This window comes from Oryctolagus cuniculus, chromosome 2 (genome assembly GCF_964237555.1).
Source record: "Oryctolagus cuniculus chromosome 2, mOryCun1.1, whole genome shotgun sequence".
Classification (NCBI taxonomy): domain Eukaryota; kingdom Metazoa; phylum Chordata; class Mammalia; order Lagomorpha; family Leporidae; genus Oryctolagus; species Oryctolagus cuniculus.
In genome coordinates, this window is record NC_091433.1 from 105,972,212 (window position 1) to 106,116,390 (window position 144,179).

The 144,179-nt window shown below is 42.8% G+C and overlaps 1 protein-coding gene and 1 pseudogene across 1 annotated transcript; one reads left to right on the top strand and one right to left on the bottom strand.

Annotated features, from left to right (window-relative positions):
• Positions 1–263: 263 nt before the first annotated feature.
• On the bottom strand, positions 264–107,068 carry SLC9A2 (solute carrier family 9 member A2). The gene is made up of 12 exons (XM_008253183.4): positions 106,269–107,068; positions 73,043–73,506; positions 62,583–62,833; positions 43,648–43,865; positions 42,858–43,060; positions 26,442–26,531; positions 25,843–25,913; positions 16,785–16,946; positions 10,485–10,581; positions 7,965–8,096; positions 4,337–4,427; positions 264–2,830 (listed from the first exon to the last, which is right to left on the bottom strand). The coding sequence occupies exons 1-12, from the start codon at positions 106,555–106,557 to the stop codon at positions 2,469–2,471; spliced, it is 2,430 nt and encodes an 809-aa protein (XP_008251405.3). The 5' UTR covers positions 106,558–107,068; the 3' UTR covers positions 264–2,468.
• Positions 107,069–111,907: 4,839 nt separating this feature from the next.
• LOC127490491 (U2 spliceosomal RNA) lies at positions 111,908–112,039 on the top strand (annotated as a pseudogene).
• Positions 112,040–144,179: the final 32,140 nt, after the last annotated feature.

Here is a 144,179-nt window from a genome sequence, read left to right on the forward strand (position 1 = left end):
GCTTTTCACACATAGTGCAGTTAAAATCAAGTTTTGTTAAAACAAACAGCAAAGACTTGTCAACATTTTACAACCACTTTGAGACTTGGGTTGGATCAAGCGTTATTTTAAATAGAGTCATTTTCAAAGGACTGGGGCTTTTCATATGCTGTTGATATTTAGACTGTGACCATATTTAATTACAGGGTTTCACCTCCATACCCTCTCCTCTAGAGTAACAAGAATTTAATGCTTAGAGAAAAAAATATAGAAAAGAAGTTCAATGAGGTCAAATTTATTTTTATTGCCTTTGTTATTCCACAAATAAAAAATTTAAACAGTAATTAAGATAAACTGACTTAATTATTTCCATTTTGGAAATTTATACAATGTCATCCAAATTCTTGATGTAACTTAATTAGTGACAGCTTAATCTGATCTACCTAATGAAAATGCTATAAAAATTTCTATCTTGTCTCCTTTTATTGCAGAAAATTTAAATCTTTATAGTATTTATTCACATAGGAAGTCCGGAAAAATTAGGAAATTTATTTTTAAGGTGATTTTCAATTTCAGCCTTTGTTTTCAGATTCCATAAACCCTATTCTGAAAAATGTGTTCTTAGCATTCTTAAAATGACACATTACATCTTGTCATGAATTCCTATAATAAAATTTCACATCAGTTTTAATTTCTTTTCAGTATAAGAAACATATATGTTAATATAAATATTTTTATTTTAAATAGATTTTTTTGGCACAGTCTTAGTTTGTAGCTTTCAAATTGCATTCTACACTATTTTGTACCAATCAATTTTGGAGAGTTTTGGAAAGAAATGGTTCCCCTACAAATGTATACCTTGTTCATCTATCCTTCTCCCTGTCTCACGCCAACAGCCTAGCAACACTTTCAGATTTTAGAACACGAGAATAAAGGGTGGAAGATGTACTTCTTCACATCCTGGGGTTGGAGCAAAGGTTGCAGAACCACTGGTGAGGACTGTGGATTGCTGTCTCTTCGTGTTCTTTCTGCAATATTACCATACGCACTTGTATCCTTTTCTGTATCTCTGATGTGAAACCTAGGGATTACATAAGTGACTTCATTTAATATCTAAATCCAGAAATGTAGAGTCTTGTTCTGGTCAAGTTTAAAGAGGGATTATTCAGAAGAAAAAAAAATGACAGACCAATGAAATTTACAGTTTAAGCAAGATTCAAAGGCCAATCTTTAATGATCATGTTCTACTTCTTTTCTTTTTGGTATACTTTAAAAAAGTGCTCCCACGAGTAAAACCTAATTTTATTTCAAGAATGTGAGTCACTACATTATTGAACAAGAAGTAGCAAATAACAGTCTAGTGCAAAAAAAAAAAAAAAAAAAAAGACTTGCACATTCTCCAAAGTGCTTCCTGAATTAAAGCCAAAAACTTGAAATCTCACCCATCTGTTAAGAATAGGAATATTGTTTATATAAACTTCCAACTTTGCTTTGAGCCTCTTATGGGGACTCAAAGGTCTAGAATGTTCTATGGAAAATTTCGGTTGAAGCTGGTGTTCATGGATGGACATGTTAGGAATCGCCTGTCTCCTCCCAGTGTTGCACCACATAAAACCCATCAAGAAGTGGTAAGCAGATGCACCGCCTCTCTCTCCCCTCTCCTCTCACAAGGAGGCCCTCAAGGCGGGGGGGGGGGGGGAACCTCACCAAAAGCTGCCACCAAGTCTGAGTGGAACACCCCCAAGTTGGTTTTGCCTGGGCAGCTTTTCTCTTTGCACCATTTAAATAAGAAGGGGAGATAGGACTTAGAGCCACCCCCAAACACATGGTAGACAGTGGAACAAACTAAAAACCAGCTTACTGTCATGATTTCATAGGCACACAGGCACTTGTCATCTGTGCTCTGGAAGCCAGGCCACTCCATCTGCCTGGGCATCTGACCCCTGAGGCACCTGTGTGTGGGGCTGTGCTCTTCCGTAATTACCAACTTCTACATCAGCTCAGGACCAGGGAAGGCCCCAGCCCCTGCACTGGGGACCACCCCTCCCACCCGGGAAAGTCCTTTACCCCTTGGAAAGAAATTCAGTACATTTAGTGCCATTCACATAAAAACTGACTACTACAGATAGACGTATTTTTTTCATAAATAAAATTTGAGACATACATATGTAATATATTAAAATTTTCACCAACAAAGATCTCTTAAAAATTTCAAGTTCTGTCGTTCGAGTTCAAAAAAGGCACACATTTGTTTTGTCTTCTGCAGACCTGCAGAGAATGCGATTGCAACACATCACAAGACAATTTGTGGGACTTTTTTTTCTTCGATTTTCCTCCTCTGGGGATAAGCATTCGTTCCATTAATCAGCACAAGCAAGCATTTAGATGCACAGCGAGTTGTGAATGGATTTCATGGTTGCTTCAGGTTTGGGATTGACACACAGAGCCGTGCTGCGCAGGCCACCCCAGGTCTGTTTTGGCCGCTTCCATTAAGGCTTGTCACTCCCCAACCTCGACTTCCGGTTGCCAGGTTCGGACGCTCTCCGGACCAGCCGCGGAGGCGGCTTGGGTCTGCCACCTTCAGTCAAACTGTCCTCCCTCCCCTGGTCTTTGGAGAGAAGGGGCTGCCGTAGGACAGCCGGTGTCTGCGTGCCCCCCTCCTTGCTGCGGGGTGCAGCGGGCGGGCTGGGCTGCCCTTGGCCAGAGCCCGCGTCCACCTCGTTCTTCCATTCCATTTTATAGGCCTGGGAAGCTTTCTTGGAGAATGGTTCTGGCAGGAAGCGCCTGGCTCGGGGCTGCAAATTGAGCACGGTGGTTCCAGCATCAGCATCAGAGTCGCTGCTGTCACCATCTACCGCAGGGCGAAGGAAGCACAATGTGGGTGAAGGTGGCAGAGAACAAGGCTCTTTAGAAGCGACTTCAGTACCTTAGCGGGTCAGGCTGTCCCTGTGCCCTGGGTCTCTAGGGAGAAAGCAGGTCTGAGGCCGCTAACTCCAGGGGAGTGACCTCGGACAATCTGTACCAGCTCTGCGAGCCTTCCTGTCCGTAAGTGTGTATGCATGCTAACTGTGCAGGGCGTACCGTGTCACTGCCCCAAGCACTATGGGTGCATTAAAATCACCCATTTTACAGAGGGGGTAAGTACTGGAAGCGGTGGAGCTGGCATGCAAACCGAGGCCCTGTGGCAGCAGTGGCTGTGTCCTCACCTGCCCCATAAGAATGACCCGGGGAGGGCTCATCTGCAGGACTGGCACACAGAAAGCAGCCTGCTCCCTGTCTGCTGCTGGGAAAATTCTTGCCTGGATCTTACAGGGGTGGGGGCTGTGCAAAGCCTGTGAAATCACTGGGTCTGGTCCCACCAAGGCAATTTTAGGAGGGACTCGAAATTCCATAAATCTGTATAACAAGGCCAATTTTTAAGTGGATAATTTTGTATGGCCTGCAAGCGATATTTTAATACCCAAGTAAATGACCCTTGGCAGAAGAAAAGTTTGCCCACCTCATACACAATTTTATTCATTTTCTTTATATCCTTACCCAAGGGCCAAACCACCGACACACACTTTCCCAACCAACAACCGGAGGAGGCACCATTAGCAGGAGAATCAGGCCCTGGATGTGGGTGGGGAGGAGAGTGGACAGTGGACAGGCTACTTGCCCAGGACTTGAGACCCTTAGGAATTGAGAGCAGGTTTTGCTGGACACGTGGGGTAACACAGTCCACTGTTCTAGTACACAGCGCTGCCTGGGCTCCCCAGTCTCACCCTGCCACCACCATCACCTGCCATCCTTAGATTTGCCTCTTTTGGGCTAATTAAATAAATTATCAAACACACACACACAAAAAAGGGAAAGAATGATCCTTGTTACATTTCACATTTTCATGGAATCCTAACAGTTCATTTGGGGCTCACAGAAAGTGGCTTGAGCAGCTACATAGAGATTACCATCAAATAAAGAGAAATTAGGTGTTAGGACAAAGTTTAATAATTACACGCAGAAGTAAAATGTTTGGTTGCCTATATGAAAATATATTCGAATTATAATAAAAATGTAAACACACATTTGCAGACTTAGAACTTTCTGTTTACTTGCTCTGTAGCTCCATGGTGACAATATTTGCTTTTGCTATATCAAAAAAATCATTCTGGAAAATGTCTGATTAGATTATTTATGGAGCTGTACAGAATGTCATTCAGCAAGGCTGCAATGCTAATAAAAGGCCACCCTGCTTTTATTTTAGATTTTCAAGCCACTGAACTTGTCCTTCATGAAGAAAGATAATAGGCAAACTTCTCTATTTTATAAGCCTTAGTAAATAAATCTAAAGCTCTCCTGCTCCAAGTATATCCATTACCTGCATTAGAAATATTCTTTCTCTTCTGTAGCTTTTCTGGAAGCTTTGTATTTTTAGGTAATGATAAATATCGGGAGGTTGAAGTAGAAGCCTGTAAAGAAAATATAAAATCTTATTTAGACTATAGAAAGGGCATTTACTGTACAGTAAAAGTTGAACATTTTATCACAAAACTTGTTAAAATTCAAACTTCAATTCTTACAATTTTTAAAAATTTATTTCATTTATTTGAAAGATAGGGGAGAGAAAGAGAGACAGAAAATTACAGAGAGCTCTCATCTGCAGATTTAGGGCTGAGACGGGCCAAAGCCAGGAGCCCAGAAATCAATCCGGGTTTTTCACATGGGTGTCAGGGATCTACATACTTGAGCCATCATCTGCCGCCCACCAGAATACACATGAGCAGGAAGCTGGAATAGGGAGCAGAGCCAGGACTTGAACTCAAGACTGTGATATGGTATAAGGGTGTCCCAAGTGAAATCTTAAATGCAGTACCAAATGCTTGACCCGGAACTTTAGCTCTCAATTCCAAGAAGGGACTGATATTTGGCCTGGTGTTTAAGCCACCATTTGGTATATCTTTATCCCATATCACACAACCTGAGTTTCTGGCTCCACCCCCCAGTTCAAGCTTCCTGCTAATAAAAACCCTAAGAGGCAGTGATAGCTCACAGAATTGGCACATGGCACACCTAGATTGAGTTTCTGCCTCCTGGCTCCAGCCTGGCCCAGTCCAGGCAGTTGAGGGCACTTGGGGATTGAACCAGTAGATGGGAGCTCTGTTTGTCTCTCTAGCTCTAGTTCTATGCCTGTCAAGTCAATGAAAATATATTTTAAAAAATTTTTTTTAAAAAACTACTCTGTGAAGGGTTTGTAGCTATTGTATTTGAAATAACTAAATATTTTCTAAAATCTATCAGAGATGTATACTAAAGAAAATAGCACTATTTTGGACTGATAGAAGTTGGCAGGTTGGGGCCGGTGCTGTGGAGTAGCAGGTAAAGTCATCGCCTGCAGTGCCGGCATCCCATATGGGCACCAGTTCATGCCCGGCTGCTCCACTGCCCATCCAGCTCCTTGCTAATGTGCCTGGGAAAGCAGCAGAAGATGGCCCAAGTCCTTGGGCCCCTGTACCCACATGGGAGACCCAGAAGAAGGTCTTGGCTCCTGGCTTTGAATCAGCCCAGCTCCAGCCATTGCAGCCATATGGGGAGTGAACTAGCAGAAGGAAGACCTCTCTGTCTTTCTGCCTCTGCCTCTCTCTTTCAAATAAATAAATAAATCTTAAAAGAAAAAAATAAAGAAGTAGACAAGTAGTTAGTGAATAACAAGGAGCTGAGAGATCGCCAGCAGCCTCTATGCCACAGCCTGGCAATGCCTAAAACCTCACCCCTTTCTGTGGTGCCGATCCAACATGGCCACAGGCTCCACACACCCACTTCCACCCACTGTCAGCCTCACTTTCCATCATGCATGAGTTGCCATGATGACCATGTGTATGCTGCAGCCCACACAGAGACACCATGAAGCTTTGGAAATTCCAAAAAAAAGGGGATATGGAAGTCAGAGGTACTGAAGCCCCACCCAAACTCTGCCTCATTTGAATATTCAATGAGGGCACCACCCCCTGCTCTATAAGGGCCAACCCCCTCCTTTAGTAGGAGTGGCAGCTCTTCCTTTCTCAAGTAGAGAGGTTGCTTGCATTCACATCTGAATATGTACTATCCCTTGAAAAAAATTTCCCCTTCTTCCTCTACAGCTCTGCTTTGAATTCTTCTCTCACTTGGAGACAAGAACTTAGAATAAACTCAGTCAGGAACCCCATTCCCCACCAACAGGACCATTAGAAGCAAGATGTGATAACCACTGGGTCTTCCTAAAGCAAAACACTAAAAGTCTTGCTCTAAAGAAAGACTTCGAACCTACAGGAATGAGGAAAATGATGCAGCATATTTATGCTTTGTTACTTTAATCTTAAAAACAACAGAACAATGAAGTGTTACTCTAGCTAATGTACCAACATTCAAATGCCACAATCTCCAGTCTCTTTATTTTTTAAAAAAGATTTATTTATTTATTTAAAGGCAGAGTTACAGAGAGACAGAAGCAGAGGCAGAGAGAGAGAGGGAGAGAGAGAGAGAGAGATCTTCCATCATCTGGTTCACTCCCCAGATGGCTGCAACAGCCAGAGCTGGCCCATTCCAAAGCCAGGAGCCAGGAGTTTCTTCCAGGTCTCCCACGCGGGTGCAGGAACCCAAGGACTTGGGCCATCTTCTACTGCTTTCCCAGGCCATAGCAGAGAGCTGGATCAGAAGTGGAACAGCAGGGACTTGAACAGGCACCCATATGGAATGCTGGCACTGCAGGCAGTGGCTTAATTCGCTACACCACAGCGCCAGCCCCAGTCTCTTACTTTCTTTCATTTGTCTCCGACTCTGCTACATTTTGCATGTGAAAAACATAGTCTTGGTCACGCATAATCATTTTGGTCTCTGATGACTCAAAATAGAATATTAGTAGAAATAAGATGCCATGCCTGCTATGGAAAATCAAGAAATCCTGATATCCTTTTAAATGGCGTTCCTTCTCTGCTGGCAACACTTACCGCCCCAGCATTTCCCCACTTAGGCCTTCCTGCACTCCCCCAGAGCACATGCCAGCTTAACCACCTTCTGGTCTTTGCCCCGGCTACAGACTCTCCTTGGAGAGCCCAGATATGGCCATGTGTCATTTCAGTCAACAACAGACTGTGTATCCAGTGGGGATCCCAATAAGATAATACAACTGCTCTGTTTGGCTAAGTACACTCTATCATGTTCGCCCAATCACCAATTTGCCCAATAATGCATTTCTGAGAATGCATCCTCATCATTACAGGACACAAGGTTGTTTTACTTTTTTTTTTTAAGGATTTATTTATTTTACTTGAAAGTCAGAGTTACACAGAGAGAGAAGAGGCAGAGAGAGAGAGAGAGAGAGAGAGAGATCTTCCATCCAATGGTTCACTCTCCGATTGGTCACAACAGCCGGAGCTGCACCAATCCAAAGCCAGGAGCCAGGGCTTGGGCCATCTTCTGCTGCTTCCCCAGGCCATAGCAGAGAGCAGGATTGGAAGTAGAGCAGCTGGGACTCGAACCGGCACCCATATGGGATGCCAGCACTGCAGGTGGCAGCTTTACCCACTATGCCACAGAGCAAGCCCTGGTTGTTCTACTTTCTAAATGAAGCCTGCCCATCCCATTCTGCTGGGAACACGACAGTCTCTTCCCTGTGGTCTCAGCCCTCTTCAGCTTTGTGTTGAGCTCTCATTGTCTTCAAACTTAACTTACAGTTTACTGACTCTGTGTATGGCTGAGAGCCTTCGCCACCACTAGAACAGGAGCCCTACAAATAGGTACAAAGATGTTCACTAATGTATTCCAGCTCCTAGAACTAGTGGGCATTCAAGAAACATTGGAAAAGACTTTACAAATGACTGCACCCGAGAATGCCTGTTCATGGAGCCTCAGCAGCCACTGGATTAGCAAAGCAGGTAATTCCATCAGCTGAGCCGATCCACACCAAAGCTCTCGGCCCGGCCGTCAGCAGCCTTCTGAGACCCAAACCCAGACACCCAAACCCCAGTTACCCTGCGCTCTCGATTCAAGCTGTTGTCCTTTCTGATGCTTTCGCGCAAACTGTGCCGACGGCGGATCAGAATCTCCTTGGCTTGCCTCTCACTCGTGTCGGCTGTCAGGTTGTGTCTGTTGTATGACAAAGTCTGGAACGAAAGCATGTGAAGTGGCATTTTAGACAAAATCTCAATCCACTCCACAATCACAGGCTGAACTCACCACTAGCCATAATGTTCAACAAGTAAAAAGTAGGAAGACCACAGTTCCACAGGGGTATAAACAAAGGCTAAAAACAAACTTTGTGCCTGCAAAAATTAAAGGGAGAAAAGAAAGGAAAGAAGGGAGAAGAGAGAGGGAAGTATGATTATTTTCTTAAAACTGTACTTATAAAATACATGAAATCTATTCTCCTTATATTAATAAAAATGTTTAAAAATTAAATAAGTGGCATTTTACCAAAAAAAAAACCCTATTTCCAGAGAAATTGGAAACCTTTGTCACATTTCTTTGGATTTGTCCCTCAACCAAGCAGTGACAATTTCTGTGCAAAGAAAAAGTAAAACTTTAAAAATATTAAAGTTAATGCATGGAAATTTTGAAATATTTCATCTTTTAATAAAAATCGATGAATAGGGTTTTTTTTCACTGAGATGTGTGATCCTTATGTAAATGAGAAAAACAATTGAATTCATCAGGTGCCTTTGTCTACCTTGAAATACCTTGTGTATATTTAGCATTATTAATAGCTGGGGGTGGGGGGGAAGACAAGACATACTCATACATTTTCTATTGAATCCAAATTACTGCTATGAAAACAAACCACTTTGAGCCACTTGGTGGTGCCCTGTCCTTTTGTTTAACTTCTTCAGAGGTTCTCCTTTTTCAGCTGAACTGTCACATTGGAAAGCTTCTACTCCCACCAGCAAGGACCATACCCTGCTATTTGAACTGTAAGCTAAGTCTGTCCATTTTTAGTTTTATAAGCTACTCAGATATTTCCTAAAATAAATCATAATTAGTTGTTAAGTTCATTTTCTGATAGAACTGGCCCGACACTTCTTGAAAGTATCCCTGTATCTGAAATGGTATGCATGAGGCTTGTAGAGAGATGCACAGGTCACACACAACAAGATTCTTGCCTTGAAAAGTTCATTAACTAGTTGGTCATCTAAGGCTAGCCAAACAATACAGTCATGAAATTAAGTGCTGAAATCATGGGATACCATATAAGCCCCAAATGCTATCCCATTTAAGAGTAGGGCTGGGAATAATCTGGTGACTGTTAGGGAAAGCACAGAAGCTGAATAGATGGACTAGCAGGCATGCTTCCAGTGGAGAGAGAAGCACGGGGTGGTGAATAAAGACTGGGCCCATCACTCCATAGGTGCCTGGGGTAGGGATGGGAGACAGATGTAGAAAAAAGGTTGGGTGCAGTACAACTTAGAGATCCCAGATTTGGGAAGAGTGGCTTATTCTGGAAGGCATAAATACTGTTTTGCTTCATTCTAAATAGGATAATACTGCCATTAAAAAGGTGCTTTGGGGTGGGAGTTATGGTGCATTGAGCTTAGCTATATACGGAAGTCCCAGTTTAAATCTTGGCTGTTTTGCTTCTCATCCAATTTCCTGCCAGGCACCAGATCATGGCTCAAGTGCTTGGATCTCTGACACCCATGTAGGAGACCCAGATGGAGTTCTGGGCTCCTGGTTCTGGCCTGGCTCAGTCTTGGTTGTTGTGAGCATCTGGGGACTGAATAAATGAATAGGAGCTCTCTGTATGTGTCTGTTTTTCTCTCTCTGTCTCTCAAATAAATTTAACAGCAACATATAAAAAATTTTTAAAAAGATACTTGAGAGAAAATGGTAGAGTAAGAGTTATATGAATGGAATGGGGATGGCCTGTGGAGAGACTAGCAAAGAAGCTACAGAAATGGCCCCATACGAGTGAACAAGGTCCCTGTGGGGCTAGTGTGCCACTTAACTTCCCTTTGCCTCAGTCCCTACACCTGTAAAATGGGACAACACTTTGAACAGTAAACAAGTTAATTTATGCAATGCACCAAAATGGACCTGTCATCCTGTACACATCTTCTAAAGGTACAGTGTATTATGAGCAAACTGAATGAATGTTAACAGTGGAAACACAATGGAGGAAGTGACTAAGAAGAGAGATTAAAGGAAGACACTGTAGCACTTTGTGAATAACATGGAGAATTAGAGATGTTTAAAAGGTCTAAGCTATAAAGTTATTCCTATTTAAAAAACTGTACTCAATTCACTTCTTCACCGTTAGTCAACATGTATTTTATCTCCCCACCCCAAGAGTGGAACTTCTAGGGGACTCCATGACTTTGGCCATAGCACCCAAGAGGAGAGTGAGACCCTGACAAGTAGGAAACAAGGAGATAGGGTCTGAGAGAAGAAGGTAGGTCCCCACTGAGGCTGGCATGAGGGTGGACATCCAATTACATCACAAAGCCAGAAAGCATAGCTTTAGCCAAAGGCAGATATTTTGCTAAATAAATGATTCTCACTCGTTGACGTATTTGGTAGAGATTTCTTGATAATATTTCTCGAATTTCATCCATTTCACCAGGAGTAAGCTTCCTTATTTTTTCTTCACGACAATCACTGTGAAAGTTTGCAAGAAGAATATTTTACTTTTTAACAAATACTAGAAACATCAATGTTCTTTGTTAGAAGTACAATATAGTTATTTAAGAAAAGAGAGCTTTAGTTTTGAAACAGCATTTCACAATGATTCAATATTTCAGTAGTTTAACATAAAAGTTCTAAAACTTGGTGTTAAAATCATTATTGACAAGTTTAATCATGAAAACAATTTCACAGAATCTATACAATTATCTTTTTAAGGAAGAAAAACTATAATGGCTTACAATGCTATCACACTCTTACTTTTAATGCTCCATAAGTAAAATGACAAAGTTTTTTTCCAACAGAAGCTTAATTGGCAGGAATCTAGGAGCTGCATATGATGATAAAAATATGCATGGGATTTCAAAAATTGTCGAACCAAAGTAAGCATGTCTTTTAATTCGTTTTTCCATGGATTTTTTTGAAGGCCCCTGGTGTTTTTCAGTTAACATTTTGTCTTTCCAATACCCATGAAGAGTAGTTGCAAACAATTTTTAGCAGGTATGTATGTACAGTCCATCCTCTTTATTTGCAGATGCTGAATCTGTGAATTCACCTACTCGCTACAGTTTGTCAGCCCAGTGCCAACACTTGTTTCACTTTTGCAGTCATTCACAGGCATGCACAGAGTGGAAACAGCCATTTCCAGATGGTGTTGAACCAGGTGACACTCTGCTGTCTTGTTCCAGCTCTGGCACTATAATATCCTTTTCACAGTCCAGTTGATGCACTTTTTACGCTGTTGTAGGTGATCTCACTGATTAAAATCATCTTTAGCATAGTGCTTAAGTGCTGTGCACTGTCCTACCCACGAGAAGGCTGTGCTGTACCCTCCAGAACAATTTATATATTGGATAAGCTTTATTCACACCCAAGCTACCATGCAGCTGACCGTGGGTTCAATGCCAAAGTACAAACATTACGTATTAAGTAACTTGTCTTCAACAAGGCTAGGTATTGATCAGCTGGTGACAATTTTGTGATCTGAGGCTCAGAGAAACCTAACGTTGTATGTATGTCCCCTTGGAGTGATGGTTTATAATGCGAAAATCAGCATTAGAAGCTACTCTATAGAGAACTTGACTATCGCAAGTAACAAGAATTGGCTGTGTTTAATATATAACTACACGTATAGTTTCACTCTCCTCCTTCCTTTGTGATGAGTCTCTCTCCAGATTTCAGCGGCCCATTTTGGCTCCAATCCACCTTGGAGAAGCAGCACCTTCTACATGGAGGTTGGTGTTTAGACATGCGCCCAGCTCTCTAGCCAGGTATCTTTGCAAAGGTAATTCACAGAATTTTAGAATTGGAAGGGACATAAAAGTTCATCAAGTAACAACTTTTTTTGATATCTGATTTTCTTGTAGAATGCTCCCACCACCTTCTTGCCATCATCCATTTGAATACCTTTAGTGACGAGTGCACAATGCCCATCCCTCTCTTATTTTTACTTAAATCATTTTTATGGAATATAATATAAAGGAGAAAGGTTCTTGAATCTTTGGTGAACCACTCAATGAATTACCACAAAGTGGGCACACTTATATAACCACCACTCTGGTCAAGAAATGGGGCCAGTGTTCTGGTGTAATGGGGAAAGTTAAAGCCTGCGATGCCAGCATCCTACACGGGCACTGGTTCGAGTCCCAGCTGCTCCACTTCTGACCCAGCTCTCTGCTAATGGCCTAAGAAAGCACCAGAAGAGGCCCAAGTGTTTGGGCCCCTGACATCCACGTTGGAGACCTGGAAGAAGCTCCTGGCTCCTGGCTCCTGGCTTTGGTCTGGTCCAGCTCTGGCCATTGCAGCCACCTGGGGAGTGAACCAGGGGATGAAGATCTCTTTCTCTCTCTCTCTCTCTCTCTCTCTCTGTGACTCTGACTTTCAAATAAATAAATAAACCTTAAAAAAAATAAGAAATGGAACATTAACAATAAACCAGAAAATATTTCATGCCCCCAACATCAATCACTAACTCCTCTCTTTATAAAAAAGGCAGTAATTGTCCTGACTTATAGTAATATAGATGAATTGTGCCTGAATTTGAATGCTATTTAAAAGGAATAATACAGAATGTAGTATTTTACATTTTCTTTTGCTTAGTGTTATAGTTGAGATCCATCTCAATAAAATTGCATATGTAACTGCTGTTTGTTCATTTTCAGCCCTGTATATTTCATTATTAGAATGTACTGCAATTTATACAATTTATTGTTGATGAATATTTGGCTTATTTCTAATTGCTGGATATTATAAATAATGGTTTGAGCACATATAATTATGGGTCATTTGAAAATATATTTTATAAAGTATTTTACTCAGTCTTTTTTCCATCTTTTTTTTTTTTTTTTTTTTTTTTTGGACAAGCAGAGTTAAACAGTGAGAGAGAGACACAGAGAGAAAGGTCTTCCTTTTCCGTTGGTTCACCCCCTAAATGGCCACTACGGCCGGCGTGCTGTGGCCAGCGCACTGTGCTGGTCTGAAGCCAGGAGCCAGGTACTTCTCCTGGTCTCCCATGAGGTGCAGGGCCCAAGCCCCTGGGCCATCCTCCACTGCCTTCGCAGGCCACATCAGAGAGCTGGACTGGAAGAGGAGCAACCGGGACAGAATCCTGCGCCCCAACCAGGACTAGAACCCAGGGTGCTGGCGCCGCAGGCAGAGGATTAGCCTAGTGAGCCACGGCACTGGCCAAAGTTTTCCTTTTTTAAAAACTATCTTGGTTGATTTTGATCCTTTTCATTTCCACACCCACAAACAGGGATTTGATCTACAGATCAAATTTGATCTACAGATCATATTATGGAAAATTAAGAATTTTACATTATTGGATCTTTCTTTCTTATTAATACCATCTTTAGTTTATTGTTTTTTTCACTCAATGTATAACTTTTTTAAATGGATATTTTGCACATCTTTCTAAATTAATATTTGATGTTGATGCATAATTTTTTCATGATCCTATTATAAATGAAATATTTTGTAAAAAAAACCTTTTCATCTCCCATGTGTTAAAACTTATGTACACACCACTGAGTTTTTAGGTTTTATATTCAGAAACTTGGATAAATTTAGTTATTGTGCCTATTTATCTGGAGGTTCAATTGTATTTTCTATATAAATAATCAGATTCTAAGTAATGACAGTTTTATCTCTTCCTTGTCTATTCTTCCTTTTTAATTTCTTTTTCTTGCTTAGCACTGGTAAAATATTAAATAAAGGTGGTAATAATATGTATCTTTTTTTCTAGAATCTTAGGCTAAATCTTTGAGCATTTCAACATTAAAAATATTTTCCATAGGCTTTTTGTGAATCTATTTTTTGAGCTTAAAAAGGAACTCAATAATTTCTAGTTTGTTTAGATGTTTTACAATAAGAAATAGATATTGTGTTTCATCAAACAAATTTTCTGATCCTGTTGCATATAGATGACAATCCATTAGTTTTTTCTTTCCTTTCATTGTTAAAATGATGAATAACTTTGATTCATTTTTGACTGTGAAACCAATCTTGTACACCTATTTCTGGAATAAGCCCCAAATGATTTTGATGAATATCTTTTAATATATGTCCCTAGATTTTGTTTGTTAATATTTCATTTGACATTTTTATGGAAGTACTATTACTGCAATTCATCTGTAAATTTTCTCTCTTGTAAATATCATTGTCAGATTTAGTATTGACTATTAAGGAAGTTTTCTTAGTATCTGTAAGAGTTCACATAAAATTGACCATATTTCTTTCTTAAATACTTGGTGGAACTTGCAAATGAAGTTCCATGATCTTGAGATGGGTTTCAATTAAATTTTTTTACTTAATACTTATGGGATTATTCAAAATGGTCCCAAATACCTTATCCATCTTATCTAGTCCCTTGGCCAAGTAATTCCTCCTTGCAGGGGTACTCTCCAGCTTTCATGAAGATTTTTAAAAACCATTTTGTCCTTTTTTTCTAATTGTCAGAAGACGGTTTGCTCTATATACTCAATCTGTTAATGCCATAAGTCCAATTTCTTATTACCTTCCTATTGCTTTTATTTTCCTCTAGAGAAAACATTTAAGGAGAGGTAGAATGGTCAATATGGCACCCAATTATCCAGCTACACAGGTGGCCATCAATTTTGCTACCTACTTCTTCTATGCTAAACCTTCAGGTTTGCTCTGATTAATGTCAGCTTCAGGCAGAATATAGAGAGTAAAATTGATAATTCGCTTATCTGGGATCACAAAGACAATGGCTCTCCTTTGAGAAGCTGGACACTTGAGTTATCCACTGCTCCAGCTACAAACAAAATAGTTCATAACAAAGATCAGAAAATTTTAAAGCTAGGGGAAAGCATAACTACCAAGTCTAGTCCTATTTCCTAGTTTAAGAAACTCAAGCTCAGGGCAACAGATGAATCAGCTGAAGGTTACAGAGCAAAGCAGTTACAAAGCTGGGGCCATAAATCAGTCACTGTTCAACCCACTGCTGTTCCCAGTGAAATATAATGCCCTTACTTCTGAGCCACCCTGACCACTCCTTTTTATTCTGGACTGTGAAAACTCATGTGAGTTTTATAGGGGACTTAGAGTCCTAGTAAAAATCAAAGTTTATATGATTGGGTATAATGTGGAGTTCCCTTCTCTCACTTCAACCTTCTCAAATGGCTAACATTTTAATTAGGTGACAATTAATTTAAATAAGCTTCAGTTTCATCAGTGGAAGGAGAAATCAATGGGAACCTGTTAATGTCTGTTGCATTTGTAACAGAGAAGGAAGAATGCTTATAAATGAAATGCGTTCACTCACTGAGTGTTACTGTATTCATGTTTCTGCTAGGGACTTGTTGAAAGACTTTGGGTAACTCACTTCAACATTCTGGGTCTTCATTTCCTTATTTTATATTTTCAAAAATTTATTTTTAAGTTTTGCTTATTTACTTGAGGAGAGAGAGAAGCACCCGCATCCATTGATTCACTCCCCAAATGCCCACAATAGGTGGAGTGTGAAAGCCAGCAGTCAGGATCTGGGAACTCAATCCAGGTCTCCCATGTTGGTGGCATGGGCCCAATTACTTGAGCCATCACTGCTGCCTCCCAGGATTTGAATTTTCAGGAAGCTGGAGTCAGGGGCCATAGCTGAATATCAAACTCATGTGAAATTCAGCATCTTTATTCTAGAATAACACACACCCTCCTCATTTTAAAATTGGGAGATAGACTAGGACAGTTTATTTCAATCCTGGCAGCATGTTGGAAATATTTGAAGAATTTTTAAATATACCTTAGCCTAGGCCTGAAAACACAGACATTCTTATTTAATTGGTCTAGGGTGGGGCCCAGGCCTCTGTATTATTGAAATTTTCCCATGGTGTTTCCAAAATGCAACAGGCTGGACTAAGAAACATTGCTGTAGATAATCACAACTGTTCCTTCCAAGCCTTCAGCGATGACTCTGTAGGTAATCTATGGGCAAAGAGCTGTCCAGTTACATGCACATTTACAGCAGCAAATTTAACACACCTTAGAATTGTCCATGTCACAATGTTTGCTGAAGTCTTTAATTTACTTTCAATAAGCATCAAATTTCCCAGAGTAACTATAGTAAAGGCATAATCAACTGATATATTATAGTATTTTCTGACTTGCCAGTTCTAAAAAGAAAATAATATAATGTGATATGTACATTTCTGGACTTGCACCTTTCACTAGAATCTTATTCCACTGTGAGATCTTCATTCATCACTCTAGGACATGAGCCCAGTGTCATACTATTCCTGATTTCAAAAACTATCAATTGGGCCGGCGCCTCGGCTCACTAGGCTAATCCTCCACCTTGAGGCGCCGGCACACCGGGTTCTAGTCCCGGTCGGGGCACCAGATTCTGTCCCGGTTGCCCCTCTTCCAGGCCAGCTCTCTGCTGTGGCCAGGGAGTGCAGTGGAGGATGGCCCAAGTGCTTGGGCCCTGCACCCCATGGGAGACCAGGATAAGTACCTGGTTCCTGCCATTGGATCAGCGCGGTACGCCGGCCGCAGCGTGCCAGCCACGGCGGCCATTGGAGGGTGAACCAACGGCAAAGGAAGACCTTTCTCTGTGTCTCTTTCTCTCACTGTCAACTCTGCCTGTCAAAAACAAAAAACAAAAAACAAAAAACTATCAATGCTTTATCCCATAATACTTTCATTTGTCATCATGTACTTACTTTAGAGATGCAAATGAAGGAACAGTACTTATCATCCCAGTCTCTGCCATCTCAATGGCATGTTTTATTTCAAGTTTTTTATACAAGGACACAATGCTTGACTTGGGTTGATTTTCCCGAATTAAAAGCTTCCGCAGGTATTTGTCATCAAACTTCTTGAACCTGTAAATAAAATTAAATTTTCAACCAATACTGCACTAAGAAAAAAAGGTAATTTTTAAACATATAAAAATTTTTCTATTGCTCCGAGTAATTTACTTAATAGCAGCATTTAGCTAGCTTGATAATTATGTGCATTTTTCAATGTGCACATTTGTTTATATGTATGTATAATAGCTACACACCATATATATGTGTATATATAGTTATACATTTATATATGAGTACAAATATCCTTACAAATATTCATGTAAATATATATACAGTTTTATATATAACCATAACATATATTCATTAATTATAGTCTAAAATACATGTATTCCTCCCTTTATCTTTTCTCTACTCTTCCTTTCTTCACAGTTACTCAACGTGTTGTGAATACTTGCTGTCTCCAATTCCTCCCTGATTCTCTCTTGAATGTTCATTTGCCTCCAAATCTCCACTAAAGCTACTCTCACGGTCATCAGTAAACCCATGTTATAAATCCTACTGCCGATCATTAATCCTCATTTACTCTGACTTTGTCTTAATTCATTGTCTTCATTTGGCATCCAAGACACAGCACTCCTGTGGGGTCCCTCCTCCTACCTCTTTCTGAGCCACTTTTCTTTTTTTTTTTTTTTTTAATTTTTTTGTTGGTACTTTTCTACTTTGTGATCTTTTAATGTAGGAGTTTCCTTGGTTCATACCTTGGTCTTTTCTACCTCCACTCACATCCAGGGCCATCTTGCCCACTCTCACAGCCTATAAAAGTAACTTGAATGCCATTAACCTCAGATTTACATTTTCAGCTCCAACCTCTCTCCCAAATCCCAGTCACAAACATTAAGCTGCCTTCTCAGCATCTCTAGCTGTGTAGTGAGTAATCACATCAAACTGGACACATTCAAACTGAACTGATTTGTTCCTTCAGTCAACATCACAGCTAACAGTAGCTTTACCAGGAATCAACTCTATGGACTCTTTTTTTTTTAATTTTTTAAAGAGATTTATTTTATATTTGAAACACACAGGTACAGAGAGAGAGAGGGAGAGGGAGAGGGAGAGGGAGAGAGAAAGGGATCTTCCATCTACTGGGGCACTCCCCAAATGTCCTCAGTGGCTAGGGCTGGGTCAGACTGAAGCCAGGAGCTAGGAGCTTCTTCCAGATCTCCCATGTGGGTACAGGGGCCCAAGCACTTGGGTCATCTTCCACTGCTTTCCCAGGTGCATTAGAAGGGAGCTGGATCAGAAGCAGAGCAGCCAGGACTCTAACTGGCATCCATATGGGATGCCAGTGTCCCAGGTGGTGGCTTTACCCACTATACCACAATGCTAGCCCCTCTGCTGACACTTTGATCTCTGACTTCTAGCACCCAGAACTGTGAGAAAATGTATTTCTGTTGAATAAGTTACCTAATCTGTAATACTTTAATAGAGTGGCCCTAATAAACTAATATTCCATATCTACTCCCACAGCAATTTCTGTAGGTTCCACCATCAATTACACATATAAAATCCAACCATCTCTCACCACCTCTAATTCCATCATTCCAGACCAAGACATCATCATCTCTCATTGGATTCCTGAAATCAGTACTTAATTGGTGTCCCTGCTCCACCATTGTGTTTCTACATCTTACTCTCAAAACAGAAGCCAGAATGTTCCTGTTAAAATATCAGTCAAATGACAGACTGTTCTACATTTCACTTGAATGAAAGTACAATAACCCATGGGGCCCTACACAGCCTAAGTCTGTCCCACCTAGCAGTGTGCTCCTCTTTCTCAGGTGTAGCCTCACTGGGGTCCACTTGCCAACCGTGCTCTGGGCTTTATTCTTACTTTCGCTTCTACTAGGAATGCTTTTGCACCTGGTACCTACAGGGCTCATTCATACACTTCCTTTAAATCTTTCCATGACAGCCACTTTCCCATAAGATCCTACCCCTCCCATAATACTTCCTATCTTACTTCCCAGATGCTTATCTGTTACACTATTTTTGTGGCTATCACTTTCTAATGTGATACATTATTAGCTCATTTACCTTCTTCCCTGTCTCCTAGAACTGGGAGTAAAAGACCTGTATGGGCAGGGATTTTTTTTTTTACAGTGTTTGCCACACCGTAAGCATACACAATAGAATGGAGTTTTGGACCCAGTTCCCCCTCATACCTACACTCTCTTCTATCATATTGGCAATGTCTTTCCACCACAGTCTGGGTGGAGGGGTACAGCCACTGGCTTTGATACATGGCCATTAGCAGACATGATAATAGAAGCAGAGGCTTAAAATGTATTGGCATCGCTTCTCGGCCTTTTGGCTAAGATTGAGTGTAAAATGCATTGGCTTCCATCTGTGCTTCCACAATCATTGTGAGAAGTGTAGGCCTGAGTGACTCCTTAGTCCTAGGCACAAAGGTGAATGTCAACTCACCCCAATTACATCAGGATAGGCCACCCAGGATTAACCAATCCATTGCATGGCACAAGCAGCCCAGCCCAGCCCAGCCCAGCTGACTCACAGACTCTTGACTCATGTGCCTTAAAAATAAGTGACTGCTGTACCGAGCGGCTGAGTTCTGGGATTTTTTTTTTTTTTTTTTTTTTTGACAGGCAGAGTGGACAGTGAGAGAGAGAGACAGAGAGAAAGGTCTTCCTTTGCCGTTGGTTCACCCTCCAATGGCCGCCGCGGCCAGCGTGCTGCAGCCGGCGCACCGCGCTGATCCGATGGCAGGAGCCAGTTACTTATCCTGATCTCCCATGGGGTGCAGGGCCCAAGCACTTGGGCCATCCTCCACTGCACTCCCTGGCCACAGCAGAGAGCTGGCCTAGAAGAGGGGCAACCGGGATAGAACCCGGTGTGCCGGCGCCGCAAGGCTGAGGATTAGCCTAGTGAGCCACGGCGCCGGCCTGGGATGTTTTAATGTAACATTAGTATGCCAATATATATAAGTGAAATGCCATGCAAAAATATTTATTCAAAAGCAAATAACTGTATTACAATGATCGCCATAAACCCAAGGCGTTTATAGGCACACCTGTGCCATGGAAGCAATCAGTGCCAACCCACATATCTGGTGCTAGTTCTTTGTTCTAAATACCATGAGCTCTGAAGAATTAAAGAGCCATCATGAATGCTCTCTCTTATTGACTGGTCGCTACCCTAAAGACTGGGCCCACTGTTTTCTACTTCTGTTTTGAATTTCATGTTACACCCATTGAGCCCACACTCTTGACAGCCACACTACATCTTTCTGAAAGTCTTTTATCATGATTATTATTTTAGCTTTTCACTAGAGATAAACAAGAGGAAGAACAAACATTAAGGATAATGTCAGGTAATCTATTTCATGTAGGGATTATGTGTTTTCTTTCTTTGCTTTGTTTCTACACCTTTCATTTCTCTGCCAAACTACACACAGGCGCTCTCTTTCACCATCAGTACACTTCTTTTGCCAAGTCTGAGAGATGTCTCAACAGTAGTAGCCTTTCATTCCATTCTCAAATGACCCAAGGCCTCTTGAGATGGCTCTGGCAGGACTGCTGGAAACCCACAGATAAGGCCTCTGGAAGAAAGGGGTGCCTGACATGCCTAAAACCATCGCTTCTTTTGTATGCCATTTGTAGTTATGTCAACAGTCATGTACACACAGTACATCTTATCTGAGCAGAAGTAGTTTTTGAAATGGCCAATTTCAGCACAACATCCCTCCATACTGAATTTCCTGCTCTACCTGTGATGCAAAGTGCATGTGACAATCCAGGAAATTATTTGGAATTTTCTTAGAAGACATACGTATGGATCTGTAACTGCTTATGAAATGAATTGAAAAATAAAAGAAAAAAATGAATCGATGAAACATATGGCATTGCAGAGAAAACTGTTAGCTGTGGAACAATGCCGTCTTCAGGCACAACCTAAAGTGGGCTGTGCCACGTTTGGCACTAACAGTCCACTGGCCCTGCTGCCTTGAGTCTGCCTGGAATAGACTGATTGGCACCAGAGGCCCTGTCTCTGCCTGGAAGACAGGATGAGCCAGACTTTCTGGGACATTCCTTCACCTCGGTCCCAGCCCAAGCCCACATGATCACAGTGTCCACCTCTGCCCCTCCCAGTACTGCCCCAGGCCCTGCTGACCTGATTCCTGCACCTATGCATGTCTGCTTTTGCCCTTGCTGGGCAGACAGAGGAGCAGTAGAAGCATGGCACCCACCTTTCACTTCTGAAAGGGAACAATCAAGTTTGGGTAAGGCCTTTCATGTTAGGAAAGCATGGATAGGATGCTACAGAGAAGGTGAAATGTGCTTGGGTTGAAAGGGAGAAGGGAGGTAGAAAATACATCTGGTTGGCCGGCGCCGCGGCTCAATAGGCTAATCCTTCGCCTTATGGCGCCGGCACACCGGGTTCTAGTCCCAGTCGGGGCACCGGATTCTGTCCCGGTTGCCCCTGTTCCAGGCCAGCTCTCTGCTGTGGCCAGGGAGTGCAGTGGAGGATGGCCCAAGTGCTTGGGCCCTGCACCCCATGGGAGACCAGGATAAGTACCTGGCTCCTGCCATCGGATCAGCGCAGTGCGCCGGCCTCAGCACGCTGACTGTGGCGGCCACTGGAAAGTAAACCAACGGTAAAGGGAGACCTTTCTCTCTGTCTCTCTCTCACTGTCCACTCTGCCTGTCAAAAAAAAAAAAAAATAATAAAATAAATAATTAAATAAATACATCTGGCTACAAAACTGTGGAGAAAGACAGGGGAATAAACTGAATTTCACTGGTTTGGCACAGACCAGGCCCCATCTATGCAGAAAGGCCTCAGAATGTGAACCAGCATAGAGCAACAAGTCTTAAGGCAGGTGCATAGGGTTTTCTGGTCTACCTCCTGCCTCCAAGAGAAATGGACATTTTTCAAAAATACATTTTTATATGGGAAATTTTGGTTTGCTTAATGTTACTACCAATGCTCCCCTGAGGCCAACTGTGCTCCCTCTGCCTACATCTAACATATTCCTCTTTCAATCATTAAGCAAGACTAAGTCTAAGAGGGTTTTGTAGGTATAAAACAGTATTATAGAACACGTAAAGGTTGTTTCCTCACTTCAATCCTTGGCAGTTCATTGTGCTACTTAATGATCTCTCTGAGAAAACACACATATAATGCATACACACACCTGTCTGCTCTGTGACTGTTGCTTCTGTTATGCTGCAAAATTTGAGGCCAGAGCCTATGATTTATATTTCTTTTTTTTTTTTTTTTTTTTGACAGGTAGAGTGGACAGTGAGAGAGAGAGACAGGGAGAAAGGTCTTCCTTTATCGTTGGTTCACCCTCCAATGGCCGCTGCGGCCGGCGCACCACGCTGATCCGAAGCCAGGAGCCAGGTGCTTCTCCTGGTCTCCCATATGGGTGCAGGGCCCAAGCTCTTGGGCCATCCTCCACTGCACTTCCGGGCCACAGCAGAGAGCTGGCCTGGAAGGGGGGCAACCGGGACAGAATCTGGCGCCCCACCTGGGACTAGAACCCGGGGTGCCGGCGCTACAGGCGGAGGATTAGCCTATTGAGCCGCAGTGCCGGCCTAAATTTCTTTTTTTAAAGATTTATTTATTTGAAAGGCAGAGTTACAGAAAACAAAAGGGGGAGAGAGGGAGAAAGAGAAAGAGAGAGAGATCTTCCGTCTGCTAGTTCACTCCCCCAAATGGCTACAATGGCTTGGGCTGGGCCAGACCGAAACCAGCAGCCAGAGGTTTCATCCAGATCTCCTACATGGGTGCATGGGCCCAAGTACTTGAGCCATCTTCCACTGTTTCCCAGGTGCACTAGCAAGGAGCTGGATTGGAAGTGAAGTATCCAGGATTCGAACTGGTGCCCATAGGGATGCCAGCATGGCAAGCGGCAGCTTTACCTGCTATGCCACAGCGCTGGCCCCTGTATTTCTTATTTGTATACTTCTTATTTCACATGTCAGTGTACGTGAGCAAAATATATTATGTTAACCCACATAACTTTTAGGTAAATTATCAGTGGAAGAAGAAATCTGTTAGCAAGTTAGGAAAGAAAAAGCCAAAGGGATTCTCCAACTATAATTTAGAATGTGTTCTGTCTTTAGGGAACAGTTCAAATGCCACCTTCTTCAAAAGTCTTGCCTTGCAAATGATATGCTGGTAAATGTTTAACAAATTGTTGCATTAGGAAAGGGCTACTTGTCAGTTCCATGCTATAAACCCTCCCAAACATGGCCAATTCCAGCAGCCATCACAGCCGGCGTTGACTGCAGTGGGAAGCAAAACACAGGATGAATCCCCCAAACTGGTGCAGCTGGCTCCTGACCCCACTGTTCTGAACCCTGCTGTCAGAATTAATCCACACTTCTTCAAAACAGAACTCTGTTTTTTGGTTTTTATTTAATCAGCCTGCGAATTCTGCCTGCTTCACCTCCCTTTTTCAAACATAAGATCCTTGGGGATACACACTGAACCCTACTTATCCACCACAGAGCCTTTCACAAACAGGTAAACTGTGTGTGGTGTGTCTCTGTGTGTGTGCGTGTGTGTCTATATAAATGTATGTCATTTTTCTGATAGCTGCAGCCTTTACGATACACACTCGTTCTTTTTTTTTTTTTTTTGTATTTATTTATTTATTTATTGACAGGCAGAGTGGACAGTGAGAGAGAGAGACAGAGAGGAAGGTCTTCCTTTTTCTGTTGGTTCACCCCTGAATGGCCGCTGCTGCCGGCGCACCGCGCTGATCTGAAGCCAGGAGCCAGGTGCTTCTCCTGGTCTCCCATGCGGGTCCAGGGCCCAAGGACCTGGGACATCCTCCACTGCCTTCCCAGGCCAGAGCAGAGAGCTGGACTGAAAGTAGAGCAACCAGGACAGAATCTGGCGCCCCGACCAGGACTAGAACCCGGGGTGCCAGTGCCGCAGGCGGAGGATTAGCCTATAGATCTGCAGCGCTGGCCACTCATTATTTCTGTGAGTATATACTCTCATGACTTTGATAAAGCCCCTCACCAAGGGTGACAGAATGTATAGCAATAGAGCTGCCAGTGCTATGGTTTGGGTATGATTTGAGTGAGTGCCCCAAGGGGTCATGAGCTGAAATTTAATCCCCACTCTCAGGTATGAAGAGGGTAGGTATGGCCAGGTGTCATGGCACAGCAGGTTAAGCTGCCACTTGGAACACACACGTTCCATACTGGAATGCCTGAGTACAAGTTCTGCCTCCATCTCCAATCCAGCTTCCTACTGATGCCCACCCTGGGAAGCAACAGACGCTGGCTCTGACACTTGGATCCCTGCTAATGTGTAGGAAAGCTGGATGGAGTCTCTGGCTGTGGGACTGGCCTAGCCCAGCCTCAAGAGTTGTGGGCATTTGGGGAGTGAACCAATAGATGAAAGATCTCTTTCTCTCTCTCTTTGCATTTCAAATAAATAAGAATAATTTTTTTTATTTGACAGGTAGAGTTAGTAAGAGAGAGAGACAAAGGTCTTCCTTCCGTTGGTTCACGCCCCAAATGGCTGCTACAGCCTGCACTGCGCCTATCTGAAGCCAGGAGCCAGGTGCTTCTTCCTGGTCTCCCATGTGGGTGCAGGGGCCCAAGCACCTGGGCCATCCTCCACCACTCTCCTGGGCCACAGCAGAGAGCTGGACTGGAAGAGGAGCAACTGGGACTAGAACCTGGCGCCCATATGGGATGCCAGCACCGCAGGCAGAGGATTAGCCAAGTGAGCCACGGTGCCGGCCCCAGAATAAATATTTTTTTAAAAAAGCAGGGAAACATAATCCAACCATGGTGTTCAGAGGTAGAGCTTTGCAGGGGGGTGATCAGGATTAGAAAAAATCATGGGGATGGGGCCAGCTTTGTGGCATAATGGGTTAAGATGTCACCTACAATGTCATCATCCCATAGGGGCATTGGTTCAAGTCCTGGCTGCTCCACTTCTCATCCAGCTCCCTGCAATGTGCCTGGGAAAGCAGCAAAGAATGGGCCAAATCCTTGGGCCCCTGCAACCAGGTGGGAGACTCGGATGAAGCTCCTGGCTCCTGGCTACAGCCTGGCCCAGCCCTGGCAGTTGTGATCATTTTGGGAAGTGAAACAACAGATGGAAAATCTCACTTGCTTTTTCTCCCTCTCTGTCTCTTTAACTCTGCCTTTCGAATAAATTTTTAAAAAATCTTTAAAAAAGAAAAAGTAATGATGGTGATAAGCCTGTAACTGAATTTTGGTGGCTTTATGAGAATAGAGATCGATCAGCGGACACACATGAGCACTTCCTGTTTCTTGCCATGTGATCCTATATGTCATGAAGCCCTCACCAGAGACCAAACCAATGGTCCTGCCAGCTCCTGAAACTGCAAATTAAATAAAACTCTTTGTTCTAAAAGTAGCCTGCTTAGGCATTGCATTACAGTATCACCCAGTTCTTAACCAGATAGACTGCATTCTGCAGCCGCCTTTGCAGGGGGAAATGGCCATAGGATGGAGTCCTAGCTCCTGTGAGATAAGAGGAGAAACTGTGGCAGCTTCTGATAGCACCGGTAAGGAGGAAGCCTCCATAGCCTTCCTCTCTATTATCTTTCTTCCTTCGCGCAGCCCAAAATGGCTGCTACTGGAGGAACCATTTTGTTCTAAGAGGGCAGCGTGGTGATGGAGGCCACTCTTAGGGGACAGAAGGGTCCTGGGCCCATGAGGGGTCTGGGGTAGAACTCATCAATCAAATCTAACTTGCATATCTCTGGCTAACGCGAGAGCAATACATTTCTACCTTGTCTAGACTACTATTCCATGTCTCTGACATAGCTGAACTTCATTTTAAAGGACATGGTATGACAACATAGGCAAGATTTGCAGCTCTGACAGATAACACAAGGCATTGTTTCCTGCTTCCCGGAGGTCCAGAACACAACAGCCCATGGCATTCTTACTTGTCTCGCCAGAAATTGTGACCCCAATGTCCACAGACATCTTCAATCCCAGTCTTCACGTGATCAAAAAACTAAAACAGAAAAAAGCATGCCAAGTGATTCATTTTTACCTGTAATCAGTCATTTCCACTTCTACATGCATCATTCTAAACTCCAAAGACCCTGATAATTTTCCCTTTGTGCATTTTATTGAAAGTAAAAAAAACATTTTTTCTTCCGCCAGATTGAGATTTTTGTTGTAACACTAGTAGTCAACCGTTAGACTATTTTTCTCATCCTAAGAGTTAACTCATAGTTTTGGAAAGTATGAAAAATGGCACTTGTTTTCCAGAAGAAATCTTTTCAAGTTGTAAGAAAGTAAAAAAGAGGATTTCTGTCGCTCTTGCCATGAAGTTTAGCAAGCTGACATAGAGGAGCTGCCACGGGACTTCATTGATTCTGTGGTCCCAGGACACAGGTCTCTCCCAGGTCTCCCTCCCTCCCACCCTCTGCCATTTCTCTCTTCTTTAGGAAATGAATCCCTGATGTCAAGCTGTGTCACTCATTAAGATGTTTTCATGATTTATTGGTTAAATTGTTTACACTCTGTCAGCACCTACCCGACAATGGATTTCTTCACTGACAGCTTGCTGTTTCTTATTGGACCTCTTAACATCAAGAAATTCCACTAATGGTCGGATAGTTATGCCCTGGACAGACAAAGAAGTTAGGTGATAAAGTTACATATAATTAAAAATAAAATGAAAATTCGATAATAAGATTATTAAGAGGTTAAAATAAAATTGCTAGAATAATGTCTTTTCTCCTAAGCTCTGATAACCAACAAAAAAGGTAGTCTTACCCCCATGATATAACCCAGTAAATGTGACATTTGTCTATATTTTTTCTTCCTTTCAATAGCTGGTTTATTTTTGGAGGCCTATATCCCAACACAAAGCAATGGAAAGCACTAAGAAAAAATTTAAGAATCATCAACTTGTATTGAACCACTGAAAACTTCTCAATGATCCTCCCATTCATTCAGTTATTAAAATAACTTCAACTGAGCTTGTACTGCATACAGGTCAAGGGCTCGGGCATTTGGGACACAGACATGAATAGTTAAGGACCTCAGTCCTAGAACTTTGCAGTTTAACACAAAATCAGATGTATCCAAAACAGTCACAAAGTGTGGACAGGGGAAGTGTGTGTTAAGGATAACTTCCTGAAAAAAAAAAAAAAAAGCAAACAAACAAACAAAAACACACCAAACAGGATTCTTAAATGTTGGAAGGGGCGTTTGCCAGCAGAGACCACATGGATCAGCCATGGGAAAGGCATGGAGTGAGTTTGCCTTTTTTTTTTTTTTTTTTTTTTGAGAGGCAGAGTGGACAGTGAGAGAGACAGACAGAGAGAAAGGTCTCCCTTTTGCCGTTGGTTCACCCTCCAATGGCCGCTGCGGCCGGCGCACCGCACTGACCCGAAGGCAGGAGCCAGGTGCTTATACTGGTCTCCCATGAGGTGCAGGGCCCAAGCACTTGGGCCATCCTCCACTGCACTCCCAGGCCACAGCAGAGAGCTGGCCTGGAAGAGGGGCAACTGGGACAGAATCCGGTGCCCCAACTGGGACTAGAACCCGGTGTACCGGTGCCACAGGCAGAGGATTAGCCTAGTGAGCTGTGGCGCTGGCCAGAGTTTGCCTATTTTCATGGGTGAAATTGGGACCTGGAGAGAATTATAGCTGTGCAAAAACACGGAAGAAGAAGAAATTCCTCTGTGTGCTGGAACATGTCCACCAGAAATCTATCATGAACATCTAACTTTATAAGGAAACACGGAAAGCACTTCCGTTAGAGCCAGGAAAACACAAGGATGCTCCCCCTCTGCCACTGGCACCACTCTGCATGTCCTCCTTAGCTAAGTAAGGGCACAGATGAGGTACATCTGCAGGAAGCAACATGATTCCATTGCTCATGGGTGATCTACACTTTTTACTAAAAAAATCTAAAATAATCCTTTCTCTTTTAAAAATCACAAAAAATGTTTAGTAAAGTGACTGACATAAAAACAACATGCACAAGCCATCCCACATTCTAAAATGTAACAGAATGAATACCTACATGATAGCAATGAAAAAAATATAAAGAGTGGGTATATGATATGTATTGTAGCTAGTAGTATATTATATATGTGGTTAGTGTGCTATACAGATACTAAATATGTAATAGTATATGTATTTTCTCTTTTGGTATATAAAACCATATGACAGATACTTTGAACTTTCATGAAGAGAACTATAAAACTAAACCACAGGCTGTTAAAAAGATTTGATTTTTATGGGGCAGATGTTTGGCCTAGTTGTTAAAACATTGGTTAAGACACTCATATTCTACATTGAAGTGCCTGAGTTCACTGTCTGTCTCCAGCTCCTGAATCCAGCCCCTGCTAATGCAGACCCCGGGAGGTAGCAGTAATGACTCAAGTACTTGAGTTCCTACCACTCATGTGAGAGACCCAGATTTAGTTTCTGGGCTTCCTGGCTTTAACCCTTTCCAGTTCTGGCCACTTCAGGCATTTGGGGAGTGAATCAGTGGATATGAGAACACTCTCTCTCTCTCTTTTTCTCTCTCCCTCTTTCCCTCTCTCCCTCTCTCTCTCAAATAAAATTTAAAACAAACAAAACACTGAAAATTTAAGTTTTAAAGGAACTCATACAATTCCTAGTTGGATTAATGTCAATATTATAGTGATAATTTTTCTCAGCTAACATGTATATGCAATGTAGCTCCAATAACATATTCCTAAGGACTTTCATGAGACCTTAAGAGGTAGATTTACAATTAACCCAGAGGAGTAATGTTACTAGAAAATTTTAGAAAAAGGAGAATGAGAGGGCATTTATCAAAACAATCACCTAATATACTGAGAAGTATGTGATAGTGGCACCAAAATAGGACAGATGAAAATGGGTGACAGCATAGAGTGAGGAAAGATTCTTAGGTTTCTTACTTGGTGGGTACATGACCAGCACTAGCCAGAATGAAGCATATATGAGTAGGAAGGGCTGCCGTTTCTTTGGGGCAGTGGGAGGTGATGGATATATATTCAGATGGTTCTCTGCCATGCACTTGACTTGCACCTCTCCTCTCCCCTTATTATTATGTCTTTAAGAATTCTTTTAATAATGAAAACTATAACACACACACACACACACACAGTCTTTCAAAATAAAGTCATAGGTTTTGTTCCATCAGTCCATCCTTGGCCATTTTCCAGTTTAACTTTCACTTAACTCTCTTTTTCTAAAAAAGATTTACTTATTTATTTGAAAGGCAGAGTTGCAGAGAGGGAGAAACAAAGGCAGAGAATGAGAGAGAGAGAGAGAGAATATCATCCATCCACTGGTACACTCCTCAATTGTCTGCAAAGGCCAGGGCTGGGCCAGGTTGAAGCCAGGAACTTCATCCAGGTGTCCCATATGGGTGCAGTGGCCCGAGTACTTGGGCCATCTTCTGCTGCTCTCCCAGATGCATTAGCAGGGAGCTGGATCAGAAGTGGAGCAGCCATATGGAATGCCCGCACTGCAGGTGATGGTTTTACCTGCTATGCCACAGAGCTGGCCCCTCATTTAATTTTTTATTTATTTATTTATTTATTTATTTATTTATTTTTTGACGGGCAGAATGGACAGTGAGAGAGAGAGACAGAGAGAAAGGTCTCCCTTTACCGTTGGTTCACCCTCCAATGGCCACTGCGGCTGGCGCACCGCACTGACCCAAAGGCAGGAGCCAGGCGCTTATACTGGTCTCCCATGCGGGTGCAGGGCCCAAGCACTTGGGCCATCCTCCACTGCACTCCTGGGCCATAGCAGAGAGCTGGACTGGAAAAAGGGCAACCGGGACAGAATCCGGTGCCCCGACCGGGACTAGAACCCGGGGTGCCGGCGCAGCTAGGCGGAGGATTAGCCTGTTGAGCCGTGGTGCCAGCCCCCTCATTTGATTTTCTAAAGTGAACTAATTTTGACCAAATTCCATGACACATCCTGACACAATCCTATTTGTATTTCATTTTATCACTTTGAAATTGCATACGAGGTAATAACAGTTTTTCAATCAACACATGTTCTGTGATTTTTAACTTTTGTAAATGAAAATGGGTATTAACACATGTGTTTTAGAAAAGGGTGATTTCACTGAATTCCAAATTCCAAGAAGCCCATGGCTTAATAATAGCTCAAGGAAAAGTCAGCAAAATCAATGCCATCTGAAAAACTATAATAGTTCTTAAGACACTAACTGCTGTTTCACTTGCATTTTTCCTACCAGTGTTCATGTAATAGATGATAAGAGTTTCCAATTTGTTAATATAGGACATAAAAATAAAGACTGAACAAAGAACCTGCCACAACCACAACATGGATTCCTTCTGCTAGAAGAGAAAGCACTATCTTAAATAAATCTCACCTGATCAACCCCAGGAAGCAAGGGTGCCTACTGCCCAGTTCAACTCACATTTCTAAGGAGGAGCTTCAACAATTTTATGGAAATTGTGTATTATGAAGTAAATACTATGCATGGATAAAATATGTTTGGCACTAAAATAAATCTACCTTTTTTTTTAAAAAAAATTATTTATGTATTTGTGAGGTAGAGTTACAGACAGTGAGAGGGAGAGACAGTAAGGTCCTCCGTCTGCTGGTTCTCTCCCCAAATGGCCGCAATGGCCGAAGCTGTGCCGATCCGAAGCCAGGAGCCAGGAGCTTTTTCCAGGTCTCCCACATAGGTGCAGGGGCCCAAGGACTTGGGCCATCTTCCAGTGCTTTCCCAGGCCATAGCAGAGAGCTGGATGGGAAGAGGAGCAGCTGGGACTAGAACCAGTGCCCACATGGGATGCTGGTGCCGTAGGCCAAGGTTTAACCTACTGTGCCACAGAGCTAGCCCCATAAATCTACCTTTTAAGTCTAGTTTCTCATGAGCTTTTTGAAGTACCTTTCTGTTTCCATTTATAACGAATAAAACTGATACAAAATATGTGCTTGCTGAAATAATTCCTTTTAATATTTGCCTCTTTTTTCCGGGGGGGGGGGGGGGGGGAGGCGGGCACTGTGGCCTAGCAGGTAAAGTCACTGCTTGCAGTGCCAGCATCCCATATGGGTGCTAGTTCAAGTTCTGGCTGCTCCATTTCCGATACAGCTCTCTGCTGTGGCCAGGGAGTACAGTGGAGGATGGCCCAGGTCCTTGGGCCCTTGTACCCACATGGGAGACCTGGAAGAAGCACCTGGCTCCTGGCTTCGGATCGGTGCAGCTCTGGCCATGGCGGCCATCTGAGGAGTAAACCCTTTTTCTCTCTACCTCTGCCTCTCAGTAACTTTGCATTTCAAAAAATACATCTTTAAAAAATTTTTTCCCCCGTTTTTCTTTGAATCCCTGCGTTTGCCATGTCCTGCCACGCTCAGTAGGAATCACTTAGTCAACACTGTGTTACCTCCTCTCCCTCCCTTCTTCTCCTTCCTGCTTCAGACCTTCTATTTTGGAGGCAGAGTTCATGGCTTTTGCATAAGCCATATTAAGATCCCAAGCCAGATATTATATTCTAGGAGCCTGGATCTCAGGTTGGCAGGGAGAGAGAGGGAAAAAAACCCTGTGAGAAGTCACCTTAATTTGACACATTGGAAAATTTTGAATTTAGGTCAGCTGGGAGCAAACTGATAAGTCTAAGAAAAATAGAATAGCTTGTTACCATCTATAAAGGCCATTTTGGCACAATAAACAGAAAACCTTAGGTCTACAAGAACCTTTTGCTTGCAGGTGCAGAGAGAAAAACCGGGAGGTGAGGTTCTTGTCCTTCGTCTTCTGTCCCTGCTTTCCTCCATCCTGCCTCTGGCTGCTCCCATTATTGTGAGGAGAAATAAAAGAGAAAAAATCCAACTGCTTTCTCACGCTTGGGGTGGGCATTCAAGCCCCATGGTTGAGATGTCCTTGCAGCACTCCGGAGCACCCTCCTTCACCTCTTGGCTCTAGCTCCCATTTCCAACCTGCTGCCACTGCAGACCCTGGGAGGCAGCAGGTTATGGCTCAAGCAGTTGGATCCGTGTCACCCACACGGGAGACCTGGGTCAAATTTCCCATTCCTTGCTCCTGGCTTCAGCCTGGTTCCACTGGTATTTGGGGAGTAGAGATTAGCAGAGCAGAGATCTCTGTCTAGCCCTCTCTATATATAATCTCTCAAATAAATAAACATTTAAAAGTAAGGAAATAAAATGATCATTTTCTGGTGAAAATGAGTTCTTGTTTTGCAATTTTTTAAAAATTAATATTTGGAAGATCCAAAAAAAAAAAAAAAAGAGGAGAAATGGCCTGACATTTCACTGATGATTCAGCAGACATTTTCCAGAAAAATTTGAAGAAACTCTTTTCTTATTGTTTTTAAGATTTATATTTTTATTTGAAAAAGTGAGAGAGAAAGAGACAGGGAGAGAGAGAGAGTGGAGGGGAGAGAAAGACAAAGAGAGACACAGGGAGACAGAGAAATCTTCCATCCACTGGTTGGTTCACTCTCCAAATGGCCAAAACAGCTGGGACTAGGCCAGACCCAACCCAGGTGCCTGGAACCCCATCTGGGTCACTCACGTGGGTTGCAGGAACCCAGCCCTTGAGCCATCTTCAGCTGCTTTCCCAGCTGTTATCAGGGCGTTGGATTAGAAGCACAGCAGCCAGGATGGTGCTTGGATATGGCATGCTGGTATTGCAAGCCAAGCCAAGGCTTAACCCACTGCACCACTATGCTGGACCCCCCACTGTTTGCATTTGTTAGAAAATATCACTCTCATTGTGATGCTATCTTTCATAAGGCCTTCTGATATTACAAAATCCACAGACCTGGTTTTACAAACCCTATTTTTCTCTAAGAATGGGATAAATGGAATGAACACCATAAAGGTGTTCCAGTAGGTGTTCCTGGTCCTCATCTGTTTGGCTTGCTCTTGGCACTGACTGCTGTGCACAGTCATTCATTGTTACAGGTCTGTCTCCTCCCCTAAGTGTGTCTAGTCTTCACTGTGTCATCAATGTCTCCCTCTTCACTGTGTCATCACTATGCAAACATGCTGCTATGGCTCCCAGGTGTTTTACATTTTTTATTTGTTTATTTGTGAAGCAGAGAGACAGAGAGAGACAGCTCCATCCATTGGTTCACCCTCGGATGTCTGCAATGTGCAAGGCTTCTCCAGGGCTGAAGCCTGAAGCTGGGAATTCAATTAAAGTCTCCCATGTGGGTGGCAAGAACCCAACTACTTGAGCCATCATCTTGGAAAGGGGAAACAGAAGCTGTCCTTTGAGAGATATTCTCCTCTGGCCACAGTGCAATTTCTCACCAAGACTGCCCCAGAGTTGCCTCTGTCTTCTGTCTCTCATTTTTTTCTTACTCTCTCTCGAATCCAATCACTCAGGGTCTCCTTGCCCCATCCCGGCCCACAGAGCTCCTGTAAAGATGGCCAGTCATCAGCATATCACTACATCCTGGGAACAGGTCCATGGACACCCTGCCTGACCTTGCAGCTGTATGTGACAAGGTTGCCAGTTCCTCCCCACTTGAACACTTTCCTCACTTGACTTCTGAGTAGCCTCCTTGTGAGGCTAATCCTCCCTTCCTGTGCCCCCTTCTCCACTTGGAGGTCAAATAAGCAAATGTGCATGTGCAAAATGTACCCATTGAAGACCAAACATTTGACCTCTCACCCTTCAAACCCATATTCCTATGGTTTGCCCCACTAAATTAACTGTCACCTTCTTTTACTTGGTTGCTCAAAAATAACTTGGAATTATCTTTTATTGTTTTCCTACATTTTTCCACCTTAGAAAGCCACATCATCTCAAAACAAATTATTCTGAATTCTATGGAATTCTATCAAGTAATGATAAATATTAATCAAATACAGGTAGAGTGTTATAATTAAACTATATATATAGCCATTTATTTAACAATTAGATACATATTTGAGGGCCCTCTATGGTCCTCATCATCTCAGGTTATGAGGCCAAATGAGTGAAGGTTTATTCAGATGTGGAGAAGGTCATCATAGGACTCTGAGTGCCCTGCATGTTCTTGCCGTGGATGCCAAGAGTTTAAGGCTCTCACTATTTTTTACTTGGGCCATTTCTCAGAGTTGCAAGCAACGAGCCACCTTGAGATGACTCATGTGCATGTCCATCAAGGGTCCTGTGTCTTCCCTCATAGGACTAAAGGGCATTAAAGGTGGACACAGACCAGCATGGAGCTCTAATCACTGCTTTTTTTTACTGTGAGTAACAAAGCCCTTGTCCCTGACTCAGGGGTCTTCTGTGGGTGTCCATTAGCAGGCCACCTTATTAGCTTGCAAGTGGAGTAAAGTCCCAGATGATTCACCACGCTGCACAATGGTTTGCAATAAACGCATCCCTAATCCTTGATGGAGGCAGAAAGGGAGTGCCATCTCCTGAATTCCTTCAGTCCTGCCACTTGATGGACTTGTACTGACACTGAATGGATTTAAAGATGTCTAGGGATCTGCTACACAATCACAGGGATTTGCTAAATAATAGTTATTGTGCTCTAATCATCTTTTTGTCTTTCAAAGAAGAGGATATTGAAAGAAGCTAAAGTTTTCTTTCTTCTGTCACCATTTTACTGAATGTATTAAAACATAACAAAGCATCAGGTTAAAATGCTGTACTTTACATCCCTAGCCCTCTGCACTGCCTGCAACAGAGGTATCCTCACCTAAAGCCAATTAAATGGAGGCCTACAGCAGCTATAAGGAACAGGGCCAGCATATCCCATCAGAACAGCCCTACTCAAAGCTTTATGCTTTGGGCCGGCCCATGGCTCACTAGGCTAATCCTCCACCTGCGGTGCCGGTACTCTGGGTTCTAGTCCCGGTTGGGGCGCTGATCTGTCCCCATTGCTCCTCTTCCACTCTAGCTCTCTGCTGTGGCCTGGGAAGGCAGTGGAGGATGGCCCAAGTGCTTGGGCCCTGCACCTGCATGGGAGACCAGGAGGAAGCACCTGGCTCCTGGCTTCGGATCGGCGCACCGGCCGTAGCGGCCATTTGGGGGGTGAACCAATGGAAAGACCTTTCTGTCTCTCTCACTGTCTAACTCTGCCTGTCCAAAAAAAAAAAAAAAAAAAAAAGCTTTATGCTTTGTATTACTACACTTATCTCCCTTGAATATAATTTTAAAATCTAAAAAGCAAACTATATTTTATATGAATCATATAATTCATCTTTTTGAAAAGAAAAGGTATGTAAAGCCCAAGAAATGAGTTGTTTGTTTGTACAATACCCCACAAGAAAGACTGTGCTTTGATAACACAATGTGCTTCATAAAGAGGTTAATTTCTTTAATTACCAATATAATGCAAGCAAGGTTAAAATTCTCATTATGGTATCAAAAAATAAATAGTATGTCACAAGAAATTCTATTTTTAGAGATAGTACTCACTCAATAAAATCAGGTTCAGAGGCTGGCGCCGCAGCTCAATAGGCTAATCCTCCGCCTGTGGCGCCAGCACACCGGGTTCTAGTCCCGGTCAGGGCGCTGGATTCTGTCCCAGTTGCCCCTCTTCCAGGCCAGCTCTCTGCTGTGGCCCATGAGTGCAGTGGAGGATGGTCCAAGTCCTTGGACCCTGCACCCCATGGGAGACCAGGAGAAGCACCTGGCTCCTGGCTTCGGATCAGCGCATTGCGCTGGCCGCAGTGCTCTGGCCACGGTGGCCATTGTGGGATGAACCAACAGAAAAGGGAGACCTTTCTCTCTGTCTCTCTCTCTCACTGTCCAGTCTTTCTGTCAAAAAAAAAAAAAAAAAAAAAAGAAAGAAAAAAAAATCAGGTTCAGAGAGTTCATCCTATAGGTAATATGGAAATGAGGGGAGGCAACATATTTTAAAGTATAATAATAAATACATGGGCATAAAAATTGTCACTTCAAAAATAATGCATCATTTTTAGCTGAAGGACAAACTTGTATGCATGTATTTATAATTAGTCATTCCTACTATATTTGCAGATCATTAAGTATTTCCCTCTAGGCTTTTTGACTGAGTTCCTTGACTTTTTATTTATCCTGGGAAAAAGATCCTTTCTGAAGGGAATACATATATTTGTGTGTGTGTGTATGTATGCATGTGTGCTCGCACCCATGTGTGTGTGTGTATTCATAGCTCTCTAAGGGCCGCGGTGGGGAGAAGAATGAGAGGGTGAAACAGAGAGTATAGGCAAAGAACCAAGCATTATGCACATGCCATAGTACACAAAATAGGGTGAGACAGACAGTAGAAAAGGGACGAGACGAGCAGCTGTGGAACCCAGCAATTTCTGGACCCCAGGTGTGTGACAGGGAGCTTGGTTGGGCTACCCTCAAACTTACCAGAGGAAAGACTGACATTGGTACACTTGCCGCCTCCAGATATTATCTCCACTCCTGGAGGATTAGCTAGGCAGGTTCACCGTATCACATATGTCCAATACATTTCAACTGCTGTCTTTGTTTCCATACTCTTTCTCCTTTTCCATCAGCGTTTCTACCCACCTTCCTCTCTCTCCTCCCCTCTCATCTCTTCTCTCATTCTCACCCAGACAAAGTCATGCACCTACCTCCCTGGGAACAGGTGGCTCATTGCACATGAATTTCCCAGCTTCTGGCCTTGACACTGCCCTATCTCCCATAAGCTCCCTGACTTTGCAAACCACATGGAATTCTAAGTTACCCTTAGTTATTTGTTGTCTCACTTCTCACACTGAGTCTTGCTGCCCAGTCCTAAAAAAAAAAAAAAAAAAAAAAAAAAGGCAAGGGAGGCTTGTATCCACTACTTTCATCTTTGTGGCTATTACCCAAAGCCACATCACCATCATTACTGGTCTGACCTGCAGTGGGAGCACCCAAATTGGCCATGTTACTTCTATTTTTGTCTCCTATAATCAATTCTCTCGCCTTGCAGTTAGAGAGATCTTTTTAAAACACACCACTCTCCTGATTAAAACCCTCTCATCACCCTTCAATTAAAACCACACTCTTTACCTCAGCCTCCCAAGCTCTACAATGTGTGGCTTCCTCTATATTTTTATTTCCACTCTCTCCTTACCCACTTGGCTTCTTATTTCTGTTCCATATGCTTCTCATCTTAGGATTTTACATCAGTTTTTCTTTCTAGCTAGAATGCTCTTGGCTGGCTGACTTCAAGTCTTTCATATCTCAGATTAAATATCACCTCTGCAGCGTGACCTTTGCTAACATAATCTACAGTGGTTGATACTTTTTCCCTTGGGTGTAGGACTTAAGCATTTTCTCTTGGATTGTTATGTGTTCATGGGTCATAAAGTCTTGACCAGTGCTACTCAAAGTATGATCTGTTCATTGAAGTTGCTTTAGTGAGCAGTACTGTTCTGAAAACTGCTAATTACTAGTTGGCAATGAGATAAATATGGAAGCACCACTAACAAGGGAAAAAGCCAGTTAATATGTTACATTAAAATGTTAAATTCTGATATACATGGCATTCACTCAAAGTGGGCTTGTAGACATTAATATGGACAATATTTCACTGATGTCTTTTGGTTGCATCTCAATTACAAAGAACCAAAAAGTTTTAAGTATAAAAATAATACTGGCCGGCGCCATGGCTCAACAGGCTAATCCTCCGCCTTGCGGCGCCAGCACACCGGGTTCTAGTCCCGGTCGGGGCGCCGGATTCTGTCCCGGTTGCCCCCCTTCCAGGCCAGCTCTCTGCTATGGCCCGGGAGTGCAGTGGAGGATGGCCCAAGTGCTTGGGCCCTGCACCCCATGGGAGACCAGGAGAAGCACCTGGCTCCTGGCTTCGGATCAGCACGGTGTGCCGGCCGCAGTGCACCAGCCGCGGCGGCCATTGGAGGGTGAACCAGTGGCAAAAGGAGGACCTTTCTCTCTGTCTCTCTCTCTCACTGTCCACTCTGTCAAAAAATAAATAAATAAATAATACTAAGAGGGGCCAGCACTGTGAAGTGTCGGGTAAAGCTGCTGCCTGCAGTGCCGGCATTCCATATAGGCGCTGGTTCAAGACCTGGCTGCTCCACTTCCAATCTAGCTCTCTGCTATGGCCTGGGAAAGCAGTAGAAGATGGCCCAAGTCCTTGGGCCCCTGCACCCACAGGGGAGACCCGGAAGAAGCTCCTGGTTCCTGGCTTTAGATCGGTACAGCTCTGGCTGTTGTGTCCAACTGGGGAGTGAACCAGCCCATGGAGGACCTCTCTCTCTCTCTCTCTCCATCTCCCTCTGTGTAACTCTGACTTTCAAATAAATAAATAAATCTTTAAAAAAAAATACTACGCATGAATCACCTACATACATATTCTATGAAATATCATGTATTTCTGCAATTTTTTATTATGAAAATGGAATTTTAAGTCTGAGGAACCTAATAAAAATGTTGAGCTTGCATTTTGCATGTCTTTTCTTGAGTTACATTGCTCTCTGAAGTCACTTTCATTGGAATTTACAAATGCACACATCCCTGATGTTTAGGGTCAGGGCCTGGCTTTGCACTGCAGATAATTGAGAAGCACTTGTATAGACAATAACGGCTAATAGCATCGTCTGCACATGGTTTGGCTCCCAGTCCCATTAGACTGAGATGGTTCTGGTTTTGCCTTTGGTGCTCACCCTCCACAGGTGTCATTCTGAGAGCGTGGAGTCTGGAAGCACTGAACAACCATGACAGGACTCACTGACAGTGGCAAAGACAAGAGCGGTCAGACTGGGCAGAGAGGATGCATCGCTGCCTCATATCTTGCTGGTCTTCTCCTCCAAGCTGGGAAAGACTAAAATATCCAACGCTAAATGAATTCACTTTAGTCTCAAGCAAGATGTAAGAGTAGCAAAAAGGATGATTTATTACAAGGACTGGGTAAATACTGATGTTAAATGACGGAGACAAGACGAAGACAAATCTGCTTCCCCTCTACACACAGAAGGCTCCAGGCTATCTCCGGAATTTAAGGAGGGGATTTGAACTAACATGGGCTATTTGAATAAAAGTTAGTATAACTGGGTGTGCATTAGGTCTAGTGGTTGAGACACCACTTGGGACACCCACATCCCACATCATAATGCCTGGGTTGGAACCCTAGCTCTGCTCCAGATTCCATTGTCCTGCATAATGCTAACACAAAGCAGCAGGTGATTGTCACCCACTGCAAGTGGTTGTCACCCACTGCAAGGACTCCCATTGACTTCCAGGCCTGGCCCAGCCTCAGCTGCTTGTGGGCATTTGGGGAGTAAACCAATGGATGAGAGAATTCTCCATGTTCGTGTGCATATGTCTAATATATGAACAGCTATAACTGAAATTGCATTCATGTGTCTCACAAGGACATTTCAGTGAATGACGGATTGTCTATACAATAGTGGTCCCATACGATTATAACATCATGGTCATTATAAGGCCATAGGTCAATGCATTACTCTTGTGTTTGTGGTTATGCTGTTATAAACAAAGCTACTTCACTGCCAGTCATACAAAAGTACAGCACAATAATGTGCAGCAATAATATTTGATAATGTTCATGAAGGACTATTACCAGTTTATGCATACATTATACTTTTATTGCTATTTTAAAATGCACTGTTAGTGGTTTATGCATATATGATGCAATACTATACTTTTATTATTATTATGTTAGTGGTTTATGCATATATGATGCAATACTATACTTTTATTATTATTATTTTAGAGTGTACTCCTCCTATTTATTAAAGAAAAATGGACTGTCTGGGCCATGTTGTGGCATAGCAAGTTAAGCTGCCACCTGCAACATCGGCATCCCCTATGGGTGCTATCCCAAGACCTGGCTGCTCCACTTCTGATCCAGCTCCCTGCTAGTGCATCTGAGAAAACAGCAGAAGATGACCCAAGTCCTTGGGCCTCTGAATCCATGTAGGTGATTCAGAAGAAGCTCCAGGATCCTGGCTTCAGTCTAGCCCAGCCCTGGCTATTGCAGCCAGTTGAGGAGTGAAACAGTGAATGGAAGATCTCCCCTTGCCCTCTCTGTCTCTTCTTTTCTCTCTCTCCCTCTCTCTTTCTCTCTCTCTAACTCTTTCAAATAAATAAATAAATATTTAAATAAAAATGACTATAAAACAGACTCAGGCAGGTCCTTCAGGAGGTGTCCAGAAAAAGGCATATTTGGGGCCTATGCTGTGGCCTAGTAGGTTACACTTCTGTCTGCAGTGCCAGTATCCCATAAGGGCACAGTTCAAGTTCCAGCTGCTCCACTTCTGACCCAGCTCTCTGTTATGGCCTAAAGTTTAAAAACTAAAAAGTTAAAATGTTAAAACTAAGCTATGTTATATAGCCCAGTGTGTAGCAGGTTAAACCATCTAGGTTTGTGTATGCTCTGTGAAGTTTGAACAATGACAAAATCACTCAAGGATGCGTTTCTCAGAGTTTTTCCCCATCATCCAACAACATGTGACTGTATTACTGGTCATAATAAATAATATTTTCTTTAAGCAAAGGTATTGCTGCCAGATAGTGAAGACCTCCGTTTATGCAACCAGCCTGGGCTCAATTTCAGCTTCAGCCACATTCACAAATGTGTGCCATTGGATTAATCTGTTTCTTAAAGTCTCAGTTTGTTTAACTGAGGACAATACTGGTTTCTATTTCAAAGGTTTGTTTTGAGAATTAAAACGAGGTGATGCAAATAGGAAAGCCCATGTCTCAGAGTCCAACACACTGTGCTATCACGGTCACTGAAGAGGACAGGCACTGTAAAGGCATTGACAGTAAACACAAGAATGGAAAGCGTCCATCTTCTTAACTCAGGAAGGGATCTCCCAAGGTATTGCTCTCCAGGATTCCAGATGACCCTACTGTCCCCAATGCTGAACTGTCTTTTGCAGAACCTACTGGAAGGAAGGTAGGAAGGGAACCAAGACACGTTACACAGCAGGCTCTCCACTGGGCACTCATTTAGGTTAAGAATGAATCGTTTTTGACTGCCTTCTCTGTCTGTCACTAGCTGTAAAAATGTGGTAAAATTACCTAATCTCAGTTTCAGTGCCTTGCTTTCCTTGTCTCCAAAATACAGGTCATAAATGGGAACTCTTCCTATTCATGTGCCATGGGATTGTTGTGAGAACTGTAAGAGTTCCTAAGTAAGGTGTTTATTTTGGAAGTTCTCATTTCCGTGATAATCACATTCAGTTTCAAGCCTCCAAGTATCAGCTATCTGCTACTGATGACCTCTTTCTTGACCTCCAAACTCTTAACATCGGCCCACTCAACAGCTCCCCTTGTAGGTCTTGCAGACGCACTTGACCCAGCACACCCATCACTGAACTACCAGTTACCCTGCTTCAACCTCCCTGATGCACAGACTGCCCCTTGTCACTGGAGGTCAAGTTCATCACTCTCACTAGTCAGGCCAAAGCCTCTGGGGTTGTTTGTCGCTACTCTTTCCCCCACACATTGTCTAATCCATCAGGGAGTCCTGTGGCTTCCACATTGAGAATGTACTGTAGGATCCCAACCAACTCACCAACTCACCTGCCACCACCCTCGGCCTCAGGACTGCCTTGGCCTCCACACCAGATTTGCACTTCTACCTTCTCCTCTGAACAGTATATTCTCTACACAGGGGCCACAGGGATCCTTTCCTTTTGTTTCCAGAGGGAGGGAGAGACAGAGATCTTCCATCTGCTAGTTTACTCCCCAAATAGCCATAACAGCTGGGGCTGGGATTGGGCCAGACCTAAGCCAGAGCCTGGAACTCCATCTGGGGCTCCCACATGGATGACATGGGCCAAAGTACACCATCCACTGCTTCCCCAGGTGCATTTTCAGGGAGCTGGATCAGAAGCAGAGTGGCCTGTATGCAAACTGGCACTCTGATATGGGATGCAGGTGTCACAGGTGGTGGCTGAACCCACTGTGCTACAATGCCAGCCTCCAGAGGAATCCTTTTACAGAGTAAATTAGAACACAAAATCTGCCAATGGCTTCCACTGACTCAGAAAAGAGCCAAACTCCTTACCCTGGCCTGGAGGGCCATGTACGACCCAGACTCCAGAATCCCCCACCTCATTCTCCTGCTACTCCACCCCACACCGCACACTGGCTGGGAAAACACTGCTCTCAGAGCTTTACCCTTCAGTCCATGTGCCTGGAATGTTCTTTGGTTTCACTAATTCCTCCACCCCCTGCATGCCTTCAGTCAAATGTCATTTTTCTTACTGCCACCTTCCATGACAAGTATATTTAGAAATGTATCACCTCTGTTAATTCACCCTTACTATTATTATCCCCTGCTTTTACTTTATTATGTTTCATTTTCCAGCTTCCTTCAAGCATACGCTAACATTTGCTTTCTTTTTATTTTTCTTGTCAACTATCTGTCCCCTCCACCACCCCTGATGATGCAAACTCTGCAGGGACAGGAAACTCCTTATGTTTTGCTCCTGGCACACAGCAGGAGTCCAGTATATTTTTAATAAATGAATATGTACAAAATATAATCTCCTAAGACCTTGCATACTAACTTAAAGAGATTACTAACATGCAGAATCAAGATGTGGGCCCAGTTTCACCACACTGTCTTCCCAATATTGAATTTGTACTTTGATCATTGCTCTGTTTCAGGGAGGCACTGTTGAACAATCTGCTGATGTCAATTTGCAGTTGGAAGTCATCACACACAACTGGCATTTAAGAAGAACTTTACTAGGTCAGAGAGCAGGACAGATGACAAGGCTTAGCAAGTGCAGTTCGTAAGTTTCCAGTAGTAAGCTTAGATCACTTAGCTGAGTTTCCTTAAATAACAACTCCTCTGTATAGGCCAAGTGACCAAATTGGCGGGACATGAACCCGGACAGGAAATATCATTTTCCCTAATAGCTTAATGACCAACGCTTGCACACACCTTTGTAACTTTGCATCCTGTCAGCGGAATTCATGACAACAGTCTGAAAGCTCTCATTTCCTCCTGGTAGAAGGAGAGAGAGTTCTGCCAGAAAGAACTCTACTCACCAGGATGAAGACAGTAAAGAATATGACGACGATGGCAGCCGTAATGAACAGCTTTTTCCGAGGAAACACAGCAGCAGGAAGGAGAAAGACCAGGGCAAAACAGATGGCACCTCGGAGGCCTCCATAGGCAATGATGAATTGATCTTTGAAGGTCAGGGGAATGGTCCGGAACCAATTAATGACCTGAGTCAGGACAAAGACACCTGCAAACAAAGACAGACCCAAAGGAAAGTATGTTCTATGTGACTCCAGAACATGAAAATGTGGAGACTTGTTTTCTGTGCTTCTGGGACAGGGCAAAGTATTTCAGAATTGGCCCCAACGTCATTCTATTTTCTCTATTGTGCTAGTACTGTGGGGCTCCTGAGCCTTTGCTACAGTTGATCAGGATAATACATGGATATGTGGGGTCAGAGAAGCCAAGTGAGGGTAACTGGTCTTCTAATAAAGGCCTGAAGATACTCTGGGAAGAAAGGTTCTATCTAGAAGGGAGGAGAAGAGGAGGAGGAGGAAAGGAGATGAAGAAGGAGCTGGGGAAAGAGGAGAAAGGGAGGAGGAGGAGACAGAGAGGAGGAGGAAGACGAAGCAGCAGAGGAAGAAAGAGGAGGAAGGGGGGGAAGGAAAGAGAAGAGGGAAGGAAGGAGGAGGAAGGAAGTAGAAGGAAAGGAGGGAAGGACTAGATGATGAAGAACAAAGATGAAAGGCAGCCCTGGCAGAAAGGGAAGGGCGGGAAGAAAGCTCCATTCTACTGTGTCACTAGCCCTCCCTTGAGCAAACAAGTGCTCATTACCCAGCGCCCGCCAGATCAGACAAAAGGCCAGCGTGAAGCAGACAAAGGCCCAGTTCCACTCGTGGTTCTTCCCAACGGTGGACACGCCCATGAAGATGAAGATGAGGGTCTCGCTGACGCTGCTCAACATCTTCATGAAATACTTGATGGTCGTGTAGGATTTCTGAGACACATTCTCTTCCACGTACTTGTTCATAGTCATGGCACAAGCAGTGATTCTGAAAGAGAAGATACGGTTTTTATTTAAACATGACAATGAGCCTTATCAGAGTACCAGTCAACCCCAAAGGGCCTAAGTTATGGCTCTATTCATCTGTCTGTGATTATGTTATCGATTTTTTTTAAAAAAAGATTTATTTGAAAGAGTTACAGAGAGCAAGGGAGAGACAGAGAGAGAGAGAGCAATCCTCCATCTGGTGGCCTACTCCCCAAATGAACACAATGGCCAGAGCTGAGCCAGATGAAACCAGGGGCTTCATCTGGTTTGCCTACATGGGTATCAGGGGCCCAAACACTTGGACCATCTTCTGTTGCTTTCTCCAGGCCATTAGCATGGAGCTGGATTGGAAGGAGAGCAACTGGAACATACACCAGAGTCCATATGTAATGCTGGTGTCCCAGGGAGCAGCTTTGACAGGTATGCCACAAAATTGGCCCTCTGAATTGATTTTTTATAAGTGAATGTGATTTGCATGGAAAGGAAGACCTAGCATCTCTAGAGGTCCTTGTTAATACTCAAGGATGGCTTGAACTACCCACTCTGCCCAACTTTCAAGTCTCCTCTCTCCACACCTGGCTGCACCCTCTCAAAGGTCTCTGAGCATCAGCAGCATTAGCTTTCCATCCAGTATTACAAAATAAATTTTTTTTTTTGACAGGCAGAGTGGACAGTGAGAGAGAGAGACAGAGAGAAAGGTCTTCCTTTGCTGTTGGTTCACCCTCCAATGGCCGCCGTGGCCGGCGCACCGCGCTGATCCGATGGCAGAAGCCAGGTACTTATCCTGGTCTCCCATGGGGTGCAGGCCCCAAGTACCTGGGCCATTCTCCACAGCCTTTCCGGGCCACAGCAGAGAGCTGGCCTGGAAGAGGGGCAACCGGGACAGAATCCAGCGCCCCGACCGGGACTAGAACCCGGTGTGCAGGCGCCCAAGGCGGAGGATTAGCCTAGTGAGCTGCGGCACCGGCCACAAAATAAATTTGACACCCATCATCTTCCTATAAACTGATTCCTAATCCTATGAATACTTTACTCCTCCATTATCTAAAATACCTGGGGCCAACGTTGTGGCACTGCCCGTTAAGTTCTCTCTGTGACCCTCAAATCCCCTATAGGAGCACCAGTTCGAGTCCCAGCAGCTCTGTTTCCCATCCAGCTCCCTGTTAATGCACCTGGGAAGGCAGTGGATTATGGCACAAGTACTTGGGCCCCTGTTACCCACTTGGGAGACCTGAATGGAGTTCTAGGCTCCCAGCTTTTGTGGCCATTTCGGGGAGTGAATCAGGGGTTAAAAGATCTCTCTCTCTCTCTCTCTCTCTCTCTCTCTCTCTGGCTTTCCTTTTCAAATAAATAAGTCTTCATTAATATTTAAAATTTCTAATTTATTGCAATAAATTCTAACCCTGACATTGGGACCACACTGGGATTCCCTCTGCTGTCATAGCCCTTCAGTGCTCCCTGTCCCACATGGTTAGCAACCAACTGTTTTCAGTTTTTCATCCTGATTACCCCTTGTACTCACCCACTCCTCTTTACCTTAATGCTTTAGTTCTTGGTCTCTTTTCTATTTATCTTTTATGACCACTTCTGGAAATACAAACCATAATTATGGGCTCTGAGAACTCCTGAGGGAAAGAAACTCTTGTGCTTGCTTTTTGCATATTTCCAAAACTTTGGGAGCACAGAGTCCTTTCTTCCAGTGGTCATCTTACCTATTTTAATATGACAACTTTGCACACGCTGAGAAAAGAAGGCTCAGGATGGAGGCCACAGTAATAAGTAGGACATGGGAAGCTCTTTACACGCTTGCTTCCGTGGAGAATTCCAGCTCCACATCCGGCTTCTCTCCACCCCAACACACATCTTATGCCTTGGCTGTCACGATTTCCAAATATGCCTTTGGTTTTTACTGCCTTCTTACTGCACCACACAGAGGGCTTCACTCCGACCAGAATGCCACCCCCAGTCAACTCATTTGCCACCCACAGAAGGAAATGTAGAGGGTGACCACTCATGCTAGGTCCTTTCCCAAGAAATATATAAAGTGCCTGGACTATAGCACACCCAGAGCACATCTTTATCAGAAGGGACTGTAGAATTAACCTGGAAGGATGGAAATACAGTGATTTGCCTCACCTTCTACTGAGTGATAACCATGCTATAAATCAACTTCAGTCCTGATCTGTGAAGTTTCTCACTTTCTCATACACCTGGAGCTACAATGACCCTGTGTGCACTTCCCTGCTCGCCCCCACCACGGAGTCTTCCTTATCTTGAGAAGACTTCTGCTGTCTTAGGGGAGTCTCCCTACAGTGCACATGGGGATAGGAAGAGGAATGCAGACCTAAGGGTCCTCTGAGTTAAGACTGAAACAGGAACATGAGCATCTGTCATTGCAAGCTACATGCTTGTTCTTCACACAGAGAATTTATATATTTATTTTTGTGCCCCATATGAAAACAAAATAAAGATTCTATTGAGTAAGGACCATGAAATTTGTTACTATATCACTGTGTTCAGAATGAGCAGGTATTTCTTTTGGATTTATCTGAGTAAGGAATGCATACTTGTGGTTTCCCCAAAGAAAGAATGGCCTTATTAACTGTAATAAGAAAACTCAGCAGTTGCAAACACATGGAGAAGCCTTTGAATAGCTGAGGGCTTCTATAATAACAATCAATGTTTATGGCACCATTACTTTGTGCCTGGTACTATGCAAACACTTTGTCTGAATTATGTCAGTCTTCATCACAAGTTTATGAGACAAGCAGTATTATCATTCCTACTTTTATGGAAGGGAGAACAAAGGAAGACAGAGGTTCAGTTACTCAAGATTTCACTGCCAATAAATGGTGGTGCCAGGGTGTTAACCCAGGCAGCCCTTCAAAGCAACACCAGTGAGGTTTAACCATGGTTCTTCCTAAACTCTCCAGGAGCTCGGTGATCTCTGATCTCTCCCTGTCCAGCCCTTCCTCATCCATTCTCAAGCACAAGCTTGTCTGTGTTCATTTCCTACAGTTGCCAGATAGTGACCGGAAATGAAGGGGCTTCAAATGATATTCATCTATCATTTTATACACCCACAGGTCAAAAATCCAAAATTGTTTTCATTGGACTAAAATCAAGGTGTTGAGAGGGCTGTGTTACATCTGGAGGCTGCAGTGGAGAATCCAATCCTTGCCTTTGCTTGTCTCTAGAGGCTGTGATACCCCTTGGCCCATGGCTGCATCACTCACCCTAATTCCCTACCCACAGTTCCCCTGACAACAACCCTCCCACTTGCCCCTGGTGTAAGAATCTTTGTGATGGCATCAAACCCACTTGGATGTATCAATGTGACCTCAAAAGCCTCAAGTAAACCATCCAGAAGATCCCTTTTCACTGTAAGGCAACATATTAGGAGTTTCCAAGCAATAGGACATAGATATCCTTAGAGGACACTGGTTCACTGCCTTTTTGAAAGTCTTCACCACTGATATTTGGGCTAACTTTTTCTTTAAAGCAGAGTTATAAAAAGGAAAATGTTCCTACAAAATAATAAGGGCCAAAGCTAGATTCAGCTGATGACGAATCTGAATTTTTTTTAAGATTTATTTATTTATTTGAAAGTCAGAGTTATACAGAGAGAGGAGAGGCAGAGAGAAAGCAAGAGAGAAAGAGAGAGGGAGAGGGAGAGGGAGAGGGAGAGGGAGAAGGAGAGGGAGAGGGAGAGGGAGAGGGAGAGGGAGAGAGAGAGGTCTTCCATTCACTGGTTTACTCCCCCAGTTGGCCGCAATGGCCAGAACTGCACCAACGCAAAACCAGGAGCCAGGAGCTTCCTCCAGGTCTCCCACGCAGGTGCAGGGGTCCAAGGACTTGGGCCATCTTCTACTGCTTTCCAAGGCCACAGAAGAGAGCTGTATGGGAAGTGGAGCAGCCAGGTCTCGAACCAGCACCCATATGGGATGCCAGCACTTCAGGCCAGGGCATCAACCCGCTGCGCCACAGCACTGGCCCCACAAATCTGAATATTAACATGTTCTATGAAGAAAACACACACACACACACACACACAGTAACACAAATGAAGGAGCCTTCCCAAGTGTTGTCAAGTGGAAAATTTGTAACAAAAATAATTTCAAACAAGCACATTACCCCATTTCTATGCAAAAGAAGATTCAATAGTTTTGTTATGAAACATTTGTAGACAAACATGAACAATGAACACTGAAGTATCTACTACCCAGCATTTTCTAATCACTTTTATTTTAAAAAATATATCAATTATGGATTAACATCTCCTTGGTTGCCCATGATGATGCCATTCCCATCTCTTTGGCTTAAGTTTGAATTTCTTTTGTCACAAAAAATTTTTTACTAGGCTAGAGAACAGTGTTTTCTTAACTATGGGAAACACTTCCCTCTAAAATCATGTTTCCATTGTTCATTACACAGAAACATAAATCATACAGAGAGCAGGTGTTTGGCCTAGCACTTAAGACGCTGCTTGTAGTGTCCACATGGGAGTGCCTTGGGTCAAGTCCCAGCTCCACTTCAGATGCCAGCATCCTGCTAACATATACCTAAGGAAGCAGGAGGTAATGGCTCAGGTAGTTTGGGTCCTTGCCACCCATGTGGGAGACCTGGACTCAGATGCCAACTGACTTCAGTTTGACCCAGCACTGGCTGTTGTAGAAATTTGGGTATTGAATCAGTGGCTAGGAGATACTTCCTTCCCTCCCCTCCTCTTCCCTTCCCTTTCCTTCCTACACCTCTCTCTCTCTCTCTCTTCTCTCTCTCTCCTCCTTCCAAACAAATCAATAAACACTTTTAAAAGGTAAACCACACAGGCAAAAAGTACTCTTCAATACATGAGCAATTTAACACACACTGCAGTTCAGAAATGGTTAAACAGGTAGCTTGGGTGCAGGAAATGAGAAATGAATTAATTTTACATGAATATCCTCAGGATCATTTCTCTTTGTTTTCTATCTTTAACCTGATACCAGGAGCGATGCTCATGTCTGCCAGACATCGTTCTGTAACTTAATGCAGTTTCCTATCAGCATCACTGAGCCATTTAGCAGGGAAGAGCACCTGGGGCAGGTGCTGGACGTTCAGGTGGTGCGTGCATGCACAGCAGGCGCTGCAGGCATGCTCCAGTTGTTCCCGTTCTGGTCTGTCATGCACCACTTGATGCGTGTGGCTACTCAAGCGAAAGCCTGCAAGGGTTTGCATCAATAAGGATTTTTTGTTGTCGTATTAAATTCTAGCCTGAAGTCTATTCCCCTCACCTTCAGAACATCATAAGTACACAAAACTGGGGCCGGCACTGTGGCACAGGCCTGAAGGGCTGGCATCCCATATGGGTGCCGGTTCTAGTCCTGGCTGCTCCTCTTCCGATCCTGTTCTCTGCTGTGGCCTGGGAAAGCAGTAGAAGATGACCCAAGTCCTTGGGCCCCTGCACCCACGTGGGAGACCCAGAAGAAGCTCCTGGCTCCTGGTTTTGGATCAGCACAGCTCCAGCCATTGCAGTCAATTGGGGAGTGAACCATCGGATGGAAGACCTCTCTCTCTCTCTCTCTCTCTCTGCCTCTTCTCTCTCTGTGTAACTCTGACTTTCAAATAAATAAATAAATCTTTAAAAAATATGTACACAAAACTGAAAATCAGCCAGTCTCCCTCCCTTGAAAGATACAGGTAAAACAGTCCCCCCCAGGGATAGAAAGAACAAAACCTCTGCCCCCTCCAGTGGGTCATCTTCTAGAGTTAATAGTCCTCCATACCATACTAAACTTGAGTCCGTATTGTTTTTCTAAAAGACTCACAAGGAAGCTACAGACATGGCAAATGGCATAGGCTGGTGCCTAACTGTCCTCAGCCTCACCGGGTTTGGAGTATGAGCCAGGAGTTTCCTTGGGTATAAGATCATGTCACATCACAGTAGAGAGGTAAGATTTCTCCATCTATTCTTATGTGAGAACATGAGAGAACACGAAGTTTTCAAGTCTGAAATTCACAGCTTCTCATCCTCATTCTATAATATCAATGTCCATCAATGTCCAAAATAATAGACAATACCTACTCTTTACATTCTAGAAAATTCCAGCTACATTTTTTAACCCTAAAGCTTCCTTCGAAATTAAAACACCATCCCTTAATATTCTAATATGAGTTTACTTTCATTGACTCCTGTCACTGTATCATCTTTTTCCCCTTTCTATGCACAACTCTATGTCCTAATCTCCATATTAGTTAGTATGAGTTTTGAATAGCAGTATAGTTCCAGTTGAGGCTTTCTGAGCATATAGGAAGATAAAGGCTCCTAACACATAACTTCTACCTTCAAAAGTTTGCAGTCTAAGGGATGACATAGTCATGAGGAGATCATTATTACACTGGGGAATGGGAAGGGAATTGTGGAAATGCAGGGAAGGAAAAGGCTACTTCTGCCTCAAAGAGGGGACATCTGGAAAAAATCTTCCTGGATGAGTGAGAGCTCACCACGCCAGAAAGAGAAGAGAAATTAATTCTTTGGTCTCATCAAGAATAGCTTGCAGGATCTTCTTGGGTAGCAAAATCTGTGGATGCTCAAGTCCCTTTAAAGAGTGTAATATTTACACCTAATCTATGCACTTCCTTCCATAGGCTTTTTTAGACAAAGATTTATTTACTTATTTGAAAGTCAGAGTTATATATAGAGAGAGGAAAGACACAGAGAGAGAAATCTTTCATCCATTGGTTCACTCCCCAAATGGCTGCAACAGCCAGGACTGGGCCAAGCTGAAGCCAGAAGCCAGGAACTTCTTCCAGATCTCCCACGTGGGTACAGGGGCCCAAGGACTTGGACCATCTTCTGCTGATCTCCAAGGCACATTAACAGGGAGCTGGATCAGATGCAGAGCAGCTGGGACTCAAACTGGCACCCATATGGGATGCCAGCATTGTAGACAGTGGCTTGACCCACCGTGCCACAGTGCTAGTCCCCTTCCATAGAGTTTAAATCATCTCTTGATTATTTAAAATACCTAACACAATGTAAATTCTATGAGAATAGTTGTTCTGTACTGTTTAGAGGAAAAAGGAAACACATTCTGTTCAGAACCAACCTAATTTTTCTTTGTAAATATTTTTAATTCACAGTTGGATGAACCTGTGCATATTAAGAACAAATAGTAAATGAAAAAAAAATCAGCATGTTCAAATGCATGAAAGAAATGGACATGTTGGCTTATTAGGGAATTTCCAAATGATTCTGTTAACTGGAGGAGAGGGAGATGATTATGTTAAGAGATGAGGATAAAGAAGTTAGAGCCCACTAATGGCATTGTTAGACATGATGCTTAGGAGCTTCACTCTGATTCTACACACTGAAGGGAAAATGAGAAATTATATTTTGGATCATTTCATTAATGTCTCTCTCTCAAACACAACTGGAAGCTCCATAAGGAAAAAGAAATGTATCACTGATACATAGCATGGGATCCGGCATGCCATCACGTACTGTGAATCAGTGACCACATGAATGAATTTTAACAGGAATACTGGTTGAACCGCTTTTTAGTTTAGAATGAGAATTCTGAAGGACATGAGGAGTGTAGATTTGGGAAGGGTACAAACCTGAGATTGGAAATGATTTATTGCAGTCATTTATCATTTCATTTTCAAAATCCAGTGCACAGTCCAGCCTGTATAACATCCTGAAAAACGCTCATGTTTTGACAGGTGTTACTGTCCATGCCATAGGACCACATGGAGGTAAAGAATATAGAAGTCACCAGTGCATTCTGCTTTGTTATTATCTTGCCTTTAACATAAATGTATGGTAATCATCACCAATTTAGAGACTGAGAAGCTGAAGCTCTATAATTAGTGGGTTTTACATTCACCAGCAATTGATTTTTTTTTCTCTTCCCTGTATCATTCAAAATAGAAGAGAGCAAAATTCAGGGTGGCTCATCCTACCTCAACAGAGTTTTCAGAGGTAAACAACCTTTCTATTCATATGATGTGTTATTTGACTAATTTCTGAATAGAAAATTGCAACAAATACTTTTTTTCTATATTACTGTATGGCTTCATTATAGCATTCAGTGGTGTCTGTCTTCTACAGATTTTCATTTCCTTTCACCAGAATGTGTGCTTTGAGAGAGAGTGGATTAGTGCTTATCTCTGCTGAGCAGGGTTGCATGCTCAGGGTGGTACAAAGTACATGTTCTATTAATGCTGACTGAGTCTAGTTTCCTGATGATCCACAGTGCTTCTTCTAGATGGTCCTGGTACTTAGACACAAAGGGACCAGGCATCAGTTTTGAATTTGAGCAGTGGAGGCAGATTCCTTGTGTGAAGATAAAAAATATAGACCATGTCTGTGTTTACATGCATAGGGTAAAGAAGCTGTGCCTCAGTTATTTCATTTTTTTTCTATTTCTTTTACAAGGTGATTAAATCTCTAGTTTCTATTCCCACATTATGAGACTGTGTCTATAATCTCAACCACTTAGAATCAGAGGTAAGCTGATAGACCATGGCAAAGTGCTTTTGTTCCTACTACACATCTGCATATACTCTTAAAAAGCATGGATTCAATTGCAGGAAAATAGAGCCAAATAATATCTGTGTGTTCCCAAGATTCTGCCAGATACGAAGGTGTACTTCACCACTCACACCAGCAGTGAAGAAGACCAATTAAAGAGCCTTCTTTGTATTGATTAAAGCCAGATCTTGTGGTGACTCAGGGTACACTGCATGTTCACAGAATAAAGTACTCATTCATGTGAGGTAAATGAATTATTCCAGGGCATGAATTTACTACACAGTGGGTTGCCTTTTCCAGGAAACCTGACAACCAAGAGAAAGTGAGTTTGACATATGAGAAAATGCAAACAAAAATTGTTTTTCAAAGGAGGATCCAAGCATAAAAATTGAGTAATCTTTCTTAAAATATCAAAAATTTCAAAAGTAAATTCACACTATCACAGATGCTTGATGACTCATGTACCATTATCCATTTCATAGACTCTCTGAATCTTTTACATTTCTCCTTTATAAAAGCATTCAATTCAATTTAACTCATAGCTATAGATTACTTATTGGCACCTAAAAACCCATGGCTTTGTGAAAAAGAGAATAGATGAAGGATTATAACTCATTGTCCAAAGGGTAATGAAGCACAAAGCATCACAGGACCTATGGAGTCTACTGGTTGCAGTGGGGGAGTGTTGAGAAAGGTGGCCTGAGAGGCAGGGAGATATAACCAATATCTTGAATATAGAATTAAATTAACTTATGGTATATGTTTGAGGTAGGCTGCACAATGGGACCTGGGTGTGAGCAGTCACCAGGCACTAACCCTATACCAGCTGTATACACAGAATATTTCCAGGGTTCAACAAACCCTGGGGACATCAGTATGAATTACTGAATTCTGAGAGGTATTATGGCTCCTATTACATACCAGGGCACTTTTACAAGGACATGAAAAAAAATGAAATTAAATTTAAAAAAAAGTTTTTAAAGATTTTATTAATTTATTTGAGAGGCAGAGTTACAGACAGAGAGAAAGAAAGACAGAGAGAAAGGTCTTCCATCCACTGGTTCACTCCCCAAATGGCCAAATGACCAGAGCTGGGCCAGTCCAAAGTCAGGAGCCAGGAGCTTCCTCTGGGTCTCGCAAATGGGTGCAGGGGCCCAAGGACTTGGACCATCCTCCACTGCCCTCCCAGGTTAAGGCAGAGAGCTGGATTGGAAGAGGAGCAGCTGAGACTTGAACCAGAGCCCATATGGGATGCCAACACTGCAGGTGGAGGCCTAGCCTACTATACTACAGAGCGGGCACCCTGGAAAATGAAATTAAAAGCTTAACACACACACACACACACACAATTGAAATCCATGAATTTGAAGGATCTTCAAAGAGTTCATAGAAAATGTATATTATGGAAAGACTACATATGGATTTTAAAGTTTTACCACTGAAATGAGCCTATTGTTTAATTCCATTTCCCCATGAACACTGGGAAATACCCTCACACATCAGGGAACTATGATCTGAGGACCATATAATCCATGGAACTTCTTGAAGAAACGCAAATCCCTAGCCCCCATCCAAGACCTGTAGAGAAATAGAATCAATAGTTGAAGCCTGGGATTCTGAATATGTAATGATCTTTGTAGGTGATTTCCAATACATCAAATTTTGAGGAAAGGCAGAAGGAGGGTAAGCAGAGGACTAGTGAGGAAGGAGGAACGAGAAAGAGTTGAAACTGAGTCATTTTCTTTAAAAGTTTATTGGAGGGTAAACAGAAGGACTGACATGGGATTTGAGCACTACTATGGATTCAATAACACCTTACCAATTAGTCTCTCTTCCATTGTCCCAATTTTTGTGACTTGGTTCCAGGCACAGATTCCCATCTTCCCTTACCTGCATGAGAGAGTGTGCAGGTATCTCCACATATTTTTTTTCTTGCCTGACTCTCTTCCTAGGCTCCTTCCACCTTGAGTCTCCAGAGGAACTTCCTGAGGTTCCTCCCGACAATGATTTCTCACTGCTAGTGGCAGCCAGCGAGTCTCTCTCTTTTACTTCAAAGTATCAACAAAGTACTCTCAGTTCTATGCATGATGGTGTATATATATAAAAACGTTTTGGAAGCACCCTAGTCATTATTCAGCACAGAAGAGAACTATACTTCTGTCACTCATGTCCTGCAAGATTCCAAAGGTTCCTGACTGCCTACTGAAGAAAACAGGTCAAAACCAGGTGCTCATCTTTCTCAGCACCCGGGGGTTCAGTTTCTTGGATGGAGCACAGCATTTCACACTGGAGCTTTCCATCATGCTCTTCCACCAGAATTCCCTTCTCTTTATTATTGAGGCTCAAACTCAAGTGTCACCAGCTCCAACCTCTGCTAAACTTACTGTAAAGGGTTGAGCTGTCCTTGAGATGCATAGCCCAGGTTGGGATGATAGTTGTACTACAAGTGTGTTTAATGTCAATGCCTTGTTCTGGTAACTGACACCACTTTTCATAACACAGGTCTGGACACATGACACTGTCTGAGCCAATCACTGGTTTCCAAACCCCTGGGTAGTCACAGCCCTTCCTTGGAATATTTTCTAATAGGACCTGGCAGGGTAGATCTCACCTTACTCTCCAGTAACAAGGTGGCAAAGATAGAAAGCCCAATTTGTTGATGACCCTGTTTTCATGCTTTGGAGATGGCGAATCTATGAAGAGGAAGCCAGCACACAATAAAAGGCAATGATGACAGAGAGATAGGTCAGGGTACAAAGGAATTCTGGGTACCATCACCCCAAGGCCAAACCCATACCTGTCCTTGTCAAGAATTTACTAACAGGAGCCAGTAAAGCTGCCCTTTTGGGTTTCATGTGGTTTAATCTGGTTTTCCCCCACTTACTCAGAGCCTCCCTCTACTGCCGGAGGTATACTCCTGGCTGCAGTGATTCAAGTTACTTCAAGTAGCTGGGGATTAACTGTGAGGTCACGCATGGAAAGACGGCCATCTGGCTGCATCCTCTGGGGACACTGAAAAATGCAGGCGCAATGTTTGATTGACATAAAAGGAAGAGAGCAGCAAAAAGAGCAGGAAAAGCTACATCAGTATTTGCTACTCACAGCCTCTTCCCAACAAGAAAACTAACAAAGGAAAGCTCTGGACTCACACCAGGTCAGCTTTCTTCCCTGTGCAGAGAATTGCAAGTGGGTGAGCTGAATTTTGTTAAATGAAAATGAAGGAATCTCTGGTTATCCTTAGGCTGTCAGTCATATCACTGGAAGAGCAAACAATGACTCTGTAGCAAGCAGAGTCAAAAACCTTGACTTTGCTTTAAGTTCCTCAAGCAGTGGCTGGAAAATTGATTTAAATTGTGTGTTTATGCACACCATATTCAGAGTACCAGCTGTGAGATAACTAAACAATTCATTTCATTATCAATTTTTTCAAAAAAGTTTTCATTAAGAAAAGATAATTAGTTCTCACAATTACATAATAATTTATATTTCTGAATTATTATCTTGCTTTGCATTTTGATCTACATATTACTAGGAAGTAGTGTTATTTTCTACAATATCAGTAGTGATGATCACCATTTTTAAAAATGATCATAAACAGTAATCAAGAAACTGTCCCCAAAAGCAAAAGGTGGCAGCATTATCTAGTTACGAAAGCATCTCCGTTCTTCAAACAGAATCAGATCCAAATGCAGGAGCAAATTGTTCCAGTTTCATAGAACTTAAATTTAGCAGGCAAACATCAAGTTTTTCTTGTCTAAAGAATTCCCAACCCAGTCTGAATGCATCCTCTATTATGTACTCTAAAGGAGAAGAACTTTCAACAGCTAGAAAAAGTACTTTCATACTCTATCTTTTCAGTCAAATGTCACTCTGAGCGATTGCTTTCATAAACTAGTCAAATACAAGGGTTCTTAAAAAAAAGTTCATGGAAAGTGCAGATTAAAAGAAAACAACCCATGGACATACCAAAATTATTGGCCCCAAAATAAATGTATCTCTTATTCCATTTTTCCATGGACTTTTTGAAGTATCCTCATACATGTATTGGGTTTATTTTGCACTGTATCAATTTCTTCTAGAAAATTAGCGTCTCAATTTGTGTTTCTCTTAAACTAAAAGTATTATTCCTCCAGTTCATCCTACCTAACCAACAGAGGAGCTCATAAGAGACGGGAAGAGACTGAGTAGCTTTAAATTCTCTCGCTGATAATCTTCAATAATGGAATATGTACCTTTATTTAGTATTTTTTGTTTTGGTTTTTATTTCTACCAAAATCAAAGTATCTTCTCTGAGACTACCTAGGATAAAGAATTACAGACCTCAATATATGGACTCTATTGATCTTTGTTTTGCAGAGTAGAGACAAAAACGAAGGTAAAAATGATGTTTTTGATGTTATTTTACCTCTAAGAAGATGAGGCAAGAAAACACATTATTTCCAATATTGAATATTATAAACATTTTCAGTTTTGGTTCACAAAAAGTATGAAACACTCCAATCCCATGAATCTATTTTAATGTACTTTGCTCATTCCTGTAGGACTCATAGCTTGCCCTGAAGGAGAATCCCACTCCTCAGCCCAGTTCTAAAGATGTCTATAGCAAAGCCCTTGGTGTGGACCCTGGGTAGCATTTGTTTATTTTCTCAAGACAGCTTTACTTTGACATCTTAATTAGCACAAGCCACCTCTGAAAAACTTCCCATCTTTCTTCTATTTCTCCTTCCTTGTTTTCTTTAACCTTCCCCATTCCCAAAGATGATTTTATCTGGAGCACCCTCTCAATTTCTCTTTTATTTTCTCTATGTTTTCATGCCATGACTTTTTTTTCTGCTTTATTAAGGGGAACAAAACATAGAGCAGTCTTCAAGTATCCCAGAGCAAAATCGAATGGAGAGCAGTACACTTCCCTGTTGCAATGCTGTCTCATGAAAATATCGTAGAAACTCTATGTGCAATTTCTAACTTCCTAGTGGTCACAGGTAACAGTGTAAAAAGAAACTGGTGAATTTAATTTTACACTATATTTACTTAACCTAATATATCCATGTATTGTTTTTTCAGCATAAATCAGTATAAAAATTGTTAATAATAATTGGTTTTTTTGCTTTCAATCTTAAAAATTGGTTGTATATTTTTATCTTGGAGTCCAACTCAATTCAGATTGGTCACATTTAAAATGTTGTAGCTACATGTGCCTGTTGGCCACCATATTGAACAGAACTAGGGAAAAAAAGAATTTTTAAAATCAATATTTTTATTTATTTTTATTAATTTTTTTTGACAGGCAGAGTTAGTGAGAGAGAGACAGAGAGAAAGGTCTTCCTTTTTCTGTTGGTTCACCCCCCAAGTGGCCACTACAGCCGGCACGCTGCGGCCGGTGCACTGTGCTGATCCGAAGCCAGGAGCCAGGTGTTTCCTCCTGTTCTCCCATGGGGATGCGGGGCCCAAGGACTTGGGCCATCCCCCACTGCACTCCCGAGCCACAGCAGAGAGCTGGAATGGAAGAGGAGCAACCGGGACAGAATCCGGCGCCCCAACCGGGACTAGAACCCAGGGTGCCGGCGCCGCAGGTAGAGGATTAGCCTAGTGAGCCATAGCGCTGGCCTAAAATCAATATTTTTAATCACCACTAAATGACCTACTACAAGCACAGTGTTTTGGCACCCCAAGGTGAAATTTCTTGTTTAGAAAATCATAAAAACTTTCTCTTAACCTTTAGTTCTAGCACTGTGGAGACTCACTCTGACACACACACACAAATTTTCCCCAAGTTGCAACAATTTCTTACAGAATAGAAATGAGCACAAAGTAGGTGGGTCTTTAGCCTAGTGGTTAAGAAGTCCACGTCCCATAGCAGATTGCCTGAGTCTGACTCCTGCACCCACTCCTGACTCCAGCTTCCTGCTAATGCAGATCCTGGGAAGCAGCAGAGATGGCTCAAGTAGTTGGATCCCTGACACCCATATGGGAGATCTGGGTTGAATTTCTGTCTTTGACTTCAGCCCAGGCCCAGCCATTGAAGGCATTTGAGGAATGAAGAGACAGGAGTTCTCTCTATTTGCCTGTATCGCTCTGCTTCTCTGCTTATCTAATCAATAACTAACCAATAAACAGTTTTAAAAGAAGTGACAATAAAAATATTAGAGGACAGGGAATTTCATCTATATTCTTAGTACTTAACCTAAAACCCTTCTGAACACACAGCAAAGCATGGATATAAGTAAATCCTTAAAGTTAAATTAGGTTGGAAACTCATACTAGAGGACACCACAAAAGGCAAACCATATCTAAGAAGGCCCTGAAGTCATCTCCCCAAATAGCTTGTAAGATAGAGGAGGGCCTGCGCCGCAGCTCAATAGGCTAATCCTATGCCTGCGGCGCCAAAACACCGGGTTCTAGTCCCGGTCCTGGATTCTGTCCCGGTTGCCCTTCTTCCAGTCCAGTTCTCTGCTGTGGCCCGGGAGTGCAGTGGAGGGAGAAGCACCTGGCTCCTGGCTTCGGATCAGCACAGTGCGCTGGCCATTAGAGGGTGAACCAACGGTAAAGGAGGACCTTTCTCTCTCTCTCTCTCTCACTATCCACTCTGCCTGTCAAAAAAAAAAAAAATTAAAGACAGAGGAGGAGAACACAGCATGAATCTACCTCGTATTATGTACTTGTAGTGAGTGAAAAGCATATAAAACCACAGGTAATTCTGTGTTGTGGTGTGTGGGTGGGGTGGATGTTTATTTTCATGACAAAAATAAACAACAGCAACAATAGGCCTTGTGCATATTCCAGGTGCACTGCTTCCAACACCTCCTCAAAGAAATAAAGATGCTGGAATCCTGCCTAGCACTTCCCTACCTAAAAGATTGGCACAGGAAGATGTGTCTTTTTGATCAGACTCCTTTATGAACTACCTGTTGGTTTCACGTGATCTCATTCTAGAACAGGCTGTCCAAGAGCCTGCTTAAGACAAAGCTGGTATACGTGGTTCCACCATCTGAAAGACAACAAGAAGAAGGAAGGGGAGAAGGATGGGAGAAGTTTGGGGAAGAAGAAAGAACAAAGGAAGGCTGTGGGCAAAATTCAGATGGACCAAGTTTCACAGCTGTTTTCCAAACCCTCAGTGAGGTGCCTCAACCCTTCTCTCAGCTCACCTGTTTTCCTTTCTCTGTGGCTGCCTATTTCTCTAAAACAAACAAGGGAAAGTACTGAGCATGCTCAGAACCCCACATGCCTTTACTCCCATTAACCTTAAAAATTTGTTTTTAAATCACACACAAAAATATCAATTAGCATGAAGTAGGAAAGGAATTAGCACATAATTTAAGCCCAGAAAAGAGGTGTGCTGGATGTGCAATTTTAATGGCATCATTATACCGCATGCCCTGGACCAATATCCCCAGGTAGAAACAGTGATTACAATGTGGAAACACTCAGTGCACTTCAAATGCACAACTGTGATCTCCACCATACAGAAACACAACACATGCCCAGCTCTGACTAGCCTACTAATTGCCTCCCCTTAGAAAACAGGGCATCACTTCTGGGAACAAACACATCCCAGTGCCCACCAGGCTCTTCCTTTGCTAACACAGGACAATGAGTGTGCATGGCAATTCTAGATATAAAAATGGTTACATCTCCATTTGACTTAAGGGTCCATTATTATTTTGGTACACTGTAGTCCATGACAATAAATGTAATAAGAGAATTTTTGTTACACTAAGCTGTAAAATGAATGTTCACTTTGAAGTTGAAAACGAGAGATGTTTTTCATCCACCTGAAAATTGAAGCAGAGAATTACCTGTGCTATTTTTCAAGAATATGTGGCACTATTCGTGTCTGATTTCAGAATTCTCAGAGAAAGTAATCCAGTGATCCCATACTAACAAGACGCCAGTGACCTGATGTAGCACAGGCCTTCCCACCCCGATGGACTCTGGGTCTCACTGACATTTCTGATGCACCAGGATTGCAACCCCATCCAGCTCTTCAACTCTCCCTCTCTACTCTGGATCTTCAAAGACTCCCAGTTCTGGATCTCAACATCAGACAAACTGACTCATGAAGATAGCTACCTTGTGGGTGTTGTACAACCTTTCTCTACGCACATGATCAGGAGTTCTTAACACCTCAGACACACAATGCAATTCAAGATTCTCACACAACTGTTGCTAGAACAACACTGCTGCAAAACCAGATGCTAAGTCCCACTCCTACACTCTTGGTAGAGACCTTGGAACTAGCTGATCACACATTTTCAATGACACTCGTCAAAGAACAGTAAGGAAACTGGAAGGGATACAGATGATATGAATAGCAACCAGGAAGACAGGGAACATTTCATGACTGGGTCAAACTGGATTAATAGGTTGCTTTATTTAGGTGCTCTATGAAACAAAAAACCAGCCAACCTTTAACTCATGGCTTTCGTGACAAAGGGTTCCACTCTCCTTGCACAGGGGCCTTTGATTTCCTCAACTACACACCTAATCACTCTTGATACACAAGTGCTGATATGGGGTGAAAAACAAAATAGGCCTCAATCAAAACAACCCTTCAATTAGGTTGGGAGGGAATTTCAGGGAGAACTAGGCCTATGCTTATAATAGCAACACCCTAAATAGATACAGCAAGTTCTTTTTTTTTTTTTTTTTTTTTTTTTTTTTTTGACAGGCAGAGTGGACAGTGAGAGAGAGAGACAGAGAGAAAGGTCTTCCTTTGCCGTTGGTTCACCCTCCAATGGCCGCCGCGGCCTGCGCGCTGCGGCCGGCGCACCGCGCTGAGCCGATGGCAGGAGCCAGGAGCCAGGTGCTTTTCCTGGTCTCCCATGGGGTGCAGGGCCCAAGCACCTGGGCCATCCTCCACTGCACTCCCTGGCCACAGCAGAGGGCTGGCCTGGAAGAGGGGCAACCGGGACAGAATCCGGCGCCCCGACCGGGACTAGAACCCGGTGTGCCAGCGCCGCTAGGCGGAGGATTAGCCTAGTGAGCCGCGGCGCCGGCCAGATACAGCAAGTTCTTATATATTGAGCTGCAAACAAATATTTGTCAACAAAAATGTAGTGGCTTTCTATTACTAAGTATTTTTCACTCACCACATACAGAGTGTGAGCATAGTATAACAGGCTTATTCAAGGAAGTAGCATAAACATCCACATCCAATGAGAATTCTCCTTCAAAGTAACCATCTAAAGACCAAAATAGGGTCTAAACATTCCCATTGTTCAGCCCACGTGCATACATTTCTGAGAATGTCCTCCAGTCAGGTGGTGAATCATACACTGAATCCTTAATAAATCATGTCTTCCTTTATACATTTCAGGCTTTAGAATCAGACCTCTTTATTTTTAAAGCTAAACTGAAATTACTTGATCATATTATTACTCATTGTATTTCACTTTGAGTGACTTTCAGCAGTTTTCTCAAGTAGAATTCATCATATAAAATATTTCTACCACTAAGATTATTCAAATGAACATACATCAGCAAACCCAAAACTCCAACATTAATGTGGGTGACACAACCTTGTTGGACAACACTGAATGGGCATCAAACCCAGAATATTCTTAACGAAGATCAACCTCAACAGGTCTTGTTTAACCTCAAAGGAGAGCCAAGAAATAACTTTTAGGCAGTTTTCCTTCTTCTTTTTTTTTTTTTTTTTTTTTGACAGGCAGAGTGGACAGTGAGAGAGAGAGAGACAGAAAGAAAGGTCTTCCTTTGCCATTGGTTCACCCTCCAATGGCTGCCGCGGCCTGTGCGCTGCAGCCGGGGCACCGCGCCTGTCCGAAGGCAGGAGCCAGGTACTTATCCTGGTCTCCTATGGGGTGCAGGGCCCAAGGACTTGGGCCATCCTCCACTGCACTCCCTGGCCACAGCAGAGAGCTGGCCTGGAAGAGGGCAACCGGGACAGAATCCTGCACCCCGACCAGGACTAGAACCCGGTGTGCCGGCGCTGCAAGGCGGAGGATTAGCCTAGTGAGCCGCGGCGCCAGCCAGTTTTCCTTCTTAACATCAGATAATGTTAATATAAATATGGTTGATATATGATTTCCTCTTATTTAAAAAATTAATAAAAGCCCACCTTTAATTCTTCTTAACATAATTTAAAAATCTACTCTTTCATATAACTTAATCCATTTAATAGCTTAGAATACTTGAATCCAACAAAACGTAGTGCTCAAGTGTTTGTAGCAAAGAAATACTTACGCCATGATGCCAGAGAGGTGAAACATCTCAGCTGTTATGTAGGACAAATAGCTGTACAGGAAAACAAAGAGTGGCTCAATCACTCGGATATTGTGTGTGAAGCGAGTGGTGAATGCCGCTATAAAACCCAGGAAGATGCCGATCAACACCCCACCGATTCCCACGACAAAGAAGTTAGCAATTCCGGCAAACACATCGATGGTCTCAATGGTTTTCATCTGGCAGAAGGACTTGAACAAGTTATACAGGACCTGTGGGAGAAGGAGACACATGGTCAAGATACCATCAGTTTCTCCAGCAGCACTCCATACTCAGAAAAGCCTACCTTGTGTTCTAGGAAGGACATTTCTTCTGTGTACCCAAAGTGGATGGTATGAGGCAACCAGGGTGCATTTGTTTGTCTAGGATTTTAATGTTGTGACTTCCAAACCAAAACACTTCAATGAAAGTCTGATGTCAGTGAAAGTATTTCTAAAAGTTAGAAAGAGGAGACTTCAAGTTTATGACATAACTTATCCATAAAACATGAGATTCTTCAGATAGCATCTGAAAGATTAAACTATTTGCTATCCAGCCCACTTCACCCATATCATCAGTGCTTAGGAAGTCGTATGTCAGAGAGAAGGCTTATCAGTGCTGCTGGGAATGCCTTTACCATAGCCCATCTATTATGGAGTCACACCATTGAAGAGACCCACTACCAATACAGGTACCCAACCTGAGGAAGTCCTCCTCCCAGGTCACCAGAGTCCTCACTCCATACTCCACCTCCTTGTCCCACCCAGACATCCATGGCAGGTTTAATGAGATGTGAAGGAATTTTCTCAAAGCTAAGGGGCAATAAAATGTATGAGAAGGAGAAAGAGAGAGAATGTTTGCGCTGGCTGTCCCTTACGTATTTTGTACCTGCTGTACCTTGGGCATTTCGTGCTTCTCAGTTAATAAGACTACACTACTCTTTGGTTTCTTTCCATAACCTTGGTTTAATTAAGGTTTCAAAATGCAGGGCATTTTCTGCCTCCTGGGCCAGTGTGCTCTCAACCATGAGTCCAGTGCCACAGAGCCAACTGGAAGAGGAAGTGAGGGCTGAAGTCCCACGACTTTTTCCACATTGGAGCAGGCTTTGGGCTCCTTGTCACTGTGGTATTTACAACTCCAGCAGCACAAGGGATCTCCGGGAGAGCCATGGGACAAGGACGCTGGAGACAAAGGCTGCACGAAATTCTCTTATGGGTTCTGAGAAAGTCAAAGTTGACCCAATTTGTCCCCAGTCAATGGCATTAAATGTCAAGGCGATGTTAGAATGCAGGTCCCCTGACCTTCTGGGTAAGTTGTTCAAGGTTGTCACGGGCCGATGAGTCATTCCTCTCCTGCTCACCAGCCTGGGTGCTGCAAAGGCCCTCTCACTCTTTTTGCATTTCATTGTGGTCATTAATACAGCCTACCTCTTTTCAAGTTTGGCATACTTTCTCCCTTTTCTACCCGATTATAAACTCCTTGGAATTAGCAACATCTTATTGTAATTCAGGACTATGACTTCCATGTTGCCAAAAAGATGACAGCAGGCCCTAACACTGGGGCTCCAGCATCCCGTATCAGAATGACAGTTCAAGTCCTGCTGCTCACTGCCAATTCAGCTCCCTGCTAAGGTACCTGGGAAAGCAACGCACGATGGCCCAAGTGCTGGGGCTTCTGCAACCTCAGTGGGAGACCTAGGTGGAGCCGTTGGCTCAAGCCAAGGGGCAGGGGTGGGAGAGGACATGCATTATAGACATTTGGGGAATGAACAAGCAAATGGAAGATGCCTCTCTCTCTCCCTCTCCCTCTCCCTCTGTGTGTGTCTTTCACATAAACAAATCTCTTTTTTTTTTTTTTCAAAAAAAGATCACAAAAAATGCCTGTTGCTTTTGAAAAAATCGTGGATTCTTCCTTAGAAAGCAATGGGCTATTCTTTCCTTCTAACTGTTGGTGTCACACTCAACAGCATTTGCACCAAGAGAACTGAATAGACCGAAGGCAACAAAAGAGAGTCACACCCAGAGGAATAAAAGGTTTTGAAGGTATCACCACTTGGCAGAGAAGCAGTGGGCTCCACGTGGCACCCACCTCCTCTTTTCAACCAGAAGCTTGCTGCCCACATTCCGTCAGCATCCACGTGCTGCACCTGCTTCCTGTGAGAGGCTCCAAGACGTTTTATATATCTATATATATGTGTGTGTGTATATATACGTCTATATATGTGTGTGTGTATATATATATTCGTCCATATGTTTGTGTATATATATACACATATATGTGTATGTGTGTATATATATACACATATATGTGTATGTGTGTATATACATATATAAACATACACACATACATATATGCATTCCCTTGCCTCTGAACAGCCAAAGGCAATGGTCGCCAGTGTCCCAGAAGGGACAGAATGGTTTCCTAGTCCTCTGTTTTTGCAGTGACAGCCTAGCCTCCCTTGCCAGCCACTCAGGCACCCCAGTTCTGGTACCAGACTCCAGGATATCTGCTCCCTTTGTCCCCAGCTTTTCTGGGCAGTCACATCCTTCCCTTGCCCCATCTCCTGTCCCCTATAGCCACCACAAGACTTCCTTCCTTTCAACGCAATGCTGCCATTCCATTTTCTACTCCCAAGATGAACATCTTGGATGGCCTGACTTGGACAAGGCCCAGTAGCCTCAGCCCACCTGCCAACCTCAGGTTTTTTGTTTCTTTCTGCTTTCTAACCCCTTTCCTTCTGGGCAAGGGTTTCATCACCTCTCCATAAAATGTAGCATTGTTCACCCATTCTTGGCCCTGGTTTTCCCCCCAGTGGATTCTCTCGGCAGAAGCTCAGCCCCAACCCTAGGGAAACTTTGTCTCTCTTCCAGCACACAGCTGATGCTGCTTCTCCTGAGAGCCCTCCTGGACTTCTGCCTCTCCACATGGCCTGTTCCTTGGGCCTCCTGTAGCACACACGAGCTCCCATCCTTCTGTGTTATTGGTGCTACCTCTTGAGTGAGGGCCTCATTCCCTCCAAAAATCAGAAGTTCCAGAGGTGGGCATTGTGGCACTGCAAGTTAAGACTCCAACTGGGATGCCCACATTCCATATCACAGTGCCAGAGCATGAGTCCTGTGTGTGCTTCCCATTCCAACTTCCTACTAAAGTACATCCTGGAAGGCAGCAGGAGATGGCTCAAGTACATGAGTCTCTACACCCACTTAGGAGACCCTGATGAAGTTCTGGGCTCTGGGATTTGGCCTGCCCATGCCCTAGCAATGTGGGCATTTGTTGAGTAAATCAGCTCTCTCTCTTCCTTTTTTAAAAAACTTTTATTTATTTGAAAAGAAGTGCGAGAGAGAGAGAGAGGTCTTCTATCTGCTGATTCACCCTCCAAATTGCTGCAATGGCCAGTGCTGGGCCAGGCTGAAGCCAGGAGCCCAGAACTCCATCTGGGTCTCCCATATGTGTGGCAGGAGCCCATGTACTTGGACCATCTTCCATTGCCTTCCCAAGTGCATTAGCAAGAAGCTGGATCAGAAGTGAAGCAGCAGGGACTTGACATTGCACCACAATGCTAGCCCCATCTCTCTCTCCTGCTGTGTCTTCCAAATAAATATAAATAAGCTCTTTTTTAAAATGAGCAAATTAATGAATCTTGATGTGAATGGAAGGGGGGAGGGGGAGGGAAAGGGGAGGGTTGCGGGTGGGAGGGAAGTTATGGGGGGGGGAGTCATTGTAATCCATAAGCTGTACTTTGGAAATTTACATTCATTAAATAAAAGTTAAAAAAAATAAAAATAAAAATGAGCAATTACTTTTGCAAAAGACAATCTCCTTCTCCTCTCCCTCTCATCTCCCTGCCCCGCCCCACCTGGCACACTGATGAGGCCTCCAAGGGAAGCCCCCAGAGTTCATCGTCACAGAAGAACTGGCATCAGCAGACAGGCCATACACTCCTAAACCTTCCAAAACCACCTTCCTGGCAACTCAGTCCACCCCATCCATCAAAGGTCCATTCCGTGGAAATATCCCCGTAGCCAGTGAAAGAGCAAAGCTCAGTCGTGGGTACTTGACCGTCAGCACATGGCCAAGGTCCACCCCGATGAGGCCGCCGCCGGTGATGCTACATCACCTTGACAACCAGAAAGCTTTCCATAACCATCACCTGCTCGACTTGAACCCTGATACCTAGTGGTGATGGGCATGAGGTAAAATTCTTTTCTTTTAATCACAACAGAACCATAACCCTTCAGTTAGCTCACACCAGTTCAATCCTTTCATTTTATCTCCCAGGAACCTATGGAGAAAAGTACTTTGGACTTTTTATTTACCTACCTATCTGTGTTAGTTATAAGGAAGCAGGCTGAGTATTATGCTTAGGACCACATGGTTTTTGAAGTCTTTTTTTTTAATTTTAGAATATTTGTATATACATAATGAGATATCTAAACATGAAATTTTTATGTTTTATATACATCTTCTTTTAAAGGTTTGTTTATTTGAAAGGCAGAGTTACAGAGAGAGACAGAGACAGGACAGAGACATCTGCTGGTTCACTCCCCAGATGGCTACGATAGCTGAAGCTGGGCCAGGCAGAAGCCAGGAACCAGGAGCTTCATCCAGGTCTCCTACATGGGTCATAGGGGCCCAAGCACTTGGGCCATCTTCCACTGCATTCCCAGGCCATTAGCAGGGAGCTGGATCAGATGGGGAGCAGCTGGGACTCAAACCGGCACCCGTATGGGATGCTGGCATTGCAGATGGTGGTTTTACCCACTACAACACAATGCATAGCCCAAAGGTAATTTTATACAATATTGCATCTATGTTTTAGTTGCCACCCATCATACAAGGTCAAGCTTGGAATTTTTCACTTGGGGATGTCACATCAGTGCTCACAAAACTCTCAGATTTGGGGGTATTTTATATTTCGGATTTTTGGATTAGGGATGTTGGATTAGGGATACATCTCTGTGAGTCTGCTAAGTTGACCTCTTCTTAACATTTATATTTTTAAGAGGTTAAAATGCCAGTGATGCCTATTTACTACCTTTTGTAATGGGCTGATTTGAAAGCTGAGTGCTTTTAAATCTTTCTTATGATAAAAGACCTTTATTATGTTTATTATGAGTATTTTTAAAATGCCAGTACTGTGCATAGCAGATGAAGCTGCTACCTGCAGTGCTAGCACCCCTTATGGGCACTGGTTTGAGTCCTGGCTTCTCCACTTCCAATCCAGATCCCTGTTATGGCCTGGGAAAGCAGTAGAAGTTGGCTCAAGTGCTTGGGCCTCTGAACCCACATGGGAGACCCAGAAGAAGCTCCTGGTTGGGGTCGGCACTGTGTTGTAGTGGATAAAGCTGCCGCCTGCAGTGCCAGCATCACATATGGGCACTGGCTCGAGTCCCAGCTGCTCCACATCCGATCCAGCTCTCTGTTATGGCATGGGAAAGAATAGAAGATGGCCCAACTGCTTGGGCCCCTGCACCCCTGTGGGAGACCTGGAAGAAGCTCCTGACTCCTGGCTTCAGATCAGCACAGTTCCAGATGCTGTGGCTAATTGGGGAGTGAACCAGCAGATGTAAGACCTCTCTCTCTGCCTCTGCCTCTGCCTCTGCATCTCTGTAACTCTGCCTTTCAAACAAATAAATAAATATTTTAAAAATGCATAAGTATATTAAAGTGAGGAATTACATATTTTGAACGATAATTTACAACATGTACTAAATCAGGAAAATCAGGTAAAGCAGCAATAGGAACTCTGCAGGTACAGTGGAGCTTTGTGTCCCCAAAATAGGTCACTTTTTCTTATAGGAAGCACTAGGAATAATCATTTATGCATGAAGTGTTTTATATCTATCCTGCTATCTGCAAAAACCAGAATGAAGGTCAGAATGCTCACTGACTAATCTCCATTTTCTTAAAGTTAAATTCCACTCCACAGCCCAAAAGGAATAGCCATGGAGGTAGAGTACTAGTTTCTTTCTACTAAGCCAGCTCTGCTTAAACAACTCCAGGTAAGGATAAATAGCTAGAAACTCTTGGGGGGAAACTCTTTAAATCTTCTTGGGAAATGTCTCTGAATATGCCACAGTTGCACTAACATGTCCTAAGAATGACATTGGAAATTCCCATGTGAACTTAAATCATTTGGTTAGGGACTACAGTGGAAACAGCAGGGTTTCTTGGGTACTTCAGTACCTGAACAAGCTTTGGATTTTAAAAAACTTCATAAAATGTCTCTTACAAGCAAAACTACAAAAATCTACTTAAATATTACATGCTGGCTTCTTTCAATTGTTTGCCATTTCCACAGTAATTTTTTTAAATTTTATATTTGTTTGGGATGCAGATATACACACATACTGAGAGAGAGAGGGAGAGAGGGAGAGAGGGAGGGAGGGAGGGAGAGAGGGAGAGAGAGAGAGACAAAATCTCCCATCCACTGATTCACATCCCATATGTCTACAAAGAATGGGCTAGGTTAGACCAAATCCCAGGAGCTAAGACCTCAATCCAGGACTCCCAGGAGGGTGACAAGGACCCAGCTACTGGAGCCATCCCTGCTGGTTCCTAGAGTGTGCATTAGAGGGGCACTGGAATCTGGCGTGGAGCCAGGACTAGAACCCAAGCATCCTCATATGGAAGATGAGCTTCTTAACCAGCATTGTAACCCCTATGTCAAAGACCCATCAGTTAGTTCTCATCTATTGTAGCCCTGGACAATAGAATGGAGAGTTTCATCTATAATTTACATATTGCCAATTTATCTTGCTTTGAGACATTTTTGTGCCAGGTTTTCTTCCTTTGGCTTTTCTACCTCAGTATTGAATTTGCTATGATTCTCTAAGCTATGATTCCACTCATTCTCTGGATTATACTGTTGACATGAATTTTCTAAGATTAACCTTTGTCCTTGTATCCTAGTGACTCATCATTTTTGCAATGTGTGTCCTGGTCTGTATATTTAGAACCTTTCCTTGTGCCCTGAGTTCCAGAAAACTCTGATATCAGGATGCGGCATGCCCCAAATGTTCACGCACTGCAATCTGGGCCCCCAGTGTGAACCTGCTGAAGAGAGAAGCCTAGTGGGAGATGACTGGGTCACGGGACTAACGGGCTCAAGGAGTGAGTTAGCTCTCCCTGGAGGGAGGGGGCTGTTACCAAGCAAAGTCACCCTGACACAGTTGGTCCCTCTACATGCGGTGGTCCCCTTCCCATTCCTCCGCAGTGTTCTGACATTGACAAGGGAGCCCTCACCAAAGCCAAGAGTTGGGGACATCCTATCCCAGATTGATAGCCTCTGAAACACTGAGAACAATCCACTTCTTTTCTTTAAAATGTGCCCCATCTCAGGGAGTGGTTGTTGTGCCATGGTTAAGACATCTGTGTCCCACATCAGAGTTCCTGTGTTCCATTTCTGACTGCATTTCCTAACTTCTACTTCCTGCTAATGTATCTTGGGAGGCAGTGGTGATGGCAAGCAGTTGGGTTCCTCCCACATGAGAGACCTGGACCGAGTTCCTGGCTCCTGGCTTCTTCAAACCAGAGAGTTAAGAGTTCTGCTTCTCTCTCTCTCTCTCTTTCTCCCTTTCAAATAACTGAAAAATGTTTAGAAAGTGTCCAGTTTCATATATTCTGTTACAGCAACAGTGAATGGACTAACATACGTTCCTAAGGATCAAGACTAGATGAATGAATTAAAGAATCTTCCACAAAACATTCCACACCTCTGTTCTTTGAGGGTACAAATCATTTTCTGCAACATTTTTCTAATTATTTCTAACACATGTCCTGTTCAACACACTATTCAGGTGGTTGAGCAAGAGAAACATCTCATTCTTTGGCATTAGGTAAGCACACCCTTGGTCATACCCAGATATTCTGCGGGTCTAGCGTGAAGGTCCTTGGGCTTTAGCTCACTGAGAAAGGCTCCTTCATATGAAACCCTGAGAGTGGTTCTGATACCCAGGCTCTGTACATGTGCTTTTTCTGTCCTACTGGGATAGCAGGCTCTAGTTTGACCCGCTGTCCTCTCTGGGTCAGCCCTTCCTCCACATCCATAAACCACAGTTGATGGCTCTATGCAGGATGTGCCTGTGGATCTCCTACTGCCTTTGTATACTCAACACAGTGATTTAGCTGGATCCTCCTTGAGATCTATTCTACCCAAATGCAAAGGAAGCCTCCACTGAGATGGTATGGAATGGGAATAGTTGTCAGAGTTGAAAAAGCGGTGTAAACGGTGTGTCCTTCTGAAAGCAAGCTGACTGTGCTGAGCTGCCCTAGAAAGAATGCACAGGGTGTTCTTGTTTCTTTGTAAAGGTCCCTGTGTGTGCAATCAATTCACTCTAAGAATGCCATGTGCAAGTGGTTACAATCTCCCTCAACAAGAGGAAAATTCACACATCAAACCTAAGTCGCATTGGAGAACTTGATGCCTCTGGAATCAGTTATAAAATGCCTTTACTACTATGGCAGTTTTCCAATTACAATTTAATATTGGCGAGTGAATGGCTGATCATTGTAAATGACTAATGGAGAATATGAAGTATGTTTTGTTACTGAAGTGAGGCATCTTGGCTTTCTTAAAACAGTAGTCTTAGCGGCTATTCTAAAAATTGTGATGCTATCAGCATATTATTTTCTACCTAATGACATCCACATGGAGTTAATGGGCTTCTTAAGAGATGATATTTTATTCAGTTCAGGGATCTGCTTTCATAGTGGAATATAGGCTAACAGAATAATGTTGGTGGCGAAGGAGATTTTCACGTGAGTCAGGAATAGCATTTTAATGATATGAGCTAATTGAGAGGGTATTAAAAATTAAATTATTTAAGTACACTTTATGGGGCTGGTGTTGTGGTACAGCTGGTAAAGCCACAGGCTACAATGCCAGCATCCCCTATGGGCCCCAGTTTGTGTCCTATCTACTCCACTTCCGATACAGCTGCCTGCTGATGGCTTGGGAAAAGCAGAGGAAGATGATCCAAGTACTTGGGCCCCTGCCACCCATGTGGGAGACCCGGATACAGCTCCTGGTTCCTAACTTCAGCCTGGCCCAGCCCAGGCTGCTGTGGTCATTCAGGGAATGAACCAGCAGATGAAATACCTCTCTCTGTGCCTGACTCTCCTTCCCACTCTGTAACTCTGCCTTTCAAATCAATTTTTTTTAAAAAAGTCCACCTGACTTGACCTTCTCAATTTTTTTTTTTTTTATCTATAAGAAGAATCAGTGCTTACAGACCTCAGCACAAAGGGAAGCATTCACAAAAGGTAAATACTTGTCATTATGATCACCTTTACAACTGCAGTGGCTAACATAACACAAGATCACCAAAGCTAACAAATTGATTTATCAATCCTGGATCATTTGAGTGTCTAACTGGAGCAGGTAGAGCTCTTTACAGGTGTGTGTGTGTGTGGGGGGGGTATCCTTCCTCATCCTTTCTCTCCACAGTAAACTCTGCCTAGATTAAGACCATAACAGCCTCTGACTTGAGTTATGCTGCAATTTAAAGAGAATTAAATAATCTGTGTTGGCCAAATAAAAACCCACTTATGGGAAAATGATTAAGCCTAGAATTGTGCTTGTTGAGTAGTAATAGAAAGTAAGTGATGAAAATTTTCGCCAATAGCTTTAACAAAAGGAGGCCAGTGTTGTGGTGCAGACGGTTAAAGCACCACCTGCAATGCCATGATTCCCTATTAAGCACCAGGTCGAGTCCAGGCTGCTCCACTTCCAACACAGCTCTCTGATGCTGTGCCTGGGAAAGCAGCAGAAGGTGGCCCATGTACTTGGGCCCCTATCACCCACGTGGGAGACCTGGATGGAGTCCCAGACTCCTGGCTTCCACCTGGCCCACACCTGGCCCTTGCAGCCATTTGGGGAGTGAACTAGGGGATGGGAAATTCTCTCTTTCTCTCTCTCTCTCCCCCTCACTCCCTCATTGTGACTCTGCCTTTCAAATAATGTTAAATATTTTTTTAAAAAAAATAAGGGTTATAACATAATAAATAGTGCAATCCCATCTGAGAATGGCACTCTTAGTAGGTATTGCCATTTTCTTGTGCATCATACACATGGACAGCATTATTTCTCATGAGTAACTCTGGGTTCTTTTCCACTATGATCAAATGTCATCCTTTGGAACTGCCAAAACAGTAAATCATCACAGGTACAAAGGCCACAATCACTGTTATGGACCTCTGGCATAAACAAGGCCTTGTAAGAAGGGACCAACTACATTACCCTGCGGGGCCCAGTGCCAAACGAGAACGAGAGACCAGTTGTGTAACAGTAAGTGAGAAATTAAAATGAACAAAAATATGCCTTCGGAATTTCAAGTCAGTGCCACCAGAGCACTAAACCCAGCGGGGCACCCTTCAAGTAAGCAGCCCGCCGGCTGGTCCCCACACCGCGCCACGAGGCTGCGTGGATTCCTCCAACTCACCACTGTGACCGCGTCGTTCAGCAGGGACTCGCCGAAGACCAGGATGTAGAGCTGCTCATTGACGTGAATGTTCTCGAAGACGGCGAGCACGGCCACCGGGTCCACGGCTGAGATCAGGCTGCCGAAGAGCAGGTTCTGCAGCAGGGTGATGTCACTGAGGCCAAACGCCTCGATCTGGCAGATGCCAAACAAGGACACGCCGATGCCGATGGAGTTCCACAGGGTCCCCACCACCGCGTACCAGAAGATGGTGCCGAGGTTCTCGAAGAAGGGGCGCGTGGGCATGAAGTAGCCGGCGTCGAGCACGATGGGAGGCAGGAGGTACAAGAAAAACACGTCGGTCTTCATCGCCGGGGGAGACTTTTCATCGACGCCAAAGATAATTCCGCCGAGCAGAAGTCCGACCATGATGAGCAGGCAGCTCTCGGGAACGATGGTGGGCAGCTTGTGGTAGAGATGGAAGCCTGTTAGGGCGCAGGCAAAGGCACGAAATGTGGGTGATGCAGGGATGAGGGAGGGAGAAGAGAGACTGCTTCCCGGGGAAGTGATGGGGCCTATTTCGGAATCTCCCAGGCCAGTATAATTGGCTATGGACTGGCTTTCTAGATAACTGTCACATGATTCTTTTAGGATTATTCACAAAGTAGATTTAGGCAGAAATTTAAACCAGAACTGGAATGCTACAGGTATGCGTTATCCATATCATACAATTTTTCTTTTTCTAAACTCCTGTTCAGTTTTTTTAACTATTGGAGCTCTGGAAATGCAATAAGATAATGCTATTTTATATTTTTTAACAACTTAGTGATTGCCAAAACACTTTCAGATTTACCAACTCATTTTACTTCCTAAAAACACCAAGGAGAAGAAATGTAGTAATTTTCATATTTTAAAAATTTAAGTGGAAGTTGAAGCTCAAAGACATACATACAAGGTCTTATCCAGAAGCTTCGGTCACAAGTCAGTTTCAGATTACTCCTGCTGTACAAAACCAGCCATAGACAACAATGAAAAGAACTACTGTGGCTGTGTTCCAGTGGAACTCATGGACAGAGAAACTAGAATGTCTTGGAATTTTATATGTCATGAAATATCCTAGTGATTTGGTTTTAACCATTTGAAAGTGTGAAACCTGTCTTACGTCACAGGTCATCCAAAGTCAAGCTATAGGTTGCAGTGTGCCTGTACCTAGTTTGGTCTATTCTTTGTGCAATGGTACTTCAGAAAGCTCATGGAAATTGCATAGGCAAAATACGGATCTGCCTATATGACCCCAGCCTCAGCTATATAGACTCAATGATTGTCAAGGAAGCACATTCCATTCTTACTGTCAAATTGCCCTTATGCACCAAAATAAACCTATCATTTAATCCCATTTTTCTAAAGCTTTAATGTGCTCTCATATTTCCTTTTCTTTTAAAGATTTATTTATTTATTTAAAAGTCAGAGTTACAGGGGTGGGGGAGAGGAGAAGGAGAGAGAGAAAGGGAATATCTTCCATCCACTTGCTGGATGACAGAGATATCTTCCATTCCCAGATGGCCACAATGGCCAGGACTCAGCCAGGCCAAAGCCAGGAGCCAGGAGGCAGGAGCTTGATCTGGGCCTCCCATGTGGGTGGCAGGGTCCCAGGTATTTGGGCCACCTTCTGCTGCTTTTTCCCAGGCCATTAGCAGGAAGCTGGATTGAAAGTGAAACATCTGGGACACAAACCAGAATCCAAATGGGATGCCATTTTACCTACTACTTCACAACACCAGCCCTGTGCCCTCATAATTTCTGTACACTCCTGCTAATGGTGTTTGGAGCATTATACCCGTGTTATTAAATTTTTATTAATAGTATATAAAGTTTTGTGACAGCAGATGCTTAAAAATAAATTTATTATTTTATTCTAATTGCTGTTAAAATGCACTTACTAAGAAAGAGAACAGGATTGGGGGAATTATATAAAAGAGAGTGAAGACATTCCTCTGTTAAACTGGAACCTATTTTAACTTCTCTCTGTATAGAAGTGCTTAAGATGAAAAACTAAACATCTATGTATAACCAAGTGCAGTACAATTAATTCACTACATTTTCTCATTATATCTAATATAACCTATTTGTCAAACTGTGGGAAGGCAGCAAAGTGAGAAACAACACAGGAAGCTTCCAGATAGCAGAATCCACAAAGGAGCAACATTGTAAATATCTGAATCAGAGAAAACCACCAACAAATACATCCAGCATGAGATTATAAAACAACAACAAAAATTCAAAAGCAACCATTCAGTTCCCACTAGGATACTCAGAAGGGAAGGGGAAAATTGGAAGAGGGGAGTAGAGACAAAGCCCTCAGGAGAGAAGGCACATTCTCTAGGCAAAGACAAATACACACAGTAGAACAAATGATCTATTCAAGGGGTCTTCAAAAATATTAATAGAAAAGTTGTGTTATAAATATACCAAGCTTAAATTTCAAAACATTTGGCACCAAAGAATTTCTTTTAACTCTACTTTCCACAAACTTAAAGAAAAAAATAATGACATCTCTTGGATCAACAGATATTTTTGCCAAGTCTGTTTAAAGTATGGAACAGGTACCCATGGGCACCAAGAGTGCACCAAGCTGCAAAGACTCAGCACTAAGTTCTAGGACTGGTTATGTTAAAGCACACCCTGGAAAACACTGAATATAAACTCAAGAATGTTCTAAAGTAAGTCACACCTTTCTGGTTAAGAGAAAAAAAAAAGGAGTAATATTTCTGAAATGTATTAAACTTGTTTTAGATATTAAAATAAATAAATTCATTGAAACCTAGACATTTTGATTCTATGTGTCTCAATTCACATAGCAGCCAAATATAAATCTTACAAAATGGGACTGCAGTAAGCAATAGATAGTCTGATGAAAGTGTTGAATCAGATGGATGTGGTGAACCATCACTGAAAATAATGAAGAAGTTGGGTGGGCGTTTAGCACAGTGGTCAAGATGCTGTTTGGGATGCCCACATCCCATCTTGGAGTGCTGGTCTGAGTCTGGTTCAGCTTCCAATCCAGCTTCCTGCGAGGCCGCAGAAGATGGCTCAAGTACATGGGCCCCTGCGACCTCTGTGGGAGTCCCTGGCTCCTGACTTCTGACTTTGGATTGGCCCAGCTTTGGCTTTTGTGGGCATCTGGGGAGTGAATCAGTGAGTGGGCATCTGGGGAATGAATCAGTGAGTGGAAGGTATCTCTCCTTCTCTTTCAAATAAAATGAAAATAAATAAATAAATAATGTAAAAAAAATGTAAGTTGTCTGAATACATGTGACTAAACACTTTAAGAACAGCCTGAACTGCAGAAGAATCTGTACATAACCCTATAAAGAAAAGTGTGTAAAGAAAGTCAGTTAGCACACAGGGGGTTAATGTCAGAATGCAACTACTTAGCAATGAAAGCAGACACCAGCAAAACGAGAAACGGCATCCTTGGCAGATGGCACGCTTATAGGATGAGAAAACTCAAGAAAAGCGTCACACACCAAGAATATTTATTATGCTCTTACATAGGATATGGGAAAACTGAAGGCAATAAAAATGGCCAACATCATCAATCATTTTTTTTCAAGCAGCGTTCATTCATTGGGAGCCTGCAATGTGCTAGGAACCACATCAGGCACTAGGGATACAGCTATCAATTAAACAAAGCCTCTGCACTGGAGACCTGCAGTTTAGTGGTGGGAAACAGCAATTAAATCAACCAATAAATGCACAGTGGCAAGTGGTGGTGAGTCCTCAGTGAAAAGCAGAGAAGGGTGGGAGAATCCTGTGATTGATATTTTGCATCCATGTGGACAGGGAAAGCCTCTTTGATGGGTGAAATTTGAACAAACCCTGGATGAAGTGAAAGAGTGATACATGGTTAAAGAACTCTCGTGAAGAGGGAAGATCAAGAGTGGAGGTCCTTGTGGATGGGAGCCCCGGGGCATTTGGTGGAGTCCCTAAACTCAGGTGCTATAAGCTCCCCAGCTCTGCCCAGAGATGCAAATCACTTACCTAGGATAACCTGTTGGATGACAGAAAACTCTCCCTGAGCAAATATTGCAGTTCCAAGTAATGCTTCTTGGATTGTAGTCCATGTTGCAATGGATAGCCTCTGGCTGTCCTGCTCACTGCCCTCTTGCAAGCATATGGCAACAGTCACCCTAACTAAGAAGGGACTGGCCTTACAAACGTACCTCTCAGATTACAGTCCATGTTGTAGCAGTAGTCAGTCCCTAACTCTGCTGCTCGCCCCGTGCTTTCCTGCAGTGTGCTCAACAAATCTAGCTGTGCTCACTCTATCTGCTCTGGTGAATTTTTTTGCCATCTGTGAGATTGGCCTCAATAGGTTGCTTCCTATGACATTGTGGTGAGCCATATGGAGACTTCCTCTGTGGTCACAGGGGGCACCCTACAACGTAAGGCACCATGGGTAGTGGCAGCTCATCTGTGAGCCACACACATCTTTGGCTGCTTGATCAGTCTTAGCCTTCCTTACCTGTCTCTGTTCTGCAAAGAACAACTTGCTAGTGCAGTGGCAACTTAAAAGACTCCGTTCTAAAATGCTTAGTACCTGTTGCCCTAAGGGGTAAGGACTCCACTTTCCTGTGTTCTATTTCTGGTCCTGGAAGAATGGCTTACACCTGTGTGACAGCAACTGATGATTCCTGGCGGGGGTGACTCCCAGGTGGAATCAGAAGGTCTTGTTCTTGGATATTTAGCATCCTTTGCCTTTCGTGGAGAGGATCCCCCCCATTCTGTCTCACTGGGCTCCCTCTGTCCTCCACAAAGGTTGAAAGGCTTCTGCTTCCCTTCCTTGTATGGCTAGCCACCCCATCCAGAACCATCCTGGGCTAGAGACTTGGCATTTAAAGGATGAGTAGAATTCTTTGCCCCTTTCTTCCAGACCTGGATCTGCTACCCAGCATAAGCAGAATTGAGCCTTCTTTAAACCAAAGAAGTACTGGTAGTTCTCGCTCAGTGAGCAGACAACGCTCATTGAAATAGGTAACTGCTCCCCAGGCCTCTTGGTTGGGCTGTGGCAAAGAATGGGACAATCACCTGAATTGGCATCGGTTTTAATCTCAGATCTAAGAAAAGGAAGCATCTCATTTTCCTTTATCATGCCCCAATATAAACTCTCAGAACAGGAGGCCTTGTCCCTTGACAGACGCTACAATACTGTTCTCCAGCTCGATTTCCCTGTCACAATCTTTAAGGTAATCTCGTGTTCTCTGCTGTTTTTGTTAAGTTCTGAGTGCTTGGAAGACTGACTCGTAAAATATCCATCATTATCTCAGAGTGCCAGGCCAGCATTATCCTGGGGAATTGTACTTCCATATCACAAAGCTAAAAAATGAAAATATGTAACAAAACCAACAAGATCAAAGTTAGCAAGCCTAAAAACAATGGACAGATGTATTTCAGTTTGTTGGTTGACACTCTTCATTGAGTACAATAATGAATGTTGATCTACCATATAATAATCTCAGGTTTGGAAAATTCCCAAAATTAAAAAGCCAATCCAAGGCAGACTTTGATCTTCTGGTTTTAATTATAGTGCCCGAAGTTTTGACGTTTCAGGCCCACCAAGAAATGACAACTTTATTTGCTCATTGCAAGGCTGGGAACCCTTGAAGCCAGGTAGGCATTGTATAACTTTTAGATAGCCAATATGTTCAACTGCATCCTTCTATGAGTAGGACAGATTCTTAAGAACTCACATAAATAATCACACTGCTGGCCAGCGCAGCGGCTCACTAGGCTAATCCTCCGCCTAGCGGCGCCGGCACACCGGGTTCTAGTCCCGGTCGGGGCGCTGGATTCTGTCCCGGTTGCCCCTCTTCCAGGCCAGCTCTCTGCTGTGGCCAGGGAGTGCAGTGGAGGATGGCCCAAGTGCTTGGGCCCTGCACCCCATGGGAGACCAGGAGAAGCACCTGGCTCCTGCCATCGGATCAGCACGGCGCGCTGGCCACGACCATTGGAGGGTGAACCAACAGCAAAGGAAGACCTTTCTCTGTCTGTCTCTCTCACTGTCCACTCTGCCTGTGAAATAAATAAATAAATAATCACACTGCTAAGAAAAAACAAAAATCAGAGTATATGACCCCCTTGTCTCCTAAGAACTTGATTTATTGTTACCTCTCACACCCAAGAGGATCTGAGGCCCACTCATGGAGTTGGAAATATGGTCTCTTTTTGAAATATCAGCCTACAAACTACTCCTTCTAATACCTCTTTGCTGCTCAAATGTGGCTGCCAGAGTTTCTGAAACTGACTCCTTGTGAACTGGATCAACAATCAGGTCAAATCTATCCTGGCAATGAGGGACAAACAGAACCCAGCTACAGGATGGCTGATGTGCAGTGTGTTCAGAAAAAGACCTTGATCACAAGGAGAGAATAAATTTCAAGACAGTCACTGGTGTCAACCCTAAATCAAATTAGAGGAAGCCAAGAGGTTCCAAAGGAAAGGTTCTTATGCATGATTGCTTGCCAGTGACTCGGCACTTAAACTTCTAGAGAGCGTGATCATTCTCACCCTGAATTCTAGAACCTTGTCAGTCAGGGCTGGCTGATTTTGTAAGAACAACCACTTGTGATGCGCTGCAGCAGGTGGGCAGCCCACCCCAATGGAATCAGTTTACTGTGTGTGCCCACTTCTTCCCAGAAAACCGCCCTTGTTAAACATAGGAGTTTTCCTACTGTGGAACGCAGTTCTCAAAAATGGGATGCTTCCAGATGTCCCTGCAGATGCCCAAGAGAAAGCTTCTGCCCTCATTAAAATATAATATTGTGTATACACCGTTAATAGTTCTGGATGTACATTGTGCCTACAATTTCTGGTCAAGAAATGTTATACCTAAGAACAAATAATTTAGAATTCAAAAAATGTAAATTCTGTGTTCCCTCCTTCCCTTAGTGATTCAGCTAATATTTCTCCTCTTTGCCCTAACTCCCGGGGGCCTCCTCTTTCAAACAAACTCTTTCAGTTTATCTCCTCCAGGATGCAGCAACTCCTTCAACATCAGAGTCTTCCAGAGGAGACCACCTACGTTCTCTGGGTAATGTGGACAGACATTTAAAAAATGAATCATCCTTCTCCCCTGAGGCTCTACCACCTGTTGGATCTGTGTAGCCAGGACCTCAGGGCACCCCAAGCCCCTGGAAAACTGATGATCTTAGGTGGGGTCAATGTGTCACCCCTGCCTATCATGAAGCAGTTACAGAAGATGAGACCTTTGTTCAAGTGCCAAAGATTTTTCATTGTCATCTCTGGTGGGTGAAGAATGTGGAGGGTGGCCCCAGGACATCTGGTGGAGTTCCTGACCTAAAGGTGCTATGAGTCCCAGCTTCTCCCAGAGATGCAAATCACCTCCCTGGGACAACCTGCTGGATGATTAAAAAACTCACCCTAAGAGAAAATATTGCAGGTACAAGTATGCTTCTTGGATTGTAGTCCATATCGCAATAGACAGCCTCTAGCTGTCCTGCCAGCTATTCCCTTGCAAGCTAAGGCCACAGTCCCCCTACTTAGAAGGGACTACTGCTACAGGTACTCCCCTCAGATTATAGTGCACGTTGTCCCAGTAGTCAGCCCCTGCCTGTCTTGCTTATCTGTTACTTCCTTGCAGAACTCCAGCACTGCTCACACTATCTGCTCTGATGAATGTATTTTAGCACCTCTGATGTTGGCCTCTGTCAGTCACTTCCCGTGACAGTCCTGAGTTAGGAGCACAGCGAGCAAAGAAGCTACTCTGGCTGGAACTCATGGAATGAAGGAGAACCTGGTAGGAAAAAGAGATAGAGGGGCAGGAAGTTGCGAGTGCACACAGAGCTCACGGCAATGGGAGACTCTGGGGATGTTCTGAGAGCCATGAGGAGCCACGGGAGGCGTCTGAGCAGAGGAATATCATGGCCACATTCACACTTTGCAGGGGCATCTGGATGCTGCTGAAGAATGGAAACAGGCAGAGAGAAGTCCTCATTCTGTAGTCCAGCTGAGAGTGATGGGGGCTTTCCCTGAAGTGCGGTTGACCACAAGAAGAGGTCTCAGATGAGGAACATATTGTGCCCCTGGCAGGACTGACTGATAGATATGAGAGAGATGATCAAGGCTAGATCCATAGTTTGAGGCTCAGAAAACTGGGAGAAGAGGTAAAGAACAGAAATTTTCAGGGGAGAAAAACAAGATGACAAATGCCAATCAGAATCTCTTTGAAAAATACCATGGAGCTTAATACATTGATTGCTAGATCTAGCTAGAAGAATTGGCAGTTTCTATAGAGCATAACAGAAGAAATGTCACTTCTTAAAGGTTGTGACTTACCCTGCATCACTGCCAAAGCACATTGTTATATTTTATCACACGAGGAAGAAATAGAAAATCTAAATATTGGTGGGCAGGGGCACAAGAATGTCATAAAAGTTAAAAGTGATACAACAATAGGGAAAGAAAGCATACTTTAACCATTATTATTGGATCAGATAAAGAGAAATAAACAACATGCTCATACAAGTTTTTCTTGTATTTTACCAACTGGAAAATTCCATGAAGGTCGGAAAGTTTAAGATTTTAAAAAATCTACAAAAACAAGAGGTAATCCTATGCTGTAACTATCTCATGTACTAAGAAGTGACAGATTAAGATCAGTGACAAAAGTAAAGAATATGAAGATGGAAGTGAGGTGTGCCTGAATTCACCTTTTTAAAGTCTGTGTAGTTTTAAAAAAGTAAGAAAATAAAAATTAAAAAAAGAACAGACATCCACTTCCATCCTACCTAGTACAGCTAAAAAGCCAAGAGATCAATGCAAAACAAACACAGATGACTCAGGTGCAGAAAAAAAGGCAGGCTGGTGACTTATGTGCAGTGAGTTTTCTAGGCCTCCTGTGGCCTCTAATATCTCAGACCAGGAGCTGATGAAGCAGCAGCCCAGAAATGCAAAGGGGCACAGATAACAAATGTCCCAACAGTGGCCTGCTTTATCTTGCAAGCAACTATGAAGGAATCTTCCTGGTAAGACAAAACAGCCTCAGACAACAACTGCTCTACTCCAGACAACACCACAGTGAAACTATGAACCCCAAAGTCCGAATGAGGCATTTAGATTGCACCCCTGCTTGGGTGACTGGAACACCCCAGTCCCCCTATTGGGCTGGTGTTAGATGAGGAAAAGGATGGTGGTGGGACTTTCTTCTCCTATGGCTGATAATGACTATCCCCTCCATAAGGTGCAAGGAAGACTACATGGAGAACATGGACTTTCATCATCCTGCAGCAGCAAGGCAGCCCAACCCCTTCTCCCAGCTGACAAATGGAGAGAAGATAAATCTTCAGCATTGGAACTGAATTGGGGTGACACTACAAACCCTGAAGGATTCATGATGGCATACTATACACAACTCTACACACACACACACACACACACACACACACACACATCTGCAGTCTCACTCACTATGGATGAAATAATTTGAATTGGCCTGTATCTAGCAAAACAAATGAAACTGTCATTTTAAAACTCTCCCACAAAGAAACCTCCAGGATCACAGGTTTTCACTAGTGAATTCTACAAAATAATACCAATTCTACACTGCCTCTTCTAAAAAAATACAAAAGGAGACAACACTTCTCAAGTCATTCTATGAAGCTAGTATTCTTCTGATACCAGATGTACAAAAGAGAAAGCAATTCTTTAGCAAGATAGCAACACAAAAAATAAATTAAAAAAGACCAAGTAAGGTTTATTCCAGAGATGCAAGGTTGGCTCAATATTTAGCAATGTGATCCATCATATCAACAGGGCAAAGAAGAAAAATCACAAGATTATATCAATAGGTGCAGAAAAAGCATTTGATAAAATTCAACTTCCATTCATGATACAAAAAAAAAAAAAAAAGAAAGAAAGAAAGAAAGAAAAGAAATCTCAGCGAACTAGGGAGAAATTGCCTGAACTTGAAAAAAAGATCATCTACAAAGCACCTGAGTCATTCCAAATGCCAGATTTTAACCATCACATGGAAAGGTGGTCTATTCATCTTCAAAACTCTAAGAAGTGGGTGTTTAGCAGAGTAGTTAAGCACTCATGTCCCACACTGGAGTACTTGGTCCAATTCTTGGTTCTAGTACCTGACTCCAGCTTCCTGCTCATGCAGACCCTTGGAGGCAGCAGTAATGGCTCAAGTGGTCAGGTCCCTTTAACCCACATTGGAAACCTGTATTGAGTTTCCAACTCCCAGCTTCAGCTCTGCCACTGAGGTCACTTGGGAGTGAATCAGCAGATGGGAGTTTTCCGTATCTCTGTCTCTGTCTCTGTATCTCTCCTCTCTCTCTACCTCTCAATTAAATAACTAATTTTTAAAAATCTACAAGTAGAGAGTTCAGTGACCCACTGGATCATCTCACACACACTAGAACACGTTTACCCACTTTTACACTCCTACTGTCTCCCATAGTGTTTTGTAGATTGTGGCACAAAGCTCCTAAAACCTTTATAATTTCCTGAGCCATAAGGATGATAGGAATGTCCTTTGTTATAATATTTGGTCTTGGGACCTCACAGAAGAGTTTCCAAGCCCTTGGAATCCATGAAATGATGATTTTTCTTTGGTATGCCAATAGGATGACTGGTGGTTGGGGGCCCTGTGTAGCTTCAGGATGGAGAATGGTTATTAGGAAGACAAAAGCATGAATAGAGAGTTGGAACTTTCATCCCCACTCTCCAAACCCTGAGCAGGGGAGAGGAGCCAAGGATGAGGTCAATCACCCATGGTCAATGATTTAATCAGTCACCAAGAACCTATGAAATGTCCAAAAACCACCAAATGGTGAAGTAAAAAGAGCTCCTTGGATGGGGAATGCCTGGAGGTGCTGGGAGGTGCTGGCAGCCATAGAGGGCATGGACGCCTTGTGCCCTTCCTTCATTCCTTGGCCTATGTGCCTCTTCACTGGGCTGTTTTTCTGTATCCTTTACCATAAGCCAGCAAACTTGTGTGTCTCCCTGAGCACCGTGAGCTCATACAGCAAGTGATAGAACCTAAGGAAGACGTTTAGAACCGGTTGTTCAGGGGGATGGGAGGCCCAGGTTTTGAGACTGGCATCTAAGCTGGGGACACTGAGCACTTCACTTGTGGTGTCCACACTTATCCAGGTAGTTAATGTCAGAATAACACTGCACAGTACCCAGCTGGCTTCCAACAGCACTGGAGAATGGGCTGCTGGTATGAGGGAAGACATTACGCACTGTATCACAAGTAGTGCAAGAGATTAGAAAAACAGAGCAAGCCAAAAGGGCAATGGAGAAAAAGGCTACTCATCCGTCCTTTGAACTTGTGGGTCTCCTTCAGGGATGACACCCCACATTGGAGGGGGAAACACACAGAGGAAACACCATGGGTGAGCTTGTTGTAACTGGAAGCGCCAACAGCAGAAACTTAACCACCAAGATCTCATCTTTTATCAGGACTCTCCCATTCCTAGTTCTGTTCTCTTTCATCTTTAGTTTTGTGGATTTTTCTTTGTTTCTCAGTGGAATGTGCAGTCAACTGGTTTATATCTGATTACACTGAAGGTTTATGCTTTATCACTGCTGGCCCTTTACATCTTTGTCTCAATTTCATTATAGTTTCAAGAGCTATGGTGTTGTTCCTTAAAACTTCTTTAACCAAACACAAGAGAACAATTACTGTAATTGATGTATGGTACCCTAGACATGATCTACCAATTCACAGGATGGAAAGCAGGGAGGTTGCCAGGGGCTGGAGGTATGAGGCAATGAGAGTTGGTGTATGATGGACACACAAGGTCAGTGTGGGAAGATGGGAATCCTGGAGAGAGATGGTGGAGATGACTGCACAGCACTGGCAAAGTACCTAGTAAGTACTCTGAGTTGTAGACTTTAGAACAATGAAAATGGTACATTTGGTTGTGTATATTTCAACATAATGAACCAAACTACTTTATTTTCATTTTTCTCTTTCCTATTCACTGCTATAAAGTAAGAATGGCAAAGCAAAATGAACTATTGACCTCACTGCATAAACACTGATAAACATATGGCAGCAAAGCCACTGCTATTAAAGCAGTCCTCATGGTGGCACAATCACCACATGATACAATTCAAAATACCAACTGAAGGGCTGGTACACAGAGGCTGAACTGGGTCTTTGAGACAAAACTCTATGGGTGTTGATATCAAATGTGCAACACAGAAGCTGTTCAAAAATAAGAAGCAGAACATCACAATGTTTGGAAGTGCAAGGAGAAAGCAAGTAACTTGTTAAAAATGCTCATAGCAGGGCTGGCGCCATGGCTCACTTGGTTAATATTCCGCCTGCAGCACCAGCATCGCATATGGGCACCGGTTCTAGTCCCTGTTGCTCCTCTTCCAGTCCAGCTCTCTGCTGTGGCCCGGGAAGGCAGTGGAGGATGGCCCCAGTGCTTGGGCCCCTGCACCCGCATGGGAAACTAGGAAGAAGCATCTGGTTCCTGGCTTCAGATCAGTGTAGCTCCAGCCATAGAGGCCATTTGGGGGGTGAACCAATGGAAGGAAGACCTCTCTCTCTGCCTCTCTCTCTCACTGTCTAATTCTGTCAAATTAAAAAAAAATGCTCATAGCAAGACTGATGTTGCTGCAACTTAGGATGCCAGCAACCCCCTTGAGAATGCTAATTCAAGCATCAGCTACTACATTTTTTATCCAATTTCCTGCTAATGTGCCTAGGAAAGCAGCAGCAGATGGCCCCTACCACTCATGTGAGAGACCAGGATTGAGTTCCTGGCTCCTGGCTTTGCCTTGGAATAGATTTGTCTGTGTCAGCCACTTGAAAGTGAACCAGAGGATGGAAGAACTATCCCCTCCCCCCAACCCCACAGGTCTACCTTTGAAAGAAAGAAGGAAAAACAAAGGAAGGAAGAATGGAAGACAGAAAGGAAAAAGAAGGAAGGAAGGAAGGAAAGGAGGGAAGTAGGGAGGGAGGGAGGGAAGGAAGGAAGAAAGAAGGAACTTTTTAAAAACTATTCACTTGTTTATCTGAAAAGCAGAATTACAGAGAGGCAGAGGCAGAGAGATAGAGGTCTTCCATTTGCTGGTTCACTCCCCAAATGGCTGCAACAGCTGGAGCTGAGCCGATCTGAAGCCAGGATCCAGGAGCTTCTTTCAGGTCTCCCATGTGGGTGCAGGGGTCCAAGGATGTGGGCCATCTTCTACTGCTTTCCCAGGCCATAGCAGAGAGCTGGATCAGAAGTGGAGCCACTGGGTCTTGAACTAGCACCCATATGGGATGCAGGCACTGCAGACAGCAGCTTTATCAGTTAAACCACAGGGTAGACCCCAGAAACCTTTTTGAAAAACTGAAAAAAAATTAACATGCTCAAAGCAAAAAATCAAAGAATAATGAAATGGCAGAGCAAATTTCATGTACTCCTGCTGTGAGAATCTACCAGACCATGCACGTTTATTATATGAATTTTTATGGGTTTACTTCAAATAATGTTCAGTGAAAAAAAAAAGGATAGTTATGCCATTTGCTCTTTATTTTCTTTAGAACTGTTAATTTATTTTATTCAAAGATATATTTTTAAAGGAAAGTGCCTGTCTTTAATGAGAGAACACTTTCATTAGGGTATCAGTAATTTCCAGGATGGCAACTGATTTATCCATAGACTCTACGTTTCATAGATGATGAAAAGGTTACATAACTTAATTCAGTGAAATCCTGAGTGCTATTCCAGCTTATCTTCTGTGTTACCCATGTCCTTAATCAAGGGAGAAATTAAGAATGAATTGTTTTAGATATCGCAACAGTCTTCTCATCTTTATTAAGTGTTATCTACATCATCATTATTATTATAATTTATTTCTAACATAGTCACTTTCTGAGGATGGTGCTCAATTTTATCAGTGTGAACTTGACTATAAAACAAATTCAAGTTGATCCTGAGTATATAAGTGATCCATACAATAGGCTCAGCGCCTTTAAGTACAGTGAGGCAGAACATTTCCTGGAGCATGCAAAAGTCAGGAGCAGAGATTACAAATAAGCAGGCCGTGGGCCACCTCAGCCTGCAAGCCTACATTGTTTTTCTATCTACTGTTTTCAGTTATTGAGCTTGATTGAGAAATTGAGAGCCCCATACATAAATTCTGATTGAACTTGAAAAATTAGCAGAATTGGGCCCTGTGTCACCCACCCCATGCCAATTCCTGCAAGGGGGCAATTGGCCGGAGATGAGCACAAGGCCGCATTGGTCAGCAGAAGAGTTGGTTCCCCAGCTTGCTTGTCCCCATTCCCTCACCAAGCCCATCTTGCAGAGTGTACAAAAGCAGGACAAGGTCCACTTGGTTGCTCCTGGCTTAGATCCCAAGTCCAAACAGCAAACCCAAGTGTCAGACACTGCTAAGGCTACGGTGGAGACTGGGGCAAGACAAATCCTCTTATCCTACTTCTCTTCACCATTTGTTTTAGACTCCTGACTTCAAATCTCACCCACAGCAAAGAAAATACAACCTAGTAACTGAGACAGCATCAATAACAGGACAGGGCTTCTGATCTCTTTTATTTATTTATTTATTTATTTTATTTTTGACAGGCAGAGTGGTTAGTGAGAGAGAGAGACAGAGAGAAAGGTCTTCCTTTTGCCGTTGGTTCACCCTCCAATGGCCGCCACGGCCGGCGCGCTGCGGCTGGTGCACCGCGCTGATCCAATGGCAGGAGCCAGGTACTTCTCCTGGTCTCCCATGCGGTGCAGGGCCCAAGCACTTGGGCCATCCTCCACTGCACTCCCTGGCCACAGCAGAGAGCTGGCCTGGAAGAGGGGCAACCGGGACAGAATCCGGCGCCCCGACCGGGACTAGAACCCTGTGTGCCGGCGCTGCTAGGTGGAAGATTAGCCTATTGAGCCGCGGCGCCAGCCAGCTTCTGATCTCTTAAGCAAGTAAGTGAGGTCTCAGCTGCTCAGGGGTCAGGGAGTGCTTCCCTGGCCTTGTCAGTGCCCCTCAGCTGGCCACTGTCCAAAGGGAAAAATACAGGGCAGCATTGTTAGTTGGTGACATTCACTTCAGCAGGCTAATGGAATTTGTAGGTGAACTACCCACCTGGCACCTCCTTTCCATTGGAAGCAGCGAATCCTGATCTGATCACCAGGTCAAGACTGGGAACAGAAGTTGATTCATGCCCAAGCCTCATTAGTGCCAGCATGAAATCCTTTTTTCAATCTCAGATTCATTGTTTACACTCCACGGCCATCCACAAGATAAGATCGATTCTCAGTATTATGGGCCCAACAAATGAGTCTGTATCCAATGAGTCGGAAAAGTATTTTTGCTAGGCAGATTCTTCCAACGTCCATAACTAGAAATTTTGTATTTACTTTTTTTTTAATAAAGCACACACTTTATTCTCGGAGTTGTGAGATACAACGGTGACACACGCAGAGTATAATGGCAAAGGAGCGTGGAGCAGGTCAGGACAGCACAGCACAGCAGCGTGGAGACCGGCAGGCCACCTCCTCCTCTGCACACGAGCACACAGTACTCGGGGTGCAGATGCACGCCCACTCAATCTTACGGGGAACACAACACAGCTTTCCAAAGGGAGTTCTTCTAAATATTTGCTTTTTCTGAAAGGGGAGGGAGGTCAAGAAGAACTGTATGCCTTTCAACACTTGGGAAACATTCCATCAACCCAACTTAGAAATGAAAGACCCCCAAAAATGAAAGCTTGTGACTACTCCTGATAGACTTGAAAGTGGCTGTGTATGTTCGTGTGTGCATACGTGTGTGTACAGATGTATGCAGCCCATGCAGTAAGCACACACACACATACACACACCATCATCATCAACCCTTCTGGGCAATGTTGCTTCATGGAAGACACTGAATCCAACACTGTCACACAAAAGGACACATCCAATGGGAACAAAGGCAGAGCCGGCCAGAGATGCTGCTCTCAGTATTTGATTTAAAATAAAAAGATTCTATCTGTCTCAATGTCAAGGAAAGTCACAAATTCAAAAACACAGAAAATTACCCCTTCAGATGACAGAGAATTCTTTTGGCCCACACATGTGGCCAAAAGGTGTTCTGGAGGAACTGCACTCTGAGCAGGAACAGGGAAGATGATCCTGAAACTGAATCCTGGGCTCACAGAGATCTCATGGGGCAGCAAACAGGGCCAGGGTCTCTCCAGGCTTCTGCTTCCCCCAGAGTCGTGGGCGGGTCAGTCATGCATGAAGTTCTCCTGGCTGCTTGGGAGTTGAGCTGCCGCGGCAAACCCACGAAGCACATGTCTAAAGAACTTCTCAAAGTGATGGCATTTCTATAGCTCTCCAATATCTTTCTAGCATTCATTCCAACCAAGCGACAATCATGGGCCCTAGCCACTAGACAGCTGGTAACTTTTACTGTTCAAAACCTCCCTGTCTAGAGTCTTCAATGTTATACACATATGCAGGACTTCCATCTATTTTTGCAACCAAAATAAACTTCTATTTTGTTCTATTTTTCCATGAAACTTCTGAAGTGCCCTTGTATTTTCTGCAAAAATGCTGCAAAGGAGGTTGACATTCAAGAGACTGGCTAGTCATTGTCTATGGAAAGTACAAGTGTTGAATTCTTTTGCAGATGGATCTTGTAAAAAGCAAATCAAGAGCAGTTAAGATTGCCATTCGGGATGCCTGCATCCCATATCATACTCTCTGGGTTTAATTCTTAGCTGCACTTTTAATTCTGGCCTGTTGCTAATGTACATCCTGAGAGGCAGACGTGATGACTCAAGAAGATGGATCTCTGCTACCCACATGGAAGACCTGGATTGAGTTCCTGGCTTCTACCTTCTGCCTGGTCCAGTCCCAGCTGGGGGAATTCATTTGGGGGAATGAATCAATGCAAGGAAGATCTGTTTCTCTCTCTCTCTTTCTCTCTCTCTCTCTATCTCGGTCTCTCTGTTCCAGTCTCTTTTTCAAACAAATAAATACATTTTTAGGGGGCCGGTACTATGGCATAGTGGGTAAAGCCACCGCCTGCGGTTCTGGAATCCTATATGGGCACGAGTTCAAGACCCGGCTGCTCAACTTCCAATCCAGCTCTCTGCTATGGCTTGGGAAAGCAGTAGAAGATGGCCCAAGCCCTTGGGCCCCTGCACCCATGTGGGAGACCTGGAAGAAGCTCCTGGCTCCTGGCTTCAGATTGGCACAGTTCCAGCTGTTGTATTCAATTGGGGAGTTAACCAGCAGCTGGAAGACCTCGTTCTCTGCCTCTCCTTCTCTGTGTAACTCTGACTTTCAAGTAAAATAAATAAATCTTAAAAAAAATTATAAAAAGAAAATCAATTTCTTTCTAAGATAAAAAGGAGCTGAACTTAAAGTTTTAGGAATGACAATAAAGAAATAGCAAATAAACACTGAACTTTTCTGTAAGTGGTAATTCTCACTTGTCATTTAGGGTTATTCATGGTTTAGATTGTTCTATCACTAACTGGCTTTCCAAAAACTGAAACCAATTCTGTACTTGACTGCCTTGGCTGCTTCCTGCTAAAGGAGATCATCTTAGATTACCCTGTTAATGAGTCCCACTTTCCTTTTGAAACTAGAAGTGGAATAGGCCAGGGGGACAGAGGTAACAGTCTCTCTTCTTCCAACAATGTTTACTTTTGGCCATCAGCATGCTCGGATTCCCTGGCATTCCAGGGAAGAACAATGCTAGGTTTGTGTCACATGAATTCTGCAGAGGGCTCCATCATCCCAGGGTCAAGAAGACAAAACCACACATGTGGCACCCTCCAGACAGCCCAGAAATTACAGTTAGTGTAGTGCACCCACACTGCAACTCTGCCCCCCAGGGAATACTAACAACGCCACTGGACAGTTTTCAAAGGATTTCTGCGTATATCGTCTCTGGGCGTGAAATGTGTGCCTCCTCAAGTGAAGAAAAGTAACCCACAGTCACAGGGAGAATGTCCAACATACCCAGGTGGGAAACAAGATCCTTGCTGTTAAGACGCTGGGAGCTACACCCAGCGTCTTCTTAGCTGAAAACTCTTAGACTCACATTTCATGGGAGGCACGATCCAGAGCCGCCTGTGAACTTGTTCTGAATCGGTTAGGACTGCAGGTTTCTGGTTTGAAGCAGACTCTGGAGCCCTTCTATGATCCCAAACAGCTTTTCCTTAATTGAGCTTCATTGCTTCATAGCTCTAGGCACCCCACTTGTCATGCTCTGCCCTCTCACCCCCATTTTAAAAACACCATGTGCTAAATGGATTTGACCAGGAAAGGTTTCGACTGGAGGAGATCATTCTGGGGATACATTTTTTCCAGGGCATAGGCATTGCATAGGGGGGATTACAGAGTCCAGGCAGCAATTAAGTTCCGGTAACTATTTCTGAACAGGCTGTTTGCACAGTTCAGCCCAGAGAAGAAGCACTTTGCTGGGTCCGTGGTGATAAGGATTCTGGTGTACTGTAACCTAGATTCCAAACGTTCCCTGCCAGCCAACAGTTGAAAGCAATTTTCATTCTGTTGCCCTCGGCTATATGTTAAATCCTAGGATTTGTCATTCTTTCAACACATGGGTAAATGATTCGTGCCCCTTCTGGTTCAGTTATTTATGCATTGCTATCATTAAGTTGCACAAGGCTTTCCAGGGCGTCTACCCCACCCACCCTACCACCTTGTGTGGGAGCCTTATTTTCTGTTTGGTTTGAGTTCCTTCAAGAGCTTGCCTACTAAACAAATTTACCACTTGCTTAAAATAAATAGATCAAAGTATACGAAAGGAACCCACAATTGCCAGTAATTACTACCTAATTCCGTTTTTCAATTAAGCGGCTGCTGTCACTGTAGTCACCAGTTATTTACATAGCAGGGGAGATATTTGTGCGCTGGTGGTCCGGGCTAAAGTAGGAAAGTACCTTATTTGGTAAATTACACTATTCTCTAAACTACCTGGAATCACATCCTATCATTCACTTTGCCTCCCCTCTGGTTTCTGATTACCAATTTGGTGGACTTGCATATCCGTGTGCCTCTCCATTCCACTGCAAAGGCCAAAGAGGGTTTGATGAGTGGCAGGATGAAAGCATCTCAAGGACATATGGGGGCCGGCGCCGCAGCTCACTAGGCTAATCCTCTGCCTTGCGGCGCCAGCACACCTGGTTCTAGTCCCGGTCGGGGCGCCAGATTCTTTCCCGGTTGCCCCTCTTCCCGGCCAGCTCTCTGCTGTGGCCAGGGAGTGCAGTGGAGGATGGTCCAAGTGCTTGGGCCCTGCACCCCATGGGAGACCAGGAGAAGTACCTGGCTCCTGCCATTGGATCAGCGTGGTGCGTGGCGGCCATTGGAGGGTGAACCAACGGCAAAAGAAAGGCGCAGCTCCAGCTGTTGTGGCTAATTAGGGAGTGAACCAGTGGATGGAAGACCTCTCTCTCTGTCTCTCCCTTTCTCTCTGCGTAACTCTTTCAAATAAATAAATTTGAAAAAAAAAAAAAAAAAAAGAATGCTGGGGCCAGTGCTGTGCTCAGTGGGTTCAGCCACCATCTGCAGTGCCGGCATCCCATATGGGTGCTGGTTCGAGTTCTACCTGCTTAGCTTCCCATCCAGCTCCCTGCAGGAGCATTCAGGGGAGAACCTGCTCCCGTGGGGAAGGCTGCACCTGACCCTGAGCCCAGAGAGCTGAGCTGCTGCTCTTCGCCCTCCACCTACACTGCTTGACTGCTCACCTTTCAGTTGCCAAGGCAGGAACCTGGGGTAACACAAAGGGTGTGCATTGCTTTTCTTTTCCATTGCAAACTAACTTAGCAAAAGCAGAAAGATAATTTTTTTTTACTTATGCAACATTGGAAACCAAAATAGGTATAATTTGGAAAGAAATCTATTCATAACACCAACAGCAGGAGACCAGAACATCTAAACAATCTAATAACTTGCTATGGAACAATTGAACAAAGTAAACTTTCATGGGATAATGCTATTATTCTTTGTAGAAGGAAGCAAGACATCTGGGCTCATGCAAGGCTATCCAAATTTTCAAGTACTATAAGATAGCAAGCTTTTTGTTTAAGTGTGTTAACAACTTACTGAGGGGACTGATATACCATTTTACAGATGAAATAACAAAGGTTAGAGAAGTTCATTAACTCACCCAAAATCCACAGCTGGTAAATGGAATGGCTTAAGTTATCATTCAAAGTATGTCCAATAATAGCACATGAATGAAAAGTAGAGTGACCAAATAAATAATCATCCAAACTAGGTATCTGAGAGGGAAAGGGCATAGTACTAAGGTATGTGCAAGGATAACAAATGTAAATTATGGGCTTTGTGGGCAAACCAGGATGTGCGACGACCTTACTTGCCATCATATTAAAGTACCGTAGAACAGAAAGTGCCTCTAAATATTACTTATTTGTGTACTTGGTGACTATTTATTAAACAATTATTTTGTGCCTGGCACTTTTCCTGACAACTAATCAAATAGACACAATCCCATGTCTCATGGAGTTTACACGCCCTAATGAATGTCACTTATGTGAACATACGTGTCTATGCATGTGTACATGCTGTTCAACATGTGTGCATTTTGGGTGACAATTGAGCCTATTTAACACCTTTTTCTCCTATAAATATGTTGGGATGAACTTCGGTCTCTTAAAATTTACACAGTAGCTGAAGTGATATGGGCTGAACCTTTATTTAATCCAAGAATTTTAGCTCATAAAATACGTATTTCAAAAGAATTTCAACTGCACATTTTCTAAACCATGGAAAGTATAAAGGGCTGAACCAAGATTCAGAAATTCTAGATTCATGTTGCCTCTCTGGTATTACTGACAGTTTCTACCACCTTGTCTTTTATTTAGCTCTTTTTGTCCTACCCAACTTACAGAGTCATTGTGCGGTAACACTCATCCTAGAGTTGGGGTCACATTGTCGTTTCATATATGACTTCAGCGGTCAAGACCACCCTGAAGGAGGCAGGGAGGTGTCATCATTATCATTGGATGTTACAGTGACAATCTGAGATGGTCAAATGGGGTAACAAGCTGCAGCATGATAATGAAACACATACAGGCCTCAGTCTCAGGTTAAGAGTGGGTAAGATTTGGCATCTCAAATGCTCTGGAGACCATGGATAGAAGTATGGTACAGTCCTCTCTCAGCAACCAAAGGGGCTTGATCCCAGGACCTACACAGACACCCAAATCTGCAAATGATCAAGTCCCTCATGTAAATGGTGTAGCACTTGCATAACACCATGCACATTCTCCTGTATACTTTAAATCACCTCTAGGTTACTTACCCTACCCACTTCAATGTAAAAGCTATGAAAATAGCTGCTGTACTATATTGTTTAGGGGATAATGACAAGGAAAAGGTCTATACATGTTCAGAACAGATAAGGTTTTTTAATATTTTAGATACGTATGTGACTGGATCCATGGATGCAGAATCCATGGAAGCAAAACCCACAGAAGCAGAGGACCAAGTATTAACCCTCTTGGCCCTGAGAGGCAGGGTGTCAGTGCAGGACACAGCGGAGTTTCAAGGAGCTGGTAGTGGACCCAATATGACAGCTCAATACCTGCTATGTCACGGATAAGTTACCTAGGCTTCCTAAAACTGGGAGTAACAATGGTGCCTACCTCACAGAGGTACTATGAGGATTAAATACGAAAATGAGTGTAAAGCAATCGGCCCACATACAGACAAGGAACAATGCTCCAGTCGTCCTTGTTAACTATTATTACTTTGTGAAAGAAACTGGTAGAGTGATTACCCTATCTCACTCTCCTCCACCCTCCTATGCCATAAGAAAAGACAACACTGGCTGTGTTACGCTGCTCAGATTTCCCTGCCTATAGATCCCCAGGGAGTAAGCCCAGGAACGGGGAGAAGCAGAATTAGCAGGGGCAGAGTCATAGAAGTATGGCAATGGAGTTGTTTCACCGCTCTACTGTTCCCTAAGGAACTTTCGATAGATTAAAAAAGAAAAAGAAATCAAACTTCTATAGAGGGCTTTCCCATGCAGACCCAGATTGTGCAATTTCATTTATTTTACAGTAGAAATTTCTAAATGCATTATTTGAATCTCCTTTTTTATCCTTCCCATATGAACCTTTGCATGCTGACCCAATGTAATAATGTGAAACTCATTTGTAAAGTATGATTCCATTGCAGTCATGTGGAGGGCTTTCAGAGGAATTGTCCTCCCTTCCTCTGTCTCCAGAATTACTGCAGAGGAAGAGAAATACAAGCTATCTTCAGACAAGGGATGAATTTGACAAATCAAAATTAGAAAGTCTATGAACAGTGATGAACAATGTACAGGATTGTTGCAGGAAGTACATCAATTATGACTCATGACATTTAAAAGATGTAATTGCAAGAGTAGCCTGTAATTGTGTATGTATCATTTAGAATGACAATACACCCATGTCTACACATCATTTTAATTTAATAAACACATGCTTCTCTTGGCTTAAGTTTATTTTGTTATAAAAGTAACAGCTTTCATATAAATTATTTCCTCTCCCACAGAGAAACTCATATTATCCATATGGAAATAGTAAACAAATAGGGCAGGTATATACCCCTACTTCTACTAAGTAAATTGGAGAACCAAGTAGCTGAAGATTTGGCAGGGTCATAAAATAGAGTTGATGGTAGAACTAGAATTACAACAGGGTCTTCTCCTTCCAGTCCAGGGGCATTTTTCCAAAACTTAGATCTAATACTCCCTCAACTGCTGACCTATTCCACGTCTGTCACAGTTTGAAAATATAGAAAACAAGGCAAAGGCAATACAATCAGACCTCCATTCTGTATATTTAAAAAACCAAGAAAACACACATTAATTCCAATTCACATCAAGGAAAAGCCACTATGATATTCTATGGGCATTGAAATATTCTGTAGAAAGCACTTCTTTAAAATGTGCCACTCAACACTTGATTCATTCAAGAGTAGAACCAAAACAGTCACTGAGTTACCCAACAATAGAGAAACAGATAAAGCTGCCTCTCATTACTACTAAGCCACCAGAAAATAAGGAAAATGTCTAAAAGGGCAAAGACAAGGAGAGAAATCGAAGCGAGAGATGTAGGATTTCAAGCCACAGTCAATCAGGGAAATTCCAGAAACAGCCACGTACCCCATGTGCTAGCACTGGACATTTTAACACCTGGATGAGGACAGGAAATACGACATCAGACTACTGAGGTGAGGATTTTTGCGTAAATTCTTGAGACTCAAAGAGCTACTTTGCCCTAAGTTAATAAATGGAGGGGAAGGGTGACCAGGGAAAATGGAAGAAAACATGTCAACTCTTTATGGCTTTAGGTTGAGAGGAAAACTCACCTCTGTGGAGTGTAAAATGCCAAGTTTATACCACGTACAGCAACAAACTCCAGGTTTATACCCCACACAGGTACAAAGTCTATATTTACAGTACTTGAATCATGTAGGAAAACCAAGCTAAAAACCAGTCATTGAAACCCATGGTCCCAAAATGAAATACATTCAAAACCGTTTTTATAAGAACGGCTTACAATCTAAGGAAAACATATTCAACCAAAAAAATAAATCTGTTGAAACTGAGCTCACAATAAAACCAAGAAAAACCATAATCTATAAAAAAAAGGAAAAGTCATTTGATGTAAATATAATAATTAGCATCCCAATCACTAGAAATAACAGGACAAGCTGAGAGACTACAAAATGAATAAATCTCTTAAATGCATGAAGGAATGAAATAGGTATAAAAACTGTAAGTAGTAGAACACCACCAACAGAACACAGATTTGAAGATTTTAAAAAAAAGTCTAAGTGAAAAATCCCAAAAAAACTAAAAATATAATGAGTAACCATAGATTAGAGACACACTAAGAATAATATAAGATGGGAAAAAATACCTGACGAATTACCAAGAAATAAAAGAGAAAAGAAAAGGGATGAAAAACATGCATGGTAGTTAAGGAACGTGGAAGCATAACAAGTTCCAATCCAGAAAAATAAAGTGAATCCATACATAGACATGAGGATGAAATCACAGAACATCATAAACAGCCAACACAAAAAACATCATAACTAACCAAACAAAAATATTAAATACAGCCAAAGACAAAAGTCAAAAGAGTAATTAGGGTGACAATTTAATTCTGCTTAGCAACAAAAGAGAGCAGAAAATAAGAAGATTATACCCCTCAAGTGGTAAGTGATACTAACTCCAAACCCTGTCTATATTCATTTATTTTTGCTCAAGAGAATAATCAAAATAAAAACATTTTCAGCAAACACAAAGGCCTAATCTGAATTATCTACTAAAGTACACGCTTCAGTAAGATGAAATTAATCTAATAGGAAGAGATAGAAGCAACAGTGACAAAAAACTGGCAAACATCTTTGCAAATCCATACAAACACTGTCTATAAAAAAAAAACCGATTTGGAGGAAGTTTAATACAAATCAGGTCTAAATTTGAAGACAGACAATTAAAAAGTTCAAATGTTATTCAGAAAGAAGATAACCATAAAAAAAGCAAATGCTATGTTCTAGAAAATTATTTTAACCATTTATGCAAACCAATTAACAATTCAGACAACAGCCTATACATTGGTTCTCTTATTGTTTCCGTTTCATCACTAGGGCAACTGAGTCCCAAGGGTTTAAGTTATACAACACAAATGATATAACTACTGAATAGAAAGGAAAATACACCTGAAATGTAAACCAACTGCTTACTCCTGGCTCCTGTTAATTCAGATCATCACATTAAAATTGAGTAACAACAAACAGAATCAAAGTAGAACAGGTAACAATGCATAAAAAATTTGAAAAGCTGAATAAGCCAAAAGGAAAATGATGCCATCAAGTAAAAGCACAGTGACTAGAATAAAGTAAGTCCAAATATATCATTACTCACAATGATCATGATTACATTTCTTTTTAAACTACATGGAGATTTGAAATTTTAAAGCTAAAAAATCCAGTTTTATGTAATTTACATCCAAATGAAAACGACAAGTTGATTTGAAGGTATAGGTATAAGAAAATAGATATTTAGGAAATACTGACATGGGGTAGGTGCTGTGGCCTAGCAGGTTAAGCCACTGCCTGTAATGCTGGCATCCCATATGGGTAAAAACCAGTTCAGGTCCCAGCTGCTCTACTTCATATCTAGCTCCCTGATGGTGGCCTGGGAAGGCAGTGGAAGATGGCCCAAGTGTTTGGGCCTCTGAATCCAAATGGGAGACCTGGATGAAGCTCCTGGCTCAGCCCTCACTGTTGTGGCCATCTGGGGCATGAACCAGCAGATGGAAGATCTCTCTCTCTGTCTTTCTCTCTTTCTCTGTAACTTTCACTTTCAAATGAATAAATAAATCTTTATTCCTAAATTTGTACTTATGAAATTTGTACACATTACATAAAAGTTTCTTTGGACAAAAAAAGAAAATGATGAGGTGGAAAACACATATATAGGAAAAAAATACATGTGCAAAGTCCAGTTTTATTTGAATGTCAATAATATTTGGAAATAAAGAATTAAATAACTTAAAAATTAAACTCAGAACTCACTTAGAGGATATAACAATATTGAACCAATATGTACCTAATAACATAGCATTAAAATAAATAAAATTGACAAGATTTTAAATACTAACTGTTACTACAATCTTGGAGGTAAATTTTATGTAAGCCAGAAAGTAGCCAAAAAATGAGTAATACTTTTGAAGATTTTAACACTATAATTAGAAGCTTGATCTAGTTCCTTGTGTATGTGTCTGTATATGTTCACGTATATGTGTGTAAAATACTATACTCAAAAATATATCTTCTCTTTCAAGCATACATGGAAAACTTATTAAAATTAAACATAACCATGTATTAAGCCACAAAGATCATCCTAACCAATACTAATAATCTGAATCATGCTGCTCTAATCAAAATATAATAAAACATGAATAAAATTCTTAAAAACTATAAATTTCTATTATTTAAGTCAAAAATAAAATTCTAAAAAATCATTGAGTTATAATAAAATATTGCAAGGTAATCTGAAAATACTGAGCAGAGAACAAGAGTGGAAACTACCTACCAAAACTATGCCATGCAGAGGCAAGCATTTGGCTGAGACTTAAGAGTCAGGATGACTGTGTCCCATATCAGAAGGTCTGGGTTCCATAGTTGGCTCTGGCTTCTAGTGCCAGCTTCTTGCTAATGCAGATCCTGGGAGGCAGAAGGTGATGGTTCAGTTAACTGGGGGTCCCTGTCACCCACAAGGGAGACATGGACTAAGTTTCCACTTTAGAACTGTGGCCCAGCCAGCTCCTGCAAGTGGGGGCATCTGGGCAGTGAATCATCAGATGAGAGCTCTGTCTGCTTTTCTCTCTCTTCTCTCTTCTCTATCTCCTCCCCTTCTCTATCTCCCCCCCATCTCCCCTCCTCAAATAAATTAAATAAAATTCAGTTAAAAAAAAAACTAGGACAAAAACATGTATTTCCACCCTTAAATACATCTAATGTCATCCTACCAAAGTATACCTACTTGAAAATTGAGAATTTGTTTTTAAGAAAAATTTTATTTAATAAAGCTATTTTGGTTCACAAGGCGATTATTTGACATCATGAGGACCAAACTGATTTTATAGACTTGAATTTGGTGGGAGAACCCCTGAGATGAGATGTATCCAGTAGTCGTCTTTCCAGATTTATCAGTGGTGTGTTGTGTAAAGATCTGCTTTCAGATCATCCATAGTTTATCTCTTATTTCTACTAATGGTCTGAAGCAACTTATTTAGAAATTGTAATTTCATTTGCATTGTTCTCCTGAAATCTTTCATGTTTATCATTCTTTTTATTTTTATTTGCAATAAATGTGAATTCACATCAACTGAGTTTCTATTTTATTTGTGATGGTGTTAAATGTACAGTGTATCATAGCTTTGCATTTAATGAGCACAAGTAAATACTGATATTGTGGGTAAATATATGAGTGGAAAATGGCATATCAGGAATTCAACAACTAAAGAAACTATTGAAATAGTTTGGGCCATTAATAAGACTGATGTCATTTTAGCATAGAAGAGACTTTGGAGCTCAGAGTGGTAACTGACATTAAAAATAAGTAAATTAAATAATTAATGAACTAAGTTTTCAATTAAAGAACTAAATAAATAAATGCAAAAAAGTAGGAGCAAATAAATCATAAAGGTAAGAACAGAAACCAATGAATCAGAAGCCAAACAAAAAAGCAATTTGTTTCAAGATGTACTAAATAGACAAACTTATGAGAATTTTGATCAAGGTAGAGAAAGATAAAAACCAATACTAGAAATAAAATGGAGACCACAAATGCAGACAAAGCAGATTTTTAAATCATAAAATAGCTTTGTTGCAATAAAGTTAAAAATTCAGACAAAACAGTGATTTTCTATAAAATATAAATCATTAAAAGTGACCCACAAACACACAGATAAACCAAGTACAACAATAAATATTAAAGTAATTGAATCATTAGTAAAGATTGGCTCATATAGCCAAAGCATCAAATTCACTTGGTTTTACAGTCCAACAAGAATGAATACTTTTACACAACATTTCTTTATATACTTCTTAGGGTTTCAAGATGCCTGAAAGAATTCTGTCAGAAACAAAGCATCCCATTAATATTATTGTTGTCCTTGGGAACATCAATACAGAATAACATTTTTAGTTGGTGAAACATTATCTATTATTTTAAACGTTACAAAAACACTTCCGAAGTAAAGTGGCATTAATAACATTCAAAAAGACAACTGAATTTCTCTTTAGAAAACACAAGAAACCTATGGAGTCATTCTTCAGACAGAAAGCAGAAAATATATGGGTAGCCTTGAATGGGAATAGTTGGAGACTCAGAGACAAAAGAATCAGATCTCTTATAGCTTTATTAGGAACCAGCATATGCTACCAGAAACACCTGATCTTAGAAGTGTGTTCAAAATAAGATTTGGTTCCATAATGAAGATCTTGAGCCTCATCCGCTGACCACTCAGTTGGTGAATATGCTTCAGATAAATTAAACAGGACAAAGAAAAACAGACCAAGTGGTGGGATAAGGCTTTTCAGAAATCAAAAACTCTATTTAAGCATGTATGAAACTCTGGGGTTTCACATTTAAAATTCAGGAGAGGGGCCAGCACTGTGGCATGCTAGGCTAAGCCTCCACCTGTGGCATGGACATCCCATATGGGCGCTGGTTCTAGTCCCAGCTGTTCCTTTCTCGATCCAGCTCTCTGCTATGGCCTGGGAAAGCAGTGAAAGATGGCCCAAGTACTTGGGCTCCTGCACTCATGCAGGAGACCCGGAAGAAGCTCCTGACTCCTAGCTTCTAAATGTCTCAGCTCTGGCCTTTGTGGCCATCTGGGGAGTGAACCAGTGATGGAAGACCTCTCTCTTCATTTGTAACTCTACCTCTCAAATGAATAAATAAACTCTTTAAAATTCAGGAGCACCTGGAGCCCAAGTTCATGGACTAAACTGATATCTGCCTTTCCCTTCAAGTAACAATAGAAGTTATTTAACCTCCAAGTGGAAGGGTGAAGGGAAAGTTAAAAATTGTGCATTGTAACCCCAAGTTTAGGGGTGAAGGAAATGAAAGGGGCACCTGGGAGCCGAAGCAAAAAGATCAACCCTTCAAGACCCCAGAAGACAGGCAGGCACTTGGCGCAGTGGTGAAGACGTCACTTGAGATGCCAGCATCCCATCCTGGAGTACCTGGGTTCGAGTACCAGCTCTGCTCCAGACTTTAGCTTTCTGCTAATGTACACTCGGGGAGGCAGCAGGTGATGGCTTGAGCACTTGGGTCCCTGCCACCCAACTAGGAAACTCTGGCTGAATTCTTTGCTCCTGGCTTCCAACTGGCCCAGTCTAGGCTGTCGTAAACATTTGAGGAGTGAATCAGTGGATGGAAGATCTCTCTCTCCCTCTCTCTCTATCAAAAAGGGGGGGAGAAAGACCCCAACACAGGGAGATTGGTATTTGAGAACCCTAGAAAAAAGAAGGTGGCTCTGATACTTTAGACAGCTCTACCCTCAAGTCTTGAGCAAAGATAGAATGCATTCCCAAGTTCACTCATATTAACACAGATCCTACAGACACACTTCATGGGCAAGAAAATCAGAGGTGACAATCTTAAAACACACCAGAGCATTTTTCCCTTCTTATTTATTTGGCTACCTATTGTTTCAGACTGTAAAACATCAGCCTTATGTACAGAATTCACTAAGCAAAGAGTGTGTTTATAACTATGAAAATAATCAATGGTTGTTCAAAACATAAATATTCAAAGTGAAAAAATAAGAGTGCATGTGATGAGGACTAAGTGAACAAATTAGGAAACGTGGAGTACGCATTTGGCACAGAGATTAAGATGTGGATTGGAACACCAGCAACCCGTATCGGAATGCCTGGGATCAAGTTCCAGCTCTGTTCCTGACTCCAGCTTCCTGCTAGTGAACATCCAGGGAGGCAACAGGTGACAGCTCAAGTACCTGGATCCCTTTCACCCATTTGGGAGACCCAAACCAAGTTCTCAGCTTCTTGCCTTCAGCCTGGCTCAAACTCTACCATTGGGGGCATTTAAGGAGTTAGTGGATAGACGATCTCTCTCTCTCTCTCTCTCTCTCTCTCTCTCTCTTTCTCTCTCTCTCTTCCCCCTGCCTTGGAAATAAATAAAACCAAACACTTTTATTTAAAACATTAAGAAATGTCTCTTGCCAAAATATGTAGTTTTCCAAGGTGTACTAAATTTGCCAGGTTCCATTATTTGCCTTTTTTTAAAAAACCTATTTCATATGAGCATACACAAATACACACATTATCATTTTAGGAAAATTTATAACTACAGAATTACTTTTCATTTAACTAAATGATTACGAAGTTGGTTTTCCCTGGTAACCAAGTAAAACAATGAAAGGTTAATCGGAATCATTCAAGACTTTGCCAGACAAGTATTCTATCACTTCCGACTGGAATATTTCTAAGCACATTGTGCTGTAGTCTGGAAAACTTTTTTTTCTGAATTGCCCACCAAGCATTATTTAAGCTGCCTACAAATGGTATTAGGAGCCTCTCCTTTGGGTCACCTGAGATTCTTGATTAGAGAAATCACTAGTAGTGTTTCTCCATGCTCTCTAGGGGCAGCTGAGTTGAAACACATGAGGGACCATGACTTAAGAGTTCCCCAAATGGAAATCACAGTATCTCACGTGCATCAGCATTTGTGCTACCACGCAGCCGCACATCCCCCTGCAAAGATCAATTCACCACCCTTCCCCAATATGAGCAATTTAAGTCATGTGACTTATACCAAAGTAGCAAATTTTCCAGGCCAAGGTTAAAATTGCAAATTTTAAAGACTTGATGACACTTTAAGGTGCTGTAAAAATGTCTTGTGGCACCAGCACAATCTTGCCCAGAGCCCTACAGAAGATCCAGGGCCCTGGACCAGGCAGGAGATGGGGTTGAAGATTTCTGGGCACTTCCAGGCTTCTTTGGGAACAAAGCTGAAGCTGCAGGTCAGGGATGAGCTGTGCAAGAAGAAACTGACCAAATGCCCCAAGTGCCAGATTTTTGGAACCCCAAACTCCCATTTTCTGCCCTGAGAACGCTGCCCTTCACCTCACCCATGGCAGTGAGTATGTAACTGGCTACTGAGACCGTCTGGATTCGCAGCATGGACATCTGTGTTGTCACATCTTCACTGCCCCAAGACACAAAGGAAAGGTCAAGTAGTAGCTGCAGTAGGCATTCGGAATTCGCAGAGGCAGATGGGTAGCACACACTCAGGGCCAGGTGTAATAATCTCCAGAGTGAAACAGAACACAGGAGAGGGCAAGCAGAAGAGAAGTGCCAGGCAACACAATCGCATGTGGGCCAAGAACGCTGCTAACAGGCATAGTGTTACACCTGCAAGCTCTGACACAAGCAAGCGTGAACGGCGTTTGAGAAAATATCACACAATTAACGTGATAAGGTCAAACAAAATGTATGAAACACGACAGTCAGACAGCAAGGACAAAAAAGACAAGCCGCAGAGTAAGAGCACTTGAACAGGGCTGAGGCTAAGACAAGAGATCCAGGGGCGGCATCCCAGGACAGCAGAAAGGGAGCTGAAGTGCCAGAAAGAGCACCATTACCACTGCCGCTGGTGGACACTACCACGGTCACTGCTACTACTGATGGCCACACTGACGAAACGCCTACTCCTTGCTCAGCACTGCTCCAAGAATGATGGACACAGCCCTTCTCAATTAATCCTCCCAATGAAACAAGTTTCCAGGACAGACTCCAAAACGAGCCTCAGACAGACCTGGTTGGCATTCTGCCTTACCACCCGCAGGCAAATCAACCTGCCCACTTCTCAGTCACTTCCTATATGAAACAAGGTAATCACATCTACCTGTGATGGTGGTTGTGCAAATGAGAGATAATGAACTTAAGTGCCTACTAGCAGCTGTCATTAGTGCGATTAATCTGATTAAAATAATCAGGAGTGAATAACAGAGGAAGGAGATGGAACAGAATGGGTGACAGAGAAGCAGTCATGTAAACAGGGCACAGAAGCAGCCCTCCGGGGATTGAGGCTGCAGGCTCAGAGCGAGGGAGCGAGCAGAACACTGCCTTCGGCCCCTCACTTGACGAATCCCTGGGTGTAAACTCTCTGTGCTTCCGTTTCTACCTCTACCAAGCGGGAGGATCAGTGCATGCACTCCCTCCCCCACAGGGCTGTTGCAAAGACTGCCGGAAGAGATGGCATCTCCCTTTATTATTAGAGACCACAAAATTATCTACATCTGCATATCTGCTTGATAGATGGGGAAGTCCACTTCCCTTATAGCATTGCTTGGGTAGAATTAAAACACTCAACTAGTAGGACCATGTCCAAGCCGGCGATTACAGACTGCAAAGTCATTACATAGCATGTGGCTCCTTTGGTCACCAAATGGCATCTCATTGGTTTAATCTGACATGGAAGGTGTGCTTCAAGCTTCCCACAACTTCACCCTCTTGTAATCCATCCCTTCCACCTGCTTTGCACTTCCCTGCTCACATTCCCTGTATAACCCCCCCCCCCTCTTCTCTGGAATGTTTTCCCAATCATCTCCAACGAATGGGATCCTGGCCACCCTCGAAAATCCAGTGTAAATCCTTGCCCCCTTGCCTCCTTGCACTTCCGTATTATCTTTCCTGTGTGTCTCCCTCTATTCAGCACTTTCCTGTGCTATAATCCCTGTAGTGGATGTCTCTGTCACTCTCCACCCATCAGTACGTTCCCCCGGAGGACAAGCAGTGCGTCTATCTTTTATGAAAAACTGCCTCACCTGGCAGCCAGGGCAACCACAGAAAACATGTAAGGCACACAATGATTAGCTCTCAAAGTTTCTTTTTCTTAAACATTAACAAGAGCAGTTATTCGATGTGAAGATTTTTTAAAAAGTCTTTAAAATCTAAAATAAACAGAAAGTACCATGATCATAACAGGTGTTTTTTTTGGGGGGGGGAGGGTGGGAGAGTAATGGAGATGAGAAAAACAAATTGCGAAGTTTCTGCTTTTTAAATAAGAGTTGAGGATGGCGTGAGAAGTTGGTCCATTGGTTCCAATTATCTCCCTTCTCTGGCCTCCGTCAACTTCTCAAGCTAACGCTTCCTGGCGAGTGACAGTGGCAGCCCTAGCCCCAAAGAGGGAGGAGACAGGGCGTTCCTGTAGCAGCTTCAAGCGCTCAGGTGTCCCTGGTCCCCTTCCACGCACCTCATTAGTCAGGTGCGCGGCTGGTCTGTGTCACTGCTGAGACGCGCCTGTCCCCAGCATCCAGTTCTTTAACCATTTTTAGCATCGGAGCTCATCTGCAATTCTCCCTGTGGGTGAGACGGACACCACTCAACCTGCTGGCTGCCCTCGCCTTTAACAGGTCTCCCTCGACTCTGGCAGAGGGGCCGTCCAACCTGGCATTTTACGCAGAAGAAAGCAGCAAATCACAAGTGTGTATGAGCCAGTACAGTACCCACTCAAGAACCAAAACATGCAAGCGATCCTTGCCAGGGCCCTCCGCAGCCAGCACAGGGGCCTCTACCTGCGTCCACCGGGAGATGGCCACGAGCGAGAGGTCGTGTCGCCCACTCCGTCACCCTCCGGGGGTGCCCCTTTGGCTCGTCCTTGCCCCCACCCGAGGGTCCAGCTCGCTCACCAATCTTGGCCAGGGAAGCCAGCAGGATCCAGAGGGTGATTTCGAAGGGGATCTGCACATGGGGGTAATCCAGGGTGAACACGGGCAGTCGACTTTCCTCGAATGCTGTCGTTCCGGGAGCCACCACGCTCGCGGGGCTGAGCGGGCTGGAGCTGGTGCCCATGGCTTTCGGCGCATTCAGCAGGGTCTCCGCCAGGGCGCCCGCTGGCCCCGCCACCTGCAGGAGCAGGAGCAGCAGCAGCCGAGGCGGCGGCGTTCGCAGGCTCCGCCCGGTGCCCGCGGACTCCATGGAGGTCCGCTCCGGGGGCAGCCCGCGAGCCGGACGTCTGGGGCTCTGAACGCTCAGCGCATCGCGCCGGGATAGCGCACGCCCTTTCGGCCCCTCGGAAGCGGCGAAGTCAGAGCCACCCACCGCCGCGGAGGGGTCGGGAGTCTGCAGCCGGCGGCCTGAGTCCCGGGCGCGAACAGGCGCACAGGCCCGCGGGCGCGCACGGCCACAGGAGGCCACGGCAGGGTCGCTCAGCCACCCTCAGCCGCCTTCCGCCGCCCTCCGCTGCGGCTGCCGTCCCATGCCCGGTCCGCGGCTCGCCGGCTGCAGTGGCTGGCCCTGCCCCGGGCGGCCCGCGGGCGGGGGCAGGGGCGGGGCGGGCGCGGCGCCCGGGCCTCGAGGCGGGAGGACGCGAGGCCGCGGCTGGCGCACCTGCCCGAGCCCGCGGGCGACGCGGGGTCCCAGGGGCCGCAGGGGCGACGGCTGCGCTCCCTTGTTGCCGGCACAGCGTGCCAAACCCCGCCGCCCCCAGAGCCGGCGAGCAGTGTGGGTGGAATCGCCGCGCAGGGCGCACGGTGGCCAGAGCTGTCCCCGCCCCGGAGGTAGCGTCGGGCGTCCATCCAAGGAAGGGACCGGCGCGACCCACGCGACGCGCCCTTTCCCCCCGCAGGCTCCTGTAAGGGGACACCCCGGTGCGCTGGGCGCTCGGGGAAGCGTCACGGGCTCAGTGTGGAGCCGAAGCCCCGCGGGTGGAGTAGGGGTGCCCTCCGCGCAGGCGGGACGCAGCGGGAGCGCTTCTGGATGTACAGAAAGTTTAGAAAAGCCTGGTTTTGTTCCCTTTCCGGGAGTTATCACCGCGGGTACAAGGCATTCTCTCTGCGCACCGAAATGCCTGGTGCGGAGCCTCCTGTTCTCACGCCCCCACGGAATCCGGTTCTTTCCCTCTTTGTAGTGGTCTCACTCCTGGTAACACTATCGCTTCCACTTTTCTTTTCCCTCCCCCAGCTCATGAAAAAGAAAAAAATAAAAAGGCTTTTTCTGTTTTTAGGCCGAGAGGTGTCGTACAAGTCCCAGAGCATCAGCAATATAATCATTTCATGGAAAACCAGTGATTTGCCTAGCTCGGATGGACTTGCTCCGCTAATTACAGGACGGGCTGTGGTTTGGAAAGGCAAGGACGAGGCAGCGCGATTCGACTGGAGCTAAAAGGGCTGCGTCTTCCAGCGCCAAGCGCTCTCCGCCGCCTCGGGGCGCAGCCTTCTGGGAAAGGGCGCCTTGTGCTCCGCGGGCTGTGCTCCTGCCGTCTCTAGCATCCAAAACCGAAATGAACACAAAAGCAGGCCAGCTGCCTCTCTAGTCACTGAAACCGTGTTCTCTTCGGTATTTATGAAATAAAACCTTTTGGAAGTATATCTGTACACACACATACACACATATACACACACATATACACATCATATATTCATCGAGCAGGTGCAACTTAAAAACAGTTATCTGTGAGCCTAAGAGGGAATGCAGGACAAGATCCTTTGGACTGGGAAGGATTCTCAGAGAAGACACAGGGCAGTTAATATTTTATTGAGATTTGTTTTTCCGAAGTGCAACAGAATTGGATCTAGACACGGTCTGCCTTCTTCAGAAGAATCACCAATACTTCCAAAACTCAGCTTCCTCTTCCCTTTTCGCCAGAAAATAAAAATATGTAGCACTCGTATCCTTGGGAGAGAGGAAAAGGGGAAAATAAGAGCTGTTCGTTTTATTGTGCTTTAAACTGGGTACCCGTAAGCAGAAAGTTCTGAGCAAGGCATTCGACTTCTACCTTTCGTAATCATCTCAACATCCAAGGAGAGCAGCAGATACTCTTGTACCCATTCTATTCCTGATGAAGAAACACAGATACAGAAATGTCTTAAAGCAGACAGGCAGACCCATTCAAATTTACAAATCAAATAAATAAGGCTCTTGGAAGGAATTCGCCCTCAGACCTGCCCATGCTAAGCCTGGGTTCACTCCACCCTCCACCCTGTGAGTAGTTGCCTGTAAACTGTGGGCTATTTTCTCAGGTGCTTGCAGATACAGATTCTTATAGCCGCTGTTTTTAGAAAGTCAAAGCAGAATGAAGTTTTAATTGTAGTAAGCAACTGTAGCCAGTTCTGTTAGCTTAGTGAAGTCAGAGGGCAAGTCCACATTCAGACAGTAATGTCTAGGAGTTTGAGTCACACAAACGCTGTTAAGAATGATTGTGCATCATAAACAGGAAGATGAATGATAGATCTAAATTTCTGGAACCTTCCTGCCCATAGTACCAGCAGAGATTAGACTCCAGTGTATATTTAACTTTATAAATCTATGCTACTGCAGCTAAAAGTGATTCATTTTTCCTTACAGTTGGAAAAAAAAGTATATCCCCTTACTTAGTCTTGTAAATGGAAGATGACTTCATTTGGAAAACAATCTTTTTTCATTTCCCAAAAGCAGGTAAAATTATATGGTGCCCTTATGCTGACACTGCCCTACAGGCTCAGCCCCAATGGTGATAACACTGCAACCCATTACTATTGCCATGGAATGACTCAAAGCCAGGATAAGCGTCTCTTCCAACTTAATCTGTTAGTGCTTTCTGAGGCCATTTGGAAACACCAAAATCCCACAGTGACTTAGTTGATTTGACCTTTGTCTTTCTCTCCCGCTACTGCCCTTATAAACCGACCAATATTCCAGCTTCCCTCACACCTCAGGACCTTTGTACACCCTGCCCCCTTGCACATCCTGTAGCCTTCTTACTTCCCTTCAGTTGCTAACTCCTCTGAGAGCCTCCCCTCATAGGTAAGAAACCCGAGGAAGTCTTACCTGGCGCTTGCTCTCTGGACTCTTGGAGTCCCTTTGAAAGCTCTTTGATGTCTCCCATACTTTCCTTCTCAGCACTTAATCATTTCATTTTTCAGCCACTGAGAGGTTCCATGCAGGTAGGCAGGGTCCATTGGTCTGTTCAATTTGTTCTTTTATCCTTAGCTCCTAGAACAACGTTTGGAATACAGCAAGTACCCACTGAACGTGTGTTGGATGGACAAAATGTGTGATTTGACTGAATGTTAATAGCTGTTGTGCCTTAGGGACTTGGGCTGCAGGCCTTTCTCATGGTCAGCTAAGTTGTGGAGTAGATATGAACTCACCCTAGTTTCATGTGAACTCTTTCCCTCCAATACCCTGGTTCATCTTTAGGAATCTCCCATGTCTATATTTTCCCGCCTTATACCCAAATACTGTGAGAATCCAATGATAGCATAAAGTTTCCAAATATTTTCAGAAAAAAAATAATTACCTAATTTAAGATTGACCTTATTGTAGCATCAATGCATTTTCAAGGAATTTATTCATTTTCTTAGGTAAAGCCATGAATCCTTTGTCTGTCCTTTGATCTAAAGTGGTCTATTACAATAATATATGCATTTAATGGAGTCATTAAATTCCTTTAACTGGAAGCAGCAGCCAGCAAACAGGAGAGCATCTCCTGCAACTCTGGGACTCACTTTGGAATTGTCTCTGAATGTAAGCGAAAGAAACCATGGAAATAAAGCTGAGTTAGCTTAAGAGGACATGCACCTTAAACGCATAAATGTTCTCTATGCAGAAGAGATGAAGAGCCTCACTTAATGCAAGACTGATCTTAAATCCTAACACTCCCTACACCGGAAGTCTCTGAGGAACCCAAGGCTTAACTTTCTGTCTCTTGCCACAAAGGACTGGTAGTGGAGTGAAGAGCTGCTGAGTATGGAAACTCCAGAAACTTCTGTATAAAGGAGCAGGCATATGTCTCTTCACACTGGATTTTTCCCAGTGCCAGAGGTTTAATGTGTTACCCCTAAGATGCAGAGTGTAATCTGATAGGGAGGAAGCAATGACTCTCCTACACCACAGCGGGGCGCCAGCACTCTCTCCACAGGGTTCACACACCTCCCTCAGTTCCTGTGTACAAGCAGTGTGTGCCAGATCAATGGACAAGGACAAGAAAATGGCTCCAGCCTTAGACACCACAGATTGAATGTACCAGGTCCAAACTACTTGGGACCAGAAGGGTTTCAGATTTCATAGCTTTTCACATTTTTGAATATCTAACCCTGTTACATCATTCTTTGCATATTTTCATAATAATCATTTTAAGTTTGTTTATTCATTTTTATTTATGTGAAAGGCAGAGTGGTTGAGAGACAAAGAAAAAAAGGAGAGAGAGAGAAAGAGACAGAGAACAAAGAACTTTTCCATCCTTTAGTTCACTCCTCAAAAGCCTGCAACAGCCAGGGCTGAGTCAGGCTAAAGCCAGGAGCTTAGAACTCAATACAATTCTCCCAGGTGGGTTCAGGGGCCCAAATACTTGAGGCATCACCTGTTGTCTCCCAAGTGGCATATTGGCATGAAGCTGGGTGGGAAGGCAAAGGTGGGACTTGTTCCCAGGTATATGGGATAAGGGAGTTGCAAACTGCAGTTTTACCCCCTGTGCTGCGATTTCCACCCTGATGTTCGTATTTTAAATATTCCTTTCTTTGTATTTTGCCTTGTATAACCACTAATCCTTTGTTGAGCAATAATATTTCAATTTTGAATTTTTGACTACGAAGAGTTGGTCCTTGTAATTTTTAAACACTTTTTTATTTGAAAAAGTTACAGAGAAAAAGAGAGAGAGAGAGAGAGAGAGAGAAAGATGTTCCATCCACTGGTTCACTCCTCAAGTGGCTGCACTGGCCAGGGCTTAGCCAGGCCCAAGCCAGGAGCCAGGAGCCAGGAGCCAGGAGCTTCATCAGGAACAACTAGGGCTAAGAGCCCAAGCACTTAGGCCATCTTTCGTTGCTTTCCCAGGCACATTAGTAGGGAGCTGGAATGGATATGGAGTAGCCAGGTCATAAACCAGTGCCCATATGGGATGCCGGTGTTGTAGGTGGTGGTTTAACCACTATGCCACAGCACCAGCCCTAGCCCTCCCCCTGACCCTCCATCCCACCCCAGTATTGTTGACTTGGTCACTTGATTATTATCTTTCAAATTCTTAAAGTCTAAGCTAGCTTCATTTTTGTATTCAAAGAATCTGGGTTTTCTTCTTATAGAGCAGCCTTGTCCAGGGTCATGCAGTGAGGTGAATGTCTTACTGACATCCATTAATTAAATGCTTTTTTGTTTTCTTTTTGTCCAGAAATCATTGTTTTGTTTCAGTAGAGAAGTGCTTTGCTTCATGAAAAGGTATTTTGTGCAAATTCAAATTTATAAATAAGGATGGTATTTTGAATACTAAATTTTCCTGGTACTTTATTTGTATTTAAACTGAGATTCTACTAAGTTTTTCATTTCTTTGATTTTCCTCCATATAACAAAAGGCTTAATTGCTTCTTGGCCTTTTGGGGAAGATCAAGTGTAGTATTTGTTCTTATCAGTTTAACAAGGGACTTAGAGCAAGAAACTGAATGTTTCTTTATAAAGGCTTTAAGAATCTAGGGTTTGAAGGCAACACACTTGCACAAAGGGATACACACTGATCCTCCCTCATTCTGCCCTAGATACTGTTATGTCACATGTGGAAGGAGAGACTCTCAGTCCTTTAAGCCATGTATTGTCTGAACTCTGACCTGCCGTGCAGTCTGAACGTCAAAAGACAGCAGGTAGTAATTTCTGAATAGAATCTCATCATTGCATAAAGGTACACTCATTTATTAACTCAATAAATATTTATAGAGTCTCTACAGTTGCTGAACTCCTGCAACTAAAATTCGCTTCAGAACTGTGGGGATCCAATCCTTGAGAGTCCTGCCAAAGATATTTCCACAATCATGGGTGAGAAATAAGGAGTGCCAGGGCTGACACTGTGGCAAAGCAGGTGCCACATCCCATTGGGCAGTGCCAGCATCCCATATGCACTGGTTTGAGATCTGGCTGCCTCACTTCTAATCCAGCTCTCTGCCATGGCCTGGGAAAGCAGAAGAAGATGGCCCAAGTCCTTGGGCCCCTGCACCTGCGTGGGAGACCTGGAAGAATCTCTTGGCTCCTGGCTTAGGATCGGTACAGCTCCAACCATTGCGGCCAACTGGGGAGTGAATCAGCGGATGGGAGACCTCTCTCTCTCTCTCTCTCCCTCTCTCTCTCCCTCTTCATCTTCTCTCTCTTTGTTACTCTTTCAAATAAATAAATAAATCTTAAAAAAAAAGAAATAAGGAGTATCTTTGCAAATGAGTATTTTATTTACTACCCTAGAATTAAACAACGGCTACCACACTGAAAACGGACATAAATCTGACTGCTGTGGTTTGAATGTGTCCCTATAAAATTCATGTGACAGAAACTTGATCCCTAATGTAGCAGTGTGGTGAGGTGGGAACTTTGGGAGATGATTGGCTCATGAGGGCTCTGTCCCGTAAATGGATTAATCCAGTCATGCGTTAATGGGTTTTTATGGGGGTGATCTGTTACAACACTGAGTTCTCTCTGGCATACTTGCTCAGTCTTGACCATGGAATGCTCTCCTCTATGTCATGATGCAGGCAGAAGGCTCTCACCAGATGTCTGCACCTTGATACAGACCTTCCAGCCCCCCGAACTGTGAGCTAAATAAACGTCCATGCTTTATAAATTGCCCAGGCTGTGGCACTCAGTAATAGCAGCAGAAAACCGGGTAAGATACTGACCAATCCAATCCTGGAAACAGAGCAAGCAGACTCAAAAATACCGTTCTTCACTTTCATCCACTTCCCCCATACGCTTTGATCTTTAATAAGTCTTTGCAACTTTTTGAATTTCCATTTGTCTCCCCGACATTCACTCTAAACATTATGTTTATGAAGACCTTATTTAGTAAGAGTTCACCTCTGACAAAAATTTCATCAGATGCTTCCAGCATGAATAAAGTTCAGATTGTTTGCAGAGGACTGTTTCTGTGGTTTCTTATCAGTTCCCCAACAGAGAGGAGGAAAATCTAGAGAATGTCCCTCTGAATCTCCTTGGACTCTTTGTATCAGCCTTAAAGCTTGAATCATCTAATACAGAAGATATTACTTTTTTTTTTTTTGACAGGCAGAGTTAGACAGAGAGAGAGAGAGAGAGACAGAGAGAAAGGTCTTCCTTTAATTGGTTCGCACCCCCAAATGGCCGCTACGGCCAGCCAGCACGCGGTGAGGATCCAAAGCCCGGAGCCAGGTGCTTCTCCTGGTCTCCCATGCGGGTGCAGGGCCCAAGCACTTGGGCCATCCTCCACTGCCTTCCTGGGCCACAGCAAAGAACTGGACTGGAAGAGGAGCAACCGGGACAGAATCCGGCACCCCAACCAGGACTAGAACCTGGGGTGCTGGTGCCGCAGGCAGAGGATTAGCCAAGTGAGCCGCAGCACGGGCGAGGATATTATTTTAAAACTTAGGGTGTGCTACAGTATGCGTTGCCCATTTCCCCCAAGTTTTTCATCCATCTCTCCATCCATACATTTACTTATTCAAACAATCCCAATTAAAGATTTATTTAGTTTTTTTGTTTTTGTTTTTGCTTGTTTGTTTTTGTTTGTTTGTTTGTTTGTTTACTCTATCATAGGCCGGTGCTGCGGCTCAATAGGCCTGCAGCACTGGCACACCGGGTTCTAGTCCCGGTCCGGGCGCCAGAGTCTGTCCTGGTTGCTCCTCTTCCAGTTCAGTTCTTTGCTGTGGCCCAGGAAGGCAGTGGAGGATGGCCCAAGTACTTGGGCCCTGCACCCCATGGGAGACCAGGAGAAGCACCTGGCTCCAGGCTTCGGATCAGCACATGTGCCGGCCGCGGCAGCCATTGGAGGGTGAACCAACGGCAAAAGGAAGACCTTTCTCTCTGTCTCTCTCTTTCACTGTCCACTAAGCCTGTCAACAACAACAACAAAAAAGAGATTCTATCATGTGCTAGGCATTCATTCCTGAAGTAGATGTAAAAATAGATTTTGCAGATCTTTCCCTCAAGAAAGATAGAGCATGACAGCTAAGCTAGGATAGTAGCAATAACTAACATTTACTGAGTGCACACAATGGGATAGAATATTTTCCAAACACTAGATCTCCCATTTTATTAAATACTCATTGTACCTTAAAATTATATATGTCACTACACTAGATCTACCATCTCATTAAACATTCAATATTCCTTAAAATTATAGATGTTATTAGTACACTTATTTCACAAATGAGGAAGCTAAAGTTTTCAAGATTAGAATGTAGGTCATCTATGCTATTGAAAGGTGATGCTTATAATGACAATAATGTTAGTAATGGTGATGATTATGGTGATTATGATGGTGCTAATGGTGTGATGATGATGATGAAGGTAATGGTTTGGATGGCCGTAATTGGGATGTTGACTTAATTTTGATATTGACATGACCCTACAGTTTCCAACATGTGATTTTTTTTCACCTAATAGCAACCAACAATCTTATCTGATGAATATTATTTCCTTAGCTTAGGAAAAAAGAAATGTGAGACTCAGGAAAGTTAAGAAAGTTTATCAAAGGTTATTCAGTTTTGTTTTTTTTGTTTTGTTTTGTTTTGTTTTGTTTTGTTTTGTTTTGTTTTGTTTTTGACAGGCAGAGTTAGACAGTGAGAGAGAGACAGAGAGAGAGTTATAGACAGTGAGAGAGAGACAGTGAGAAAGGTCTTCCTTCTGATGGTTCCATCCCCTAATGGCCACTACAGATGGCACGCTGTGCCCATCTGAAGCCATGAGACGGGTGCTTCCTCCTGGTCTCCCATGCGGGTGCAGGAACCCAAGCACTTGGGCCATCCTCCGCTGCCCCCCCCGGGCCACAGCAGAGAGCTGGACTGGAAGAGGAGCAACCAGGACTAGTACCCAGCACCCCAACTGGGACTAGAACCTGGGGTGCTGGCACCGCAGGCAAAGGAGCCTCGGCGCCGGCCTGGTTATTCAGTTTCTAAGTGATGGAGCTGATACTAAAAGAGAAGTCTCTTTCTACTTTTTAGGGTGTGCATATATAGCCATTAGAGCATTTAAAATGTGGTCGACACCACAAAATACATAAATATAAAATGTTGTGAGAATTAGAGAGCAAATATGGGCCTTAGTGTTTAGAGCTCTGGGAGTTCCGGCAAGAACATTGGCATTTATACCAAGGGGAGAAATCTTTAAAAGGATCGAGCAAAATCAAATGAGATTATCTGGCTTATTTTAATTGGATGTTTCCAGTTGTTTCATTGAGGATGAAACAGTGAGGGAGCGAGGGCAAAAGCAGAGATGCAAGTTAGAAGCCTTTTGTAATAACCCAGGGAGGAGATGATGCTAGTTGGACTCAGTATGGTGGTAGTAGGGGATTGTTAAGTAGTGGTTGGATTCTGGAGACGCTTGAACTCTGGATATATTTTGCAGATGGAGCGGACATCATTATGTGAAAGGTTAGATTTGGAGGGCAAGAGAAGAGAGAACTCTTTTAGATGAACTAGAAGCTATTTAGTTCTGAGACACTGAAATAATGGATTTGCCTTGAACAAGGCAGGGAAAGTTAGAAGACAGTGGTTTGGGAAGCTGTTTATCAGGAACTTTTGGAGATGATATATTTAAGGTGCTTACTAGACCTCCTAGTCTAAAGGAGAAAGACACAGAAGGGATAATACATAAATCTCTAGTCATCATCCAATAGATTGGCATACTCATTACAAAAATAGTGGTGCTATTACAGAAAAAGCATAGCCCCTAGGCAACAGCATCAAACTCAAACCCCAGATGAACAGAAACATCTCACTGTTTTAAAGTTCAATCCACAGTGGCAAATTGGGATATGTTTGGGGCAGGGGTTCAACTCTACACAGTCTTTCAGGACCCTAGGCCAATAGAGGCTTGCCAGTTGGAATCTTTGTCCCACGGTATTTTTTTTTTTAAGAATTGATACACATAGAAAGATTTTGGAGAACACAAATTGCTTCCATTCATATTCCACCGGCAAGAAATATACTCATGGTCAAAATTCGGTGTGAGAAGGACTCAGAAACATGGTCTCTGGCTAAGCAGTTTTTCAACCAACAACTATATACTAGAGAAAGGGACTACAGGACTTTGGCAGGTACTTGGCCACCTCTTCAATAGGTTACACTGAGATCATCTATGTAGTGAAAGTAGAAGGAGAAAAGAAGTCTAAGGACTGAGGCATTGAGTGCACCTACATTTGGAGGTCAAGAAGCTGATGGAGAACCAGTTTAAGAGATTGAGAAATTAAGAAGATTGTTGGAAGAGTGCTATGTTCTGGAAGCCCAGCAAAGACAGAATTTCATAGACAGGAGTGTCAGAAACAGCGTTAAATGCTACTGATTGGTCAAGAAAGATGATGCCTAAAGTATGGATTTTTATTTAAAAATATTGAAGTTTGAGGACCTTGAAAAGAGCATTTTTTGTGGAGGAGTAGATACGAAATCCTGATGGGAGAGGGTTCAAGAGGCAGATAGGGAGAATCGTTGGAGATAACCAATGTTGATATCTATTTCAAAGGCTTTTCCTGTACTGGGAAAAAGAAGTAGAATAGTAGATGGGTGGAAACCCAAAGTGTAAGAAAGAAAAACTTGTAAAAATTTGAGCAATAACAGCATATCTACACAATGAAAGGAGTGATATAATGAAAAGGGAAAAATGGATGCCTTAAAAGAGAAAGAGAAAAGCAATATTTTATTAGGTAGGAGAGATGGTATCTAGTATGCTGCGAGAAGAGTTGGGCTTGTCTAGAAGCAAGATCAACCAAAGCAACAAGGAAGGAAAGGCACAGAGTTTGGTGGGCAGATGTGATGGGGAGAACTTGATAAATTCTGATTTCATTGCTTCCATTTTTCACTCATTCAAACCTTGGCAGGGCACACTATGAGCTGCATTCTACCCAAGCCCAAGGTCTCAGTCCTGGGCTCCTCTCTTTAGGATTGTGAGCTGTAGATGAGAGCACACAAATCAAGGGGTAGGGACAGTCATGTATGTGTATCAAGAATTAATTCAGGGGGCAGTGTTGTGAAGCACTGAGTTAAGCCACCACTGTGATGTTATCCATATGTGTTATCCCATATCAGAGATGCTGTATAAGCCCTGGCCTCCCTGCTTCCAAGCCAGCTACCTGCTAATGTACCTGGGAAAGCATCAGAAGATGGCCTAAGTACTTGGGATCCTACACCTAAGTGGGAGACTGGTATGGAGTTCCTGGCACCTGACTTCAGCCTGGCCCAGACCTGGCTCTTATGGCCATTTGAAGAACTAGTGAACCCACATGTAGAAGGTATCTTCCCCAGCCCCAGCATATATGTATGTTATTCTGTCTTCCAAATAAATAATTACATGTTTAAAGAATGGAGGACATTCATGGATTATCTTATAAGTAATTAAATAAGATCTAGATAAAGCCATTGGTAAGAATGCGCCTCATTGTGATATCCCTCAGTATTCCAGAGTTGACAGAACCACCCACTCCTTTAAGCAATGTCTATGACCTACATGGAAATAACTTTCTAGAACATGTTTAGAGGTTGTTGGTCAGACATAGATTCTATATTATTGATCTATCATGAAAATACAATTGGCCTTCTATATCTGTGGATTCCATGTTTGTGGGTTCAATCAAACCCAGAAGAAAAATATTTTTTAAAAAAACACACTTTTACTATATACGTATAGACTATTTTTTCTTGCATTTTCCCCTAAATATTGTAGCATAGCAGGGTCTCCACCTGATATGAGGCCAGTCACCAATAATGAAATCGATGCTTCTTCCAGAATCTCTCTTTTCTTCTTTGCAGCAGTTTTGTACATCATCTAAAGCGGGTCCTTTAAAGCAACATTTCTCTGTGTGTTGTTGTTTGCTAATAATCCTAATCTAGTATCAGGCAAATAAGAAGTCACCTCCAATAAGGCTGAAGATGCACCACATGTATCTGGAGTCATGCCAGTCCTGATTCTCTGAATATACCCATTCGGATCCCAGAGCCAGTGGCCCAGCAGTGCTGCTCCACTACAGCCAAAGGGGAGGTCCCCTCTGCTCTCTTCCCATCCCTTAGGAAAGGTGACTTGACAGTTTAGGGTTAAGACATCAGTTGACCAAATTAAAAAGAAATGAAATGATCAGTTGGTGTGAAAATCTCAATGGAAAGTGTGGAAGAAGCATACATAACTATTCAGGTGAATATCAACATCATTACTCCCTCTTTGCATCACCCATCACTGCAAAACTTCTTTGTTCAAAGTAAAACCATTCCCATTCTTCTAAAGCTGAACTTTAGTTACAATCAGCTACATACGGGCTACCTGGGTTCTGGGACTGTGCTCTGCTTATCTCAATGAGCAAGACAGGGTTTATGTCAGGGCCCCACCAAATGTTTCCTGGTGAACAGAAGCCTTGCAATTTAAGTCACAAACATATTACAATCACAGCTCAAATGTGTTCTGACAATGGGAGATGCAAAATGCATGAAACTGGTCATTACTAAGAATGATTGGAAATCAAGTCAAATACATTTTTTATCGCTTCACCTAAGAGTTTTCTTTCATAAGAAAAATTCCAAGTTAGTGCATAACAGTGCTATACATTATTCTCAATTCAGTAAATATGTTGTTTACACTTTCAATTTTTAGAGTTTCACAAAATACTATATATTTCCTGAGTATGACACAATCCCAATGAGAGAATGTTTTGGTCATTTTGGACTTAGAGATTTAAGATAATTCACATAAGTGGTTTGGAAAGATACCTCATGTGGCTTCCACACAAATTATGCTTCAAATATCAGGAAAGTTTTATTACCTAAGGCTAATTTTGAATGCATATTTAGAATATGTGGGTCTTCACAATAACATATGAGCACATTTATACAGTTTCTCAGACTTTAATTTCTTTTTTATTTATGAAATCAGATAATACTGTCTACTTTACACAGCTGCTGTCAGGATTGATTTAGGCCTCTAGCACATGTATGTACGTGGAATACACTAAGTAAAGATTAACTGACCTCCCTATATGGACTTGGTAAGCTTTTGTATCACTTGATACAGAGAATGCCTGGATGCCGGCAGAATTGGTCAGTAACAGTTGGTAACTTCAGGTATTCATGAGAATAGATCTTTAGGTTGGACCTCTCCATTCCCTTCCACAAGTGGTTCTGGTCAGAATGGCTGGAAATGTAACTTTGACAAGGGACTTAATTTTTCAATGATTCATGACTAACTTGTGGTCTTACTTTTATAATGTCCTGTAGACAGGTACAAAGATGATCAGAAGGATATGAAGATTAGAGGATGTGGCGTAATGGCTCATAATACCTGTCTGCACCAAGTACTTAACCCATCCTCTTCCTTTGGATCTATAGATAACCTTGGACAACAAGAATGGCTACATCATATTGGGCATGTAAACAAGAAACTAACTTCAGTTCTACAAGACTTAATTTCAGGTCCACCCAGGTTTTTCCTTCAAAAAGCTTTTATTTATTTTCATTTTATTTGAGAGAGAGAGAGAGAGAGATTATTGATTGATTTTTCTGCCATTGGTTTGCTCTGCAAAGGCCCACAATAGCCAGGGGTAGGTCAGGCCACAGCCAAGAACCCAGAACTTGCTTTCCTATGTGGGCGGCAGGAAGCCATGAATTTGAGCAGACACCTGCTGCTTTTCAGGGTGAAGCTATATCAGGGGTGGAGGAGCCACGATTTGAACATGCATCTCAAGCAGTGACTTAACCACTACACCGAATGCTACCCCTACTCTGGTTTACATTCAGGCCTCTTCAGCTTTACATTCTGGACTGAATTCATTCCTGCTCAGGATCTTGAACATAGTTGCTAAGCTCAGGAGCTAATGGCTCAGGTCGCCAGGAATTCTGTGCTGTCCTTGAAATTGAAGGTCAGCAGAAAGGATTTCCAACTGCACTTTCATAGGAGCACACACACACCAAGCATCAACGTGGCCTCCTGTGAGAAGTCACACCAGACACTGCTTTCCCAGATGTTCCTGTTTAGTAGTCACATCACAGGTGCGAACCAGGGGAATCCAGGCTTGGAAACAGGAGCCCGAGGAATAACTGAAATGGAAAAGGCCTCAGAAGTCTTTTCAGTAGTACTCTATGAGGGTGGAGGTGCCAGCCTCCACAGTACTAAATAGTAGAATTAAACAAGAAAGTGCAAGATCCACACCCCATTAATAACAAATAGCAACTTCCACCCTTCTCCTTTCTTAAATAAAACTTGGGTATCCGACTGGAGAAGGAAAAATGACTGCCTATTGTGGGGAAAGATTATTCACATATGTATGTGTCACGCATGGAGACATGCACACATCCACACATGCCAACACACTCTTCAGTCTTTTCCATCCCAATACCTGCATTTATAGCAAAGAGAGAGCGGTCCTAAAAATCTACCAAATTTCTCCAAGAACAGTGCCAACTTCAATAAAGAATCTGACCTCCTGATACCTTGTGTGGTTTCTTCACATTTGGCTTAATGACCATGGTAGCCTGATGGCTTAAGCAGATTAATGTACCTTAAAACCTTTCTTTATATCTATCTTGGATTGACTGGGACATTTTCCAGGTGAATAGGTAGTCTAAATGAAATGGACACATGAATAAGACATAACCACAGATGTTGGTCAGACACAGTCCAGTCCACACAACTGGATTGTCATGAAACACAGTGAGCTTTCTATATCTGTAGGTTCTGTGTTTGTGACTTCAACCAAACTCACATGGAAAATATTTTTTTAAAAGTGCCTCCACACTGAACATGTATAGACTATCTTTTCTTGTCATTGTGCCCTAAATAATGTGTGGGATAGCACAAATAACATAGTGTTTACAATGTACTAGGTGTTTTAGTAGTCTAGAGATGACTTATAGTACACAGAAGGGAGAATGTGCATAGATTATGTGCAAAAACTATGTCATCTTATGGTAAGGAACCTGAACATCTGTGGATTATGGTAACTGCAGGGGATCACAGGACAAATCTCCCATAGAAATGGAGAGATAACTACACAATATCTGAATGAATGAGATTTAGGAGGAAAGAGCCAAAGACAGAAGAGAAACTCCAACCACTTTTCTGATCCCAAAGAAGGCAGAAATATCATTGTCTATTCCTGAACTCCCAGAAAAGAAAAAAAAATACACATTTTACAAAATCTTGTCCAATTTCCATGAAAATACATGTTCCATCAATAGCTGAAATCAAATCTGGCTAAACACACACATCTGTCTGCACACACACACACACACACACACACGTGTGCATTGCCCAGGCTCAGCATGGCCTGGATTCTCAGTAGAGAAGCCAAGAATGGGCTTTACTGACACCAGCACCTGCTGCCTTTCATGCCCTGTTTTCTAAAGATGCCCACACCCGGCCTGCCCCTTAGAGGGGAGACAGCTGCAGGAAGGAGGCTACAGTGACTAAACGAAAAAGCAGATGAAACCCATTTCTTTGGGCAAAATCCAGCAAAGGTTAACTATAGTAAGAATCTCCATGGTTGTATAAGAAGAAAAACAAAATTTGAAAAGAAATTCCAACACATTTTCTTCTCGGTTCTATATTTACTTTCTTAACCATGTCCTTACTAATTTTTTAAGTTCAGGTTCCTGTCTAGTGACAAGCAAAAAAATTATTTGCAGAAACGAAGTAAAAGGAACAAAACGACTATGTCAATTGTCAATCTTTTTTTCTGTTACTTGTAATTGTGTTCATTTTTCCATTTAATGTCTCTGATAGAGACCAGATCTCAGAAGAAGTGCAATGGAAGCAATCGTTTTCCTAGTCTTAAATAATCCAAGTTCTGTTTGAGGAGTCCATAGCATTAGTTGAATGTAAGGATGTAATAACACTTTATAAATTGGCTTATTTTCTCATCACTCCATATGTTTGCGTTTTATTTCCCCTTTTATACAAGGGTACTTCCAATAGTTCATGAAAAAAAATGGAATGGAATTAAAAGATATGTGTATTTTAGTGTAAAGTTTTTTGGAATCCATGCATAGTATTCTACTATATGCATTTTCTGTGAACTTTTTGAAGACCTCATATATGCATGTGCTTAAAAAGTTTTGCACTAAAATAAATTTATCTCTATTTATTTTAAAGACATACTGATACAGAGAGAGGGAAAGACAGAGAAGAGATCTTCTACCTGTTGGTTCACTCCCCAGATAGCTGCTATTGCAGGGAGTGGGCCAGGCCAAAACCAGCAGACTGGAACTCCATCAGGGTCTCCCACATGGGTGTCAGGGACCCAAGTACTTGGACCATCTTCCACTGCTTTCCCAGGCATATTAGGAGGAAGCTGGAATGGAAGTGGAGCAGCCAGGACTTGAATGCTCTATTCAGGATGCCACTGTTACAGGCAATGGCTTAACACATTGAACCAGAATGGCACACAAATTTATCTTTTAATTCTGTTATTTTCCACAAACTTTTTGAATTTTTGCAAAAGAGGATAAAGAAGCTAAAATTACCCCTTAAGGCGAGCAGAAATTGTGCCATGTGCTTTTCATGGGTTTTCCTAATGGTGTGTCTATCTCTTCTCCCCTTCCTTCTTTCTCTTCTTTCTTTTTTCTCTCTTTCCTTTTACATACACACATTCACACACATCTTCAGCTTGAAATCATAAATTGGAAAATGATGTTTTTGTATATGCTTCTAGCTGATGTTAGTATGTCTCCAATTTTATCCCTCTTATATATGATGTGAATATTTACATCCTCAAAACTTTTCCACATCTAAGCAAAGAGGCCTGCTTTCTTTTCTTTATAATCCAATCCAAATCTAATCCAGGGTTTACTGTATTTTTACCTAGTCTGAAATGTGATCTGATTATTCTGAAATTTCTCATATCATAAATATCATTTGCTGTCAGTCTAAAGGAAATAGATTAGAAAAGGTTAGGCTTAAAGCAATAACAGAAAAATTTTGAATTTAGACTATAAGGGAGGAGAGGAAATATCCATTTACCAAAAAATAATGGTTAGACTATGTTCAAAGTATAGTCTATATTTAAATTATTTCAATAACTGTGTGGCTCACTTCTTAACTTTATCATAGTTGGACTGACTGTGAAGACAACTAAAATATATGAACTATGTTGGTTCACTCACCTTGTAGATTTCCAACTCGAGGTAAGAACTTATTTTCAAAAGACTTATGCACAGTACTATCCAGTTCTTACCATTTAAGAACCAGTTCTTAAAACCTGTTGCTTAATTCACTGACATCAAACAAAGCTGTAAAACCAGTTCCTCTTTTAGGCTCTAACAAGAAAACACAAGAGTACTTCCATAATCTTTTTACTAGATTTTATAATTGTCTTGGTAACTAGATCTACATTCTTCCTCCAGTACCTGGGTTTCACTTTTGTACCTAAGGTGTCCCAATATCAACAGCCCATGATGTACTGGTTACGAGATGCTACATCATAATGCATGAATCCAAAGGCATTCTCAAGTTTTCCACCAATATCTCAGTGTTTTTCTATCCCGAGATATATTTACTCTGACTTTATCTTGATCCAAAAAGCTATGCTTGAAATGATTCCTGTTAAAGATTATATTCCTAGTTAGAGAATAATGTAAAATGTTGAACTCTACAAATTTCTCAAAGTATTGAAAATGTCAAGGTAAATTAACAAATTATATAGGGGTGTTCCTAAATATTTGGACATAGGGAATAAGACAGCTCATCATATTCATTGTGTCCAATAAAATCACCTGAAATCAAACACACACAAGAATGTCAATGAGACTGAATGATGAAGCACGCGCTGTTATGGGAAAATCAATTTCTCATGTCTTTAACATTCACTAAAAGAGATGATTATTTTTGAATTTCTTGATGAATGCTAGGAGATGCTAAAGTTGCAGAATAAACCGGGTTTGAGTAAAATAAACCCAATATGCTCAAATCCCTTACTCCATTGACCTTCTAAGACTGTGTTTGCCAAAGTGCTTACCTGAGGGAGCATGTGTGCTTTCCCCCACATGCACACAAATGTTCCTGGGAATAAACATGCAAACTCATTAAGATTTGGGCTGAGATAAATTCATGATGTCTTACCACCCTGGCCCCTCAATGTTACCAAGAAAACAGCTAGGTTTTCTTAGTTTCCTCTCTCAAGTTTTGTTGGTTTATTTCCAAACATGCTCTAGTTTCCTTAAACATAAAACTCACTTCTTACCTCATAACATCCTATTCTCTTATTGAAGAAAAGAGAAACAAGAATTCTCTCCCATTTAATCAATGAACCATGTATTAGCTGCTATACTCCCCATCCCCTCTTTTCCTTTTCCCTACTACTGCACAGAAGGAGTACTTCAATTTCTTTTCTTTTTTTTTTTTTTTTTTTTTTTTTTTTTTGGAGCTGGATGACATGCATGTTTTAATCAAGAGGCTAAATACTCCCATAGCTATTTTTAATAAAAATATTATTTACATTAAAAAATAAATTAAAAAAATTTTTGAGTACTTCAATTTCTATCTACATTGGATAGGAATTTGTTTCTTTAATGAGCACTCCAAATCTCATCCTCTTGGGTCCTGTGGGGAACCTCACTATAACTGATTATTCCCTTGTTTTTTGCTTTGCAGTGTCTCCCTTCCCACCAGCACCCACACTTCCCCCATGGTATTCCTGGATAGGAATTTGGCTGGATTGTACCTGCTCAGCATCCATGGCAAGTTTCCCTCATCTGTTCACCATTCAGCTACAGAGCTGTTGATTTATAATCCTTATCACTCTATCTTTCTCCATGAGCATTTTTATCTTCTCCCTGATGCTCAAATGTGATAATGCTTGTGATGTGTAAATCTGCCGCTAGCCACAAATTTTCTACCCAACTTCACATTCATATTTATAGCTCTTTGTAAGACTATGCCTCTTGGATATATCACAGAATTCTAAATATAATATATCTATATATTATGTAAAATTTGAATATAAAAAATTTGACTCTTATCTCACAGCACACACACAAATCAACTCAAACTGAATTTAAGATAAAAATGTTAAGACCTGAAACTTTAAAAACCCAGGAAATAAATATAGGAAAAATCTCAAAGTAATGAATAAAGACATTGTTCTGGGGCCAGCGCTGTGGCATAGCGGGTAAAGCTGCTGTCTGCAGTGCTGGTATCCCATATGGGCGCTGGTTCCTATCTTAGCTGCTCCAATCCTGCTCTGTGCTATGGCCTGGGAAAGCAGTAGAAGATGGCTCAAGTCCTCAGGCCCCTGCACCCAAGTGGGGGACCCGGAAGAAGATCCTGGCTGCTGGCTTCCAATCAGCACAGCTCTGGCCCTTGCAGCCAATTGGGGAGTGAACCAGTGGATGGAAGACCTCTCTCTTTCTCTCTCTCTCTCTGCCTCTCCTTGTCTCTCTGTATAACTGACTTTCAAATAAATAAATAAATTTTTAAAAAATAGACATTTTTCAGCAATGATTTCATGGCTATTATGCCAAAAGAACAGGCAACAACAACAAAAAAAAACCGGACAAGTAGGTTTACAGTGGACTAAAAAAGTCTTCTGTACAATAAAAGCCTCAATCAACAGAGTGCAAAGGCAAGCTTCAAAATGGGAGTAAGTGTTTGTAATCCCTATATCAGATAAGAGATTCTTTTTCATACTATTCAAGGAACCCAAACAACTCAATAACAAATAAGCAATCTGAGTTAAAAGTGAGCTAAAACCCGCAAATTTCTCCTAGGAAGGTGCTGATGTTGTGGTGCAGTGAGTTAAGCTGCTGCCTGTGATGCCTGAATCCCTTTGGGGTACAAGTTCAACTCCAGGCTGCTCAGCTTCCTGCTAATGTACCTGGAAGATAGCCCAAGTCCTTGGTTCCCTGCCACCCAGATGGAAAACCAGGATGGAGTTCCAGTCTCCTGGCTTTGGCTTGGCCCAGCTTCAGCCATTGTAGCTGTTTGAGGTGTGAACCAGCAGATGGAAGAATATATCTCTCTCTAAGTCTGCCTTTCAAATAAATAAATAAAAATCTTAAAAATAGAGAAATTTCCCCAAAGCAGACATACACATAGTCAGCAAGTTTATGAAAAGATGGTCAAGGTCGCAAATGCAAATCAAAATCTCACACCTGTTTCGATAGACATTATCAAAAAAGAACAAGTATCAGACAGAATGTGGAAAAATTGAAACCTTTGTACACTGTTGGTGGGGATGAAAAATGGTGAAGTCATATGAAGAATATTATGGAAAATCCTCAGAAAGCTAAAAGTATAACTACCATAAAGTCCAGCAATACCTCTTGTGGGAATTTGTCCAAAAAGAATTGAAATTAGATACCAAAGAGATATTAGCACTCCCATGCTCATTACAGTGCTAGTCACAATAGCCAAGACTGTGGAAACAACCTAAATACCCAGCTTCATATGAACAGATAGAGAGAATGCATCATCTACCTACAAGGGGATGTTTTTCTGCCTTAAAAAAGAGGGAACTCTCTTCTATGCAGCAGCATGAGTGAACTCTGAGAACTTTTTTCTGTGTAAGATAAGACAATCCCAGAAGATTAATACTGCATGATTCCACTTGTAGGAGGCATCTAAAATACTTAATCTCTTAGACTCAGGGAGAAGAATCATTTTTGCGAGGAACCAGGTGTAGCAGGAGTGGAGAATTGCTGATCAGTGGGGCATAATGTCTCAATTATGCTAGATGGCTCAGTTCTAGAGACTTGTGCAACATTGTGCCTATAGTTAACAGGTCTGTATTGTATACTCATGAAACTGTTAAGAGGTAAGATCTCATGTTACTTTCTTGTGACAATAAAATAAAATTTTAAAAAAGAAATATTATCTACTCCTTCCATAAATCCAATATGAACCTTTCCTTTAATCCTTACTTCATGAAATGCAAGGCTATCTGTCTGACTGTTCAAGAATCTTTGGCATCACTCCCTTTCACATACAACATAAAATCAAACTCCAGCTTTTCTCGCTTTACTCCCCTGTACCACTGAAATCCATTCACCTCTCTCTGTCCCTACACTATCTATCCCTGTCTGCTCCATTAGCACTCTCTCCTAGAATGCTGCAATAGTCTTCATGCCTTCAGCTTCTCCATTTCCATGTTCACTCTTCTGTTGTCACAGGAATCTTTCCACTCAAATGGTGTACTCCATCTGCATACATGAACTTCTAAGCCATCATGCCTTCTTTACCTGTTGTACATGCTAAAGCACTTCTTCCACCTCTCTGCTATAAACTCCCATCTTAGATGTCCTTTTCCTTGTGAAACTTTCCTTTGCATTATGAGCCTTCCTACTTAGTTGTCTGTGTTCAATTCCAAATCACAGGAATGCTGCCATACCTGGTCATTGGTGGGCAGAGCATCTCACATATAGGAAATAGTCTAATTAATTAATTAATTAATTAGTGATGTCTTAAGTTGAAGACAACATAGAAATAAGAGATTGGATTGAGGGAGGTAAATCGAACACTCAATAAGGTAGTGAATAAGGGAAAACATATAAATATTCACATGTCTATTTTCTATGATAAATTCTTTTTTTTTTTTTTTTTTTTTGACAGGCAGAGTGGACAGTGAGAGAAAGAGACAGAGAGAAAGGTCTTCCTTTGCCTTTGGTTCACCCTCCAATGGCCGCCGCGGCCGGCACGCTGGGGCCAGCTCATCACGCTGATCCGAAGCCAGCAGCCAGGTACTTATCCTGGTCTCCCATGCGGGTGCAGGGCCCAAGTACTTGGGCCATCCTCCACTGCACTCCCTGGCCACAGCAGAGAGCTGGCCTGGAAGAGGGGCAACCGGGACAGAATCCGGCGCCCCAATCGGGACTAGAACCCAGTGTGCCGGGGCCGCAGGCAGAGGAGTAGCCTATTGAGCCGTGGCGCCGGCCCTATGATAAATTCTTAAAATGTATTTATAAATATGACTTGTACTTGTCCATGTTAGATTTCGTTAATAATCTTCCCTTTCCCCATTCTTCATTCCTCCAGGTATCTGTTATTTCAAGTAATTTTGCAAATGTTTCTCACTGTAGTCATGGCATGTTCCTCTATCTCTTATTTCTAGTGTCAGCCACCAGGCATCATTTGGTGAAGAGACTGACATGAAAGCGACACTGTATGACTGTAAGTCTAAGACTCAACAGACTATGTAAATTTCTCTGCTTCCCCTGTGACTCCAGCTGACCTGTACCCTTGGTTGATAAACTGTTTTAAGCCACTTGATTTTGGGGGTAGTTTGTCACAAAGAAAATCTGTGGCAATAACTGTCTAATACATGAAGGTATTTCAAAAAGTTCATGGAAATGGAATTAGAAGATAATTCCATACATAGGAGGAGTTATTCAAGAAAGTCATGGAAAATGCATGAGTTTCAAAAATTTCTTGCATGAAAATAAAAATATTTTTCCATGAACATTTTGAAGCCTCCTCATATATATCTGAATATTGATTCTCTAGAAAACAGTTATGTTGTTTTACTTGTCATTGTTCATTAAGAAATAATGATGTTGGGGTCAGTGTTATGGCATAGCAGGTAAAGCTACCACCTGCAATGTTGGCATCCCCATGGGTACTAGTTTGCATCCCAACTGCTCCACTTCTGATCCAGCTTCCTGCTAATGGCCTGAGAAAAGCAGTGGAAGATGACCCAAATGTTTGGACCCTTGCCACCCAAGTGGAAGACCTAGATGAAGCCCCTGGCTGCTGATTTTGGCCTGGTCCAGCCATAATCACTTCGGCCATCTAGCAAGTGAACCAACAAGTGGAAGATCTCTCTCTCTTAAAAGATTTTTATTTATTTATTTGTAATATAGAGTTACAGACAGTGAGAGGGAGAGAGAGAGAGGGCTTCCTTCCGTTGGTTTACTCCCCAGATGGCCACAACAGCTGGAGCTGTGCCGATCCAAAACCAAGAGCCAGATGCTTCTTCTAGATCTCCTACATGGGTACAGGGGCCCAAGCACTTGGACTGTCTTCCACTGCTTCCCCAGGCCATAACAGAGAGATGGATTGGAAGAGGGGCAGCCAGGACTAGAACTGGCGCCCATATGGGATGCTGGCACCACGGACGGAGGATTAACCTACTGCACCACGGAGCAGGTCCCAATAAATCTTTTTTTTTTTTTAAGAAATAAGTACGTTTTGAAAAAATATTTGCAATACATATATTTGACAAAAGATTTGAATCTGGAAACTTAAAATCTCAGAGAGCAATAAAAAGATAAACAACCCAATTATAACCCAATTACAAATAACAAAAACCACACTCACTATACCTGAATAAGCACTTCATAAAAGAAGGTATGCAAATCAGAAGATGGGCAGCATCATTAGTCATCATGAAAATAGCAGTTAAAATCACAATGAAGCCTCACCCCCAGCCCCGCTGCTGTGTCTTAGCTGCTGCCTGTGGTGCTGGCATCCCATATGTGTGCCAGTTCAAGTCCCGGCTTCTCCACTTCCAATCCAGTCCCCTGCTAATGTGTCTGGGAAAGCAGCAGAAAATGGTCCAAGTGCTTGGATCCCTGCATCATATTGGAGACCCAAATGAAGCTCCTGGCTGCTGGCTCGTGGCTTCAAATTGGCCCAGCTCCAGCAGTTGTTACCATTTAGGAAGTGAACCAGCAGATAGAAAATCTCATTCTCTTTCTCTCGCTTTCTCTGTAACTCTGCCTTTCAAATAAATAAACGTTAAAAAAAAAACAAATTTGGATCATAGAAACTAAAGTAGTGCTTTTCTTTTGGGGGAAGGGGTTCAGAACTAACGAGAAAGTGGTAGAAGGGACAGACAGATGAGAAAGAGATAGAGATACAGAGAGGGATAGAGACAGAGAAGTAGAGATGGGGAAAGAAAAAGGGAGACAGAGAAACAGGGAGAAATGATCACAATTCAAAACTGCACTTCGCAGAGCAGTCACTGTGTTGTGCAACCTCAGGATACGGGGAGATGCTCTTCCCGTGCAAAATTTAATAAGAAGTAGAATTATTACCTCTTACAGAGTACACTGAGTACTCACAAAAGGAAGGAAGGAGGGAATGAGCACTAGAGAGGGTCCTGTGGTAGTCACAGCAAAATATGCAAACAGCCCAGTGCTCTGTTTAGAAACACTAAAGTGGATGAAGAGCAGCCGAGCCCACGATGCAGGCACAATAAAATTGCTGTATGTGCTGGAGTAGGGAGACCCTTGGAGCTAACAGGCTGCTTCCAGGAGAACAGTGCAAACCTGAGATTCTCAGGACTCAGGCTTCCTGGAATTGTGCAGCTTCCTGCCTGGACTCTCACCTAGCACAACACCCGACCCCAGGGGAGCGGCATCTGCTCACTGAGCCGCAGGTATTTTTATCTAGTGAAAACGCAAAAAGATATACAAATAAAAAGATGTTCAACATCCTTAGTCATCAGGAAAATGCCAATTAAATCACAGCAAGATACCTTGTCACGTACAGCGGCAAGGCTATTAGCAAAAAGCCTGACAATACCAGTCAGCATGGGAAACAATTGTTTTTTGCTTTCTTTGCTTGCTAGCTAGTTACTAAATTGAAATGGATTTATTTTGTTTAGGCCGAATTCTTTGTACTAATACTGGAAGTCTGATATCAACAAACTTTATTTTTTTTTATTTAATAAATGTGAATTTACAAAGTGCAACTTTTGTATTGTTGTGGCTTCCCCCCTCCCCAACCTCCCTCCCTCCCGCGGCCCTCCCCTCCCCGACTCACTCTCCCATCCCGCCCTTCATCGAGTTTCATTTTCAATCACCTTCATATACAGAAGATCAACTTAGTATACACTAAGCAAGGATTTCAACAGGCTGCACTCACACAACTGCACAAGGTATAGGGCATTGTTCGACTAGTAGTGTTGTTTTTAAGTTTCATAGTAAACCACATTAAGGACAGAGATCCTAGGTGGGGAACCTGTATCCAGTGACCCCTGTTGTTGATTTAACAATTGGCACTCTTATTTATGGTGTCAGCAATCACCCGAGGCTCTTGCCATGAGCTGTCTAGGCTATGGAAGCCCCTTGAGTTCACCGTATCACAGTGGAGATTCCTTCCTCCCTTCAGAGAAAGATGCCTCTCTCCTTGATGGCCTCTTCCTTCTGCTGGGGTCTTGTTCACCAGGATCTTTCATTTAGACTGTTTTTGGCCACCGTGTCATGGCTTTCCATGCCTGTGAGACTCTCATGGGCCTTTTAGCCAGATCCAAATGTCCCAAGGGTTGATTGTGAGGCAGGAGTGCTGTTTTGGGCATTTGCCATTCTATGAGTCTGCTGTGTGTCCTGCTTCCCCCGCAGGATCATTCTCTCTCTTTTAATTCTTTTTTTTTTTTTTTTTTTTTTTTTTTTTTTTTTTTTTTGACAGGCAGAGTGGACAGTGAGAGAGAGAGAGACAGAGAAAGGTCTTCCTTTGCCGTTGGTTCACCCTCCAATGGCCGCCGTGGCCGGTGTGCTGTGGCCGGTGCGCCGCGCTGATCTGATGGCAGGAGCCAGGTACTTATCCTGGTCTCCCATGGGGTGCAGGGCCCAAGGACTTGGGCCATCCTCCACTGCACTCCCTGGCCACAGCAGAGAGCTGGCCTGGAAGAGGGGCTACTGGGACAGAATCCGGCGCCCCAATCGGGACTAGAACCCGGTGTGCTGGCGCCGCAAGGCAGAGGATTAGCCTAGTGAGCCGTGGCGCCGGCCTAGCCCTGACACATTTCTAGTTCCACCATTGGAGGTAAGCCCAAGTGAGCATGTGTCGACCTATGTATCTCCTCCCTCTCTTATTCCCACTCCTATGTTTAACAGAGATCACTTTTCTGTTAATTTTAAACGCCTAAGAATGATTGTGCATTGATTACAGAGTTCAACCAGTGGTATTAAGTAGAACAAACAGAGCAACAACAACAAAGATACTAAAAGGAATAAAATAGTAAGTTGTTCCTCAACAGTCTAGACAAGGGCTGATCATGTCATTGTCTCTCATAGCGTCCATTTCACTTCAATGGGTATCATTTTAGATGCTCGTTTAGTTGCCATCGATCAGGGAGAACATGTGACATTTTTCCCTTTTGGACTGGCTTATTTCACTCAGCATGATGTTTTCCAGCTTCCTCCATTTTGTTGTAAATGCCCGGATTTCATTGTTTTTTACTGTTGTATAGTGTTCCATAGAGTACATATCCCATAGTTTCTTTATCCAGACATCTGTTGATGGACATTTAGGTTGATTCCATGTCTTAGCTATTATGAATTGAGCTAAAACAAATACTGCAAATGGCTCTTTTTTTCTCCCCTTTAATTCCATTTGGGTAAATTCCAAGGAGTGGGATGGCTGGGTCCTGTGGTAGTGCTATATTCAGGTTTCTGAGGACTCTCCAAACTGTCTTCCATAGTGGTTTTACCAGTAACAAACTTTAATTATCATTGCTCTAAACCTTGAACATCATTTGTGTGTGTGTGTGTGTGTGTGTATCCTTATCAGTTCTTATCATAGTGTAACATTTTTGTTAAAAAAAAAGTCTTAATGGGAATTGATCTTACTGTACTCTAAATGCATTCGCTATAACAATTCTTTAAAAATTAAGATTTACTTTGCTTAATTCTATACATGAATTCCTGGAAATGGTGCATAAGCCAATTTTCATGCACTAGCAGGAATCACTATTTAAAGTCTTCCTTTTTAAAGGAATATTGTACTGCACCTTTAAATGATTGTGGGGGCATTCTTCATTAAAAGCAGACGGAATACACTGATTTTCTTGAAGAGGAGCTGAATGCATCAGAAAGATTTATGGGTCTCAGAGAATCAACAGGTCATGTTCTAAACCAATGCATGGTTCAGAGCACTGGAGCTCTGCACAGCAAGAACTACAGCCATGGGGCAGGTGTTTGCCCTGGCAATTGAGACCTTGGTTAGGTTACGTCCCCTGTCCGATTGCCTGGGTTCAATTCCCAGCTCTGGCTCCTGTTGCCAGCTTTCTGCTAACACAGACCCTGAGAAGAAGCAGTGACGGCTTAAGTAAAGGGGTTCCTGCCACCCAAATGGGAAGTGTGGACTGATTTCCTAGCTCCCTCCTTGGGCTGTTGCAAGCGTCTGGGGACTATCCAGTCAGATGGAAGCCCTATCTCTTTCTCTTTTTATTTCTGTCTCTCTAATAAACAAGTTGTAGCCTAAGCTACATTGCAACCACCACATACCCATGCAGCAGCTGCCACTGCCATGACTGTGCCCCAACCTGTACCCACATCCCTGGGTCACTCTCTCTGTTCTGAAGAGGGTTGATGGTCCACAGGTCAACCCCATTGGATTCCTTGCTTTGCTGAAGTGACACTCGTGGGATACAGACCCCATAGATTCTGTACAGACTTGAATTCTACCTGCCACCCCAATGGCCCACACTGGAGTAGTTCTTGAAAGGGCAAGCCTGGAGTGATTGGGCAGTGTGAGAAGGAACGGAGCCCGAGGGATGGATGTTGGGCAGCTGAGAACGTACAAATGTCAATCCCGATTTCATTCCATCCTAACTAGTTGAATTTCAAATGATGCAACCATGTAGTTTCATTTACCCATCAGACTGGCAAAGACTAAAATGATCATAGCATGTATACTGAGGGTGCAGAATTCTATTCTATGGGTTGGTATGTTGGTGACTTAATGCATATAGAGAGAAATTTGGCAATGCCTACAAAACATAAAGTGGTGTCTCTGAACCCATGATTGGCCATTTAGGACTCTTCCTATTGCTATACCAACGTGTATGTACAGAATGGCTTTGTAAGGATAGTCTGTGCAGCATTGCTTATAAAACAGAAGGTGAAAGAAAGTATTCGTCAACAGAGACTTTGTCCAGAGAAACGGTCATAATTCATGTACCTCTGGGAATTTAACTTTTAAATTTTGAGCTTGTGAATTATGTAAGTTATTGAATGTCAAATCAGGCATTGGGTTTGAATTAGAATGTATGTAAATAAATGTTATAATTACAGGTGCAAATTTTGTAAGTCATATTTTAAAGCTATCTTTAAGACTATCTTTTAAAATTGAAGATGAGGGAAAAGTAAAGTAAATTCTTCATCTTGATTGTATGTTCAAGTAGCTGCCTTGAGAAAATGCAACATCTAATAATTCCTACTGAAATAATCAAGTGATTGAAGTAGGTATACTTGTTCTTTCTGATATCAGCAATTAGCCATAATAGGAGCAATTTCTCTACAAAGAAAAGGGAAAACCAAATGGCCTGGATGATGCACTCGATTCCCAAGCATCTCAGTGTCAGTTGGCCCTCCTTATTTGATGGCTGTACATCAAAGGATTCAACCAATCATGGGTTAAAACATTTTTAAAAAATTACATCCGAGACTGAATCTGTACAGGCTTTTTATTATTGTTATTATTCCCTACATAATACAGTACAACTATTCACTGCATTATATTAAGTATTATGAGTAATCCAGAGATGAGGTCAAGGATATGGGAGGATGTGCATGAGTTCTAGGCAACTGTTATGCTACTTTATATAAGAACTTGAACATTGAGGATTTTGGTATCCATGGAGGACCCTGAAGCCAATCTTCCATGAATACCAAGGAATGATGAGTTTTAAATTGTGGCTTTAAATGGGCTAATAGTGTTTTGAAATATTTGTGAACTTTATTTTAAGATACTGAGTGTTATGCAGTTAATCTAAGTCATTCAAAATGAAAACACATATGCATGCAATGTCATCTTTGTCAGATGTCTTTTTTATCAATAATGAATCTTGTCAAATGCATTTAGAATACCTTACTGGGTTCTGGCAATCCATTTTACTGGTTTCAAACCCTATTTTAAGATATTAAACTATATCAATGTCCAGTCATTTATGAAACACCAAAAATAAAAAAAAAAAAAACTACCAGTGTTTCCCAAATTATTTTTGGGAGAGCCATGATGGCCTTCCAACATAGTTAATATACACATTTTTAAATGAAATCTCCTTCACTTCTCAAGTTCCCCCAAAATGCTTTTCTATCAAATATTTTAATTTTTGAGAATGAATTTTTGATTTACTCTAAGCACTTGATTAGAATCACTACCCAATAACACTGATCTGCTCTGGGCCATGTATGGTGTCTGATATTTGACCAGTGGTCTAAGCATGTACTGATGCAGGCATTTGCATGGTGATATGAGGCTTTCATCTACAATTACCAGATTTAGCAAATAATGGGACAGGTGCCCAGTTAAATTTGAATCACTGAAAAACAATGAATAATTGTTGAGTGTAAGTACGTCTCAGTTTGTTTATCTCAAATTCAGATTTACCTGGTCACTGCTTGGGGAGTAGTAGTTTAAGGAAAAGCCCTAGGAAAATTGCATTAAAATGTTGTTAAGGAGCATGTTTATTTTATCATATAGTATCTTTTTACACACACACATACACACACACACACACCATAAAATTTGTTTCTGGTATTAATGCTGTCAAGAAAGATTTGGCTGTTTTCTGTGAATTTCATTTTTTATTTTTAGCCTAGGGCACCTGGGAAGGGTATGTCCAGATTACTCTTTGCATCTTGACTACTAGAAAACTAAAAATGTGGTCCCCACATGTCTAAGGGTGCACATAGGCACTCTGGTTACGCATAATCTTAACCTCTTTGCTGGCTTCATGTTATAGCTCATCTTTCTTTCTGTTGCTTCTCCTTTATTGCTGTTGTCTTCTTGGGTTTTGTATCATTTTTAGCGCTCTTCAAAAGTTTTGGGACAGGGTGTGTAAAGGAAAATAAATAGACTCGACCTGCAGTCTTATAAAAATACTTGGATAATTCAATATGGGATTCTTTGTTTTGAATTCCATCTACAATGGTTATGCAGCTGAAAGTTTATTTCTTGCTATTTGGAGGTCTGCAGCGTCAGCTCACTGGGAATGCGGTCCCATGGCTGAAGCCCTAGTGACAGCAAGACAGAGAGATCAGGTGTTTTCATTCTTCACTTAGAGTTAACTCTTTTTCAAAAAACTTTGTTTTAAAGATTTATTTATTTATTTGAAAGGCGGAGTTACAAAGAGAGAGAGAGAGAGAGAGGAGAAAGCCAGGAGCTAGGAGCTTCTTATGGGTCTCCTACGTAGCTTCAGGGCTCCCCAAACAATTGGACTTCTTCCACTGCTTTCCCAGACGCATTCTCAGGGAGCTGGATCAGAAGGAGAGTAGCCAGAACTTGAACCAGAGCCCATATGGGATCCTGGCGCTGCATCCCATATGCTGGATTTTAACTCACTGCAGCCACAGCAACCGGCCCCATATTTTAACTTTCCAATTAGCATTTTACATACACTGTCCTTTTGTTACTACCTCTAAAAACATTGTCATTTTATTCAGATAATATTTGCATTAATATGATTTCTCTAGGTAAATAAATATCTAGCATCCTGCTTTTTAAATTTCTTTAAACTCTAAGTTATCAGTCTTTAGATAAGCAGTTTCATATTTCTGTGTTTGATTATGAAATAGGATCACAGTGCAAATGGGATGTGTTATATGTAGTCCTATCTGAATGTCAGATTGATTAGATAGAAGTGGAGTGATTCAGTCAGGGCAAAGTTTGAAGCTGGAACACTTAGTTTAGAGCTATAGTCTCCAAGTTAACTCTCAGCTGGCCTGTCCTCCATACCATCCTTGCTTATGATTTTTGTAGCAGGGTTCCTACTTTTCCTTTTTTCCCCCAAAGGATTAAACGCTCTTGCACTTGATTTCTTAACTAGTTATCATCTTAAAACTGTCAGCTAAGGCAGCTTCATTCATTTCCCCGCCCCTGTAAGTTCTACACCAAGCAATGGGAGTTATGTGACATGTCAGGGGGAGTTGGTGAGATGATGGCTCCATGCACCCTTATGCAAACTCTGAGAGCAAATCAAAATTAAGAACAGTCTTAGGCCAGCGCCGCGGCTCAATAGGCTAATCCTCCGCCTGTGGCGCCCGCACACCAGGTTCTAGTCCTGGTCGGGGCACCGGATTCTGTCCTGCTTGCTCCTCTTCCAGTCCAGTCTCTGCTGTGGCCTAGGGGGGTAGTAGAGGATGGCCCAAATCCTTGGGCCCTGCACCCGCATGGGACATCAGGAGAAGCACCTGGCTCCTGGCTTCAGATCAGCGTGGTGCGCCAGCCGCAGCGGCCACTGGGTGGTGAACCAACAGAAAAAGGAAGACCTTTCTCTCTATCTCTCTCTTTCACTGTCCACTCTGCCTGTCAAAAAAAAAAAAAAAAAAAAAAAAAAAGTTTTAAAAACCTACTCTAAAGCCTTGTTATTTTTTCCTTCTACTAACATGTTGTGTGGTTTGCTAAGCACCTCAACTGGAATGCCTTAAGTGATACATGGAACTTCAATATACAGTGTGAAATATTTGAGTCCTTAAATAATAACAAACTAGTAAAATCACTTAAAAAGTGTGTTTAAGCTCTGGCCTGAAATAGGAAAACTAACACTGAGTCAGGCCACTCACAAAGCCCAACAGCGCACTCTAAACTCACTCCCATCACAGAGCATTTCCGCTCCTCAGATGGAACATGGCTCATATTTCAACCTCAGCTTGACTTTGGTTAAAATAGCTCCTTTGGTTTTGAAGTTTCTCTCTGCACTTCCTGGTTTCATCGAGAGAGGTCACTGTGGCACTATTACTTCTAATGGTCTATCCAGGCAGCAAAATAAACAAATGCAGCAGTCAATCAACAATAAACCATTTATTGGCTGGTATCAGGCATTCCTGCCGGGCAGTTGGGGTCAGGAAGTTGAGTATTAAGGAGGCAGTCTGGATGCCACTGCAAAGTGCAGGAGTAGAAAAAGTGAATGGAGTGAAACCTGCTACAATAGGGTGCTGGTGAAGACATCCGTGCCCTTTTAATTCTGATATACACTAATCGAATTTAACAGCATTTCTGTAAAGCAACAAATATGAGCTATTTTAAAAATCTAATTAATTTATACTGATTGCATCCTTTGCATTGTAGGTGTTTTTTAAACAAAAAAAAAAACAGACAAAAATATCATCATATATCTTTGCCTTTGAGTGATAAATGAATACGTGTTATTATCCATCTTTTATAAGCAGAAACACTGAAAGCAGGCAATGGCCAAACCTTATCCAATATCTTCTCTTTGAGCAGTGAGTGGTTCTCCATCTTGGCTAGAAGGTCTCTTAGAAATTCCCACATCAGGGGTAGGAGGCACACAGCTGTTAAGCTGCTGCTTGGGACACTGCCCACATCTCCTATCAGAGGTCTTGGGTTCGAGTCCTGGCTCTGCTTCCAAATCATCTTATTGCTAACGTCCACCCTGGGAGGCAGCCAGTGATGGTGCAAGTAGCTGGGTTCCTGCCACCCACCTGAAGGACCTGGCTTTCACCTGGTCCACCCCCTGCTGTCCCTGGGGAGTGAATCAGCAGATGTAAGATCCTGTGTCTCTGTCTTTCCAAATAAAATAAAATACTCTTTAAAAAATGGGCTCAAAATTATTTTTAAAATGCCCATTTGTGGTCCACATCCCATACCACTTATATCAGAACCTTGGAATTGGGGTCTGAGCTGCTACCAGCTTCCTCTAACGCTCCCAAGAGTCCACTATGCATAAGAGACTGAGAATGACTGCCTGTGGATGCCATCAGCTTGGGTTCCAGTATGGAAAATAAGATTCAACGATTGACTATTTTTTTAAGATTTATTTATTTATTTGAAAGTCAGAGTTATACAGAGAGAGAAGGAGAGGCAGAGAGAGAGAGGTCTTCCCTCCGCTGGTTCACTCCCCAGCTGGCTGCAACAGCTGGAGCTGCACCGACCCGAAGCCAGGAGCCAGGAGCTTCTTCCAGGTCTCCCACGTGGGTGCGGGGGCCCAAGCACTTGGGCCATCTTCTGCTTTCCCAGGCCGTAGCAGAGAGCTGGATTGGAAGTGGAGCAGCTGGGACTCGAATCAGCGTCCATATGGGGTACTGGCACTGCAGGCAGTGGCTTTACTCGCTACGCCACAACACTGGCCCCTGATTATTTGTTTAAATGTGTATTTTTTATCATAGAAACTACCTGACAAATAGAGGGTCATTTGGTTCTTTCTCTTTTTTTTTTTGGACAGGCAGAGTGGACAGTGAGAGAGAGACAAAGAGAAAGGTCTTCCTTTTGCCGTTGGTTCACCCTCCAATGGCCGCCGCAGCCGGTGCGCTGCAGCCGGCACACCTCGCTGATCCGAAGCCAGCAGCCAGGTGCTTCTCCTGGTCTCCCATGGGGTGCAGGGCCCAAGCACTTGGGCTATCCTCCACTGCACTCCCGGGCCACAGCAGAGAGCTGGCCTGGAAGAGGGGCAACTGAGACAGAATCTGGTGCCCCGACTGGGACTAGAACCCGGAGTGCCGGCGCCGCAAGGCGGAGGATTAGCCTATTGAGCCACAGCGCCTGCCAGAGGGTCATTTGGTTCTTTAAAAAAAAAAAAAAAAGTCTTGGGATGCTGCTGCCGTGGCTGCAGGCTTAGAGGAAGTGGTGTGGTTCTGAGGCTGCACCCTCTTGAAGGCTGCCAGCACTGCTCCGGGGGTCATGTGAAATGGGCTTTGTGTCAGTATCATTGAAGCTGTTTTCTTCTGAGTGGTTAGCTACTTTTGCCTGGTTAAATAAGCAAACAAAGGCAGACCAGAGAAAGGAGCAGAGTTTGATTAGCCTTGTGTTCCCCTGAGATAAGGCTTCCCTTTCTCTTAGTTTGATCTAGAACAGAAACTCAGTCCTACCAGCCCATCCCCATTGCAATTAATTCGTAACAGGTGCCAGTGGTTACCAGGAAGCCAGTGCTCTGCGTATCCGCCGGTTCTCATCTCCTCAAGGATAGGTACAGCAAACACTTTTTACGACTTCCCTCTCAAGTTCCATGGCTGCTCTTTTGCATCCCTGTGAGCTGTGAACTGTGTGCATCCTACCAGCAGGATAAAAACCGGGATTACTAAAAAGATTGTTTTAAAAGTTTCATTTATGGAACTGTGGTGATTCTTTTAACACAAACATAGCTAAAATATGTCCCACTGTATTATGGACAAAGTATGAGAAAAGATAATTTAATCCCCACACCCCCCCAAAAAAGGAAATTGTTTGACTTCATTTATAACGAAAGATTGCAAACAAAACAATGAATTTCACTTCCTCTGTTAAATCATTTTAAAAATTATAATGTCTAGGGGGCCGGTGCTGTGGCGCGGTGGGTTAACACCCTGGCCTGAAGCGCTGGCATCCCATATGGGCGCTGGTTCGAGATCCAGCTGCTCCACTTCCTGTCCAGCTCTCTGCTATGGCCCGGGAGAGCAGTGGAGGATGGCCCAAGTCCTTAGGCCCCTGTGCCCACATGGGGGACTGGGAAAAAGCTCCTGGCTCCTGGCTTTGGATCGGCACAGCTCCAGCCGTTGCAGCCATCTGGGGAGTGAACCATCGGATGGCAGACCTCTCTCTCTCTCTCTCTCTCTCCCAGCATCTCCTCTCTATGTGTAACTCTTTCAAATAAATAAATAAATCTTTTAAAAAATAAAAAATATATAATGTCTAGTGACAGTGAATATATAAATAGAATTAGACTATCTTTTGTTGAGGATCATATAAAATGGTAGCAAATATTTTAAAAATAAGTTGATAATAGTAAAAGACCTTTCAAAAACTCAAACCTTAGGGACCAATGTTGTGGCATAGTGGGTATATCCACCACCTGCAGCACCGGCATCCCATATGGGTGCCAGTTCATGTCCTGGCTGCTCCACTTCCAATCCAGCTCCCTGCTAATGTGACTGGGAAAGCATTAGAAGATGGCCCAAGTGCTTGGACCCTGCTTCCCATATGTGAGACCCAGATGAAGCTCCTGGCTCCTGGCTATGGCCTGGCTTAGCCCTGGTCTTCGAGGCCATCTGGGGAGTGAACCAACAGATCGAAGATCTCTCTGTGTGTATCCCTCCCTCTCTCTGTAACTCTGACTTTCAAATGAACATATCTTAAAAAAATCAAACCCTAAGCAATTGCAACCTATAAATATTAATATATGTACAATGCTTGTAATATTACAGTTGAATACTAGAAGAGAAGAATCGATTTTAAAAGTTATCCTTGTGAGTACAAGGATACTTCAAAACATGAATGAAAAATAGAATGACAAGATAATTCTATTTTGCTGCCAAAAAATTGAAATCCATGCATAGTTGTTTTATGCTATGTTTGTTCCTTGAAACTTTTGTAGACTCCTCATATTGAGGAAATCAACAAAAAAGTAATATCTTTTCTTAAAATGAAAATTTAAAAATAGAACAAATCCATATAATTAAATATCTACAAATAAAATTATTTGGAAAACAATGGAATCTAAGCATTTCACAGTATGTTATGTAACTATATCTAAATATGAAGTATTACTAAGTTATGTTGAATATGCTGGAACCCTTAGTTTAATTGTTTAAAAAATTCTCTGTGAAGCAACACAGAAAAAGTCCATGGTGTACTTGTGATTAAGAATGGTCAACTGAAAGCTTAGGAATACGGCAATGAGTTACATAAGATCTGGGTAAGAATGAGAAAAATCAAGCAGCATTCAACCTTTGCAATAATTAGAGGTGATAAGTCTTTAAAAATTATTCATTCTTTCATGCTTCGCCCATTTGAGAAGCAGAGAGATAGGGCCTTCCCATCTGCTAGTTTATTCTCCAAATGCCTGCGATGTACACAGCTGGGCCAGGCCAAAGCCAGGAGCACAGAACTCACTCCAGGGCTCCCACATGGGTGACAGGAATGCAGTCACCCAGCCATCACCTGCTGCCACCCAGTGCCAGGTCTTGAACAAAGGCACCCCAACATGGGACTTGGGTGTCTTAGCTGTCCATCTTGCCCAGTGGGCTGAATGCCTGTCCCAAGATGATAACTACTGTAGCACTTCGGGTGGAAGAACAACACTGGGGGATTTAGTAAACCTTCGAAATGCAGCATCCTCATCAAAAGTTGAGAGGACAGACAGTATCAGCAGGCAGATACGTGTGTAAGTGGGTTAACTGGCTGTTGAAGGTAGATTAATCAGAGAGAGAATGAGAACTTCATATATGCAGAACTTCATGTGTGCAGAAGTTAAAACAAATTATTTTGTTAAGAAAATTCTTACCCTCTTACTAATCATTCAGTCAGTCAGCAGTCTCTTGACCAACTACTTTGACAACTCAGTCTTTTAGGTGTATGCTTTGATTTTGATATTTTTTCACTGAATGTGTAAACTTAGGCATTTATTTATTTTTATGAAGTTATTCTTTACTACCTAATACTTTATTTTCATGTTGATGTGACATTAATACAAAGAGAACAGATTCAATGCAGTTCATAGATAAAATTCTAATATAACAATATTCCCTTCTTCCCTCCCTCTCTCCCACCTTCCCTCTTTTCTTCTCTCTCTCTCTCTCCCTTTTCTTTTTCTCTTTCTTTCTTTCTCTCTCTCTCTCTCTTTCTTTCTTTTCATTCTTTCTGAGATAACATTTTCAGTTATCATTACAGTCAAGAGCTTAATGTTCCACTAAATAAAGAGTTCAGTAAGTACAAAGACCCTAGATAAGTGGGAATATAACCAAGAACTACAGAGTAAGACACAGTGGCTGTGTTCATGGGGCTCCTATTCCCAAGCATGGGACAGAAAAGAAGTGTTAGACTGACATGGACTATGCAGAAAGGTAATATGGGGTAGCAGTGCCCCTAAACATTTATTATTAGATTTAATGACAATGTTAACCTTAAAAAGTAGAAATTTTTGTCCGGCCCCTTTAAATTACTTTGGTGAAGCAGTAGCAATGATAACAGCAACACACAAACTAAAGCTGTGCTGCTGAAAGGAACACTCCAAGGGTAAGGATGAGCAGAGGAGAGAATTACAACTTCACTAAGGATACATGTAAACCATCGTTTTTCATTCGACCAACATTGCTCCCCTCTCACTGTTCTTAAGGATTCTATGATTCTATCTGGACCTTGAGACTTACTTATGGAATCCCTATTCTATGGAGTTTGCCACTTACTATGAAATCACCTTCCCTGTTCAGGATAAGCCATTTCATTGAATGAAGCAACATTTCTCTGGTGCTTATGATGTGTTAGGAACACTACTTTAGGGCCTGGGGGACACAGGTGAACAATCCAGCTCTCTGTGGTCAAACAGCATGGTGTCCAGAGCGGGGAGACCAAGGACTGTGCAATTAATACTGACATTAATGCAAGCCAAAACCAAATGCAGAACTCATAGTCAGCTTCCTGAGGGAGGTGTGATTTTAGCAGGGTTTTGAGGGATGAGGAAAAGTTCAAAAGTTAAGAGAAAGAGTGTGAGATGCTGAAAAACATCCAAAAGGAAGAATACAGAGAAAAGAATAATCTTATTTATTAAGCGCTTATAGGGGTATCATATATTTTACATGTTCTATCAAATATTAACATTATGACAGAGGTATTGACTTCTACCTTCATCTCTATTTTATAGGAGAGGAAACTGGGACACAAAACCTCTAGAGATTTGTCTTAAGTACTAGAGACTAACTGGACCACTGTGCCTTTCACAGTGCTGGGCTCCTCCTCCAAGCTGCAGCCTGTTCTAATGGCTCTGCTGCGTTTGGTTATTTTCTGTTCACGGATAGGTTTTATTTCCCAGCTACACCTGCTTGTTGGTTCCAGAGGAA

What these genes read in the sequence shown, in the direction of transcription:
- SLC9A2 (XM_008253183.4), bottom strand. Translation starts at nt 106,557, where the DNA reads ATGGAGTCCGCGGGCACCGGGCGGAGCCTGCGAACGCCGCCGCCTCGG. An exon ending in CACCTCTCTGGCATCATGGC is followed by an intron (nt 43,866 to 62,582) that starts GTAAGTATTTCT and finishes CTTCTCTTTCAG; the next exon opens with AATCACTGCTTGTGCCATGA. An exon ending in CACAATTTCTGGCGAGACAA is followed by an intron (nt 16,947 to 25,842) that starts GTAAGAATGCCA and finishes TTTTATTTACAG; the next exon opens with GTTCAAGAAGTTTGATGACA.